We start from the raw sequence: 144,179 nt of genomic DNA, 5'->3' as shown, positions 1-144,179 counted from the left end.
TGATGTGAACAGATGCAAAGTGAATAGATTTCATACTGATTAGCCACTAATGAATTTTATGAGTTCAGGCTTTGTTTAGACTTAGTATTATTAATGATTACAACGATAGCGTGCATTTTCTGATTGATGCTACAGGAGATCATTTGCATTATGAAACATTTGACATTTGTAATAGTGGGCATTGGCATATTGTCTGCACTGATTTGAGTTCCCATACTATTAAGGCACACAAACATGTTTAATATTTAAGCCAAATACTCAGTTTTCACATCTGGGGAAGTGGATTAGAAAAGCTTCATACTATCCTCCTATGCTAACAGCTACCAGGCAATCAATACCTTTCAGGTACTAATTAATTTCTGTATTCCTATATGGAAGCTTTTTATGAAAAAACATACAGGATTTCTAAATGCCTGATTCTCATAGGACCTGATGCTTTTACACTGATACCCAAACACTGTTCTGTTAACGTGAAAATACTTTAAAACATATATGTATTTTTCTCAAAATAGACGAAAAACTTACTTGTTACTCCAGAACTCAAATGAAGTGTACTCTTTGTGGAGATAGCATATAAATCTGTAATACAGATGTTTTCAAAAGAAATGAGATTCTGTGTTAAAACAACTACATGCAAATTTAAACCTTCTATATTTCTGTCTTTGAGAGAAGTAAACAAAACCAATCCTCACTCTGCATGTCCCTTGGCTATAACTTGTTTGATTTAGTTATGAAGCTTTGAGCACAGTGTTGTAGGATGTGCAGTGCTGTTTTCTTTTAATAATGGTCATCAAACATTCTCAGCAAAGTGAAGGTGTGCACAGCATATATCCCTACTGTATTGAAAGTATATTTGAAATTGTATAGATAACACATTCTGAAAGAATCTCTACCTTGTGAGGGGAATAGGGCAGGGGACTAAAGAAGATACAGTAACAGTGGATGTTGCACAAAGCAGAAAGGACGTCATTCTGTATTGTAATGCCACGGGTTGTCTGCAGTGTTGTTGGTCAGGAAGAATATTTTTGCCTTTACACAGAACAAAAGCAATGACAGTCTGATGCATTAAAAGCACAGTGCCTGGTTAAACTATGACTTAAGGGTATATGCGATGCTGGCCAGTGTTTTGACACCTCCAGTAAACACGTGTTTCGGCATGAACTAAAAGTCCCCATAACTCAATAAATATGAGAAACTCTGATTCCATTTTTTTTCTGAAATGCTTTCCATGGCTGAAAATATACTGAATATTTAAGAGCTTTCCATTATTATGTTCTCATTCCTGCCATAACATTGCTGAAGGGCAGTGCTATAATGCCTTGTTGGGCAATGGACTGGATGGCAAACATGTAAAGTGCATTGGCCCCTGAGCCTTTGAGACCCTTAGGAAACAGTACTGCTTTTGTGGAATGAAGTCCAGATTAGTTTAATTTGAAAAGAAAGTTTTCCCATGAAAATCGGAGCCACAAAAATCCTAAGGGATCAGATAGATATTATCTCCATCAGTTTCCTCATTTCCTGCGTGCTTCATCTTCCAAACCAGCTTGGAGCAGGCTCCAAAATTTGATAAATTCACATGAAGTCATCAGTCTCAGTGCCTCTCAGAAAAACTTGATACAGGGCTCCAGGCTGTTGATATTACTGTGCTGCAATTGAAACATTTTGACAACAGCTCAGACTTGTTTCAGGGGCTGTGCACATCTCTCACACTCCATAGAGGTCATTGAAGTAAACTATTTCCAATGCAATCTTTTTTCTAGGGGTCTCATGCTGATAGTTTCTTTTTGATGAAGATGAACTTTAGCTTAAATTTCTCTTGCACAGCATTTAAAAATCATAGCCCTTGATTCTTCCAGAGTTAGTTCACCTTCTTTTTGAAGGCTCTTATTCCATGCATTGAAGGCAGCTGTCATTGCTTTTGAGTCACTTCATCAGTCAGAGAGATTTCCCAGGTTGTGTTCACATGTGGATATCCTTCATTATAGGAGGGAAAAATGGTTTCATTTTAATGGTTTCATTAGGCAGAAGACCAAAGCATTCCCCAGTTCTTTACTCTCCATAGGACTTCATTTTCTCTTAAGCCATCTAAAATTATATTGTAACTCTTTATTTGATCTCTGATGGTAAGTGTCTTGGTGCAAGAAACAGATGAATCTGCATGTATGCTCGTATTATCTGTGTTAGTGTTGGCCAAGCATTGCAATGTCCTTGCTATATCTTCCAATAATTACATGAGAGACAAATCGCAAGAATAATTTCAGACTCTGAAACAGAAGTCCCAATTTTATATCACCTTTTCTTCTCCGAGATATCCCACCATGAATTGTGGTATATATTGTGACCAGAGGATGCCCTAAAATGTCACAATGAGTGAAGAACAAGGTAGGTTCACTCAGTGAGGCATTTTTGCCAGTGTTACAAGAGGGTTATGCCTGCTGTGTCCTCCCCCAGCAGGTCCAGATGACCAGTCCCAATCCAGCTCATCCTACAGAAGAACTCCACACACAATTCCATGGGCCTTCAAGCTCCCTCTTCCTCTGGACTGTCAGTAGCCTATTCTGCTTATTCCATAGGCATTTCTGAGAGGAAACTACCTCTTTTTGTCACCCCTTAGCCTTTATTGCAGGCTTCATTGACTTTAGAATTATTCTCCTACATCCGTTTCCAAAGGTGAGTGCATTGCCCCAGACAGTGGGAAAGGAGGAATCCAGTCCCACTGTGGAGGATAGTGAGTTGGTGGAAGTGCTGTGGCTCTACTGATCTGGGGAGGATGCAGCAGTCTGTGGGGTAACTATGCAAAAAATATGGGGCACAGGCATGCCTTCAAAAGCCTAGCAGCTTTCAAAGAACAGAGGTAGGCTGGTCCCCTTCTACAAAGGTTCTTGTCCAGGTCTTTGGAGAGGAAGGAATAATGTGTTGAGGCATGCTGAGGCTGCTCTGATGGCTGAGAAGGCATAGCATTGGTGAAATATCACAACTCACCTGTCGTGATGCATAAAATCCCATTTCTGCCTTCTCAGACAGTTCACAGCATCATGGGAGACTGCTTGAAGGGAGTGTTAGGCATTGCTTGAAGGGAGTGTTAGGCATTACTTGCAGTGACGACAGTGCTTAGATTGTGGGTAGTGGCATTTCCAAGTTTTCAGATGAAATTTTAAATATCACAGCTGGTAGCATTTCTAGCATCAGTTGCTAAAATTACTGTGATAATCTCAGTTTCCCCTTCTTTCTGCATTGGATAAATTGAATTCCCTTCATCTTGCTACATGCTGAATATTCAAGACCAGACTTCAAAACCTGTGTTTCTCTCAGAGAAGCACAGGCTCAGATTAAAAATCTCCTGACTAATATATGAAGTAGCCTCACCTTTCTGTCCTTGGCCACGATTTCTTTCCAAATCTGCACCCGTGAAATACCACATAAGCTACCTGTCCTCTTGTACCCTTGAAGCAGCTCTATGTCAGTGCTAGAGGTTGTATCATTAAAACACACTTCGACATTCTTTGACATGTGAAGACCAATGCATATGCATTATTCAAAAAAAAAGAAAAAGCTCTTCCAAAATCTAGCTAAGTTTAGCTACCCTAGCCCTTCTCAAAAACAGAGGAAATTCACACTGCAACCACGACTCAAAGCAAGCATTCTCTTTGACTTTGTCTGATTTATTGCATTTAGCAGGCAAATCTAATACAAAATTCTGACTAGCACAAAGTTGCAGAGTGTTCCTGTCACACAGCTTCTGTGGTTTCTCTGTTGCCAATGTCTGCAATATTTTTTCCATTGTGTAAATATTTGTGGTTTCATGTAAACTCTACTTTCACCACTTTGCCTGTGTTTAAATCCTCTGAAAGTGGATACTGCTGCAGCAAAGGCAATGGGAATGGATTTTGATATCATGTGAGGAAGTTCAGTTTCAGGCCACATCAGTCCTTTGCTGTGTGTGATCTGTAATATTGCCCACAGAGTCATTCCTGTCTGGCAGAAGGACCCCATTAGGGTGTGATGCTATTACAAGCTCCCTTCTACCTTCACTGTGATCTCAGAGGGACAGTCTTTTATATTTACTCAGACTTCCTTAGGAACTAATTTATCTTCATGGAGTTTGTCCTGCTCTTCTGAAGGCAGACGCTCTCATAATTAAAACTCTCGCTAGGAGTTGTTCTGGGGAAAGATGTATCCCTCCTGAATGAGATATTTTTAAAAATTTTAAAAGAATATGTTTTGTTTCCCTCTCTTTTGTTTAAAAAAAGCACTTATCCTGGTGATTAATACAATCTAGGAACACACAACAGGTTTTTCTGAAGTTTCCTGTTCCAGGCTGAGGTAAGTGTTCTAATGAAGGAAGCAGGAATGAATCACCAAGAAGCTTAATTTGGGATAGATAAAGCTATACAGGTCAGAGAAGATGCCACGCAGGATAAAAGCAATTTGGGGGAAGGAAGCTGCCACCAAAAAAAATGAAGAAGCTCCCTTCTGATCAGCTTTCATGAGGGAGAAAAAAACTGCAGGAAAAGTGCTGAGTGGGATTAGAGAATTCTCAGGTCCAGGACCAAAGAGTTCAGAGCTATAAATCACTGTAGGCACAAAGCATTTATCTATCAGTACAGCACAGCTAGCTGTCTGTACATAAGTTGGGTACTCCATGTACAGCTAGGCAACCTGGAAGTTCCTGTGATTATTTCTTTCCACATGTGGGAAGATCATTTTGACAATGGAACCTAGAAATTGAACCGTAAAATGTATTTGTTGAAATGCAGAAACGAGCTTTTCCCAAATTACATAAATTGCAAAGGGGCATGAAAGGGAGCTGATTTTCTACATGACTGAATATCCAGTTTCAGGAAACTAAAGAAGATGAGGCTTTTGCTGGGTAACAGGATCCTGCCAGAAGCTGCTAGTTCATGAACACTGCAGTGAACCTTATGGTTCATGTGGCCTTGCTGTCTATGAACTGGAATATTACAATCTGTTAGACATTTTTGTTTTTTTCAAAAAAGCCAACAAATAACTCATAGCAACAATGATACATGAAGTTAGCTTTTATTTTCCAACATTTTCCAAACTGAAAGAGTGAGAAAATTCTCTCCCCTACAAAGAGTTTGCACAGAGATGAAACATGCCAACAAAGCAGATAAGCAGATGCTTTGATTAAAGTTCCAAGGCTACAGAAAGATTATCTCTTTCTACTTAAGCCATACTGAAGTGAAAAAGGCGTTCTTTGTACAAATGCTGCAGTGTAAACTAAAGGCTACTTTTGCCCCTAAAGCAGCCTAAGTGCAAAGCTAACTTAGCTCCATTCACTGAGAAATGGTGTTCCTTGAGAGTTTATTACGCTGCTAAATTAAACTTGCCTAGGCTCATTCCATGGCAGCAGTGACCACTGGAACCAATTATCCCATATTATACTCTATTACCTGATAACAGAGGTAGGCAGCCTGTTGGGAATAGTCCTTAACTTATACTATCTCCCAAAGTGTTCCTGGGAACTCTGAGAGAAAATGCAAAGCAGACAATGGCAAAACCAGGCCAGAGACCCTTCTAATTTTGAAGGGCATAGATAATTTCAGTTCCTTTGCCTGTAAACAGCCTTCAGTGTAGTTGCACTTATTAGAAGAGAGATCTATGTAAGAGTTTATTTTTTAGGACTTATAAAAGTGTGTTTTTAAGAGAGGCTGGGGTTACACACAATATCTACAGTGAAATTTGGAACAACTTTTTCATTCCTAGGTGACTAAATCATTTGCTATTGTCTCTGGTTTTGTGAAATGCGAACAGATGTAGGGTCTTTTGTTAGCAAAGAAACTGTCATATCTTACTAATGCTAAGCAGTTTTTGAAAAGAAGTTTATAGTGCTGATTATTAGATGGATGGATATACATACTGGGACAGCTTTTTCTTTGTTTTCCTTAGTGAAGCTAGTCCATGGAGCAAATTCAGATGGCTGTTGTGTCACTTCCACACTGTGTTGGCTTCCATTACTCCTAAAATATCTTAGATGAAGATCTGTTTGAGAAAAAAAAGCAAGATTATGTACAATTAAGAACAACTTAACTTTTCCTTTTAATAGGTGCAGGCAAAGGGGTGAAACTTGGGAGAAGCTAAAGGTGAGCTGTTGTGAATCCTCAAACAAAATAGACACTTTATCCATTAGTTTCACAGCCTTCCTACAGAAAAGTACATATGTTAAAGTAGTCTCAGGAGGCCTGCGATATTATTCCTCACTAGCAGCAACATCGTGCTGTGAATTACAAGTAAAAACTTAATTAAAATGGAATATGAAACTACATGGTTCACTTTGGGCTGTTGCATATATATAATCAAGCTTTCTCTGAGCAAACCTAGAAAATGTCACAGAACATAGAACAAAAAAAACCCCAGCATTTTAAATGGATAACCCACTTGTGTATATAAATGTATTTTGTTTGTGTTTTTCTGTACAGAAATTTAAGACAGTTAAGCATATTTGCATGTCTTTGGCTGTGTATAGTTACAATTTGCTCATTCTCCATCAGCTTCAACACTGTAGAATAAAAAATCACTTTTTGTCTTTAAGACACTGCTGGGGTCATTAAACTATGTCAGTACATTGCAAAGACAGATTGAAGTTATCTTTGCTATTGTTCAGGATGTGACATGGAAATGAAAAAATTTTTACATGCATCACGTATGGTGTTTATATCCTAACCTCACTCAAGTCCATGGCAAAATTCCCATTAATTTCACTAAGGCAAATACACCATTCGGGGACTGGTTTGGAAGCAATTGCAAGAACACAAGTGAAATGATTAAATCTGGTTTGATCCACCTCAGCTGGTACTCACCACCTAGTCGTGTGGTAGAACTTGATAAAGTACACAAGTTTTATTAAAATAAAGAGATCCACATAGCTAGAGGAACTGTATCATTCATCATTCTGAATAGCTACCACTTATGCTGAGAAATCAGAAGCCCAAATAACATTAGATAATCATCCCTTTGAAAAACTTGGTTTGGGGGTCTATTGAAATCACACTGACACAGATGAATTTGGATAGATCCAAATGCTCCAAGTCCAACATACGCGGTCAGGTTCCAGTCTGGTAGCCAAATAATCACTTTAGCATGGTACACACACATACTTTGCCTATTTTATTCTGAGATCAGTCAAAAGAGTAGACCATGGACCCCTGAGGCCTGTGGCAAACGTCTAAAGCATTCATGCGAGGACTAGAGGAGAGAAAGTCTTCTCTCAGGTGGTTTGAATTCATCAGGTGACAGTCTGCCAGTTGAAAAAACTCTGAGTTAGTATTTCTGAGCTGCAGGTGGGAACTCCCTGTTTCTTCTGCATATTCTTGGGTCCAGCAAGGGGCAGCTATTGCGGTAGTGGAGTTTTTGATAACCATGCACATAAGTATATGTAGTATAGCGAGAGTTAATAGACCATAGAGAGTTAACAGGCCAGGTCCAAATGCCTGAGTTTAATAAACCTCGCTGGTAAATTGTGAGCTTGTGTGTAATTATGGGCAGGGCTGAAGCTGGAGTTAGGAAAAAAGGCATGATTTCAGTGATCTCACTGTGACTGCATAGAGTGTAACGACAAAAGCAATTTAGACCATGGAAGCTGAGGTGTTTTATTGACTAGATAGATCACGTTGTATGGTTCCCATGTGGTCCTGTAAGCACACTACCAGCCAGCTATATCCCACTAGCAGCAAGTGTAACTCAGTCTGGATTTAATGAGATATATTTAAAGTAGATTCGCAACCAGGTTCAACACACAGGACTCCTCTGTTTTCCCCAGGCTGCTGACAAAGCCTGTGACCAGCTGTGAAAGTTAATTGTATGTTATGTTGTAACTGGCTGGTGGGGAACCTTTAGCCTATGGTATATATTTGTCCCTTGGCAGCAACATAGAAGGAGGGAAGGCTGAATTTCATTTCCCCCTGGTATGATGTATCCTTAGTGTGGCAATGTGTTGGGACACGTTTTTGTGTTGCAGAGAGTTGCAGACGTACTCTCCAACATTTTGTCTTTTTTTTTAATTCCATAATGAGGAATACAGATTATCACTGGTTCATTTTCATACACATTTAGCCCAGGTAAATCCGGCAATATTGCTTACCCAGTTTGCTACTGAGGTAAACCTGAAGAAAATTTCTATGTTCTTGAAGTGCCTCATTAGCCTTTCCCTAAAAAAAAGCTTGTTTTTCTCATCCACTTGCCTTTTTGTCTGCTTTGGTAATTTCACTTTTAATTCCAGTTCATTTGGCTAAGCACATCTTATCATTCCTTTATCAATATCACCATGATAACCATCTACTCCAGTTAAGTAACTGGTGGTATTTGTATTCTAAGCCATCCTGTTTGTGATTTATGGGTTGTGCTATTTGAAATCATAGTGGATAGTTTGAGTGGTCTGCTCCAACAGCATTCATTACAATAAAATTATTTATTTAAATGAGATGATTTAGTGTCTCCTTTTCTCTGTACCTGTGTGTGCAGTCGCTACTGCAGATTCCTGGAGACTAAGCAATCATATAAAAAGCAGAAGAGCAATTATTTGTTTTTTTTGTGGAGTTTATACTAAGAATATACTTAGGCATCCTTTATCTCATGGTGGGTTATGGGTTTGTTTCTTCATTCCTGCAAGCACATAGATTGGTATTTCTTGCTAGAATGGGTGGGAATAAATAGATCAGATGGAATGGATACATTGCAAGTATTCATTTCCCTGTGTTTCAGAGGCATCTGATTTTTCTTTTATCACACTGACATTTTATCATCAAACAGCAGAAAGATGTAGTTGTCTTTTTCTGCTTCCCAACAACCCTAATCGATCAAATTCTTTGGAATGCAAGTTAAATATTAACAAAACAGTAATTACAGTATCATGGTATGAAAGTTAAGAGCTAATTGAATTAAATGTCTTTAAGTGAAGAATTGTACAATATTTCAGTGTCGAGGGTCTCCAATTTAAATCAATTTTAACCTGCCCCCTATAGATCAATAAGGTATCAACTGAAGGGCTTCACAAATATTATGTTCAAAGTTATTAAAGACACAATAAAAACATCTCCCCCTAAAACCACAATCAACTGATTGAAGTATTAAAAAAAAAATAGGTTTTCTGCTTGCATTTTGAACATAAGATGTATAGTCATCCATTTGATCTAAAGTGGATCCTATTAGACTGAATTGGGGTTTGCCTATCTGATATTGACTCTGTCTGCCTGCCCTCTGCAAACCTATTTAAGTGTTTCTCTCATGGGGCCAGGCTGATCTGCTCTGGGCAGCATTGGGGCTGTGCTTAGGGGTTCCACACAGAGGATGTTAGGATGTCACTCTTTGGCCTAATTTGGTTTCCAAGCACATGATCTAAATAAATTGGTGCATCTTTAGGAATAAAAAAAAAAAAAGGTGACCAGGAGCAGCAGAAGCTCTTCCTGGAGGTGACAGCAGAATATTATAGGCTGTGGTTGATTCAGGTCAAATTAGCCCCTTCAGCACAGAAATAGGTGCCTTGGGCTGAGATCATGAGAACTGTGGGTGCTTAGTACCCCTCGGTGGTTCAAATCCTGCAGGTAGCTCTATCCAAATACCAGGTATAAACTCTCTGTGGCTGGTCAATAGCCAAAGGCTGGTGTTTCATGAGTTTCAGAGAAAGCGTAAGGGTGTGGATAGTAAAGACAATAAAGCCGAAGGAAAGGCTGTGGGCACTCACAGGAGCTGTGTTTCAGCATACAAGCACAACACTGCTGGACGGAAACTGTCTTGTGTTTTTATGCAGGTGTGGAGCAGAGGTTTGCACTCCAGCAAAAGCGGGTAACTTTACAGGGTGCCCTACACATTTGTCTTTGGTGGGACAAACCTAAAGCCTACAGGCACCGCCTGTATTTGAGCAGATAAGTATACAAACTTGCCAGACAGGTTGGAAGTCTGTTTTGCACATCCTCACACCTGCTAAGAGTGCCTAGAGCCTTTCAGCAGGTGGCACTGGCACTGTATCTGTCCCAGGCTGAAGTAGTCCTAAGAAGTATGGATCCCCCTTGCCATGAGAGCTGCTGGTTAAGCGAATGGTCTGCTGCTGATAAGGGGATACTCTGGCTGCTGGCCCTAGATTGGGAAAGTAATTCATCTTCAGCTGCAGATGAGGTTAATAAAAACCGAGGCTTGTAAGGGTGATAAATTACTCATTAAAAAGTTACACTGATAGTCTGGTCCTAATAAAACTTCAGCAGTTCTCAGCCACTGTGATGCTGCTACTTCCTATAGGAGGCTGATGGAATGATAATACTGTTTCTGGGGGAATTATCTGCTCACAGTTATTCAAATTCAGCACTTCAACACAGGTACCTTTTCGTGTTTTCGTGTAAGAAGAATTACTGGATTGTGTAATTCCTGTGACTGTTTTCACTTTTGCTCATTTGCAGACCCTCGTTCTTCTCCAAGCATATCCTCAACATCATTCTGGCTCGTATTCTACTTATTTTCCCCTTGTTTGATTTTTTTTTCCTACTCTAAAGATTTGCAGCTGATAATTTCCTAGATGCCCTCACTCTTTGTGCCTAAACCATCTTCACCATCAGGTCCTGTTGTTCCTTCCTGGCAGTGGCTGGTTCAGTCCATGTTCTGCTTCCTTCACACTTGTGCCACGGAAGTGCAAATTTTTCATTAGCATTGGTGAAAATACATTCAAAATGGCATTATCTCCACCTAATAGAGATCAGGCACTCTACAGAACTGCCTTTCCTTGTTGTCCACTGAGAAGCTTTGACCATCATGGGACATGCTCAAATCCCAGTAGATAAAGTGAGCCTTTGCAAAATCATGTCTACACTGGCTGTGGACATAACCTCAATGTGTGTTTAACAAGCACATTCAATTGCCTCAGTAGAAATCCAAAACTTACCAGGTCAATTGGGGAAAAATTTTTTTAGAATTGCAAACTAGCATAACACGTTAGGTAATTTATATGGTTATAGGGAATTTAAACTCTAAGGTATCTTTAGAAACAACTCTGATCTAAGTGGAAAACTGATAAAAGAGAAGCATGTTGGGTGCTCCTGCTGCTTGAAAATTATGAAATATATGAGCAAGCACCATCAAGAAATTACAGAACTATTGTACTGTTGTGTCATATTATAGCACTATGACTATTTTTAGGTCCCACTGGAAAAAGCAGAAACTTGTGTTAAAAACTGAATCATCAAGGATACCAAAAAAATACAGCTTACTTCCTGATGAGGTCTTCCAAACAGAACCCTAGGTAACCTTCAACAGTAGGTACCTAACCTGCAAAAAGTATTTGTACATTCAGTGTTTGAATTACTGTATAAACATTATATTCTAGCAAATGATACGGCATATACCATATCAAAATATTTTTCTTCCATATATTTCTTATTACTATGTCTTTTTACAGAATTTCAAGTTCCAGAATGAGAAGTCAAATAATACAAAATAAATACATTTTTAAATATTCCCAAACATCTCTGTCTTGAATTCCAGATTCAGATGGAATGATTTTTACTTTAGTGCTGTTCTTCCTGTATTAAATGAGGGAAGAAGAGGAGTCACCATAACAGCTGTTCTTCCACCAAGGAAAGCAGCATTTCCTTAAAGCAATACATCTATCAGGCATGATAAATATGTAATTGGGGTTTATTGTCAAAGATTGATGGCAATTATATCAGGATTGCCACAACATTGGCAACAAGTTGAAAATTTGAGCGGTTTGAGCTTAAAAGCTGATGCAGAAGCAGGACAACATCTCATTTTCCAGTGCCCCCAGGCCTACAATTGTTCTTTTTATTTTCTTCCTGTTACATGCATTCAGCCAGGTATATTCAGCAATATTTCTACATAGCACCACATAGTTCTACGTTTCTATGTTTTCCTAGCGCAATACCTAAAAAGGGTATTACAAGGCTCTGACGAAGATTAGCAGAGAGCAAGAGCAGTGTCTTTTTTTTTCAGGTGGACCTAGATTTCTTGGGCTATTTGCCTACATGGAAGATCTATGCTACTTAATCTTAGGCAGGTGTGTAGTCTTAGGGGATGTCAAAGCCTGGAGCTTTGTTGTAATGTTTAATACCACTACTGACCTTCCTGTGTTAAGGTCTATGCAGACACTTCATTATCAACACTGATTCCTTCTTCTTCTTTGATACAAATAAGAATGCAATCATATCACAGTTGGAGTATTTCCAAGTTTGTTCCTAAATTTAAATATAAATGGATAGAATAATTACAACACAGCAGTGTTGGTAAACAAAACTATTTTACATATAATGTCTCACTCCATACATCCAGGGAGCTGTCTTAATCCCTTGTGGTATTTTCAGTCACAAGATTATGCATTTATTAACAATAGACCTTTTTATCCCTCAAGTCTTCCATTTAGCCTCCCAAGGCAGATAATATCTCGTAGCTTGTTGATGTGACGAGGAAAATGCTCTAATCAAACACTCCTGTGGGCCATTATAGCACATAATAACAGGAGCTTTTGATGGCTTTATCAGACATGCATCAGAAGGTTCTCTTTCAAAGGAGGAACAAACAATTTCAGTTTATCACAAAGCTTTGGGATATGCATATGTTAAAAAGGCTAGAAATTGTGAGACAAAATGGAGGGGAAAAAAAACCATTTTGTCTCCAGTGACACATAATAAAGTGTTTTATAACAGATGCTGTAGAAATTTAAATGCTCTCATCACTGATTACCAGGATTTTCAGCATGATTTCCAGGGTCTGACCTGGGAGCTGGTAGTATAGAAACATCTGCAAATTTTATTATATCCCATGAAGTTTAAAAGCTGCCCAGAGCTGTGTCACTTGAGGACGTGATTTTGTCAGGACTTGCAAGAAAAAATTAAAAACCATGTGGGGGAAGCCTGTGTGCCAGCTCCCTCAAAGGAAAGCCTGAGAGACCACACAGAGTAATGTAGGCTGCTTTTGAACCATCCTGTGGAAGCTGTTTAGGGTGTTGGGTTGTCTAACTGAGCTGTCTCGAGCTGGAGAGGTTCCCATGGTCACTGAACATTTGTCATGTACATGAGTATAAGTGAATATATACTTATTATTGACATATGTAGATTTTTACATGCTATAATTTTGCTTAGATGAAAGAAGCAGAGGGCAGAGTATGCTCTGCTTACTGCAGCTGTGTGGAAGATCTCAAATAATTTCAAAATGCAGTGAAATTATGTCAGGTTGAAGCATGAACTAATGAAAACCAGGCTGTTAAGCACTTGGAAGAGCCTGTCCTTAATATTGTAAAGGATTTCTTAATATGTGGGTACCTTTTCAATCTCTCCGCTCTTTCTCAGACAGTTTCTCTATAATTTCTGACACAAGGAAATATACTACAGTAGTTCTTTAACCCTGTGATATAATATATTTTAGGGAGATCAATATCCTTATGGCTTTTTAGTACCTGTTTTTTTTCCTCACAGAGTAGCTGATGTTGGATGGGACCTCTGGAGATTGTCTAGTCCAACCTCTCTGCTTAAAGCATGATCAACTAGTGCAAGTTGCCCAAGGCTGTGTCAAGCTTGGTTTTGGATATTTCCAAGGATGGAGACTTCAAAACCTCTCTCTGGAAGAGGTTCATGCAACTGATTACAGCTTGTCCTCCTGCATAGAAGAGTAGCTTCTCCAACATGTAACATTCCCAAGAACCAATTTATTGGTTTTTAAATCCACACATAAATATATTACAGGCAATCTTTGTTTCCATTTCAACAGTACATTATTTGAAGAACTGGGGACAAGCGATTGCCAGAGACACTGGATAGTGGTGTTCTCATTACAATCCAGACTACTAGAAAGTTTGCTAGCCAAACTCCCAGAGCACAACAACTAAGAAAGTACGTTTGTGAATAAGCGAAGCCACAGCACTAGGGAACTCTGGCAAGTGTTACAACTTCCTATACCAGCCTGAGATTTCAGCTATAAAATACATCACAGGAGGCCAGGTAGATGTTGCAGAAAGGGTGCATCTGCTTTGAAATCTTACAGTTTATGTGCAAATGGTACTTCACTTATACGTTGCAAGCTTAACATGCAGATAGTTTTAATAAATCCCTTGAAGGCAGCATGGATAACTTTTATGAAATTCATTTGATGGAAGTTCTCATAAATAATTTCCATGCATTATACAGTATCTACACATACTGTATGCCATCTGAGCAGATATGGAAATCCTGGGACTGAGCCAACCAACTGGTGCAGCTGTGGAGGTGATGACAAGGTTGGTGTCACAGCAAAGGTGCCAGTCACTACATTTAGTTAGCACTCCCAGCAGGTGGGTAAATTCACAATTAGGCAACCATCTTTTGATAATTTACTCACCTTTTCCTCTGAGCTGAGGTGCAGCCATGATAACCCAGGAAAGAGTGACGGCTTCAGCAAGTACAAATGCAATCTTGAACAGCTTAATTAAATTGGGAAGGTATTATTCATTCCAGTCACATGAGGCAATATTCACACTGTAATGAAAACAGTAATAATAGGCCATTGTATTAGTAGGACAAGCTAGTCAAGAAAACACTCTCTCTGTATCACATTTTGACACTTTTGGAAACATAAATTGGTTATGATTAACTCTAGAACAATTGTCTTGTCTTTTGCAAAACAGATGAGTGGATTTAGGAATTCATCCAGCAGTAAGGCAGCCAAAGGCTTTGCTACTGCCAACAAATACTCCACAAGTTCCTCCACATCACTCTTAAATTTGACCTCACCTCTGACCTTCTCATCTCATGCTCTCTCCCTGTCTGTTTTTTGTTGTTTGGGTTTTTGTTTTTTATTTTTATTTTTTTTGAATTATCAGATGCTTTCTAGGTTTGTTAGATCTTTTTTTGTTTGTTTCTAAAATACTAGCAAGCACTGTCCAGCGTCGACATTAAAACCAGCAGACTGATTTTGGCTGCGGTGCAAAGCAGAAATGAGCCTCCCAGGGCAGCAAACAGGAGTGGGCCTGCAGATGCAGACTGTGGCAAGACCTGCTCTATGCATTGCCTCAGCCTGCATCTCACCACTTTGGCCAGGATGAAACACACTAGTGGGGACTTCTGAAACCAAACAACACCTTAAAGAAGCCAAAAGCACAGGGAACTGACTAATTAGCTTTTTGTTTCATATTTTTTATAACACAAGTGAACCAGAGAAATACAGTATCTTGAGTTCTTTAATCATAACTCTGGCAGAAAATGAAGAGAAAAAACTCAGTTTGGCTCACTGTCACGTACTTCTCTCTTAAAATCAAATGGCATTTCTAAATTCTATACCAGCTTTGAGCACACCCTTTGCTGCTTTGGAAGGGTTTCTTCTCCAAGAAGACATTATCTTCAACATTTGTCGCTTTGATCTCTTGCCATTTGTGGTGCCCATCTTTGCATTTTTACAGCTTCTTTTTTCACCACTAGCAAAACTAAATAAGCTTCAACTTGTTTTTGTGCCCTGCCCATGAATTATTCTAACATAAAATACCAATTCCAAAGTTTGATGTTTGCTATCCTAAAAACTACACAAGAAGTGCAAGGTATTCGTATCCACCTCTTATAACGTGGCGTTTTCTATGGGAATAAAAGCTCCAAAGACCTGTGATTGCTACTCCCTCATGTTTTCCTCAACAGTGATTGTATTGCTTCAGTTCTTTCAATCACACTTTCTTCTCCAAGATAGTATCTTTGATACACAATCTGATTTTTTCATGGCAACTTGTGTTTTGTCATCTTTCTGCTCTTGACAGTGTTGTCTCTAGGGCATTTTCACTATGAGTTTCTATCAACTTCCCAAGATGGGGACTATTTTAAAAATAACAAAATGATTATTTAAAAATTGCTCAGATGTAGAGAAACCTAAACTAATATATTTGATAGAGGAAAACTTGTATTAGGTTCAAAAGGAAAATTTTATTGGTAGTGTTTGCTTTTGCAGATTTTCTCAGCATCTGTGTTTCCCAGGGAAACACTACTGCTGTAAGTGCAGGAATTCATAATTTTCTGACATCTCTGTGATAAATATGACAACTGATGCTTAAGGAATATCTGATATCTAACCCAAAGGAGCTATTTTTGTCCTGAAGTAGACCATGCAAACAGTAAAGCTTTATGACTTCTAATCATGAATTTATTTTTCACCTCGTCCTTGAGGGACAACAAATACAGCCTTATTACCAAGATGAGCAGCCTTTCCTTGGTGTGTCAGATAAAGAATTTAATCATTTGCCTTGAGGCTTTGTCAGACATTCTTTATTGCTGTGTTGACGATGAAATGCCAAAAAGGTTCAGAGAGCACTAGTTTTATTTTACTTAATAATTTGAATTGATAATGAATGACAATAGGAATAACTAATATTTAAACTTAAACATCAACCTAAGCAAATAAATTACCTTTGTATAACTGAGAGAGAAACTCTTTCCAGAAAGCCTGCATGTCAACACGTGTGGGAAGGGGAACAGATCCGAAGGTAAGAGGGCCCACTGACTTTCTCCCATTGAAGTATCTTTACCCCATAATTTGTTCACTGCAGAGAAATACTCTCACTCCTCAAAGCTGAAACAAGCACCCAACTCCTTTCATCAGTGCTTCAAGCACAACATCACGAATGCTCCACGCACAGGAACTACCGTCTGTGAGGCTGGATCTTGCCTCAACTCTGTTTCCCAGCCTTTGCTATCCATAACTCACCCCATTTGTATTCTGCTTCATTGACAAGCATAGATTAAAAGTTTGTAAAACATTTCTGTTTTAATGAAATATGAGTAATGGATTTTCTTTCCCAGAAGTCAATGACCTGCCCTGTAACTTGCTGAGGTTTGCCCTGAATGGCCAGGCATGCTCCTCCCAGCCTTTTCCTCCTTCCTCTCTCCTCCTCCAGTACTTACAGGTAAGGTGGAATTTGACAGCTTCTTAGGTGTATGAATGATTTACAACTGTGTATTTCAAACTTCTGCGAAAAGGAGCCGAAGTTCTCAAATACTAAACCCCGTGTTCAGTCTCACTTGAGTTTCCTGTTAGAAGGAACTGTTTCACGAGGCTGTTTCTGAGGTTATTTGGAATGAAAGACTTCATTGGGCAGCAGAGCTGTTTCAAAAGGCTCAAAGTTACTCCTTTGGGAGCACTGCTATCTGAGATAGTCTCACAAGAGAACAACAGATCCTATTGAAGCAGGCTCTGGGCTCAGTTTCAGACACAGACCATAGCTTTAGATGAAACCAGGGCACTGAGCTGGAACATAGCCAGGTTCAGGAAAAAAAAATTGGCTACAAATCTAATCTGATCGTCCTAGCTGAGAGCTTGTTTGAGCACATGCTTCAGTTCTTAGGATCCGTTGCATTATGAGCAAGCAGGATATAGGCAAATGGCTCCAAGCTGCTGCTGAGCACACTGGGTCATGTGCTGGCAGAGGAATGGTGGCAGCAGTGGATGCTGCCATCTACCAAGAACCCTGTTAATTCACACAAAAACACGCAAACACAAGGGTATCACTTCTGGTTCAGGAAGCTCTTGAGCCAGAGGTTGCTGGAGGTGATATTAATGGAGTGAGGCAGGAGGTACAGATGCCTTTGCCTTTTCTGTACCCTCCCAAGCCAGCTGCTACTGATCACTGCTGAAAATGGGACAGTGGGATAGGTGAAGCTTTTACCCCCCATGGTATGACGAGCCCTAAATGCTGAAATGCAAAGACATCATGTAATACATAAATGCAAAAAGGCGTCATTAGTATAATGAAGGAGGCAAAGGAAGCATACCAGGGCCAACTGCACTGGCTCTGCAACACTCTTTTGTGATACTTCTATGGGGATTTGGGGGATTCTGCGTCGTGGAACTTGTCTCTCTGCCAGCCTTTTTTGATAGCCTCCTTCCCATGAGAAGGGCAAGCGAGCTGCACTCCGGTTATGCGTAACTGCAGCATGGCCTGGTGGGAGCCCTGGCCAACCAGTCAGAAAAGGCTTGGCAAGCTCACCTCATTACTGGCTCCTGCCCCCAGAATGATCTCACGGGAAGAGCTGAGGAATACTGCTCCCCTCAAAAAAATATGGGAAGCATTTTCACACAATCTGATTTTCCCAAGGGACTACAAGTGTGGTCTACTTGGCAGGGTGAGTTATGGCTGGAAGAGGGTTTGTGCAGGTGGATAAACACTTCTGTCATTTAAAGTATACTTGAAATGCTGCAAAAGGCAGGAATTGATCTTTATTTTTCATTTTAGAAGGACAAGACACTATTAAGTAGCTGGTAGGTCTTGGAACAGCAAACTAGTATATTCTTTACCACCTCACTTCAGCCCCTTTGTAAGGGAAGACAGAGCTCTTCTGCAGTCTAGGTGACTTCTCAACCCATAACCCAGTGGCACATAAGCCATAAACAAGAGAAAGTCTTGACCTGCAAGAGTCACCAAAATCAGATGTGATGACTGTGTCCATGCAATCATTTTTAACTACCTCTTAAGGCCAAAAGAGATCTTACTGGAACAGCAGGCATTGCTGAACAGTCACTGCATGGCTACTGACTACACTGTAGCTGTGATATAAACTATAAGTTAATGCTGAACATTGTTATTTTCCCAAACAATTAAAACCCCTCATTTTTGTATAATATGAATTTAGAGATTAAGGCAAATTTCTGCATAGTGACAGAGATCTTTATTTTTAGTGAAGCTGGAAATGGGAAGAGCAGTTTATCAGCCTCAAAGTTATTCTCTTTGTTTTTCCTACTTTGTCAACTGATGCAAATCAGTGTTAGTTTTCCTGTCAGCTTCAGTGAGTGCTGAATCAGGTCTTTGCTTACAACATCAGTTTATTTTAGCTAAGCTAGTTCTTATTTACTCCTGGTGGAAGATTTTTGCTAAGGTGAAAGCCTCAGTGTTAACCTCAACATCCAGATCTAAGCATCAGTTAAACAGTGATGACGCTGCCTCCTTTCAAAACCAGTTTGAGATCTACAGATAAACAGTGTTATGAAAGAGGATGGTGCCACACAGTCATTATACTAATTACCACATATTCACAGCTATCACTACCATTGCTTGGAAGTCCAAGCCTCTAGGAATGAAGAATGAGACATTGCTTGTAGCACAGCAAAACTGAAAAACAAAGTTGTAGGAGAGTCATCCTTAGCAAACCCCTTTCTGAGATTACAGCTGAAATAACAGCAACAATTGGTAAACCGGCATTAATCAAGCTAGCAGATTTCTCTTAGGAGAGTAATTAGCTACTCTGCCAGCTTCCAGTCTCCTCCAGAGTGGTGATTGGCTGGTAGAAAATTTTCACGGCAGACCTATGAATGTACACACCCATACACAGATCCTGACCAGATTATAAATTAGCTTCACTGTGGAAGCTTCAATGCATAAAGGCTGCTCTTAGAAAGAGAAGTGGTCTGTACAAAGCCACTTAGTATGATGTCTTGGTCCAGTGGATGGCAACGGAAAGCTTCCCATTTATTTTTCTGAAGCTAGGATTTCACCTTCAAGTTTTACTCGCATGTATTCCCTGTCCACGAGCCTAATCTTCAGGGGATTTTGAACATTTGTCAGATCCAAGTGGCAGAAGGAGATGGGCTGTTTTTTTGCTCAAAGAACATATTTTTAATGGATTCTGCTAAAGCCTGAATTAACTTGGCAACAGATACACTTGGTTATCTGCAACTGAAACAAGGGCTATGCCTAAGTTTTGGGTCCATCTGCAGCCCACCCATATTGTGGCGGAAAACTCATGGGATTACACTTCCTCCTTACATGAAATTGCTCACAGATACCTTTGCTGTACTAATCTTTCGTCTTATTTTGTCTTAAAGGATACTCCTATGCTAAACTACAGAAGCAGAACCCATTTGATGCAGTGGACTGGTAGCCTGGGAAAAAACTACTATAGAAGCATAAACCAGAAGGAACAAGAGAGTAAACACACATATATTTAATTTCTGCAGGTCACATTTACAACAAAGACTAATACTTCTAAAAAGCAAATAGTAATTCTGAGAGCCCAGTTTAAGGCTGACAAAAGAGATCAGATTTGAGGAGGTCCGATGCTAAGCACCGTCAGACTTCTTGGGAATTCTGCAGCTGGAGTCTGAAAAGTGAGGGATTCAAAATCTCTCATCGCCCATGAGAAATGTTGCCCAATATTGATTAATTTGGTCTCATTCCTAATTTTCAAACCTCCAGCTGGGTTTATTTTAGAACTGTTCCATTTCAGTTCAAGTGTTGCTCTCCTGATTTTTTTGTCTCCTGCTCTCTTGGCTTTTTTCCATTAATGGGAAAGATAGATAAATAGAAAAGATGAGTAAGCTCATTTTACATGTAAGAAAACACAAGCTGTCGACAGTGTCTTCAGTGACTTCTGCATGTTTCTCTATTTCTTTTTCTACTGCTGTTAAGTGCTGGTGTGAGAAATCTATGTTGCTAGAAGAGAAGGTGCCTAAAATGCAATGTACATCTATAATAATTGTGTAAAATTACAAAGATGGCACATAACTCTGTGGAGGTACGTCCTGTTGTGAAGTCCTAGTAATATGCCAAATGCTATTTCCTAACTGTATTTCTGATGTATTAAAGAATTTTAAAGTACTCAAATCCAAGGTTGTATAGGTCTTCTATCTCTTTTATAGTTAGCAGCTTATGTGTGTATGTGAATCAGACAGTAGAGCTAAAGTCAAAGTTCTGAGTCTTGCAGAACAAAGCTATTCAGGGACATTAAATCATTGCAAGACTGAGGCCTGACTGAAAAACTCAATGGATAGTGGAGTCTGTGATAACCAGCAATTTCTTCTGGAACTATTTGCAACTCATCAAAGTAGAGGAAATAATCGGTGTTAGTGTTTTATACAAACTACTTCCCTTGTCTGAGCTTTCAATTAAGTAGACTAGTGGAAGAGTCAACTTAAGTGCCTGTTTCATTAGATTCTTTCATTTTTCAGTTACCTTAAGGGTATATGTAATTTGCATCTTTTATTTATGATGAAAACTAAAGTAATAAAACAACCTTTAGCTACTTCCTTGAGAAAAAGTAAATATTGTGTAGCAAGTCCTGCCTTCTTCAATATTTATAATGTTTGGTAAGGCAGGGATTCATGTGTATGTGCCTAATGCCGCAGATATAATAAATTGTACTTTTTCTGAAACAGCATGTATATATGCTATGAAAGCATGAACATACAGAGGAATAGGTCAGAACCACTAGGAGGACCAGTTTCTCCAGAATTTAAAACAAATATTTGTGGTACAATGTTGTGCTGCGAGAGGTGCCCAATCTAGCCCTGCATGAACCCGTTTTAAGTACCAGCCTTGCCTAGCTGAGTTAAAGGACATTGTACCAATTGTAAAGAAGCAGCATCTGTTTCTGCTGGGCTCTTCTGTCAATTCTGCCTCTCCAGGGTGAACTTCATGGGACGTTTGTTCATTTTTTAACTCTTCCTTTCTAGTTCCATTAATACAGTTTACTTTCTACATAGTGACACGACTTAGACAGGGATGGCAAGCGTCTTGCTTTTCCCCCATCTAGCTGACATTTCCTGCAGCATCAAGATTGGAACATTTACTGGTGATTGGTCAATGTGTGCCTGACCTGGGAAGAACCCCAAATTCTGGTTTCCTACTTCCATTATCTGTTAGGTTATTACCTACAAGTTCAAGTTGTTATGACTGTCCCATCTGATATATTTGTGATGTTCTTTGCTTTAGAACAACTGTCAGCACCTCATTTGGCGATGGGTGGCCATTTCAGGTGTGTGGTTTGTCATGGGGCATAACTTTTTTGAAAAGTCAATATCTTTTGTTAGACCAGCCAATGGAGTTGGAAAAAAATCTGGTATAGTTGAAAATAAAAAAGTTATGAGACTTTCTGCTCATCCAAACAGACAGGATTTAAGTCAATCTGAGACTCCAGTTTACAAATACTCCATACGCTAACTGTAAGCTTTGGGTTCCTTTCTGGCTGAACAAAATAAGAGCTTAATTTGTTTGTGTATAAACTTGTCCACATGGAACAGATAATCTTAAAATCAGAGAGGAAAAATAGGAACAGTGAATATGCTCTCCTTTAAATTTCTCATAAACAAATGGATAACACTATATTACTTTATTAGGAAGTAATAAAGGAGGGCTCAAACTCTAGTGCTTTGCTAGTCATATTGCTTTCTATAACACTGCTGCTAACAAGCCATTTCTGCTGATCATGAAATTTTAAGTGTTCCCTCCCTTCACCTCTTGCTCCTATCCACACTCCCGCAGGGGCATCTGTAATTATCTCTGGCCTTCAGCAATAACCACTGTCTCCCAAGCCTAACTTCTTCCCAGGGCTTTCAGTGGCGTTATCCACTAAGGGGCCTCAGATCAAGAAATGAAGGAATTTGTCCTGTTCGTTATTCTAAGTGACAGATAATTACTAGGCACAGAGAAAGGAAGAGGGATATCAGAGAAAAATAGACCTGTTATTAATTCATAGTGAGGAAAGGAAACAAAAGGAAGTGGTAAAACACAAAACAGTTTAAATGCATATGGGGACCTATGGGTTCTTGCTGCACTAGAGTCCAACAAAGGCTGAGGGAGCTGCTCTCTTTCCACAAATCATCCACTGCGAAATACATGGGGAAGGACCTTTGGCAGTGAACATTTTATCAGCAGCAGTTGCTGCCTGAGCTGCAGCTGAGCTAAATCCATCAGCATCCCTCACCCAGGGATGGGAGGAAGTACAGCAGGGGCAAAAGGAGACAGAGCCTCTCTAAGAACCTTTCATCCATTGGCAGAGCCACCTGGCATGACTTGCTGAGTTATGGGCTATCTGTGGCATCCGGGGACCTTCCCACCCTTCAAGGAAGCTAAACTCACCTGACTTTTGGGAGAGCACCAGTCTTCAGAACTGCCAGAATTAAAATGCATTAGGTTCAATGCAATGAGCTTGGCTGCTGCCAAGCACTAATGGGAAAAATCACACGAACTTCTAATATTTAATGACTAACAGTCTTCATAGTCCTGTTTTAATCAGACAATGGCCCCTTGGGAATTGTGGCAAATAGGCAAAGGCCTCTACAGTAGCACTGGGCTCTGTTACAGCAACAGATGACTGTGAGTGCAATTGGAAACATGGTCTGCCCCACTCGTACAGCAAAATCAATCAGGTTGGGATGTAATCCTAAGACTAACTTCACTGTTTTGATCCAACATCCCCAAATCAATGCCACACAAAGGAAAGTGATGACAGCTGCAGGGAAATGGAACCATATTTCCTTTGAGGACTCACTCCTTCTCCATGAGGTATGTCAATTTGATGTTACTATTAAGTCCTGTGACTGGTATATGTCAAAATGTTAGTGCTTACTCTTATCATCTTTGTACTTCTCAGCAGAAGGCTGCTTATAGATGTGACAGTGATTCCAACTTTTTTAATTGAGACAAACATTGCTGCCTCAACAGAGGGTTTTGCAATTCTCAATGAGAGAAAAAAAAATAATTATAGGAGACTGTATACTAGAAGGACATTAACAGAGCTTTCCCACTCAAGACTGACAGAGAAGCCCTGAGATTACAAAGGACAACACGAGGCAAACATCTGTTCAAATAATGGGAATTAAAGAATTGCCTTTCGTTGCGCTGAAGTAATATTCTACCTATAAAAATTAACTACTGTGTTTCACCCCACACTTTATAACCTATTCAATTCTCCTTAGGATTATTTTTACTGGAAAGTTTTGCTTGTGTAATTTCTTTTCATAGCAAGCTAATTTGTGGTTCCATGTAGCTTAATCACATTTTCTTCAGCGTTCTGTTGACAATAGTAGCCTGGGACAAATAAAAAGCCATCATTCAAAGGAACAACATACCTTCTTAACACAAGCTGACATAGGAAAGCAGGCTAGGGCTCTGACAATTCCAAACCTGCCCCATTAAGGGATGACATTTTTAACAATAGATCTGTCGGACCCCAGTGGAAATAATGGGCCCTCATCATGGTGGGAATTAATGTGTGCGACAGGTGATTATGTTCTGGAAATGTTCCAGTGCCAGCTGTGTTGCTGCACATTATTTGTAACCTCTGTAATTGCGGCTTTTCAAAACCATTTTTATTTGGAAATCCAGTGTATAAGGACAAAAAACCCTCTACCACCACTTGTTTCAGGAAGAAAAAAATCACCATATCAAAGCCTGAACAGTAGTGCCCTGTTTTCTGAATTGCTGGCTTAGGCTCCCTTATTCTAGCAACCCTCCAAACTCTAATGTAATCACTGTTACGTGTTTTCCCCTTTCCTCATAGTCTAGTTACAGTTCCTGCTTACAAATGAATGGACCAGCAAGCATCTGCTTACTGCCTGTGAAGGCGATTCCTTCTGAAATATCAAAATGGTTGAAAAGCTGAATCCACCCACGTGGGTCACTTGAGCAGTAAGTAGACAGTCTCCTATGTGTCTGGGAGACAGAAAGAAGCCATCTACAGTTGCTCCCAGATGAGTTTCATGTGTATTTTCAATTGAACATGCGTTTAAATATACTGGCATCATCAGACTGTGCCTTGAATGAGCCCGATTAACTGCGGAAGCCCACTACCACCATCCTCAGTCCTGCTGCTCCTTGTTATAGGAAAAGATTTTTGTCACACGTAGTCACTGTTTGATCAAAACCACCCATGTAGAGACGACATTCATTTCCTTTTCTCTTTACAGACTAGAGCAAACTTTTTGTTACTGCATGAATAATGATTCCATCATACTATTCACCTTGCTTGATGTGGCATGTTAGGAAAATTCTAGTCCTTGAATTTCTTTCCTTAGATCACATCTGAATATAGATTTAGAAATTGGTGGGAGAGAATTACTCTGCCCCTCAAAATTACAAGAACTGCCTGCCCATTATGCAAGTGATGGATTACTAAGGCACTAATGTGGGTATTATACTCCTGGTGGAATAGATAATCTAGGTGTGAATCACTGTTTCTCCATTGTTGTATGTTCACAGCAAGTACTTTTCTATCTGACATCCATGATTTCTGAAATCACCAGAGGAAAAAAGTATGTACAAAGAAGTCACATGAGAAGGCAAGGAAGTTTTAAGAGCTTTCCTAGGATTTTTAGTTGCCAGGGTAACCATTTTGCTCAGTAATCAATATCTTTGGCAGGTTTCTATTGCTCTGTGACTACTCCCACAGACAACACTGAAAAGAGTTTGGGGAAAACACTGGAAGTGAAGACTAAAAACTTAGCTAACTGCTTCAGATTTGAGAAAAGGAAATAACTTATCCCCCCAAATAGTCTCTAGCCGTATCAAATTATCTTCAGAAATAGTGGAATAATTTTCTTTAATAGGGTTCCAGGATCTGAGGAGATCCTTTGGAGTGCATGAGTTTCAGTACAATACCTGCCAAAGTGAACAAAACCTACTATTTAGCTTTTTCCCCCATGTTAAATATATTGCATTGTGCCAATTCTTTTGTGGCAATCAGAGAAGCACTACCTTTAAGCGAGCAACTCCTAAGTCTAAAAACTACATAGTGAGCCCGCTACCAAGCTACTTTAGCAATATATCTGAAGAATGTTACCTATTTAAATTTATTCTTAAGAAGATATTGCAAATATTAGGCACTGATCCAATGTACATTATTAAGGAATTTAGGAATGTCCCTACTTAGTTTAGGGATGTAGCAGTTGGTTTAAGTCCCTGGCAGCAGAACATCCAGATGGGAGGTGAGTATGGTGGAGAAGCAAGATGACACTTTGAAATCTTGGCTAAGTGACAGAGGGAACCAAGTGTACCCATATAATACTTTGGCTATAAACAAATGTAATCCAATTTCTCCTCTTATATTTTCGGTATGCAGTAAGTAATAGTGTGACCTTATCATGAAACTCTATTAAGTCACACTTTAATTTAAGCAGGTAGTGTTTTCTAACTGAATCTTTCAGAGAGTTTTTGTAAATACAGACAAGTATTTTTTGTATTCTAAAGGCAGACAAATGCTGGCAAAAAGCAGTAAAACTGTTTCTTCAAAGCTTTCACAGCAAAGTATGAGTTGTTGCTGCCATTATGACTTATTCCTTTGTTGACAGCTTCATTCTTCATGTGTCTGCAGTTATGTGCAGCAAAAACTTATGACCCAGTCCTTCTTGCTCATCTCTTCCTGCCCTGTTTCATTTCGTTCTTGGGCTGCTGCATCACAAGGATTGCATCAGATGACTGTGATGAAGTCGACCTGGGTTAAGGAGTTTGGATGATCTAAAGCCCTATGTTTCAGAAGGAAAACAGCAAGAGAGATTTAATTAGAGACATTTTTTAGAGACTTGTCCTATCCCCATGTTCTGAACGGCTCTTATACCCATGAGACCTCAAAACGTTAGAAGAACTATTTATTCAGTTCAGCCTATTTTTTCCTGCAGCCTTTTTCAAGCAGAGAATCTTCAAAAACTTCACAGCTCAAGATAAAATTAGAAATTGCTTTAAAGAACTCACTGCAGAGATGGCAAGATTGCAAGAGAGAAGACATAAGGAGATATGTCAGCAGAAGAAGTTTCTATTAAAATGAATGTCTGTAAAGATGGACATTTCCCATATCTACAAGGCAAAGAGAAAGAGGAAAAATGCAAAAATACTGCCATTAATAAATGGAGTGGGCTATTAATTTTATCCATTGACATTTATGCCATTTGCAAGACGTCCTTACATTTATTTCTGGATGGTATTGCTCAGATTTGTGGCGTCCGGAGATGCTTCCTGTGAAAATTTCTCTGTACAATCAGTTCTTACTGAACCTGTCAGAATTTTCTTTCTTTGAAAAAACAATCAGATGCCTGGGTGGTGAATTCAGTGCTCCTGAAAAGTGACAGAGGACTCTGTCATTGATGCCCCTGGTAACTGGTGGTGTGGTAAAGGCTGCTTCCCCTCATGGGAAGTACTGCAAGTATCACTCACCTCAGGGGTTTGCTTCATCTGTGGCACTTGCCTTTCTGTGTCTTACATTATCTCTAAGTAATAACTGCTATTGGTTTTGTTTTCTGTTATAATTAATAACTCCTATTGTAGCCATACCAGTGGGACCATGGGCTAAGGTACAATTGCCTGAGGAAAAATAAGGCTGTGTAGCACAAGGCTGTCACGTCAATATCTGTTCTTTGTGATAAAGAAAAGAGAAACATTATGCTTTCAAATCACATTGCACAGGCTTCCCATCTCTCCTCAGGAAAAAAAAGACAAACAGCATGTTTGCTGTGAAGCCACAGATGATGGTCTCAGTCAGTTTCTCCCAGACAGGTCCACAGTGCAGATCCTTGAGCTGCCCTGCACCCAGAATGCATTCAGCTACTTGAAGTGATGGGTAATAGCAGGGCTTTTACACTGTCTACAGCAAAATAACCCACTCAGGACTGCATTGAAACATTTGGCGATTCATCTGTGCTGACCCCTTTGTTGTGACAGCCAGAGCACCAGCGGTACAGACTGAGCTGGATTGGACACATTCATGGTGTTTACGAACACCAGGAGTGTTGGCCTTCAAGCCTTTATAAAAGTATTCCTCTTCTGCTCCTTAGGGTTGCAACTTCTAATGACATAAAATCCGTGAGAAGGTTGTCTGGCTTTAAGAAAGGAAGGGAAACTCACTTTCTTGTCCGCACACTTGCAAGCACAAAAAGACTCTAGCCCTTTCCTCCTACTTTTTTTGCAACTATATGATCCAATTCCTGATTTGAAAGTCACATCTCATATTGTTTTACTTCTTTAGGTTGATAACACTATGTTAAAGTCTCTTTTACCAGCAGAAAGGCCTTACAGGCCTTATGAGGAATGGCTGAGAGAGCTGGGGCTGTTTAGCCTGGAGAAGAGGAGGCTGAGGGGAGACCTCATTGCTCTCTACAACTACCTGAAAGGAGGTTGTAGAGAGGAGGGTGCTGGCCTCTCCTCCCAAGTGACGGGGGACAGGACAAGAGGGAATGGCCTCAAGCTCCACCAGGGGAGATTTAGGCTGGACATTAGGAAAAAATTTTTCACAGAAAGGGTCATTGGGCACTGGAATGGGCTGCCCAGGGAGGTGGTTGATTCCCCTTCCCTGGAGGTGTTTAAGGCACGGGTGGATGAGGTGCTAAGGGGCATCGTTTAATGTTTGATAGGAATGGTTGGACTCCATGACCCAGTGGGTCTCTTCCAACCTGGTTATTCTATGATTCTATGATTCTGTGAAAGGAGCCAGCAACTTGGTGGTACCACTTTTTTCACATCTAACCCTTCTTGGCCACTCTTACAGGCAGGATGGGAATGTGGACAAGGTACGTCTTTCCCTCAGAGACCATCCCAATGACTGTTTTCTCTGCTGCACCACATGCTTCTCTATACTATGTATTAATTATTTACAAATACATATTAAACTAGAGTTAGATCTTAGAATATATAACAGTAGTTAGGTCTTAGAATACATAACAGTATGTTAAGGTAATAAAACCTTATGGGGATATTATAATTATCCTATAAAGAAACATGACAATCCCAGTAACTTGAAATGAAGCATAAAAGAAATGAAATTAGGTTAGAGATAGGGAAAATGTCTCCATATAACCTTTATGAGGCTCTCTAGTGAGACTGTGAGAATTAAAAAAAGAAAAAAAATCAATTTAAACTAAAATACCATCTTCGTAAGTAAGTAATTATTGCTTCATTTTCCTGTATCACTGAAGTGCAGCATATCTAAACCAGGCTAGCTAGCAGCTGGTTATACTCAATTAGTATTGCTGATTGCAAAGGCTGGGTCAGCTCTGTCTTGGTTTACAGTGATCTTCAAAGCCGGGCTGCAATGCACTGGAAGCTCTAGTGATGGCATAAACATGGCTTTTGTTTGGAGAAAGCTCTCCCAGACTTGTTGAGAGTGTGTTCTGCTCCCTCTCTTCTCTTAGAAGAAATTTCATTGTTCACACTTGACAGCGTCCTGTTGTCTGCAGATATTTCTTAATTGGTTTCAGTTTCAATGACACCCATATGAGAACTACAAAATGAAAAATAAAATGAAATTTGATTAAATGTTATGGTAAAAAAGCTAAGCAGGAAACAAAAGTTTTCATGAGTAAAGCAAGGAAAAAATAAATAAGTCACAGTGGGACGTTAAATGGCTAGATTATTTCGGTGCACTTTCATTTCCACATTGCACTTAAATTCAGCAGTGTTGTGATATGTCGACTGTATAGCAGAGACAATAAAAATATCAAACTCAATCAGACTTCATGGGTTCCAGTCTTTGAAAAGGCAGCTTGCAACCATGAGCTGATCTAGCTATCTACACAATTGCAAAGCAACCTAGTTGTATATACAAGGTGCATAGATGTCACCAAACATCTGCAGTGATTGGCATGAGGTTGGAATTACAACCTGGGTGGGATGCTAGCACCATGTAAAAGAACTACATCCAGGAAAATGAAAAAAAAAGTAGGTGACTAAATCAAAATAACTTGCTTTTGTGTATGTGTTTATGTACATATGCATGTGTGCCTGGAGTAGCAAACAGCTTATTTGTCTGGATGAGGAGGACCAGGCCAATGCCTATCTATTTTTGACATTGTGTTCAAGTACCAGGTAGCTATCCTTTCAGCTTTAGCTAAGCTCAGAAAACAGCTCAGTTATGGCCACAGTTCAGTGTCTCCCTTCTTATATATTGATTGCCATCCATTCTCACTGCTGTTTTCATGTTTATAGCCATCCTTCATCATGCCACATTGCATTATTTTCATTTACTAGTAATTTCAAGACAAGTGTCTTCACAAGACGAGCACTATGCTTCTGTTACCAGTTTCTGGCAGTGCTTTTCCTCTGGTTCTGCTTCACTGCCATGGGCATGCGTTAGAGTGTAATTGTACTCGTTCTTCAACTACTTTTGTTCTGAGAATGAGACGTCCAGTGGATTCTCTGGCTTATGTGATATATTATGTAACATACATTGTTCTATATTATATTATATTATATTATATTATATTATATTATATTATATTATACAGCATGATATAGTGGCATGCAGCAGAAGGTGACTTATCACGATTACCCATCTGATATTGAGTTTCTGTATTGGTTGAAATTCCTAGATCAATTGAAATGTGGCAAGAGGGTGATGGGATTTACTTGTGTGTCTACCATGTATGCTGTTGGTACTCTATACTTTGCTATGAGACAAGTCAGGGCTGCAGTGCTTGAGACAGGCAGAGTCCTGGCAGGGAGGAGATGAAAGCAGCAGGGGAGAATATTTCTGGAGCCTGAGCTGGGCTGCTCAAGGACAGATGCTGCAGCAGGGAGCCTGCCGTAGCAGCAGGGCTGGAGGCTTCAGGGAGGACAGAGATGCAGCCAGACCCCAAAGGTGATGGAAAGAAAGAGGTTCTCCCAGGGAGAGACGCTGCGTAGTCTCTTGTGGTTAGGAAGGCACTAAAAAGCTGCTGGCCTGCGAGTAATACTGAAGGAAAGGACCTACCCTGAAGAACAGGGGATTGGGGGTGTGGAGAGGAAAACGTTTTGTTTATAAGACTTTCTGGTTTTATATGTTTCAGATGCAGCTGATTTGGATTTCCTTGGCTGCAACGGTGACTTTACTCTAGCTTGGGTTTTTTAATGAAATGGAGCTGCAGAGACTGCAACAGTTTTCATGTGTTTGCCGGAAGGAAAAGGTGTAAACAGATCTACCTCAAAGCGCTGTCTCACGTTGGGTTGTGCAGCAGTAGTTTGATCAGAAATATTTTTTTCCCCATTTCATATCTAATTCAAATCCCCTCTATTATGCTATGCTGGAACAAAGCAGATGAAACATAGCCAGGCTTTAGCACAGAAGCAGTCTACTGCTCCAGAAACCAACATCAGTCCTGGCACTGTTTTTTGCCTTTCTTGGTGGTTTGTGCATACATCTAAGTAGTTAAATCACTCTCATCTCCCTGCTGAGGACTCTCAAATACGAAGTAAGTCACTGTAAGAAATAAGTCTCCCTTTTGTTACTATATTCATTTTGATGTAGATATAGATGAGGATTCTTTACATATCTGAACTTTCTAGTACAATTAAGTGCTATATAGTGCTAGGAATGGCATCCACACACTTTTCTTTACTTCACTCCAAGTCCAAGCCATTCACTGATCAGTAAGCTACATTTTCCTTAGAACAGAGGTAGTTGCGAGCTCAAACACTACAGCTATCTGCTCATTTTTCTTCTTTCTCTTCACATCAAAGCTCTGAACTTGTTGCTTTTCTGTAACTTGTAGTTTAAATTTTTCTTGCTCTGTTCTTGCCCTTGCCAGAAATCAGCTTCAGTCTGGTTAGCAAAATCGATACTGATCCTTTGGTATTTTCAGTCACAAATGCAACTCCCATAGATGCAGTCTGTTCTCTTGGACATTTTAATAAGCAGTATCTATAGTAGTAGTTGGAATTTTTTTATAGTACCTCTCCCACCTACTCGTCATGTGTAAATGTCAGTATTGCTTCAGGAATTCAACTGTCGTCTTTGTCCTGCTTGTCCCTTGATTTGATTTTTTTATCCATCTATGCCTAATCCAGACTCTTTCTGTTCGTGCTTACAGCCATTGCCTTGGTTAGAGCTGATGTGGGCTGGTCCTCCCAGCTTCGATGAAAGCAATGGTTTAGGTTATATGCATGACTTCAAACGTGAAGTTATTAGAACTATCAATCAAAATATATGGTAAATAAAAAGTATGAATCTCCCTGGTGCTAGACATAGTATTACTGTTTGCTGCTGTCTACCTTTTAATCTCTGTCCTGAAATCTTTGTTCTGTTCAGGTAGCATGTCACATCAGTGCGCTAGTGAACTGGAAGTTCAAACAATGCCACATATGTTGCTAATACAAATGCTAAGCACATGCATTTGCGTGCAAAGTATGTTTTGAAAAACGGGCTGATTATTGTAAAGAGAATCGGGAATGTGCAGATGGTCACTCCATCCCTGTCTCGCTGTCGGCAAGGTGACCCCTGCTCTGTTGTGCCACGATGAACCATTATCCCAGCTAATAATGCTGATACAGCCAGAGCCCTTTCATTTGTATGAAACATCACAGAGAATTTTCTCTGAGTGTATCAATATCCCTGGCTCCTCAATTTCAGAGGTCACTGTGGCCCAGATAACAGGATTTTTGTTCACAGAATATGAATGAATTTTGGCGAATGCTTACACAACATTATAATCTAGTTGGGTTTAATGTATTTTCTGTGTGTTGTTTCAGAGACTGCCAAGATACTGAGCTTGGAATGAGGCCCCCACATGTTCACAGGACACAGCACACTTGAGCTCAAATAGTCTTTTCTCATTAATGCCACTAAGCATTTCCAAGTCATTCCAGCGTGTAATTCCTTTTCCAGCATAGCTGAAAAGGAGAAGGGCTTGGAGCATCTAACCAAATTCGCAAGTAATAAGCGGGCCTTTTTTTTTATTTCCTACTTTTCCATTCCATTATCCTGAAGCTGTATCACCTGCAGGTCTTGACAACAGCGCAGCTTCTCTTGTCATGTTCAGTGTAACAGGTGCTGCTCAAGGTGACAAGACTTCAGACTGCTGGTGAACCTGTGGTGGTGAAGACCTATCTTTCTGCTCCCATGCATGACAGATATACCTTTTTCTGCATTGCCTAAGCTAGAGAGAACAAGGAAAGAACCAGGAGAGCATTTCCAATTTAATTTAAATTTTATGCATAATCCCTGTAATAATGAGATTGCAGGTACAGGCATTCTAACCATTATGTTATATGAAAATTATATTTTCATGTTTTCCCAGAAGAAATATCATTCAGATTCCACCTCTTTTTTCCCCCGGAAAGGTCTAGAGGAGAATAATTTTTATAATCTACTTTCAATTACTACAATTGCATAACCATAAAAACCCCACTAAGATAAAAAAACCTCTGGAAACTATTATAGAGCCTCAGAAATGAACCCTTAAATTGCTGTGTTACATTCATTACCTACCTCAGTAGGCTCCCAATGGTTTATTATCATTTTAAACTCAATAAAGAGTGCATCCCTCAAAGGGCAGAAAAATCGTGATACCATTATTTTATGGTTTATCAGGCTATTGTAAAATCATTTCATAACAAATACATTTTCAGTTTTTTTCTATTTTTAAATCAATTCCCTTGGAAAATAAATGATAGTAAAACTGAGAATGTCTACTCTTCAACAAATTTAGTTTTATACTATTATTGTTTGCTTGTTTTTTTCCCTAGAGAGATATTTACCTGTAGGTATACTGAAGTCACAAGCACTCTTAATTTAGTTGTTCCTACCAGCATTTCGATATACTCTCTTTTCAGTGATTATTGGAAAGATGATATGTGGTTTGTGGAATATATTATTCACTAATAAAATGGTTTCAGTTGTCCCTCAACAATTAAGACTTTTGATTTGAACAGAATAACTCATTGGATATGAAATGTAAACATGGTTCGCTGAGGGACAAAAAAAGGTTTTGTTTAAATTGATTTTTCCTAACCAAATTTCAGTTCAGTTCTGCAGCAATGAGTCAGCCCTTTGCAGTTTTACTCACAAGTGATACTCTAGTATTTTTAGGGAAAAATGCAGAGATACAGTGGTCACATTGTCATTTCAATGGTTCAGATGCAATATGGTAAACAGTATATTTTCACATATTTGGCTCATACATAAACAAAATACCAAACAAAACAGAAATACCCAAACACCTTAGTGATAGTACCAATGATTACAGACAGTCTAGAATCTGATTGCCGTGTTGCAAAAATTCCTACCAAGTTTCTGAATCGAATTAATTTGATACCATAGAATCACAGAATTGTAGAATTGTTTGGGTTGGAAGGGAACTTAACGATCATCTAGTTCCAACCCCCCTGCCATGGATAGGGACATCCCACTACATCAGGCTGCCCAAGGCCCATCCAATCTGGCCTTGAACACCTTCAGGGATTGGGCAGCCACAGCTTCTCTGGACAACCTGTGCCAGAGTCTCACCACTCTCATGGTGAAGAAATTCTTCCTTATGTCTAGTCTAATTCTGCCCCTCTCCAGTTTATACCCATTGCCCCTAGTCCTATCACTATGAGCCGTTGTGAACAGTCCCTCCCCAGAATTCTTGTAGCCCCTTTCAGGTACTGGAAGGTCGCTGTAAGATCTCCTTGGAGCCTTCTCTTCTCCAGGCTGAACAAGCCCAACTCTCTCAGCCTGTCCTCATATGAAAGGTGCTCCAGCTCTCTGATCATCCTTGTAGCCCTCCTCTGGACCCATTCCAACAGTTCCATATCCTTCTTATGTCGAGAATTCCAGAACTGGACACAATATTCTAGATGAGGTCTCCCAGGAGAGGAATAGAGGGGCAGAATCACCTCCCTTGACCTGCTGGCCACGCTTCTTTTGATGCAGCCCAGGATATGGTTGGCCTTCTGGGCTGCCAGCACATATTTCTGGCTCATGTCGAGCATCTGATCAACCAGCACCCCTACATCCTTCTCTGCAGGGCTGCTCTCAATCACATCATCCACCAGCCTATATTGAAATCAGAGATTGCCCTGACCCAGACGTAGGACCTTGCACCTGGCCTTGTTGAACCTCCTGAGGTTCTCACAGGCCCACTTCTCCAGTTTGTCCATGTCCCTCTGGATTGCATCCCATCCTTCTGGTGTGGAATCCGCACCACTAAGTTTGTTGTCATCAGCAAACTTGCTGAGGTTGCACTCAATCTCACTGTCAATATAATTGATGAAGATATTAAACAGCACTTGTCCCAGTACAGATCCCTGAGGGACACCACTTGTCACAGTTCTCCATTTGGACATCAAACCATTGACCATGACTCTCTGAATATGACCATCCAATGAGTTTCTTACCTACAGAACAATCCAACAATCAAATCTATATCTCTCCAACTTAGAGAGAAGGATGTTGTGGTGGACTGTGTCAAAGGCTTTACAGAAGTTCAGATAAATCACATCTGTTGGTTTTCCCATGTCCTCTGCTGCAGATACCCCATCATAGAAAGCCACTAAGTTGGTCATACAGGACTTACCCCTGGTGAAGCCATGTTGACTGCCACTAATGACCTCCCCATCCTCCATGTACTTTAGCATAGCTTCTAGGAGGATCTCTTCCATGATCTTCCCAGGCACAGAGGTAAGGCTGACAGGCTGATATCACCATTTTACAAGAAGTATTTTTCAGTCTTGTAAAATGGCTTGGTCTGGTTTTCAGTGGAGGACATGCATGTGTAGACAAGGAGATATCATGTTTTGATCAGGTTCAGCAGAGGAGTTCTGGACTGACTGTATAGACAGAGCCATCTCTTCTTCCACTGGCAGGACCTGCAGTTTTCCACCAGGACTCATGCTGACTTGGGAGGAGGGGCATGATGGACAGGGAACCTTCCCACCAAAAGAATAGATTCGTTGTAGCACAAAATTCAGTCAACAGTATTCTAGGGCCACATCAAAAATTTGTGTGGGTTGATGGCCTAAAATCTCCTTTGGAAGAAAGTTTCCTTTGGTAGAAGAGCCAGCGAGGATATATATACAAATAGAATGCTTGCTCTGCTTTTGTTCATAACTAGTGCTGTGAGACTGGCAATCCATCTCTTCAGGGAAATCTCTACTGTTCAGTCAGAAGCTTTTAATCCTTAGACCTTCACCATGGTGCAGAAAACCGTAGTCTGCTCTTTGCTACGAAAGCTGGTGAAAACCATTATCCCACAGCCTAAGCACAAGTCGGTGTGCTTACAGGTCTGTGACTGTGTGGATAACTATACGATGCTGTCAACAGGGAGGTAGGGATGAGCAAGTTCATGGAAGCTTTGCTCCAGCTTGCAGGATTGCTGATGAGCCCAGAATTGGCACCTGCAAAATAATCACGATTGCTTCACTGTTTTTTACCCGCTTGTTGTAGCTTTCAAATCTGCAGTCTGTCCTGGTACCACACATCAAGACTCCCGAAGCGTGTCTAGAGGCTCATCACAGCTCTTTGGAGCTGCTGTAGTAGTAACCAATGGCACTGAGCCTCTAAGAGGCATATGTTGTGCATTTGAAGGTGTAGAGTGTGGATGCTCATAGGGAGAGTGCAGAACTGTCCTTGAGATACTCCTTCAAAGGCAAATGCACAATAATAGAGAAGAAATTTTGTTCAGTCACTCAGCATAAATGTGAATCTGCAAAAACTCACAGCACTTGCTGCTTGTGAGTAGTTTTGAAAGCCTACTGGACCAGCAGATGCCTTGCCTGTACATTGAGAAGTTTGCCAGTAAAAAAACCAACCCAAACAAATCTCTTTTGTACTGGAAGCTTGCTTTTTTTCATCTGTAAATAGGGAGACTAAGAGTATGAAGGGGGCAGGATGAGAATGCTTTTAAAGGAAAAATGAAGAAATAGCTATGAAAATTGCAGAGAAGAATAAGAGGTACATTCTTCCCTCTGCAGATAGAAGGGTGTAAGGAGAAAACAATACAGTGAAGGATCATTACTCCAGAGAAGTTGACTTTACAAAGTACTCACTACCACATCATGTTAATGCTTTGGGACTTTTAGCCATTCCAATTTCACATTTAGTGTACTTAATGGTGGAGGAACCACAACCAGCTGTCTTTTTATCCCCAAATAGGATAAATTACTAGGTTAATATTACATCCCAGATATCCTCTTTTAGCCTGGGAAGAGGGCACTAAAGTGATATATTCAGTTATAGCTTCAGTGCATTGCTTGGCTTATGCTAAGCAGTTTTCCCCATGTTTTTCTCTAGGGTGACACAGGAAGGACTCAGGAGGTTGGTGTGGTTACTTGTGAGCCTCACCAGGCTGGGTTCTCTTGGTACAGACTCTAAAGCTTTGTCCAGTCTAGCTTGAAAACCTGAAAAGTAATTTAGTATAAAGAAATCAGATTAAGTACATCCTATGATGGGATGCCATCCACTGAAGACATGTTAGCCTCATGGGAGTTTCTTAGCTGGGTTTCACAGCCTACTGTGTCTACCAAGACAGTAGTGCTAGAGGTAAGACACCTCCATGCAGCAATAAGACATGCAGCCGAGGAAGCGAAATCTCCCCATTCTGTGTTGAGAAGTGGCTTCCCTAGCTGTGGGGAGCAAGTTTAAAATCTTAAAAAAGAGTTCCTGCCTTGGAAAGAGTTTCAGAAACTGGAGGTGACATGCTTGGTGTTCCCCTCAGACTAGAGAGATGCTGGAAGTGAGCAGCAGGTGATCTTCTTTGGTGAACCTGCAATTCCTGCATCGGTAGTGTTTTTATTTGTTATTTGGTAGGGAAAGGATTTAAATGGAAGAGAATGTGATTGGTAACTGCAGATATGTTTTGGTTTTACATGTTTGCTATGTTAGCTGCAAAAATAAAAAGGTTATAAAATAAACCTTTTTCTTAAAGGAAGATTTATTTGTAAGGTGAGATGTCTACACTCTTCCTTTCTTGCTGTATGTGCCTTGGCTTTACCCTACCTCTTAGACTTCACCCTGTAATGCAATTATCAGAGAGAAAATAAAGTTATCAGTCATTGGTAATAAAGAAAGTCATGTAGATACAGATATCTGAGGAGGGTTTGGGGACGTTTCTGCTTTTCCTTACCCCTTATAATTTCATCAGGCTATTCTTTACCATTTACAGCTTCATTCTCAACAACTGAGAAGCATCGTATTTTGCAAACCATGGATTCAATATCACCATGCAGTAGGGAACTGAATGGTTTAGGACGTCTGCATATCATATAAGGCAAATAGCGTGATTTTCTTTCAAATGAAAAATTTCAAATGCAAAAGTCAGCTCAACCCCAGTAGAATGAATAATATTATGGCCTGCATATATATAGAGGATGCATTTCATATATTCCTCAGGTCTTAGTAGTTAAACTGAGAAGTGAAAGGTGAAGAAAGACAAAACAGAGGGCCCTGAGATGCCGTGACACAGTTCCAGTGGCAGCTCGACAGGAGGCTTGATGTTTCAGCTCATGATGGGGACAGATATAACTGGTTACACTTCTTTAGACTAGGTAAATCTAGCTTCCCTGCACACCTGTAATTTATTTCTTCCATGCTAAAAGATTTCAAAGGGGAGGTCTCGACTGCTGCTGTGACAATCATGGACCTGATTGTTGTCAGAGAGCTCAAATGCTCTGTGGAATGCAATCAAGTTTCTGCAGACCAGGTGCATAACTGAATAAAGAAGATACTGTAATAATTAGAAGAATCTTGTGATTTTAATCACAAGATGCTAACAGTAAGGAGATGAGTGTGTGCTGAGATGTGATGTCAAATGAAGAACATCTGCTTACTGGCTGTGGAAAGTCTTATGTTGAGTGTGTGCTTTGATGCAAGACGGAAAAGAGATGTATTGTGTGTAGAAAGAGAAATGTGGCTATTTTCATATAAAATTGCCTCTGGAAGGAAGAAGTATGTAGCGGGTGGCTACTGTTATGCTTTAATATTTTTATCCTAGTGAAATATTCTGTGGGTCTTACAAATGTTACAGCTGGTAAGACAACAGATCATTGTGATATGCAAAGAGTTTCACAGGGTTGTCAAAGGAGGAGCAACATGCGTGGCCAATATTTATAGAATCATAGAATAGTTTGGATTGGAAGAGACCTTTACAACTCATCTAATCCAACCTCCTGCAATAAGCAGAGACATCTTCTAGTAGATCAGGTTGCTCAGAGCTCTTTCCAACCCAACCATGAATGTTTCCAGGGATGGGTCATCTACCACCTCTCTGGGCAACCTCTTCCAGCGTTTCATCATCCTCAATGCAAAAAATTTCTTGCTTGTATCTTGCCTAAATCTACTCTTTTACAGTTTAAAATTACAATATTTACAGGCAAGTGCCATTGAAGAGACTTGTAGAATGGAGGATGCATGCAAGCATGTGTGTGTATGTGTGAGAAGACTGGGACAGGCTGTTATCCCGAGTCTTGACTCTAGCTGCTTTCAATACCTCAGGCCGACAGATGTCTCTGTGTAGACAGGGAGAGTAGCATGGTCTCCCCTACTTGATATCCTTTCCATAGAGGATAATGGAAGTAGAACCTCCAAGAAATAGCAGGATTTAGAGAATGACTTGCAAGTAGAGGGCATTAAGCCGCCCTGTTGTACTCCTGTCTTCAGACCACTAAGTGTAAAAATTTAAGATGAGCTGCTCTTTTACTTCTGTGCAGGATCTGTGTATTTGTGCAGGCTGTGTGTTCAGAATTGAGATGCAATACAGAGTGCAATAAACAGTATTCCAAGGCTCTGTGATAATGCTGAAAGCTGATCCACCCTTTCTCATAACATCACTGATTTCACTTCCTTCCTATATATCTTCACCCACCACTTTCCCTCATCACAGAGGTTGCACCTAAGTATGTTTGGCCAATTAAACTTAAAGGCTTTATTCAGGCATTAATGAGGAGAGATGCTTCTCCCACTATGAACGTTTGGTGTGTTTCTATAAGAACCTTGCACAGCTTCAGCAGTTTTACTAAGCTGCACAGTGTTATTGATTTCTCCAGCTTCTGCTGTGAGGGGTTTGTGGTAAAAAGCAGTGACTCACCTGGTGTGCTTAGTGGAGCTGTTCCATACACTCAGACAGTGCTGCTGTCACTGCTGAGTGGTTAAAAAAAAAATCAAAGGCAAGTCTTTTAATTTGTTTGAAGTAAAGTACCGGGAAGGCTTTCTGGCAGCTCTGCAGAGTTTCTTGTGAATGCTCTTCATGGCAGGCCTGATTCTGGGGCATAATACTATGTGCTTCTGCAGCAATAAAAGATGAGACAGACATCAGGGCTCCAACTTCCTTCTTGGTCAAAACACAGCATGATGAAGGCGAGAACAATCCCACCTCGTGAGCTGGGGCATTGGGAAGGGGAGATGGCCTGTCTGCTGAAACAGCGCAATGCATAGCAGGGAGGGCTTGTGCTGGTGATTTCAGCCCTCTGCCTGCATCTCTGTACTGCCTGCCTCGCTCTGACAGTGATTTTGCTTAAACTCATCACCATTCTCAATGCCAGCCCACAGGAAACCTGAAGATGCAAAATGCTTGCCATTATAAGCTAGAACAAATATCAGACCTCTCTGAAGCTCTCACACAGAGGAAATTCAGTAAGTGTGCAACCTGAGGAAGCAGGGGAAAAACTTGGCTGTCCTGGGAGAAGTAAGGATCGTTTATCTTTTTTTTGAAAGATAAAGAAGCTGTTCCTGCCTATCTGTAGAGCAGGACTCCTAGAAGCTTTTGGATCACCACATATTCATAGAAGTATAGGTCAGAAAGCACCATTTGGTTTTATCTTGTTCAGCATCCTGCTCAAAGCATGTTTATCACCAACACTGCATGAAGTTATACATGACTTACTCCAATGTTTTCAAACATTGAAAACCTCCAAAGATGGATATTCTACACCACCTCTGGACAACATGCTTTCCTTCTGCGCTATCATGTCAGTAAAGATGGGATTTTTTTTGTAATGGTCATCCTGAACCTCCCAAGATAGAGTTTCTGGCATTTGCCCCTTGATATGTGATCTGCCACTGCCAAGAATTTGACTCTATCAGTCACATTCGTAACTGCTTTTTGAGTAGTTGTAAGCTGACATTAGAATTCCCCCCAGTCTCCTCTTCATCAGCCTAAACAAGCCCAGACTTTCTTTAGGAGATGGATCCTCTAGACCTTTGACTCTCCTGATGGTTGTCTTCCACTGGGTTGCTTCCAGTTGCTCCAAGAGCAAACAACTTGGAAAGAACTTGGAAAGCCTCAGAGCCCTACAGAGCAAGACTAGGACTCCTGAGTGTCCCTGGATATGGAGCTGAAGCACTCATGGTAATTAGGCTCCTTATCACAGTGCTAGGAGACCACACCATGAGACCACACCTCTCAGCTCCAGATGCCTGTCTGGGATTCAGGTATCTGTAGCAAGTAGTCAGATGCGTTAACAGGCACTGAGGCAGTTACCCATAGGAAACAACCAGGGCTCTTTGAACCAGAACTTTTTTTTTTTTTTACCAGGGTTTTATATTTTGACACTTTGATGTTCTTCTCTCCCAATAAAACTTCTAAAATCATATGAGTTACTTCAGAGGAACAGTGCTGTGATCATATGAGTTACTTCAGAGGAACAGTGCTGGCTGGAGAAGAGACTACTTTGAAGCACTTAACCCATGCATGCACTCTGAATTGCTCAATAGCACAGCCTTGCCAAGCAGGAATGAAAAAAAAAGCAGAGAACAGACTGACCTGGATTCAAAAAGCCTGACAACAAGTACAGCTGTCAAAAGGCTACAATAGAGAAAGCTCACAGTGGGGTCTGAAGCAAAGAGACCTAAGATCTTGGGAAAGGAGTATGGACATACTGACTCATTGTTCACAGCAATCTCTCAGGTATTGCTAGACCCATTAGATGTTGATGAGACCTCGAACTGCAAATGCTATGAAAAATATTTTCAGTTGTATTTAACAGTTTTGTAACAGCAAGAGAACTTTCTCACCCATCTCAGTTCTAAGAAAGCTGCTGTGGGGACACAGCAGAACAGATCTCTTTCAAAGTCTGTACTCACCCTGGATTTATGCATTCGATGACCTTGGCAGAGGTACAGAAGAAACCCTTTAACACAGAAATGGATTGGTTTTCATTTCTTTCAAGACTAGACACAAACATACTTTCTCTCATCAGATTCATGGATTTTGAAGTTCCAGTTCTTTCCTCCTTTTTCAATAAAAGGATTTTCAAGTGCAGAGAAAAAACATGTACTCCAGCTGTTTAGTTTCTGCTGTCCTCTTACAGCATCCCAAGATAACAGATAAAAAGCTGCTCGTTTGAATCATCTTTTCTGAGTCCAGTATTCAAACTGCAATTGAAGTTACTATCTGCATTGGCAATTTTAGCTTTCTGGTGATTGAAATTGTCCTAGCTAGACATGTAAAGACGTGGCACGTTTTCCTTCATCTGAGAACACACAATAATTGTATTGAAACATGGATAATGGGAATTTGGAGGGTTCCCAACTTAAATAGAGGATTTGCTATGCTGCATCAAATATGTTTCCTATCCCACCCATCTGCCCTCCAATCGTGATGGCTACATTTGGTAATAACTGTGACACATTTGGCTGAGGGAAATGACAAAACCCATAACTGATGTTCCATGCCAACAGTGCAACACTGTGGGTGTAGAGAAGGCGATTTTCTTCTGACCTTGCAAATGAACAGCTTAAGCAATGAATTCGCCATTATGCAGGCCAACAGATGCTGAAGTTGGTTTTGAAAATCCATCCTTCTTATAGAAAAATGAAGGTAATACTGCATATGAAGGCTATAGTACTCTCAAGAAACATCAGGCAGTACTATTATTGATAATCAACCAGATTTTGTTTAATTAATGTTTGGACATTTGCATCATGTAGAAGCTTGTGTTATAAAATGCAGATCTTTTTCAAAGTTGCTTGATCAACATTCCAGCCCAATGCCTCCACACATTTGACTAATTAATCCTTCTTGCTGGAAAGCTGCCTGTGGGATTTACTCTTGAGAGTGTTAACAAAAGCCATTTCTGGGTACAAAAAAGTCTTTTCCTTAGTGACTTCCACTCTGGAATTACTCTAAAAATACTTGCAGGTTCAGTCTGTAGCTATCCAGAAAAAGAGACAACTATACACATTTTTAAAGGAAGAGTCATGGATGTCTTAACACGATATTGGTGAAATCAAGGAGATTACAAAGCCTCTCTCAGTCTTGCACAGGCTATTATGATGAATGACCGTATAAATGTATTCCAGATAACTGTGTTCATTCAATCCCTTAGCCCTTCTACTTTTCTTTTCAGTCAGCGGAAGCATTACAGTTACAATGTTAGTGATGGAAATATCTGATGAAGCCTTTGGATTAGAAATTAGGTGGCTCTGCCAAGTCATCTGGACTATATTCTTTGCCCTGAAAATCACTATAGATAAACCTGAAAGTAAAATTGCTGCACTGTATTGTATGAGGAAATTCATCAGTTATACAACAAAATACTGACATTTGTCCATTTTATCAGCATGAGTTTTTACTCCTCACCTGCATGCGTGGCTCTTAATAGGCAGTGTCATTGGCAGCCGCTCTAAGAAGGTTCATTCGCAGACACATGACTGATACAAAATATTTGCCTACCTCCAAAACATTTCCTTATTTACCTTTTTGTTAAAGAGTGTTAATGTGATTTTCATTAGTCTCTCTTGAAGGGCTAATCAGCACAATTTACCTGTGGACACATCACACCGAGAGACTTATCAGTAGATTATTGACATAAAAGAGTTACCACGGCTACCATTACAACAACACATATTTACAGGGAGATGTGGTATAATACACAAACAAGTCAAGGCCTTTCAACTTATTGTATAGCTCTTCTGGCTCACTTGCTCATTCGTTTTGCTTCAGAAGGAGTTGCTCTTCCTTGCAAGTAGCATAGCAACATGCAGGCTGAATGAAAACAGCCACATTTCCCATACAGATAAACATCAATTGTATCCAGCTATTCAGCGGTGTGGTAGTTCACAGAAGTGTAGTCTATTAGTTTTGTTCCAGATATGACTCCCCATTTTACCGTACCCTGGCTATTACCGTGCACAGGAGAAGGAAAGTAAGTCACGGTGTCAGTGTCTTCACCCACCAGCCTGTCCCTGGACAAGCTCGTGGGCCTTCACAGGCAAAACCATGCCCACTGGGCTGGCCGGGGTCTGCTTGTGGCTGGTCCTCTGCCATTGTAGATGTCTGACATCTTCTCACAAGCGTTTTTCATGAGCACCGAGGGTCAAAATTCATCACAGAGATGGTTTGTAGACAGCCACCTGGCAATCTGTGTGTTCTGCAACACAACTGCTGACAAGAAACACAGGCATTTCAGGCAGAGCTGCCTTCAGCCATTCTCCTTCTTTCGTACTTGGCATTGCATTTTGTTTCCTAAAATGCTGTCCTGCACTCTCATGTCATGGTTGAGAGTGCCACAGCAGTCAGTGCCATGCAAGGATGTGGAAAAAGGCAGCACATCAGGGAAGAGAGGTCCCTGCTCGTCTAGACGTGCTGCCTCCCGAAGTTGTCAGCAGAGCAAAGAGCTGTGAGCACTGGGTCTTAGACCTGTGTATAGAAAGAGAGAACACTGCCAGTTACACAGATTGCCTTAATGAGAGGAACTGGACTCTTGGCTTCCACTGGGAAGGTACTTCACAGACACTTATTTACTTATTGTTTCCTCTCTTGATTGGGCCATAAAATAGAATAACTATCCGATAGACAGACAGATAAACAGATAGATCTTCTGTCTTGCAGGCTTTCACTTTACAAGCCATTGAGCTAAGGTAGCTACTATTAAATTTCAACTCAAGATTAAATTTTAGCCCTGTAAGAATCAACCTTTTAAAATCTTGTCTTCTGCAGAGGCATTTTTTTTCTGGAGAAAAGTATTCTGTAATGCCTTTAAGCCATCCAGACACAGATGATAAGAAAGCAAGGTGAAGACTTTCCTCCTGAGCTAAGTGAAAGACCTAGTCAAACCTTGCAGTTCCTAGTCAAACCTTGCCTTTTCCTCTGAGCTTGTGGAGTCACACATTTCCAGTTAAAATCCCATCATAATGCCTATCCAAAGAAATTCTCTTTGATGTTATCTGGATACAGATGAGAGTGCTAAATCTTCTAAACACTGATCCAGTGCTGTCATTCTCTGAATATCTCAGCAAATTAGTACTACCTTGGCCCCTTACAAGTGACACATAGTTCTCTCCATTTCAGACATGAAGCACAGAGACAATAAATGGCTTTACACACATAAAATCACGTGTGTCACAGACCCAGGCTCTGAACCCAAATTGATAGTGTTCCAGATGAAACTGTCTCCTTGGGCTAACACACCAGCTAACTGAAAGAGTGCCCAAGAGCCACATCCTGCACTGGCAGCTGGGTGCTGTGCAATGGTACATCAGCTAGGGTTCCTCACGGGGATGGAAACAATTACTGTAGAAGGTGGAAAAAAACATATCCTGGAACTCAGACCCACTAGAGTAATACCTATTAACCTCTACACTAGCGTTGTTCAAGATTAAAGGACCCAGAGGCCAAATCCATTAAAATCTTGAAAAAGGGACAATAGAGACCAGACAAGTGTCATTTGCATTCATACTAAATATCATCAAGGAGTCTTAAATTTTTGGATTTATAAGTGCTGAAGAAACTTCGCAGATCTTGTCATCCTCACCCACCCACCCTATGCAGAAACACAACTGAAACATATAATTGATTGATTAAAAAGACCACACCTTGTGTTTGTTTATATATCTATGCCAGGTGCTGAGCTACTTCAGCTCTCCCTTAACAAGCATCCTATTTCTTCAGCTCATCAGAGGCTTTCTGTGAGCATGTTTGACTGGCAGAATAATGCTGTTTCTTAAGAACTGAAACTTTTCACAACGGGGTGCTGGATTCTGTGTGAAAACTTTCAAGCAGGTTCACAGTTCTGCCACAACACTTTTGATTTGAGAACTTCATGCTAGATAGCCTGGCCTCTTTTTACAGCAGCCCAGTAGGTTTGGTACCCATGCTCAAGGCTGACTTTATGGGTTTGAGCTCTGACCCATGACTGTTTCAGTTGGCATTGATGAGGTTCCTCACTGATTTTGATACTGTTTGTGTGGGAATAAGGCACCCTCTGTGTCTGCCTCTCTCTAATAACCTTTTGGGAAAGAAGGACTCATCCACCCTGAGATGCTGCTGCTGCGTTTCAGCTGCTGCATTGTGTGAGCTGCAGTGACTTGAATATATCCAGGTCTTGGTGTCAGTCAGCAGGTTTTCTCACTGTGTTTCCTCTGGCTTTTTCTTTCCAAAGACAGCTTAGAAGTTTAGTTAGGGACATGTTAGGAGTGAGGAGTAAGAGAATTGGAATAGGACAGAGCTGTGCTGACATTGTTTTGAGGCAGAGATTGACAGGGGGAGCTGGGTCAAGTACTACAGTCTCTCAGTCCATCTTCTACACTACTGTTTTCACACTACATGTGGGAAACTTTCCTGGAGAAGGTCAGAAAATTTCTGCAGGAGAAAGAAATGAAAATATTTAGAAATTTTGTTTCAATCAGATGTAATTTCTCTTTCTCTCCCTCCTTTTTCTTAATGGAATCTGTTGCCCAAATATTTTGGGCTTCTGTCTCCATTTCCATTTTGCTCTTATTTGAGGGCACCAATTTTGATCAGGAGATTCATAATGATAGAAGATGGAAGACAGAAGTCTCATTGATGATTTCAGACAGCAAAGGAAAAAAGGAACAAGAAGGTAATTATAGTAAAATCCTGAAAGCTCTTCATTCTACAAGGTAAAAAAAGTGTCTCTAAATCCCAGTTTAATTTTTCTTGTCATGTTGACTATCCTGCTCTGATTAATAGACAAAATGTTCCAGTGTATCTTCCTTTGTGCACATATTTTTAATTCTTTTCCTGCACTTACATTACAAAAGGTTGAGACGATGGAAGTGGGTTTGTGCACAAAGGAAGGATATTTCCTCTGCAGTCTGATGCCTATTAGGTTTTAAACCTGTTTGAAATAATGAATTACAATCTATTGTAATTAAATATAAAACATTAATTAATTGAGCATTATTAGCAAAGCACACCAAGAACAGGTTGTAAAGCTTATATTCCCTTCTACAGAATTTTCCTAACATTTGAGAACAGTCTTCTAACCCCTAGTTAAAGACTTCAAGACAATCACAAAAGGCATGGTCAGTTTCAGATATGAGAATTGCATTCCTTTATGCAATGTAATATTACATTATTTGAAGGGTAGAATTATTGTATGGAGAACCTATTCAAGAATTCTACCAGTAAAAGAACTATTTCTCTCATTGCAGGTATTTTTTTACACATCAGTTTCCACAGAAAGATGCATATGAAGAGTACCATTGAATTACTGGAAAACATGGAATATACATCACTTGATAACTGGTGTCTGAAAAGCCACGCCAGAGACAATTCTCTTGAGCACTCTGGCACCAAGAAGTTTCTTACAGTAAAATTTCCAGCCAGGAGGGAGTAGACAAATTTATTATATATTTTTCAGATTTTACTTCTTAAGGTTTAATTGATTCTATCCCACATGGCACTTCAAAGCGCAGTCGATGAAATTTACTTTGGGCCAGTAGGTACTTGTCTTTGGGAGACCTTGACGAACTTAAAGGCTTCTTGAATTTGGAGAAACACAACATTGCCCAGGATAGTTATGGTAGCAGTTGATGACTGGGGCAAAACAATGTCTTTGGCTGCGTGCACCGCCTATTCCCTTCTTTACTATCCCTCAGCTCCATGGAACCTGCTTGCTGTAACATATCACTGAGCTACAGGATGTGCCTGCCAGAACGCAGCACCCAACGGTACAAATCCAAGTACAATCATTGCTCTTTCCTCTTGCACTCACACTAAAGGCAGAGAGTTTCCCAGTCCCCCAAAGTGAATACAATAATCCCTTAAATATCAGTAACAGCCGGGCGTTTGAAAGGAAAAATTTATGAAAGTAAACTGTCGCTTCTGGGCTCTGAGGGTAGTGAGAATGAACAAAGGCTCTGCTGTACAATGAGGATTTGCCTTGCAGCAGCATCCAAATGAAAGCATTTCACCAGCAATGCAAATATTTTCTGCACACCTTGCTCAGAGGACAACATCAGCAGTATTCTACTAAGCGGTACCCAGAATTATGTCATTTACTCCCTCCTAAGGAGAGTTTTTACAGGTTTTCTTCCCTGTGTTAGTGCTATTTCTGCAGCATGTATCAGGAATAAAGCCAAAGCTCATCAATCTCCTTAGCCCATTACCTCCAGACTTCTCAAGGGCTACTGTCAGGAAAAGATAGATAGGCTTAGGCTTACGTCTTTAGCTCCCTTTCCTCCTAAGTGGAGGAGAGTATTTGCCTGAGCTTTGTGTAGATATCCTTAACCAAACCCCAGTATTCTACCTGGTTAATCCTCATAACTTCTCTGTGCACACATAATCCAAACAGCCATCTTTACCAATATTTTACCATCATCTTTTCTGTTTGCATAACCCCTGTGAGGTTTGCAGGCTGCATCTAGTTCCCTCAGGGAGGTGGAAAAATCATGGAAAATCAAGCTCTTTGCTCAATAATGTCCCAGAGATCAAAGTTTAGTTATTAGAATGTAAATGTCAAAATATTATGAAACTAGTGCATCAGGACAGAACGTATCTTCCTCTTTGAAAGTGTTTCTATGTGATGTGACATTTTGGTAGCATCTGAGGGAGGAATCTTTCTTTATTCTTAATGATCTTTCTCAGCTGTTTTGGCCAGTATAATTATGCTACTTCCACCTGCTAAAATAACACTTAAAGTGTTTCACAAACCCTTTTTCCAAGCTAGGTCCAACATCCATCTTTTTGTTTTATTTAATCTGTTTCCTAAGGCAAGAAAAAAAGGGGTTGAGTTCATGAATATTAAGAAAGTATGGCTCCTAACCTGTTAAGAAATATTTCCAAATTATCAATATAACACAGCAAGGTTTTGGGTTGCTGGAGCATATGGGAACAGGGGATCCACTTGAGAAAAACGAGAGTATAAAATCCAATGAAATAGTTATCCTTTTGAACAATAAAATCATTTATCTTAAATTTGCCCCTGTGAATGAATTACAGCTACAGAAATGACAGTCCATATGAAGTATCTCAGCACGTCCAAGGACACAAACAGCTGCTGATCCTGAAACCGTACAATTTCTTGGCCTTCTCTTCTGAACTTAGCCCTAGATTACATCAGAAGTTACTGATTTCAAAGCTCCTCCATAGGCAAATTGCATGCTGTACACCATATATTGATACAAACTGTAGTTAGAGAACAGCACCTAGCAACCTGAACCATTATCAAGGAAATTCTACCAAAGCTATAATGCCCAGCAAGCAGTCTCAATGTTAGAGTTTTTCTCATTTTTTTCAAGCCTATCAGGGCAATGTAGTTCAGCTGAGATATTTGAGGAGAAAACAGCAGTCAGTTTTCACTAATTTAAGTACCAGGATGGATAGTGGGAATTATTTTCCAGAAATGGCTGGAGCAGAAATGGGAATGTTTCAAGGTGGTCTTCACTCATCTGCTTCCTTTGTGTTGGTATAATTCACTGAGTGTTTTGAACCCTTTACTAACTAAAATCCTGTCTGAAGCACAGAGTGAAACACACGTCTGAACATCAGTTGTCTTCATTCAGGAGATGGGAGCTAAGGGGGAAAATCCCCAAATCTTAAGGTTTCTTCTCTCTCCATTTGAAAGAAAGAGAAGAATATTGCTTCTTTGAGATGCCTGAATCCTGACCTGCATATACCACTTCCAGTGTGATTTGTAGCACTTTATCATGTCACTTTTGTCTAGTTTTACTCCAATAAGTCAATTAAACCAATAGGACTCAGATTTCAGAAGATGTATGACATAAAGCACTGACTGCAGGGACCATGTAGTGATTAGATGATTGGGTAATGCCAATACATTGGACCTAAACCCAGCAACCTAGAAACATTCATCCCTGCACAAGCCCAGTTTAATAAATGATTAATAGAGCTAGTCAGTCTGGCCTGATACAAGCGTTTATTGAGGGCCCAGAGGAGGTTGGGCAGCCAATGCTGGGCAGAGACTGGGCTGCAGACTGGCATCCTGCCTGCCAGTCCCTTCGTGGGTGACCTGCTAAAGTATTTTGTATGTCCAAGGAGAGGCAGGAGCAGCTCCTACTGCTTCCTAGCATCCCCAGACAGACATGACCCTGTGATCTTTTAAAAGATATTTATTTAAACATGTGTGTGTAGCACTGGCAATAATACTTAACTGGAGCACCTCAGCCCAAGACAACTATAAAGGAACACATTAATACCTCTGAAATTAAGAATTTAAAGCTATAAATGACCCTTGTAAGCAAGTGATGCTCTTCGTTATCAGCCAGTAAAAAGGCAACGTACAAAATACACAGCTTAGGAAAACTGGGGAAAAAAAGAAAAAAAAAAACCAAGCAAAATTTTCCTTCATTTGTAGGGTTCACTAAATCCTTCCACACTCACAAATATCCCTTTTCAAAGAAAGCAGGATTATGCCTGAGATTAAAGACTATTTCAGACATCTTTGAAATTCATTAAATTCATGTTGATAATTTTAAGCTACTGCACTTTTCCAGTCACAATAACTATGAAGGCAAAGATGGAGAAGATCAGTGCAGAAGAATAACCTTAGGTGTCAGAAATTTCTGTCTTATGATCTTTTTCTACAAGCATTAAAACATACTTGGATTTTAAGAAAATACCCTTTTGAAGCTCAATATTTGCAAGGCTGTTGAATCTTGGCTTTGAGGTTTTGGTGGGGATATGCCTGCAGGGTCCTGATTCAGGACAAAACTTCTGAGGAGCAACAGCATTTTTTTAAACATCACCAGTTAGACACTACTGCAATATTCTGTAGCTGTGAAAGCGAAGTATCTGGAACCTGACAAAAATTTACAGGTCATCCTCCTCATGCACAGTGTTCAGGATTGCTTGCGTAGTGACCAGAGTATTGTTATAGCCTTGTGAATCTTGGTTTGTAGAAATTGGTAATAACTCAGATCAGCATCAACATTTTAGCATCTTATCAGATACCATAAGATGACCCTGTGTCTTAGAATTTGCTTTCTCCAGTCAGGCTGCCTGATCTAGAGCCTACATGCTAGGGAGAAGGTAAATAATGTAAAAAAACCCAACTTAGTAAGTGTTATAATATTATAAAATAATGCAAGAGGATTTTTCCCTGCACCTATGTGAACTCTGTTACTCCAAACAGACATTTGCTAGACATAGATGAAGATGTAAGTGTAGTCCACAAAGGGCAGAGCCTAAGGACATTTGAGTGGGAGAACCTAGGACAGGGACACAGGTTACGCAGTCTGATATAAAAATCAACAAGTGTAGCAACAAAAGCAACACACAGTCTGTAAGATCATTGAAAACTTAAAATTGACAGAGAAATCCCAGCTCCACTGAAATCAGTAGCAAAACTTCACTGACTTCAGAGGAACCTTGGCATGAGTAGAAGGCACCCCATGGAACTTAGTCCAACTGTATTTGAAAGACTTTGCACTACATTGTACTAGCTACCACTTAGAAACAGGGACCATAACTCTTTATAGTGGAAGCCTCCTACAGCAAGTATAACAGTGTGAACTAGAGGGTCACAAAAGTACATTTCAAAGCATTGCATGTTGGTAAATTCTGCTCTGTTTCAATACTGAAATACTTTTCAGAGCATTAGTGGCCATTAAAGATAAATTTTTTACAGAGCAGTTCTTGTAAGAAAGAAAACAAGTCCACACCAAATTTTTTTTGCAAATTTTGGCTTGGACATCTTAAGGAATACTTGCAATCTTTACTAGCTGAGAGGAGGGTTTTTTTGTTCATTATAGTGCAGCCAGAATTATATCCTGTAACAATCCTGATAAGAGCTGGAAAGGAAACATAGATTCAAATGCAATTTTAACTTTGCTTGTGGGATATTTGGGATTTTGTGGTTTTTTTTCTGCTGTCTAAACCATTTTTCAGATTCTGCTCATGTTTGCTTTTTTGTTTTTCCTGTGCAGATAAACACTACCCCTTTACAGCATCATACCATTGTTACCAGGCTGAAGGCAACTTAAGTAAAGTCTGCGTTTCAGTCTCTGTTATTTTAAACCAAATTCTGTTTTAATATGATTAAATTGTTATGGAAAGGTATGAATATTGCCTGCTCTGCAATATTGTAATACATTACATATGGAAAACCTAAGTGACAAAGAGATAATTAACAGTGACTTATATTGATCCATATGATCATAAAATCACCAGAGTTTGGAACAACTTAATTTGTTTTTAGTAAGTGTTGCCTGAAAGACTAGTAATTACACTCATAAAACAATTACTGAATGAAAGCATAGTAAATTTAAAAACACAAGCAGTCACAGGGTATTTTATTAGGAAGCCTACTAAGTCAAAACAAAGGTTAATTTATGTTTATACAACACTGAAACTGTGGTAGCACCTATGACTTGTGAATTTTCAAGTCTTTTCCCACTCTAAACTCACATTCTTGGAACGTTCCTGTTTTCAGGTAACAGTTGTACACACGGTCCCAAAGCTCTCTTGTTGATTTAAGTGGACAAAGTTAATATTGTTTGTGGTGTGTAAGGGTGAGAAATCCTGAGCAGACCCAGAAACTGGTAGGTCGTGCTGAGTCCACAGTTAAAGAACTCTGGAGAGTACATTTCTGGGATAAGAGATCAAGAGTTACTCTTGGCAAAGCTGAGAGTTGCTGATCAGCATATGAGCTAGACTGGTAATAGGTAAAAAACCTAATTGCACTCCTTCAAAAGTTCAGTGGGAAGAAGTTGACATGCAGAGGACAGGCTGTCCAAGAGAAGATGGGAGCCTCATCCACAGTAACTGGACGCTTGTACACAGATTTTGTCTTCCTTATGCTAAAAGTAACTTATTTTTCTTAACATTTTCCTAGGGAACCTTGGAGAGAATTAAAAATAGGATGGCAAAACAATAGTGAAGAAGCAACAAATGTGTTAATGTTTCTTCTATGACAACACTTCGTGGTGTATTAGAGAGAACTTAACCTCTCCTAAAAGCTTGTTCTCCAGAGATCATGACATAAGGGCTCCATTTCTGAGGGAACTGAAAAGGGAGCTAAAAGGAGGCAGTAACTGTTTCACTTGGTGGAAAGTAATGAACACCATATCTTTCTCTAGGTGATCTCTGAAGACAACATTGAGGATTCTACATGTGACTGTTCCCACAAATCTACCACCAGGGTTTCCTGCAAAAATTTGACAAGAACTTAAACAATATCTCATTGAAAGAGAATCTTGTTAAAAGTTGTTAAGAATGGATGGTCAAGCTTAAGAATGGTGATTGCTTAGGAACTTCAAGGAACTATTTGTTTTTTTCAACAGATAAAATAATTAACAAAATCTGAAGATAGAGCAAAATTATTTTGGTTCCTCTAGAGCAAGCAAAGAGTCAAGGGAATACTGCAGGCTCTAACACAGCAAAGTGTGTGGGCAAAACATTGCCTGGTGAGGTTAATTGTCAACTAATACAAGGTCATGCATATTTGAGAGAGGCTTTGAGTAACGTGGGTACTAAGTACGATGGAAATACTCAGGAAAAAAGTGGTTCCTACTAAGGAATGTTCAATGGTAACATGCTCAACACACAAGCTTGGACAAAGAAAAGGAAAGTTTTGACTGAGCTCCAACACTGTGTCCTGACTGCAGGAGTCATGATGTAACTGTTCACGTCACTGCTCTCCAACCCTGTTCTGTCACCATAATCAAGGTCAGCCTTAACTCTCCGTAACGCTCTGAACAACATGTTGCTGGTTTCTGTTGTTTTGTGGTTTTGGGTTTGGTTTTTTTTAACATGTATCAGTGTGACTGAAGTAGGTTAGGGAGAGATGCCATGTGGCAGTGTGCTGACAGGCCGGGGGATGCTGATTTGTGAATGGCAGGAAGGGGCAAGAAGCTGTGGTCATGCTGCCAGGGGCATCTCATTTCTGGCATGTCCTGTAGAGCTTGATCATTGCTCAAGCATGTGCAAAGGCTGTACAAAGACAAGAAAATATTAGTTCTACATCACCAGCTTATGCATGGCTAATGGAGCAGGGTAATTAAGATGATCAGAGGGCTGAAGCTGTGAGGACAGATTGAGAAAGTTTAGATTGTTCCACCTAGAGAAGAGAAGGCTCCAAAGAGACATTTCAGTACTTAAAGGGGTCCCCAGGAAAGCTGGGGTGGGGCTCTCAATGAGGGAGTGCAGTAACTGGATGAGTGGTAATGGTTTTAAGCTGAAGGAGGGTTGATTTAGATTAGATATTAGGAAGAAATTTTTTACTGTGAGGGTGGTGAGGCATGGGAGCAGGTTGGCCAGAGAAGTTGTGGATGCCCCATCCCTGGAGGTGTTTAAGGACAGGTTGGATGAGGCATTGAACAACCCGTTCTAGAGGAAGGTGTCCCTGCCCATGGCAGAAGAGTTGGAACTTGATGATCTTTAAAGTCTCTTCCAACTCGAACCATTCTATGATTCCATGATAAGAGACTTTCTCATCTTGACTACACTAGTCAGTTCTACTAGGACTCCTTGGAGCATGTAGGATGAAAAATTGTTCATGCGAGGGATGTTTAGTTTGCCTAGGAAAAAGTTAAGGACAGACATAACCACAGACTCTGCATCTACACAGCAAGAAAAATATTGGTAGCGGGCTCTTCAGCTTAGCAAAGAAACTGTAGCAATATCTTGGGACTGCCTTTTGAAGCTGGAGAAATTCATACTGGAAAGGAGATTACAATTTATTGAAGCAGGGGGTTATTAACCACTGAAATGATTTAGTGAATGCTGTTGTGGGTTCTCCATCACTGCCTTTGTTCAAATCAAAATAGGATTTCTCAACTGAAATACAGTCTGTAATTTGAAGGGGAATTAATTCATGCATGCTTATAATTGGTGTTACGGAAAAAGTCAGACAAAACAATTACAGTGATCTCATCTGGCCTAAAAATTGATGAGTCTATTTAAAATGGAAGAATTAAAAACCAAACCAACCTAACAAAACTCACTCAGGAGGAATTAATTTCTGGACATTGTGTTTCCCAATGGCGTATCACTTTTGCTAATGCAAATTCGTACCTGGGGTGATGGTGCTGTATTTCTCAAAAAGACTATTTAAGGAGGCAAGCTACTTTTTAGAGGAAGTAGTAATTGTAATTCTGTGTGAAAACAGAGCCCCAGTGGCAGAAATAATGTGAGTGCTACTTCTAGGTGGGGGTCAGAACATTATTTGCTTTTTCTTCCTTTCACAACCATAAGCACATATAATTCTGCAGGATTTTACAGAGGATACACAGGATTTTCTGCTCTACAAATTGTGGTATTTCTTTTGGAAATGAAGAAAACACAGCATACACAGGCTGAGGGGTTGGCTTTGATCTGATGATGTCTTAAAGTCAGGGATTAGATGAACAGAGAATTTTCACTGATATTTTTCAGCTACAGAGGCTTGCAGTTACATCACTGTAGCATCCTCAACAGCAATGATTTGGTGCTTTTTTTATAGCCTATCACTAAGAAGGACTCAAAATCAGAGTGGAAATTCAAAGAATCATTGCTACCAGTCCAGAAATTTAACTACTGAAGGAATGTGATGAATTTTTAACACAATGGAAGAAAACAGATTCCGTGAAAGAGAAAATGGATGAGGTTTCCAAAGCAAAGGAATGACAATAGCCTTCTTTATAGCAAAGTTACGATTTACTTACTGTTTAGAAAAAATACTAGGACGCTGGCAACACAAAGCCATGTTGCTGCATTTTGGTACACTGATGTGTTATCTCAGTGCACGTACTGAATTGTAAGAGACATTTCCCAAAGAAGTCTCCTGTTCAAATCCTGACCAGGGCTGACTGCCAAGCTGAAACGCAGCCCTGTGAAGCTAACATTCACATTTCAAGGTGGCACTTCACTTGAGAAGGCAGTCAATCCAATCCCACCCCTCAGTGGTTGCCAACCTGCAGTGAGTTGTTCTGCAATACAAAACCTAGTCTATAAAAAGAAAAATTAGTAGCCTTCCTTTATTTAGAGTTTTCAGTGGCTTACATGTGACAAACTTACATATTTTACAGTATTTGGAATGAGCACGGACCCGCTTTTTTTTTGTGAGCACTCCTGGAGAGCCAAATAATAGGAGCAGGCAAACAGTTACCTTTCCTAATTATTTTCCAGAGTCTCTAGGTTTTGCAGGTTTTTCTTGGAAAGAACTGAAAAAAAAGGAGGGGTTGTAAGGGCTGTAAATGCTTGCTTGAACTTATAGATTAGCCTGAAAAAAAACAGCTGGCAGCTGTGCCAACAAAAGCAACCCTGTCTCAGAAAAGAGTCCTCCCCAGAAGACTGAGATCTCAAAATCCACTTCACAAAGAATTCTTTAGAGCTCCCACTGATTAGAAATCACCAGTGTTTGGGGTGCAGGAGAACAGGGCCTCAGAGTACAGTGTTTCCCACCAACGTGACTTGACCATGGAATGTGTTGATTTTGATGCCTGTAAATCCTCCAGGGTCCAAAAATTCCCCCAGTTCAGACTTGAGCCATTTCCTTCAAGTTAGAGTCAATCTGGTATGTCAGAGTTACCAGCTGCTTCACTGTCCATCACTGACTGTGACCATATTGTGAAAATACCTTCACACGGTGCAAAGTGTACAGTCTTACAGACCAGGTAAGCAAATTGTCATGGTGTAGGGGATGCCAAGGTGGACTGAAACACTTATTCCTAAAGATGACAGGTTGCAACCACCCACAGCATTGGGAGAGACAAGCAGGCAACGTCCACAGTTGCTTGGTTTTTTTCTGAGGGAGAGTCGTCTTTGGGAAGAAAGGCAAAGAGAACGAGGTAAAGCAGCAGCATCATTAAGCAGCAACTCGTAAAAATTCCCTGCTTACTGTAAGGATGGAACTAACTGCTTGTCAGCAGCAACCTGAGCAGTGGGCTGGGTCAGCAGGTAGCTGGGCTGTAGGTGGCAGGGCCCTTCTGCCCTGGGTTCGTTAGAAACACAAATCCCTGGAAACAGAGATTTACTGCTCTTCCATGACTCATTTGTCAATCAAATTCTTTGCTAGAAATAATAAGGAAGTGTTTCAACAGAATTATTTGATTTGGGATTCCTCTGACTTGAAGATGGCTTTTTTTTTTATTTCCCTTGCTCCACAGGAAATTTTCTCAACGCCAATTCTATTATGCACATTTGAAAAATAAACAGGGCTCAAAATGAGTTATTCCTTGTGGGAAAATGGTCTGTTGGGAACACATTACACACTCCATTTACTAATCAGAATCTTCTGGCAATTTTTACTGTGCATTGCAAATGCAGGCAGCCTGCATTACACCTGCACTGCTCAGATAGACTGGAACTGCTCCAAACTGCTTCTCAAAAAATTATTTCTCAAATTTCCATACATTAACGGTTCCTTCAACCTGGTCACTAATGCATATTTATCCAATGGACTAACTACATGCATATTAACAGTTTAGTAGTTACGCGTATCATAGAGTTAATAAATAATAGACTGTCTTTCGAAGCACATAGAAACCGTTGCCTAAAGAAATAAATTCTTCAAGCTGAGGAAACTCAAAGACTAAAAATATAAAGGGAGAAAGATAAATGGCCTCAGCTTACAGTAAAAAAAAAAGTAAGAAGGAAACTCAGATTTTAGTGATATGCTTAATGAAATAGTTTCCTATGGATAGTTATAAATAAAGTGGAGACTCAGGTAGTTGTCAGAAAAATTTCAAGGATGAGCCAAACTGGCAAACAGCTGCAGCTCTGATTTCTGGTTTCACCACTCAGCATCAGATGATGAGGTCCAGGTGAAAGGATCTTCAGCTCCTGAGTAGCTGACATGAAAATATGAGTTTGGAACAGAAACAGCTGTGGTGAAGCACAGAGGAGATAAGGAGGCAAGAAGCATAGTTCTGCAGAAGTGGACCTCCCCATACAACAATGGGAAAGAACCTGTGAGGACACAGCTCAGCCAAGAATCTCCTGAATGAGCCAATTCCCCCTGTATCTACTAAATTGCTGTAAAAATGCTGCTTACTTGCAGCAGCAAAAATGTTTGAGTGCCATGAAGGGCAGGACTGAAAGAAATGGCAATTTGTTTATAGCAGAAGCTTTGAGGGAGCCTGGGATTAGCATCTCATTCAAAAAGGATGGTGGTTCCTTTCCAAAACATTTAAAGGAGGAAGGTTCTGCCTCTGCTGTTGCACATCAGTGCCTCCCACAAAGGGGGCTGCTTTCTGGAGGGAACAGACTGAGAATAATTTCCTGGACTCCTGGACCTTTCATATCACTCTCATCTCTGCTGTATTTCATTGTCGAGAGTACAAAGACCTCCAGTATTCTTATCTTGGCATTCCCCACTTAGGGGACTGAGAGAAGCATTACAAATGAGCCTGTAGGGATCTATTGTGAGAGCAGCAATAAAACCTAAAAGGCCGGCACTGAGGGCCATGACGACTCAGATCTTCTGGGAGCCCTGAAACTGTTCCACATCGTTGCTCTGAAAAGCTTGTTCACTTAAACAGGCGACTAGCTCTGCTTCTGCAGACTGTTCCTGAGGAAGACCTTGCCATAGCTAACACTATTTTCAGAACACGTTTCTGCTCTTCTTCTGTTCTCCTGCAGACCATGTGCTAAAGCGGAGCCTCTCCCCGTACTGTCCCCCTGCACCAGGCAGGACATGAGCAGGATATGCTGACACCGCTGCTGCTCTAAAAATTCATACTCTCTCTCTTGCTTCCTGTTTAATGGTTTTACAGACAACAAGTCTATCACTTAATTTTGGACCTTAAGAACTTGTAGGTGACGGGAAAAGACGTGCAATAGTCAGCATCAGTCAGGAAAAGCTGCTGTGTGCTCACCTCCTGAAAAGCTGGCATGTCCCTGAGCATCAGCTCTGTGTGGTACTTGTGTGGGAATAAGCCCTTTAGAAAAATCTCTAATTCCACACTACAGCTGCTTTTGGGTATCAAACCATACACGTCCCAAGCCCTAAAGGTGCAGGACTGTCCTGCCTGTGGTGAGGGAATTGCCAGGACAGGGCCCCGAAGTATCTCCTTGCTCCCTCTTCCATAGCAGAGATGGAAGTAGGACAATCACAGGAGAAGCACATGCCTTTCAGTGGTGACCTCCAAGAACCAGTGTCTGCCCTGAACATTTTGGAAATGATGCCTCGAATAAATAACTGCCCATAAAGATTTTTCTATATCACTACTTTGCAATTTATTACTTATACATGATTTGTGGTAGGGCAGATTTGTTTTAAAATAGCATCAGTCTTATATTGCTCCTGAAACACATCATTGGTGCGATGAGTGAAAGCGGCACCCCTGAGGCTTGACATGAATATTCATGATGGCTCATTAGTTACCAGTATTTTCATAAACTAGTAATTAGCAGTCAGTAAAAATTCAGAGAATAAATTATATCATGTGCTACTCAAGCGTAGAGAAAGACACCCTGTGCTGGGCAGGTTAGTCCTGACCTCCCCACACCAGTACTAGTACCTTGCTAAGCTGTGCTTCACCAAACCTCTTCTTTGCCTCATCTCATAGATCTACATTTTCCTGTAGAAAAATTAATTTTCATTAAGATTTTTCTGTGCAAAAAAAAGATTTTTCTGTGTTGGGGGTAAACACAGCAAAAGTAATCAAAAAATTACTGTTAGGCTAGGTGCAAGACGCAGCTGCATGTGTGGGCAGCATCTTCTAGGACACTGTCTTGCAGCGCATCAGGGGTGTGTGCAGTGTCACTGCAGAGGAACACAGTGTGGGGACAATATTTTTGGCTCAGTGAGCCGAAGGAGCTGTAGATGGGGAATTTCAACACAACTAGCTAGACCCAGGGTGGTTTCTCCCTCCATATCACAGCATGAGATCGTGACCTTAAGGTTGCTTCCTTGTGTTTAGAATGGGGTCGTGCCCTCTGGCATCCATATCAAACTGAAACAGTTTTTTGGGGTGACTAATTTTACTAGGCACAATTTTGGCAATATCCACGTATTTCTAAAAATGCCAGGTTACCACAGAATACACCTGCAAGCCAGGAAGATAAATAAGGTTATAGAAAACACTGGCTTTTTACCATCTGAACCAAGCCAGGCTGATGGCTCAGCCTAATATTGCCATAAACACTGGGTGCTCAAGCCTTGCTGTTACAGGTCTGGCTGAAAGCAAGGAGGGATCTCTGCACACCTACATGACGTTTCACTGCTTCCAGGGCTCCAGCCTGTGGTGCCTGGAGGGATTTCCCCCTTGTGTTGCTTGGGGAAGCAGAAGGATAGGCAAGGAAGTGGCAGAAAGCTAATACACAAGATTTCCAACAGGGAAAAAAACCACTGCTCTCAAACAGGGCAAAATATTAAGCTCTGACAGTGGCTGAAATCCTGCCTGCACCACCTAAATAATTGGAAAAATTCCCATTGATTTCAATGGCAGCAGAATTTGGGTATCTGTTTTTTCATGGTCTTCCCAGATGAAGCGCTCATACATATTTTAGTGTTTCCTCATGCCACTGTGGGGAAAATCTGTATAGTTTTGTTGGATTCTTTGGCTCTGTTTCACTGCATGGCATTTGGAGAAAAAAAAAGGCAACAAACCCAACAACCCTGCAATTTCATTATGAAACAACAGCAAAAAAAATTAATTTTGCGATATGACTTCTTGCCTGCTTTTTTACCTCCTGAATTCAGTACTGGAGTGTACACTGCTACAAAGCTACTATTTTCACTCAGTCTGTAGGAAAGGGTTTGAAAGGCCCGGTTGGACGAATGTACTAGCAACAAAGCCATGGGAAATCGAAAGCATTATGACAGCTCTTTGTTCAGTCCTTCAACACAAAAGAAAATTCAGCAGATGGACTCAAACCCGTAAGCTCACAGAAAGCATTTTCAGATGGAGTTAGTTTTGTGCCAGATATGCGTAAGCCGATATGCTCTCAGATATGCAAAACATGGATAAAGAAAATTAAGCCTTTGCCAAAACCTAATACTATAATTTTCATGCAGACACATTAACTGAACCTGTGCTTCCTAGTCTTGGTTCCAGGCCAACATTAATAAATAAGATTATGTTAATTTTCTGTTGCCCCTCCAATTTATTTAAAATAAAGAACAACACCCCCCCCCCAACTTTAGCAAAATAAAGTTCATGTTCAGCTAAACACACTTTTATCCTACTACTGAAACCACTCCAAGTCACTGTCAGTACATTTCTAAAAGCTCTCTGCTGAGAGTAGCAAGATTTTACAGGTCAGAACGGCAAGACTGACATAAAAAAATAACATAGTTGAAAAGCAGGTCATTTATTAAAAGATCTTTTAAAAGCTTCATTTCTTAAAAAGCAAAACTACCTACCCACCTCCGCATCTTGTCTGAAAGCATTTGCATACACAGCTGTTCTCCAAATTTCAACCCTTTTCTTCCCACCCCCACCCCCCAGTCTTCATTTTTAAAGATATGAATAGCAAGCATTTATACATAAAAATAGTGGCATGTTTCACCAAGTGCCTTCTGCTTCCATACACTGATTTATCTCATCTCCCAGATGAACACTTGGATAGTCTTTTCCCATATACAAGGTTGTGGTGTTGAACCTGCTGCTCTGTGGCTGCACAACACAGCAGTCTTGAACCAAGAGGCTGGTATTTCAAGATACATTTGGCACCTCATTCTTCATGAGTGTTTTCAGTCACTAGTTGCTCCTGAAGAACCACCTCGTGCTGTTTTGTCTTGGACACAAACAGCACGGCACACACAAAAAGAAAAAAAAAATCAATTTAAAAGACCATTATCTGTTTGGGACGTGGCAACTCAATTGCAGCCACAGAATAACCTCCCTGTAAACAGGCTACCATGAGTATAGAGGCTGTAAAAGACAAGACAGTTTGTGGGAAAGTTGCTTTGAGATTCAGGGGCATTAACATAACTGTGGGATGAAGCACTTAAGAAAGAAGGCTAAATGAGGAGAATATGATGACCTTAGTCATCCGTTTCAGTGAAGATAAGATGAAAAAGCCAGACTAGACAAGGAAGGAACATGCTGAAAGAAAGAATAAAAGCTAAGAAAACTCAGAAAAGGCAAGACACCAAGAAGGTGGAGAAGACTTGCAGTGCCAAAAGCAGGGAACAATAATAGCACAGATACTAGCACCCTCTTACTCTTGTCATAAGTCCATAATGAAAATTACTTTAAATTTAGAAGAATGACATTTAAGAGACTACAGTTTTTGTTATATAAATGATGGTTTTTAATAAAATCTAAAAAAAAAAAAAAGTCACAACTTATTATTACTGAGTTTTGACGGGCAGCCACAACCAATCTTAAGTGATCAGATTAAAAATATGCTTGAAGGCTGTTCATACCTATCAGGGCAAGACAGATGGTATGGTGTAGGTGTCTCCACTTTGCCCCAAATAGACATCTGAGCGTCTCATAAAATCATAGAATGGTTTGGATTGGAAGGGACCTTAAAGATCATCTAATTCCACCCTCCACCCCCCACCATAGGCAGGGACACACCCTACCAGATCAGGCTGCCCAAGGCCCCATCCAACCCGTCCTTGAACACCTCCAGGGATGGGGCAGCCACAGCTTCCCCGGGCAACCTGTGTCAGTGCCTCACTGCCCTCATTGTGAAGAAATTCGTCCTTATGTTTAGTCTAAATCTGCCCCTCTCCAATTTATAGCCATTCAACAACAACATGCTGAGTGTAAGAAATGCTAGGACAAAACCATCAATCACCACTTGGGCTTCCAAGGATTAAAATAAACGGTGTTCATGGTTTAATACTTGTGACTGAAATTTGCTTATTTGGAGCTTCTCTTAACAGATGCCGTCATCAGAGGATAAAAGTCCTTACACTGAACAGACAATTTTAATGGCCTTTCCCATTATGCTGTGGCTGATATATTTGTAAGGGCAGATTATCGGAGCCTTTCTGCTGACAGCAAGGAATGTCAGATGAATTCAGAGTATCAGTGAACATCTAAGTGTTGGTAACAAGGACTTTAATATAGTTATATTACAGTTCAAGACAAAAACCTTGACCAATTTATCCTCTTGTACAGCACAAAGGGACCTTAAGCTATATCTGCATTCATAGTCATTGCTAAAATAGGCAATGGACCCTTACTGTTCATGGGAACAAAGCTCCAGATGCTCTTATATTCTAAGCCTAATGTGCTCAGCTACTGGTGTGGCACCATTAATCACATAAATCACGAGCTTTATAGCCTTGCAAAACTGGCACCTACCAGATTTATTGGTTTGACTATTCTGGCTAATAAAATTTCTTATGAACAAGTGAGCTCTGAATGTAACATACCAAACGTTATCATCTCATAATCAATAGGTATCAGGAAGATTGTTTTTAACTTTTAGCTCTTTTCCTATTCTCCTGCAGATCAAAATTATTCAACTCTCTTCTGCAGAGCTCCATTAAGCACTTTGTTTTTCATTGAATGACGGGAATCAAATGCGTATGGCCTCCATGGATGGATAAACTGCTGTAAAAAGAGATAACTCAGCAATACTGATTGGCTCTGTTGTCTAAGCGTGTCTTCTGATTTTTGAATTTCTGCCAAAAGCATCATCATTCTGTGTTTACCCTTCAAAAGCCCTCGGCCACTCAGATGGTGCATACGCTTGCAGCACAGTGCTCTCCCTTGCAGAAACAGAATTCATAAAAAAGACAATTTCAGTGCTAGTATTTGTTCAGTGTAAATTTGTGGCATCGATCCTGTATCTCTAATCTTTCATGACATTGCTACCGTATAATATAAAGTAATTAGAAGACCAGTTTTACCTTGCTCTTTCACTCAGAGAAACAGTTTATCTCTGCACAAAGCTGTATATAGCTTTCAAAATGCACTTTGCCACTTATCTTCCTTATCCTTCCCCTCCCCAGCAAGTCAAAATAACAGAATCACCACAGACTGTTGCAGTGGTTTCTTTTGCATGTGCGTGTGTGTCTTTGCTTGTAAATTTATAGTCACCACTGAATACACACGGTGCTTTTCTTCACTTCTGTGGCCAGAACTGTCAGCGCTGGATGCTCAGCACTGGCTTTTACAGGATGCCACAGACTTTTATCTCCCCCCAAATCTGCTGCTGCAACAAGAGCTGTTGTTTAACCATGGACACTTGCTGTGTACTTTGCACCTGAGTAAATGGCTGCTGAAGGAAGACAGAACAAGACCAGAATGGATCCCCAATGAGGCGTTTGAGCTGGTCACAATTCCCTGTGAATTGAACACTTGGTACTCAGGAATCTCCTCAGACAAACAATGGACCCTCTCGACATGCCTGCAAAAGCAAAATGGTTCTTCCTGTTTGAAAACAAAACCAGATCTGACACCACTGATGGGGCTTTTATGCAAATATGCAGGTTAACAGCAAAGATATAAATAAATAAATTAATCCTATCTACATAAAGTGTAACAAAAGTGACAAACCTAAGGCAACTGTTATCTGCATAAAGCCCTGTGGATATTTTGCAACAGGTGAACTTTTCTTGTGATTTCTATTACTGCAGTCTCACTAGAGCTGCAAATTCAGTTCATGGTGAAGGTCTGGATCTTGTAAAATCTTATCCATGTGCATACTGTAAAAAGCAGGGATAGCGGAGATGGAGCCTGTGCCGTGTCAAAGGTACTGCTTAAGATACTGAGTGAGGAAATGCTCTCTTACAGATACCTCACAAGCTTTAAACCCCCAGTGGCATTAAAAGGAAATGAATTTGATTTCTCTCAAGAGTCTACAATTTCCTAACAAACCTTGGGAAACAAGTTCAGAATACTAGCATTCGCTCTAATCCATTTTCTAGTTAAAAAAAGCTTCTTTATTACTGTTTTTGGCTGTCAACAGTTGGGATAGCATGTTCATCATCATTCTTAAAGCACTTGAGAGAGAACAATGTGATTGCATTTTCATTTTGGTTTTCACTTCTTTATTTCATTGCTGTACAGCTGCATTACACTTGGCTTTAATCCCTTAAGCATTATTTTCCTTGGCAAAATAGTCACTGAACTGAGTAGAACTTACTATTGGAAAAATATGCTTGAAAAAACAGTGTGATGTCAATGCCAAATGAAACCCATGGAGCTTAAAATGTCACAAATGCGCCTGTAGCTGAAATACATAGCTCCTCATTTTTTTGACTGCGCTAGGAAAGTTGTAGTCTTAGGTTGTGAAGCCAACTGTAAAGCCATAGAGTAGCTTCCTGAAACTGAATGTGTGCTTTTTCTCCTCTATGAACAATCATTCGGAAAACAATTACATGAAATTCGATGTAGGGTAATTCCACAGGCAATAAATGGCCACATAGCTTCGCCTCTTGTCTTTGCCTGCATTAAATCTGGCTATTGGTAAGAAGTTGGGCTACAGGCTTCCGAGAGAAAAGATAGAACCCGACTTTGTAAAACATGTTTAATATTCAAATATATAAATAAGCACTACTGAAGAATAATTCAGAAGACTGCAGTGATTCATTATGAACAGATGCTATAAACGGGAACAGTAACATTGCTAGGTAAGGAAGAAGCAAACTATTTTAGGAGTCTCAAAAATCTCTTCTAGTTCTTCAGACAGATCATGCTGCTATAGTTACTTTATAAAAAATTATATTGTGAAAAGCACTTTAGTAAAAGAAACCTTTTACTGGAACTATTATTTAACCAAGACCTACAGCACTAAAACACACTGCAATTGAGTTCCCGATATAATTTTATGAATAAAAGGGGTAAAAAAAAGAACAAAAAACCTACCATACCTGCACCAGGAGCTATTTATTAGCATAACACTCTTCCTTTAAAGATTTCATAACAACTGAAGTATATACAAAGTCTTACAGCATTTACACAATAAAAAAAGTTTCCTATTAGCTGATGAAGTATAAGGTAGTGCTGCAATTTACTTCAAAGCATGTATACAATAATAATGAAGCAGATCACTGTACTTTCAACTTCTCCGCTACCATGTCACCACTGTCAGTTGAAATGACAGTTAATTAAACCACTGGGAAGACACGGATTGTCAAAAGATTTGTAACAGGTTGACCTGCAGCACTAACCATCATAATGGGGGCGGAAGGGGGAAGAAAAGAAAAGCTACATACTGTCGTGTTTCTATGCTTTCCTAGAGCTGTATGTAACAAACTTTCACAGCCTTAGATATAACATATGCAAGACAACATAATCACAATTTTTCAGATATAGTTCAGCTACTGAGTGTATTTACTTCTGAATACGAGGCATTATATTCATATGGCTGTGTGTTTCCATTTTTGTTCATTAACTGTTCAAATAGGTCTACAAAAATATTAAAAGACAGCATGGAGTTTGTAGTCATGATGTGTTTGAATGATAAAGGCATTCAATATCAGCTATAGGACCTAATCATTCCTGTCAAAAGTTTAAGACCAGGAATCTTTGAGTAAAAACCAAACCCATAAAATCCTGTGCCTATGCCATTTTCATCTGTTGACTCTGACCTTCTTTAAGCTTTTCCAAAAGGGACAACACAAAATTATTAAAATGCTTACACCAACCCAAATATGCAAGACTCTGTTTATGAAAGGTCAAGCAGATTCACTAGACTACTTCTGCTGTAAAACTGAGGGAGCTTACCTACAAGAAAAGAAACCTTTACTGAACAGTTCCTGACTACAAGTAGGGATATATAGTTTAACAACAAAACATAGCTGAAGAATGCAGCATTCTTTGCCTTTTAGAAACAGTTTTACATGGGCCAATAATGCACTTTCTATAAGAGATAAGGCTGCTTTGCCTATCATCCTATGCCTAAACCTCTTACTTTGGCCAATTTTGCTTTTCTTCCCTCCAAAGGGATTCTGATTCAACTTAGAAGCTAGTAATGTCAGTTGACAACATCTGTATTAAGACAAAAAGTGACATATAAATCCACAAGGAACCACATAAATACCAAAGAAGTCATATAACCTTTCCATGTAAACACTTTGATTATATTGAAGCCCTAATTAGATTCTCGTCTTAAACTTTTGGCAGATAGTGTGTATGCTCAGCCAGGCTCTGTAGTTAGTTATTGTTCAAGTGGAAGCCAGGTCAGCTCACATGTTGACAGGCATGCAACTTGGAAACATTGCACAACAAGCAACACAAAGAGATTTGAAAAGTGTACAAGACTTCAAGTAGACTTCACAACCCTTCACAACTGAATATTCACAGACAAAGATACAGTTCTTGCTTTTTCTGTGGTGGATTTTTCCTCTCACACATGGGACACTTTCTGTGACTCTCTAGCTTGCTTGATGCTATATAACCACTTGATGATTCTGGCATTCCTTTCAATGGCAGAAATGCCATATGGCACACGGTCATTGGCACTGTCATCGTTTCTAAGGTCACTGTTGCTGTCCTGAGACTGTTCACAGTCTGAGCTAATCATGCTTGCACTGCGAAAGTTGAGGGATATAATATCAGAGTTAGCCCTTGCAAAGTTTTCCATCCCGAGGTTTTCAAGCTCTTCAGGATCCAGTCCACAGTAGTTAAAGAATCGTTCAACATCTGCATCGACACGAAAATATCTGTCACTTAAGTCTGATTTTGATCGCTGTAGGGAGGGTCTTCTACTAACTCCACATCCAGACTCAACTGCCTCAATCTCTGGGGATTTCAGGGTGGTGATGGCAGCGATTTTGGGCTTTGGAGGCAGAGGTGGGGCTGAACTACTGCAGGGTATTGCTTTTAAGGGCTTTGCACTAGTTACTTTCCTAATGTCTGAGGAGCTGTGAGAGACATGCAAGAAGGTCTCTGCTGACTGATCTAGGAGCCTTCTGCTGACATTAGAGCTGCTCTCCTGAGGGCTGCTACGGCCCTGCGTGGGGTAAACCTTCAAGGATTCAGCAAATGAGTGTCGGTTCAGCTCTGTTGAATCAGCTCTGTGAGGTGGCCAGTTTCGGGGACCGTGCTTATGCCCTGAACCTGAGCTGGAGCCTTCAGAGCTGTTGATGATGTTCTTCAAAATCTCAAGTTTCAGATTTTCCCTCTGGACACTGCTTTCAGTCTTTGCATTGTTGCTAAAGACTTTCAAGGTGGGGCTCCCCAGCGCTCGCTTGGCTGCGGGACAGACCGGTGGCTTTGCCAGTACTGCTGGCTTCACAGGCTCCTGCTTGGCATTAATGACCTCCTGGCTTTTGACATATTTCGCTTTGTCAGCTTCTAGTCTCTCCACCGCGCTCAGTCTTTTTGGATTAGGCTCCGCCTGCCTGCGAAAATAGTCAGGTCCTTTGTTCAGAATGCGGAGAGGAACGGCAGACGTGAAAGTGACGGCAGGGCTGACTGGCTTCACCATGCTACCTGTCGGTAGTGTTTCTGTAGGCATGTTTGGTGGTCTTTCCCCCGCAGCCGTTTTGGAGTCTTCTCTGGGATCTCCTAAATGCACGGTGCAGAAACATGTACATTAAGCACAATGAATAGCCGATGAATCCTAGGATCTGAGCGTTAGCAGCAGTGCCTCATCTCACAGCTCATTAAATAACACTGCGTTTCTCTTTTAAAGGCAGCTTTTATAGGGCAAGGCCACCCGACACAAGTCCGTATTAGTCTGCTCCACCGACTCCTTTCTTCTTGCTGAAAGATGTAGGAGTCTCGCTGTTCCCTTTGTGCTCTGCTACCGGCAGCGATCTGAAATGCAGAATAACCAACCACACGTTAGCGAGAGCGCCTGACATCAGAGCGATAGCAACAGCCGCCTCCCAGCCCTCCTCTCCCACTGCCGGACAGGATGCAGACACCAGCACTGGTGCAGCAGAGGCAGCGCTTGGGGCACCCATGTTGCTCTCTTCCTCTGCATCCCCGGGCATCTTACAAGAAATGTGTTGTTTGCTGCTTACCGTCTAAGCTTGGGTTTAACAGAATTGCACCAGAAAAGAAAAAATTAAAAACCCCAAACACCACCATGATACAGCCATGCATTTCTGGAGGGAGAAAGGGAAGCAAAATGTCTTGATTCATAGGATTAGACCTATCTATCTCCTGAAGATCAATGAAAGAGCACTTTCAAACTAACACATTCAGCTTTGGTTACTTGATTTGTGTACATATTTTATCTCTAAACCCCAAACATTTTTCTCCTCATAGGCAACATGCTCCAGAACTCTAAGAAATTACGTGTATATTTCTTTTTTATTAAATGCTCCAGAAAACTATCCAGTCTAAAAAGCAGAGACATTTAATGTCTTAATCTAATATAAAATCAACAATTTTAAATCAGGAGATCTTGCTAAAGCCACCTATTTCACTTTGAAGTCTGTTTGAATATTAGTTCCCAAAGCACTAGTGCTCCACAGCAAAATAAGGATTTCCAAGTTCTCATGATTACCTTACAGAACCACAAGAAAAGGCTTTGTTTTTCCATGAAAGATTTTGGGAGCATGTTAAAACATTCTGACTGGATTTGAAAGAAAAGAACTTGTCTTCACATTTGGATATAATCATTCTAGTTTTCTACCAAGCACTACGTGCACATGGAGTGTACCTTCATCTAAATTATTTTATGATCCTATCACTTAGGATTGTCACAACAATCTAAAATCCAACACCATGGATGATGTTACAAGTGCTGTAATAATTTTTCCCACATGAGGCACTGAAGGGCACTTATCAGAGAATCTACTTTTCAAGCAGTGATTTAGCTAATGGGTCTCATTTGTTTTATTACTGCCCCATTAATCTATGCTACCCTTTTTAATATCCCATTTCTGTTATGACTGTGTCCTTCAGGGAGAAAAAGAAAAGCAGCTGCTACTTGTTTATTCATCCTGAGGAACACAGAGCAGCATCCTGCCCAGGGATGCTTTCATGCGCACTGCTGTGCTGTGCAATGCTCATCCATCAAACCCCAACTTAATAACACAGGGCATGCCATCAGTATATTGTCTGGATCAATCCCTTCTCCCCCAAACACTTAAAATTCCTGCTAAAGGTACATTCAGAGTAAAAAGAAAACAACCTCACGTACAGATTCCCAGAAATACATAATACATGCAACGAATATACCCTTTAAATCATCCAAGGTCAAAGCAAGCAAATAAAATATACAAATGCTATAATGAGATTACAGGAAAAAGCTGAGCTTTCTCCTGAAGGCTCACTGTCACAAGCATTCTTCAAATACAAACTAACATATTTAGGTGGGTGATAAACTAGACATGCATTCAGTTCAGTTGAAAGGGTAGTGAAATGTTAATTAAGCTTCCCTTTCAATGTTGTTTTAAAAATCCTAGTCCTACCTCCTCAGCAGTTTGACTTCCTGAATTTTAACTAAGTCTTTCTGAAAGAGAAAAAGCTCATTTTCCTCATTTGAATCAACATATTTATAGGTACTATTTTGAAATCAAGTTATCAAATTTTCAAATGTGCTGAAAGTAATTCCAACATACATCTGCATACACACATTTCTCTGCCATACACACAAATCAAATCTTTCCACATAGCCAGCTGAGAGCTTGATGGCTAAGTGCTTGTAAAAATACCCCATTGGCATGTATATTTAATACTTGTGTGCAACAATCAAATTGATGTGAGAGTAGAGGTCTTGTCAAGGAGCAAGAAAAACCTCCAAACAATCAAACTTCCAATTCTTTGTACTAAATACCATCACCCAGCTAAGTTAATGCCACCTGAATAAGCAAGACCACAACTCCACGTTTCCTCCTTGGCCATTGTCATTAAAGGCCACCATGGCCCTGCCCCAGAGGACAGGTGCCATCTCCATTCTCCTGGCAAGCAGCTCTGCACAGATCTACAGATCTACGGATCAGAGCTGTGGGAACCGAAGCATCAGATCCAGACTGCTTTTGGAAGTCTTTCCCCAGCATTTAACAACTTCCTACTCAGCCCTGGTCAATATTCGCAAACATTGCTAGCTAAGGAGGCTAGGCATCCACATGGGCTTCAAAATCACACTTAAGAGGGAAAAAAAGAAGACAAAAATCCCACTGTGCGTGCATGTCCATTTGAGAGAACAAGAGTGCTTGTTTGCAAGCACCTATGGGGCCAAGTACCCTGAAGTCAATAGAAATACTGCTGAGATTGGCAATGAGCTTCAGGCATGCCTAGAAAGAAAAGCAAAGATCTGGTGAGAAGCCAGGGCAGAAATGTCAGCCCCAGCCAGACAGGGAGCTCAGGGAGTAACAGCCAGGTGGCCACCTGACCAGACATGGAGGCTTTGTACCTGTAGGGCTGCTGCTATAAATAAAGGCACATGCAGAGAGGAAAAAGGATCCATTATATTTTTGTGTGTTGTTTAAATTGCTCCATTTCACTGAGGTGCTGCATCTAGATATCACAGGGAAGTTTATTCAGTACTTTCACCTCAGAGAGTGAAAAAATATGAACAAGATACTGTTAGAAAAGAAAGTGGGGCGAAAGGGAGGTGGATGAATGTAAACTGCTAACCAGACAACTTTTCCTGCCTGTGCTGCTGCTGGCTGCAGCCTAAGTCTACTGCTAGCTGGGAAAGTGAGAGCAATTCCTAGCAGCCTCTCTGCTGTCCACAGGCACCTGAAACACAGCATCAACACTAAAGAGCCTTGCTACTTAATAATTTTATCAGTAATGAAAAAGACTGAGCAGCAGCAGTACAGTGCAGTCTCAAGAAGATGAAAGTGTGCCACTTAGTTTCCAGTTGTGAAAATCGTCATTGCAGCAACAGGGGCATAGAAATGCCTTTCTTCTGGCTTAAATGACAAAGATACTCACTCCTTAGGCATCTGAATTTCCTGCCACGTACAGCTCTGGTTCCAGTTTTGCACTGCAGAAATTCAAAGGCAAATAGTTTTTCTTCACGCACTCCCAGGAAATGTGTGAAATACACTTATGGCTCTAAGAAAAGTTTACATCCAAATGTCTACTCCATAGATGTAAATCTGCCACGGACTGAACTGTGCTTTTCAGAATTCACTCTGGATTTCCATTATTGCTCTTCCTTATAACAGCTGCTAGACTTAAGAGATTATTTAAAGAAAGACAAGGCTAAACTTATGCACACATTCAAACATAAGTTTATTTTAATAACAGGCACACATTAATAAAACCTTTCTTAAAGTTCTTACTAAATGAGCTCCTCTAACATCCAGCAACTGTTGCAGACCTGCTGAGTAGAATACAAAGCATACAAAGAGGTAGAGAGGTTTTGGTTTTTTAAAGCTGTATTTTCAGCCAGACACTTTGATTCAAAGTTTCCTTTGTCATAGAGGCAGAGATCCAAAGCACTTATTCATTCTGGGCATCGAGCTCTAATCACTCTTAGGCCTCTAATATGTTTGTCAGATATTCACATTTAAATAACAGAAGCACTATCTGCATGATTTAGGGGAACACAATAAAGCCTGGAGCAGCAATAGCCATACAACTGACATTAACTAAAAATAAATCCTCTATGAAATATTCTTTCCTTAATTTAAAGCCATGACAGGAGGACAAGGTAAACTATACAGAGACTTTGGAATTATGGTTCCATATATTCTAAATATGAAGTTATTTAGAATTTAAAAGAAATTTATAAAGTGGCCCCACTGGCAAGTATTTATTTCTAGTGTTATTATTAATACAAGGCTATTGTACAATACTCAAATTTATTTTTTCTCTCATACCTAAAGCTGCATTCTAAACATAGACTGAATGACGCTAACTGACAGCAAACAATGCACTTCTCTCCCTACTTCTGTGTTGCCCTGTAGCTCCTACCTCTTGGCCAAGTTTCAGTGAGTCTTTGCCTACAAGTATCCACAGAAGAGAATGATGTATTTTCACAGTATTCAAGTTGCACCAAGGCAGCAAAAACTAACAGTGAATATGTGGCTCAATTCGTGGAATTTCTGCTTTCGACTTCGGCAAGGGCACAGCTTCACTCGACAAAGCTAGAATGAAGCTCACACTCTTAATTCATCCCTCTGGGACAGCGGATGAAGGGATTGTACAAGAGGTGTGATGGAGCACAGTGGATAAATATAATGAAGGCTGACAACCCTTTACTCTGCTTTCCTTGATATTTAAAGGCCCATGTCAGTTTTATTTTCCAGATGATAAAATATAACTACCACAACCTCAAGATGCACCATAAAGATCACACAAATTCCAGCATAAATAATCAAGAAGCAATCTCAACAGTACTCAAAGAGATCACAAAACAAAATCTGCACAGGAACACAGGACGCAGATGGAAAATGCCAGACTCTGCTAATGACTAGGTGTGCTTTAGAGCTGCAGGTTATGAAGACATTGCTTTGTTAATAGTTCCTGCAAAGCCTATAAATGACTTGCTACATGTCTATGCACTAGGTTATAGTAATGTGTACATCCAAAACTAATATACAAGTTCTTCTGTGGATAACTGTCATTATAAACCTCGCATATTTAGGTTACCAAGTTTAGAAATACAGGTTAAGCCTAAATAAACTAGTCCTAAATTGCCATAAGATAATCCACATCCAGAACAGAAGCAATATTTCATTTTTTAAACCAATTTTAGATAAATGTGTGCAATGGTATAGATTTGGTCTCGCGTAATATTAACTGTCAAGATAAAGCATCAGCAGATGGAATAATCTTTAAGATCTACCACGACTTAAAATACCAATGAAAGTGCTGATATTCAACTCTGCCACCCACTAAAACACAGAACAGCAAACAGTAAGTCAAGAGCAATATCTGTTCAAGCAGACATCTAAGCCTTCAAAAGGTCACAAAAAACGTGAGCTACAGTGGCCTAAACAAAGAGTGGCAGAATTATGCAGATATGGGAAATTTCCACTAAGTGGGAAGGTTACAACTTTGCCAAAGGTGGCCACTTATCACTGCTGCTATATTACATCCAACTGAAAACCTGAACAACAGCTAGTGTTAACTTCACAATAACTTGCATAGCTGAACATACAGTGGGCTGATACATTTATGCTAATTCTGCTTTGTTCTTACGTCACATTCAAAGACTTTCAAGACAAAATTCTATTGCATAAACAAAACACTGCCACCACTTAGCACTCTTTCTGTTTCACTGTGCAGTTGAAATGATGAGGATGCTGCCATAACCAGAAATGCTAACACTGTTACGGGGAAAAAGCTTCTGAAAAATACATGGAAGTGCAAATGCCTGTAAAGCAGGAAAGCAACTTAGCAGCTATACTTATATATTGCCCTTGTAATGTATGCTTAGAACATGCTGGGAGATAGATAGAGACACCTCTCTGAAAGAAAAATCCTCAAGAAGGATTTAACTTTTTAGTCCTGAAATCTGGCCCTATTACATTTTCTACCCAGTAGCAATAATCCACTCACAGTGATACTTGCTTCTGGGCAAATGCTGCCCTATAGGTGGCTCCCAAACATGAAAACTCTTGATTTCTTACAAAAGGTGCAGAAAGCTGCACAAATGCTCAAGAAAGCTCAAAAATGAAATTTCCCTGTCTTCCAACCAGGTAGTACAAGAAAATATAAGTTACCTTATTATTTAGAGCAATATTACGTGCTGTGTTTGTAAAAACTAAAATGGAAATCAGTTCAGTTTTTGTTGGAAACCTGTGTGGCTTACACTGTATTGTACTTCTTGGAATAATTTCAGTCTCTCATTTAAACAAACAAACAAAAACAACAGGAAAGGGCTTAAAAAGTATAATAAAGAATGTAAGTTCTTATTAGATTGGTAGCTCTAGTTTTATGTGAATAGTTCTGTTTCAGTGTGCATTTTATGAAAATGATTCTCTTTAGGAAACAACTTTACTGTGTGCTCATCAGCCAGTGTCAATGGTCCCAAGTCCAAACTACTTTTATTCTTTTAATTCTGCATAACTCCATAACCATCATGTTTAAATCTATGGCCTCCTCCCTACAATAAGATCACAATTCCCAAATTATCCTGTGGTTCTGTGAACCTACACAGTTTTTCCAGGATCCTTACTGCACTTTTAGATATCAGCACAGTCTCCTTCTTCAACACAGGATACTTGGACCTGGTGCTCTGTCACATTTCAGGGATTCATCAGACCCCTCTAACCAGTTCCCCATCACACCATGCCACTTTTTGCAAGCCACAGTAACTCCTGCTCTGCTGTTGTTGAAGGAGCAGTATTATCTGGACGACACTTTTCCTTTCTTCTCCTCTACTGATAGGAAAAGCTATCATCTCATCTCCTTGCTCCTGGCAGCTGTCCTTCACAGCCACGCTTGGATTAAGCATCCTGGAAAAGCACATTTTGTCCTAGTGATAACATTTTCAATGTGTAAAAAAAATGAATTAACTGAGGAGGTCATTGCTGTGCAATGGAAGAAAACAGAGGGAAGCAGAACAATAAAATGGTTTTAATTATGAAGATCAGCAAAAATGTTTTTAACGTAACATTATTCAGTTTAGTTCACATTGCAAATCTGTGGCAATTCTTAACAAGTCCATTTTAAGAGTGAGTCATGCTTTAAGCTACCCAAACGTTCGCAGGAATACGTTCACTAGAAATCATATGCATTAATAAAGAAGGAAACTGAAATCTTGTATCTGCAAAAATGTGGAGATGCACCTGCAAAGCACCCTACTTCTAGTAGGACCACACAGACACACACCCTCACTAGCATGGCTTGCAGACTCCATACATCCAACCATCATCTTTAAATCCATAGCCTCCTGCAGAGAACAACATGAGCACAAATGTAATCAGTAATTCAGCAGCTGGGAAACAGCTCAGTAACTTCTGCAGCATCCTTCATCAAAAAAAATTATTATAATTAACTCAGCTATGGAACAGACATTTTGATAGCAGTATTTTCAACAAGCTAATTCTGGGCCACTGTTAAATTAAACGTAATGCTAAATTCTTTACATGTTTGAAAACTTGTATGAATGTTAAAGCATTCTACTGCGGCATATTGATATAAGTGCAACTATGGGATCAGACTTAGTCTTAACTTGCACTATGTATTGAGTCCTAAAATAGAAACTACTTTGGCTTAGAAGAACAATTTCTGCATACAAACTGGAAAATACTAAGAAATCAAGTGAGATTTAAGTTGATAAAGGGAAAAGTGCAGATTTTGAAAACGAAAGCTTATATTAAATGTGCAGTGTCTACCAACACGGCCCTTGTAGCTGTAGATTTGTAGAACAATGACTAGGTGATTTCAATAGGTTCAATTCCTTCATAGCTACTGCAGCAAGGCAACATAGCTTCTCTTTGATATTTGGTATCTTGCTTCATGCAAACCTGTAAAAGTAGCCTCAAGCTGAGCACTCAAAACTAATGAACACTGAAACACACACACCTAAAATGTCAGATTCTGTGGGGAAACAGAATCTCTGTGTTCACCATTTAAGTGACAGCGGCGTTCATAAAACTTGGGTAGCTGATATTTAGGTTTATATCTTACCTTGAATCACGTTTCTCTGCCAATACTTAAACTAATAAATTGTAGGTATGTCCTGAACACCAAATCAGGTCAAAACATGGACAGTCTCCCCACCTCCCATATTTGACTTCCATGGAAAGGAACTGTGAGAAATTTGGAAAGAACATGAACATGCAGGGCAGAAGAGATTTCAAGGAGAAAAGGCCCATGGACATACCCTACACATCCATGCCACCCAGCACAGGTGAAGCCCCGTTGTTTCTACTAGCTGGCATGCACAACAACTAAATTTGATCGCCAATTCTGAAGACGAAGAAGAACTCGGGATTTCTTTGCCCCTACTGCTCGTTCACACCATCTTTTCCAGCATGTACCTGCTGGTCCTAAAAACACAGTCAGGGATGATGAGGATGACAAAGAAAACACGTTTCCCTCTGCTTGACTTTAAGTGCAGACTGGAACCAGTCCTCCTGGGCAGATGCTCAAGTACTAGGCTATACCATAGGTAGAGACAGATTCCTCTACCACACTTCACTTCAAAGGTTTCCACTTTCAAAAAACAAGTATTTGCAAGCTTTCTTTAAATTAAGGAAACAGTGATAAAGGTCACAAGAAGTACTCAATGAGGAAATTAAGTTACCAACCCCACTCCAGAGCAGTTCAATAATTTCTGGGAAATATGACATTTCAGCTGAAATAGGAAGCCTATTCAATATTCTGTCAACTGGCTTCTTCCTTAGGAGGTGGGAAACTTGCCATAGTTCAGGAACTGGGGATCTGAACCCATCTCCCATTTCTCAGAACAGTGGAGCAATCTGTGATCTCATGGACATATATGAATACCTGCTGCTGCTGCCAGTTTGTTTTTGTGGGAAAGGAAAAAATTTACCAGACTGTCATAAGAGGCCAAAAGCCCTGAAATCTCAAGTTGCCATGTTTAGGCCCTTATTTATTGAGAAAAGCTTTCTCAAACTGTTTACAATGAGAAACATAGAAAAGGAACATAGTATCATAGTTATAAACAGATTTTATTTGAGAAATAACAATAAAGCCACAATGAAAACAGCTGCAGTTTGACAGTCCCGTGCAGCTACTAAACCTGCAAAACCCCAGAAATGTTTAAATACACGGACACCCAAAATAAACAGATATAGCCAGAAAAGAGAAACAATCCAAACAATTTCTGCTGTGAAAACACCAGAAATCAGAAGAAGCTATTATAAATGGAAAAAAAATATCATAATTAAAATTTTCTTTTTTTTTGGTCAGAGATTTAATTACTAAGAGAAACTTTCAAATATACTCATTTTCAAAGTTTCAAAACCAAGCATAATAGCACCTGTCTGAAGTTTCTTACACCCCCTTGTGAAAATACATTTGAAAGAAATAGTGCACAAGTACATAGAATATATCTTGTAATACCAATTTTTACAAGCAAGAAACCAGTAAGTCACATAGGTTACATAATTTTAACTGTTTTCTCTCTTAGCTTAACTCTTACTCCTGTCTTGTTATATGGGAAATTCCTTTTAATAACCACTACACATGAGCACAATTCACTCATCTTTAGAAATAAATTTAAAAATATAGCCTATGAATATCTTTTACTGATATTAAGAACGTACAAGACCATATTTAAAAGGCAGGACTTTGGGCACAATTAAAAACTGAGTATGCTAAAACCAGTACCATTAGAAAAATTATAATGTTCAGTCAGCACAGTACAACAGAGTGGCCTAACAGAGGACTTTGAGCCTCTCTTCTGATTAGCTGTGGGGTTTTGTTTGTCAGAACTCTTTGCATTGAACAGCCTTTTCTGTAACATGAGCTATTACTGCACTAAGGTCAGAATGGCTATTTAAAAATAATTTCTACACGATAATTGCCCTGAGTTAACCATTTTTAAGTACTGAAACAACATATATGAAATATTGCCCATTTATTTTTTCTTAAATAAATGCACTACAGAAGTTTTGACTATGTTAAAACAAAGCACTTCTTTTTATAATAATGATAATAGTACAAATACTAACTGCAAATGAATGACAGCAGTGTTCCAGGGCACTGCAACCTTCAGAGCAACTCCATATATTTTACTTTTGACTGGTACAGCTATGTTTTTCTCTAGATAAGAGGACATTTTCCCATACCACAGAATAGTTCATTCCTCTTTTCTCCAGTCTCAAGTTTAAAGATACATTGTGTTAGAAGTTAAGAAAGAAAATTAACAGAATGCTTTAGGTGCTTGTTGTTAAAATACACTGAGTATATTTCCTTCATAATTGCTGTATTTGAAATATGTGCAGAGTCCACACCTTAAAACTACAGACCTTCACAAACTGTTTACAACCTATTTAGATGAAGACGAACATCCAGCTAGGTATTTGTTAATAAGCATCAAAACTTTTGCTTCATATCCAAATTTGATGGTCAAAGCGTGGTTTTGTATTATTGACATGTAGTGACTCTTCACTAAAACAATGTTCTTAGAAAGACGCTTTTAAGAAGTCAGACTGTCCAGACTCTGCACAATGAATGGTTTTTGCATATCTGAGGGCCTTGATGAAGTTATAATTATGATGGAAATTCTTCCTGGCCACAGCTTTTAAGAAACCTTAAAAAACTCACTGTCTTAAAGAAAACAAAAAATGTATCAAGTCTCAACCAGTGCATTTAATCAGGTGGAGACGAAAGCAGTGCAGGGAGGTCAAGGCAACCCAGCTCCAAGAAAAAACAAACAACCCAAATCTAGAATTGGGAGTGTAGAGACAGAGACGAGAACAGTGACAATGGCAAGACAGAGAGAAAAATGTAATTACCAGGAAAAGAGCAGAGGGAAAAAAAGGTATTGGGAATACAGAAGAGGGCAAAGAACTATGGGCTGGGAAGCAAAAATAGATTACAGAGGAAGGGCAGAAAAGTATTAGACAGAAAACGAAGGACACCTCAAGTGCATATCCTCATTGCCTCTCTCACAGCTCCTACATCCTGCAGATGGAACAGAGCTGGCATAAGAGTGCAGTGGAGAAGGGTATTACATAGTGAACCTCCTCCTGAAACAAAGCTCCCTCCAATGCAGGTAATTTTGAGTTGCAGGTGAGAGATATGTCCTCTCCTCTCTCCTGCAGAACTCCATGCCTGGGGCAGGCTGCCCATTGAACCTACCAGGCTGGATGCGGTGGAGTTGGCACTGGGGTGGTTGACAGGAGATCACAGGACATGACGCTTGGAGCCCCATGTATTTTCAAGAGCAAAATAAACAGTGAAGTAAATCCAGACAAACATAACACTGGCCAGTAAATCTAACAACTGCCAAGGTTTGCAGTAGCCTCCTCAGTAAATCCAGTTCTTCCTTTTGGCATTGCTTCAGCTCACTTTCATGTGCTGTTTGCGTGCCGAGACAAGCAATAGGCTCATCCGCAAGAAGTCCCAAACTAGAAATGTTCTCAATCCTGTCCTCACCACAGGTGACTTAGACTACTGTTTAGAAAGACAGCTTAAATTATTTCTCTATTCCTTCCCCCCTCTTATAGTTTCAGACTACCTCACCACTGCTACATATCCATTGTCCTCTCGGCCCTGTGATACAAAGCCACATTAATAGGTCTTCCCTCTTTGTAAACAAAGAAAAACCTCCTAACAAGGAATTAATACAGGATTAAGTATGATTGCCCAAAGTAACAATGGAAATTTCTTCCAAACTCAGAAACTGGATACAAGTATCCCAAGCTTGTAGCTACCGCTCTACTACGATAAATAATTACTTCTTTGGGGACGGTTATCAGCAATCTTATTAAATAGGTGAATCTAGAGAAACAACTTGAAGATGAAGGGCCAAGCTGCCTAAACCAGACAAATAATGAGAAGCAGCAAACAAGGTACCAAGCCTCAAATGTCTTTTCACCTGCCTGTGCCTTCTGTGTAAAGGTAACCTCTCCTGGCCAGCTGTCCTGCCAGCACATCATCCCTGTCATGGCTGGGGAACCAAGTACCTCCAGAGAAGGAGAGATCCCTCACTTGGTAGCACCAGCTCATCACTGGACTGGTTTTAAGACTTTCTAAAAGGGATAGCTGGCTGTGTCACTGCAGCCAGGACCAAATGCTGCCTTCAACATAAATCACAGATCCAATCTTTTCCATTCATAAAACGAGCAATATATCTCCAGCAAAACTACAGACCTCCTGGAGCATTCGTATGAGCCTTGAAATCCCCTTTTAAGGAGGCAGAAATAAATCTGATACAGCATTACATCAGGGAGGTAAAAATATGAAATGTGACTGTAAAATTAGTGTAGGTTAACTTGTGACCACAAAAACTATCACAGATCACTTATAAGGCTTTGAATGTCCCTGGTGTCAGCCCTTGGCACAGCCAAGAAAGCTCTGCTGCCTTTAATTTCATACTACAATGCATCTGGAATTTCAAGCTCCCACTTTCCTCAGCCGACAGAAACAGCTTCTGAGACGATTTCTATGTACAGGGAAGAAACTTTTACCCTTAAATTAGAATACTTTCAGACTTAATATTTTTCACTTAAAATAAAACAGCAACGATAATTTTAACTTAAAGACCTCACACAATGTGAATTTACATTCTGCAGCCAAATATGGTGATTTGAAACAGATTAATTTGAAACATCTTCTGCTGAGTGGAATTAAAACTAAATATTAGTGAAGTGTGTTGCTGATTTGATACATGATGCACCAGATGTTGATTACTGATTTTCAGTTTGCTACAGTGAAATACCAGAAGTGCCCCACTAGAATTTCAAGAACTCTAAAATCATTGGTACAAAGTGCCACGTGTACAGATACTGTCCCCTCCTGCCCTCTGGGGCTTCAGTTAGTTTCCTTGCACCTGCCAAGGATGAAGCTACTGCATGACATTCTTTCCATCATTCCTGACACTGGATTTCCCCCTTGTGTTTACAGGCTTTAACAATGAATAAAATACTTGAAACTTGAATGCTCATCTCCTGCTCAGACCTTGAAATCAGACTCAGAGTGTTGCAGACAGACTCAGAAATGCTTGAGCTTTCTTCTGGTTTTAATCACATTAGTAATAACAACACAAATAACAGAAAGTTCTGGAGGATTAAGGCTAGAAGTGCTTGCTTGCACTGAAGATCTCGGTTATAAAAAGTTAACGCAATCTACTGAATGGAAAGAGTGTAATCAAGGTGCAAGTTGGTAATAAATTATAGGAAAAAGCCTGGAACTACTGGACTATTTCCAAAAATGATCCAGCCATGTTTGCAAATACATCACTGAGTGACCGAGGTCAGCAAATCAAGCCTCAATCTTTCTTAAACAGTTCTGAACTATATATTAGCAAGTAATGACTCTGTCAACCCAATCAATTAGTAAAGGTCAAAGAAGAGAAATTCATTACCAGAACATACCTCCTAGGACAGCAGAAGAAGATGTGGTAAAGTCCTTCTGTAATTGCCCTTTTTTATCAAACTGGAGGAAAAAAAAAAAAAAGTACATTTTAATTCAAAAAGGTACCTGTAAAAGCACAATGCCAAACTCTTGTCCACACTCTGAATGGGGGAATGTAATACTCCAGGGGGTTCTGAAAAAAAAAAAGAAAAGCAAAACAAAACATGAAAAGGCATTAAAAAAAAACCAACAACAGAGCAGTAACATGACAGGCATGTACATGTCAGCACTGCTGTGATGTCGGAGGTCATGGTAACCCAATGCCAAGGTTGGTCCATGCCACGAGCAGGGAGGGAAGGAAGTGCAAGGCATCCACAAGAGCAACCAGGCCTATTTCACATAAAAGAAGAGATAAGTGATAAAATCAACATGGCTGCACACTGGAAAAGCTACAACCTGTGTAATAATAACAACTAATTAAAAAGCAATTTGGGAAGCCTCAGAACACAAGCGCACATATGCCACAGCATCTGAGGTGCAAGATGAGATGCAGCCATGCTGTGGATCAATGTATAAATACAAACAGGGCAAATTTCAAAACGAAGTTTTTAACTGATGAAGGATAACACAAATCACGCATTTTAAGATCTTGTTATAGGTACACAATCTATTTTATTTTGGTTTTGGCTATTTCCAGATGAAGAAGAGAGAAAATACCCAACAAAAAACCCCAAATCAAACAGTGTTTCCCTGGTACAGCTTTCGCAGGGCACAGAATCAGTGTCAGCTACTTTGCAAGTAACTAAGGGAAAATATAAACATGTAAATGTTCCTGTTACTTCAGGCAACTGTCAGTTGACTTTGACATGAAAATATGGAATCTACAGTGATGACTTGTTTTTAAGAGATCTCCCACATTCAGAGTTAAGGTCAAAGAGCAAAAAGTTTGTGCACTTAAATGACCCCCTCACCTCCCTGTTGGGATCTAGAAAGCTGACAGGATACTTTTGAAGGTAACAACAACTGTAACAAAAAAACCCTACTACATTTTCATATCTCTATTAGGAATTAGTTATTTACTTTTCAAGCCCTATTTCCAGTGATTGTTCATGGAAGAATAATATATTCTTATTCAAGTGGTGGCTCAAAATGACTAAAAAAGTATGAATTTTGCTTTTTTTTAAAAAAAATTTAGCCTTTTCCTCTTTTCTAAAGCACTTATTTTAGACATTTTTTTTAAACTATAGCAACAGTGTATTTACCAAAACCAATTCCTGTCTAGCCAACTGATACATGTTTCATTTCATATGCAATATCTTCTCCTTTTTCTCTCCAAAATTGTTAGGTACATTTTGGAGTATCTAAATCAGCTATTATAATCCATGCAGAGCAAAATTTTGTGTCACTGTTGTATTTTGTATCACCTCCTAGAAATATTTTTATATCTACACAATACAATAAGCTGACAGAAAAGCACATAATGTAAAATTTTGAGGTTGCACTCCTGTAATTAAGTATTAGTATATACAACAGCTAAGGGAAAAACACATCAGTGTATTTGGGAAGAAAAGGGTTCTGGATGCAGGGTGCAGCCTTCCTCTCTAAGATTTTATGTTCAGGTGGTCACTGATGCAGTAAGGGAAGAAGCAGTTTTCCTTACCCCGAGCTGAAGGTGGAGACACCCAGCTGAAGGGTAGAAAGGCTGAGCTGAGGGAGACTCACCAGCACATTTTTTTGAAGAGAGCTCCAAAACACAGACACCATATACGTGTATGCACTAGAACGTTTCTTTCTTCTCATATCAACATACAAACACTTTCATTATTTTATTGATGCAAGTGTATAGACATAAACATTCACATATACATAGTTTACTCCAATACTAGTAGTCCAAACAGACTTGAGAACTATTCATGGGGTAGTAGCTAAGCACAAAACCAAAGCCCTTCAAAATTTTGGCAAGCCTAGAAATTTTCTCTCATTTCCTCAAAACATATAATACTTATTTTAGATAGTTACTTTAGACAGCATCAGGGATCAACACATTGATGATGTGACTGTCAGTGTGAACTATGTAGTGGAATATATTCTTGCTTAGTGAACAACAGTGTATTTAAAAAATGTGTAGCCTATTGCATCTTCTAAGAGCTAGAAAGAGGTCATGGTAATAAAAAGTGCAAGTATTAATACTGGAGTAGCTCTCATACAGTAAGTTGCCATAACTTTCTGGTTCCACAATAAACATACTGCTCCGGATCTCAAGGATTTTTTGAGAGGGTATGCACTCAATTGTGAAAGCCCTACAGAGGGACATACCACACTGGCTTCACTCAACTTGGATGTTCAGCCAGGATAGCCATGACCAAGGAAGACACACAAACAAACCCCAAGCTTCTGTGCAGCTTTTAAGCATGACTAGTTTTATTGTTCATGCTATGGAATAAAACACTAACAGCTCCGGTGGGTCTCTTCCAACCTGGTTATTCTATGAGTCTATGATTATTCTATGATTTAGCATCCCCAAAATGAATGCAAAGTGACAAAAAAGTTAATAGATGAGACTGATAGAGTAATGAGGAGTTAGACCAAGTACTATGTAAGTTCTTCAATACAACAGCACAATATTCTCCAGTCTATGCATCTCATACATAGATGGGACCAACCATGAAGCACCACTGCAGACAGCCATCTGTGATGGCACAGGTGCTTCCACCAGCAGAAGAGTAAACCCTCAGGCAGGTGCCACTAGAGTTTGTAGATGAATAGCCCAAGGCAGAACTATACGTTAATTACACTGATTTAAGTGGATGAGCTGTTCTGGTAACAGATCTCCCCTAGCACTTTATCAGTGCAACACAGTGGTCATCAGTGACACGTAGCAGACAAGCTTCTAATCAACACAACACCCATTAACACAGCTGAGAGGGAACCAGTACACTACAGTCAATGTTCTTAGACATAAACATAGAACTGCAAGAGAAAGTAGAGAAAATGTAGAATGTAGCATATATCTCAGTAGAAAACATGACTGAGGACTTGCTGGGACAGCCAAAGGCACCAAATCCTCCTTTCCCAATTACTTATACTGTTTTAGTATAAGCAGCGTCATATGAGTGTTTCTCAAGTTCTAATTGCTCATATAGATGTAATTCTACTGTCTTTAGAAAATCTCATCCCAGATCTATGCCACAAGTTTTTGTTTCATCCACCTGCCCAGCTCAGCCCCAGTGCAGAGCAACCAAGAAAGGCCTCCACTAAATATCACGTACTTGTCCTCTCCACAACGCAGAAGGAAGGTGATGAAGAAACAGCTATGCTTATCCCACACCTACTGGGGAATTTGTAGTACAAAACATGGATAGCCTTCATTCAGAAGAGCCCAATTGTGACTAAAGCACTACCAAATGCCTGGCCTCCAAGAAGGCAACAGAGCATACAGTTGATTCCTTGTGGCTTTCTAATTGTTTCCTGCATCTGGAGGTCCACAATTTAATTTCTCTTGCAGATGTACGATTCAGATGGAAGTACAGCTAGGCATGCTGACATACAGTGTTACATGGGGCACACAGTATAGTTCGAAAACGTTTGTTACCACATACAACTATTGACAGTTCAGTGCTTCTTTCTGGTGATGCAGGCAGGGTACAGTGGGGCACCCTCATCAGCATGGCTACAATGGTGTACACTGTCAACCGTGCACAGTTACCACTCCATTTATTTCTCACTGACACTCTTTCTTTAATTTTTCTTTCCCCTTCTAAGTAACTTAAGAATTTGCTAGCGTTGACCTTGTTATCACCTCAACAGGAAAGACTGGTGCCTCCACAATACCTTCTTTTAGGAACAACAAGTGCTTCCACAGTACTTCCCTTAAAAATCAATAACAGAAATGCTGACATAGGACCAAAGACATGGCAGCTGAGATCTGTGCAAAGAAGTGATTGGTCACTGGATCTTACTAGACAGCTGAAAGGGATGTAGCTGAATTCTGGCCTCAATGCGAATCATTAAAGCAACTGTCCTTATCTTTCCAATTCTCTTTTTAAAAAGAAACAGAGTAAGAAACAAGAAAAATAAATAAGAAAGAAAAAAATACTATAAAGCATCAAAGATACAAAACAGTACCAGGAAAGCTGATGTCAGACATTTCAAAATGACAAAACTCCATAAAACTGAGCCACGTGCACAGGTCAGTTTACTTCCTGAGCTTCAGCTGGAAAATTTAACCCCCATTTTAAGGGCAGAAAACTTCTGACACCTAGTCAGGAAGCACCCAAACCAAGACAAGAAACTGGAGGCTAAAGTTAGATGACAAAAAATATTTTCTTCAATATTTTTCAAATCAACGAATTATACAGGTGTGAAGTATCACATTGTCCTCTGAATGGACACTTCTCTACATTTTTTTTTCCTCTATAAAATCTCACAGCTTCATTCAAATTTCTCTCAAAATAAATAATTTTGAATGCTTAGAATAAAATACTGCACAATAGCTGGGCAGCTGGCATACCAAAATTGCTCATTATCCTAATTTCAACAGTCTATCTCATCTGCTGGTGAAATAAGGTCAAACAAAAAAAACGTTAAAAACTACAAGGAGATCCGAGGGTCTCAAAATTAATTTTGCTGCTAAATAAATTCTAAACATTTCTACTATTTTCAGGTTTATTGCTTTTAATCATTTATGAAGCAAAAGGATATGTAAACTGTTCAGAAAGGAGTGATGCTCCTTTTCAATACTGACTGACATCAGGAAATCCACATTCAGACTAGGTGCTGGAAGGCTTGAAGCTCTCCTTTCATCTGTAGTGCCAGGACATTTTAGTAACACACCATGTTTAGAAGACTCATTAAATAATATGTATCTTGGTAATGGAGTTGAGATCTTCAGGACGAAGACTCACTGAAATGTAAGAGTAAGATATGAAAGAAAACAAGACTTTTCTTCTCTTTCTGGCAAGTATCCCTACTTCTTTCTGTTGGTCAGCCTTATTTCTAAAGGTACTTGATCCTTATGAGGTCACGTACACTTCTAGTCAGTGGAACCAGAAAATTCTACTTTGTCCCAGCAGTGTGTTCCCTTTAGTTGGTGGCTTGTCAGTTCAGCATCCTTACTTTAAAAAGCACTATGCTGCAAGCAAAACTGCTGTGGGGCCCAGATCACCAAGTATTATGACTGATAATGCATACTGAAATTTCAAAATCTGAAAGGAAGGAATGGCCAACTTGTCCATCACATGAGCAAGACCCTGGTGAGGATTTGAGAAGGGCATAAATGGCCAGCCTAACATCTGGATTACTTGTCTGAGATGCATTTGAAGAATGGAAGAGATGTTTGGCCCTAGATACTATCAGCAGAGGGATGCAGCTCTCAAACAGTTCTTAAAGTCATTGCCAAGGATGCATCTTTTTCAGCAGCTCTTATCTGAAGGGCACAGTGAGCCCAGCACCTGGGCTAAGCACGCAGGCATGATGGTGAGGATTCAGAGAGTGTACCCAATTCTTCACATTTTTACTTGCTGGAAACAAGGCAATTTGTTTCCTGAGCTAGAACCTGGCTTTTCCTTAGAGACCTACAACCACAGAACTGCCAAAACATATCTCAGTTTAGACTCAGAGATCTGAATAGCAAAGAACAACAATTTAAGCAAATAAAAGAAGTGTTTCTTTCAAGTATTTTCTTAGATAACATGATACCAACTAAAAGTATCTTACTGTTTGCAGTCCGCCTTCTTTATGAAAAGCTGAAATATTTATACTTGAATGCACTTTCCATAGCTGTTCTGCTTTTAGCCTTCAAGCAGGTTCAGAAGTCTTGACCCCAAACAGTAAAACCATGGAAATACCACAACAGGAAAAGTGAAAACCACACATGTAACTTTATTTGAGCTACTTGGATGACAACAATCTTAATCAGGATGCCATACACTGATGCCTGCAGATATACAGGGAGGAATGTTGTGTGCCCAAGCTGGCCATCCTGTAAATGGACAGAGAGGAAACTCAAAGCTACGGCCCATGTTCTGCTGAGGAGCACACAGTGCATGTAGTACAGCAGGTGGCTGGAACCACAAGTTGCATGATATATAACAGCTTACTTAAAACGTGGATCCTGTGATTGAAAACAAAATTCAGAAATTGTGTTAAACACCTCCCAAGCATCTTTTTATTGTAAAAATATTCATCTCACTGTTTTTTTTAAAAAAAACTAACAATAGAGGTAATTGACAAAAATCAACCCAAGACAGAGGCACAAGAGCTAAATGGAGATTTTTAAGAAAATAAAATTCAAGCCATCACTGACCTTGCCTGCATGAATGACGGGGGAAAACTTTGTTGGCTTTGGTATAGCCAGCAAAGGGTGGCTTAAAAGGTTTGACAGTGTATGTGAAATACTCACATCTGCAGGTAGCCTCTCACTGTGAGAATTAACATTGAATAAATGTTTTAGAACAGCTAACTGTTAAGACATTTTGCTTAATCTACTACAAAAGAAAACCAGTTTTTGACAACAAACTAGCTGGAACAGGACAACTGGAGCACATTTGAAGCTTATTACCTTTCCCAACATTTACTTTATATAATATAGGTATTAAACATTTTTAATAATAGATACATTTTGCATAATTTTTACAAAAGATGAATTCAGGTAATGGAGTCATGGAGACTTTGTGCATCCTTTCAAGAGGTACTTAGTATCCAAAAGTCAAACTGTGATGATGAAGAAGCTGGTGTTTGGTATCTCTGAAAACCAAGTATAGCAATCCAAACTGGAATATACGAAGTTAAAGGCTACCTTTTGAAAAACTGGAAATCATACATCTTTGCTGCATGACAAAGTCACCATGTGAGATGTAAGGAATACAGCCCATTCCCCCTAATATTCCTGGTCCATCACTCTTGGCAGTAGATCATATATATTTGTTACTAACACCTCTGGGTGTAGAGGAGGAAATTAGGATTCAGCTACATATGTGCTCTAGTACCAAAATGGGATTCTTGCTTCCTCTAGAAAAAAAGCAACCCTTTGATTTTTATGCAGTTACCTAATTAAATTTCACTGTGCATATTAAGTTTTCTGATGTTTAGCTGTTTTATGTTCAGTCCAAAATAAAAAGAATACTCACTCATAAATGCCCTTTCCATTACAAAAAAAATGAACCAAAACTTAAGACAAGGTTTATCATATGTAAAGATATCCGTTGTTCTATTTTTTGTTTTCTCAGTTCAACCAAGGAGAAGAGATCCTGCACATAATTCCTAACTAGGCCACAATCTCTACCTTCCTAATGTTTTATTCATGTAGTTTGTAAAGGGATGCACATTATGTCAAGTTCCAAAAGGAGAACCATGATATAAGCAACAGCTCTGCAAGAATGGATCAATAGTGTGCTGATATTACTCTGTTTTAGGGAGGGAGAGACAGATCCAATTTCTTCAGTCAGTGAGAAATAACATAAAATCAAGTTGTCAATCTCTTCACACACTGTTTATTTTAACCTACAGTTCCTTGATGAGTCTGTGGATTATTCCAGAAGAATTCTCAAAATATTTTCATGAGGAAAACTTATTGCCCAAAGCTTAAGCTGGCCATAAAGAATTCACACATATATCAGACAACATTTAATGGTTAGCACATCCAAAAAAAGTTGAGACCTGCTGCTTCATATTACTATGAAAGCCATATTACTTTTAGAATACATTCACAGAATAACAGCATGTGAATTTTCATCTGGGAGATGATGGATATTTTAAAAAATTATATGATCATGAGGTGCTGTAGCTCTCAGCTCATTAACCCAGATGTTTACAATATGCCTGATCCTGTTTCATAGAATCTTTATTAACTGATGCGTCCTGTCAGGCCAGTATGTGTAACACGTGATTCATTAAGATTCAGAAATTCTATCTTGATTTTTTTTTTTTCCTCCTCTGGCTAGAAAATGTTGGATATCTACACCACATTCAGCATGGCTGACGAATAGAAAGGGCCTTTGCAGAGGTTAAAAGCAGACTCTGGGCACTGAGCCAGTCTCCAGCTGTGCTTTGCCCTGTTAACTGTGTTTGGATTAGCTGCAAGAGTATACAGTATCTGTATAAAGGCTCTTGAAATACCAGGGGCAGCCTAATCTAAAAAAAAAACAACATGGAAGCAGCAGAAGACACTGTTTAAGTGCCATTTTTCCACCTTGGTCACTAACACAATACGATCTATGCCTAGATCTCTAGTAGTATCCACCTTTTAGGGTTCTATGTTCGCATTTGACATTGTACTGCAGAATATTTCATTCTATAGCAGACAATGTTTTAAGTTCTTCAATAAAAAATGTCAGGATTGAGACTTGCTGGATGGGGATAGTTGTAAGAATGGACACCATAAGAGAAACATGGAGGCCAGCTCCAACCTACACACTTCTCTGATTTTATCTTGCCTCCTCTATTTCAGGGGTACCAAAAATTGGTGTCTCTTTGCCTCACTCCATCCTCAACAGGAAGTGATCCAGATGTAGAAGAAACAGTAATAAATATTATAATGTATATGTGTTAAAATTCATCACCATAGATACCCATTTCTTCACACTGCTCCTTCTTTCCATTCTTGAAAGACTGAGATATTTGCTTCTCAGTATGCACTGGGCATTTCCTCTGCTCTTCTGCTTTTAGCATCTCTCTGATTTAGTTGTCAACAGCACACAAAACAGGATTACTTGAGGAAATCGAGAAGACATGAGGAGACAGAACAAGGACTACTTAGGGAAAAAAAAAAAGCATGATCTCTTCTTTTCAGCAGCAGGTACCTGTAACATATTCAGCAAGGCAGTTAGTTAACAGGCAGTGCTGTGCAGGACTTCTTCACAAACAGCATCTAGGAATTAGTTCAGGAATGGGCTGCGAAGGACAGGAAGCTGCTGATGCCAGTGTTTAACTGTCAGTAGAGGCTAACGGGAGGCTAATGAGCTGTGCCATTCTGTGCAAGCTTGGCTGGCAAGCTGCAATATTAAATACGCTACAGCAGCCCCAGATATACTGTACCTGTGATACAGATATACAGGGACACCCAGGATATGTTGGGACAGAGCTAAATGGTGGGTATAACAGATATTCAGAAACTGTCAAATCAAAGAAGATTTACTGATGCCACAAAACACATACTAGGCAGGGAAATCACCGAAGGTCCCACACAAAGTTCTGTGGTATGTATCACATCTACTGAACCAACCCATTTATAACAATGAGTGATCTGCTCCTAGCAGCTCTTGCAAGATCACCTTTAGGCAGAACTATGCAACGATTCTGTCAAAAGAAAATAGAAGTTATGCAAACAATCTTGATTTTAAGGTAACTGTTTGGCTCTCCTCAATGTTTCTTTCCACAGAACAGGCAGAAACATATAAATATTTGTGGTGATATAACTTTGAGGCAGTATTCCTAACAGACATTGAGCAACAGAGATCATCAAACTGTTTTTTTCTGTTTAGTGGAAATAAATAATAGCATTATTAGAAGCTGACAGAGAACAAACAAACTAAAGCAACTCAGCAAACCCACACAGAAACTTGCTAATTAAATAAACTCCCATTTTTCACAGCAAGGATGCTTGGAATCTCAAGACTGTAAAACATGCAATTCTCTTCCCCCATGTAATTTTCCTTAAATCAGCTCTTTTTCTTTAGTACCCCAATCAAATACAAACTAAATTTAAGAAGCACCCATCTTGGAGATGAACACAACTTAATAATGAAACTACTGAAATCAAAGCACAACCCTCTGGTACTTTGTCGCGTGGCTCCTGGGAAACACTGTTGGGAGAAGGGATTCATTAAAGAAGTTAAGTCTTGCTCAGCGGCTCGACATCTTAAGGATATTCAGTGCCAGATCTCAGGGTCTGGATTCACAGCTATCTTATCTGCTAATTACTAATTCGTATGAAGATAGCTTTGCAATGGTAATATCAATATGCTCAGCCTAGTGGAACAACGTGATTGAGAGCAGCCCTGTGGAGAAGGACCTGGGGATGCTGATCGATGAGAAGCTCGACATGAACCAGCAATGTGTACTCACAGTCTGGAAGGCCAATCGCATCCTGGGTTACATCAAAAGAAGCGTGGCCAGCAGGTAGAGGGAGGTGAGTCTCCCCCTCTACTCCTCTTTCACGAGATCCTATCTGGAGTACTGTTCTGAGATCCCTAACATAAGAAGGGTATGGAAGATGATCAGAGGGCAGAAGCATCTCCGCAATCAGGACAGACTGAGAGTTGGGGTTGTTCAGCCTGAAGAACAGAAGGCTCTGGGGAGACCTTACAGCAGCCTTCCAGTATTTGAAGGGGCCTACAAGAAAGATGGGGAAGGACTTTCTACAAGGCATGTAGTGATAGGACGAGTGAAAATGGCTTTTAATTGGAAGGGGGAAGATTTAGATTGGACATTAGGAAGAATTTCCTTACAGTGAGGGTAGTGAGACACTAGAATAGGTTGCACAGCGAAGCTGTGGATGCCCCCTCCCTGGAAGTGTTCAAGGCAAGGATGGATGAGACTTTGAGCAACCTAGTCTAGTGGGAGGTGTCCCTGCCCATGGCAGGGGAGTTGGAACTAGATGATCTTTAAGGTCCCTTCCAACTCAAACCACTCTATGATTCTATGGCTTTCTTCTGCACATGTCCATACTGTAAGCAAGCCACAGTACTATGAATTTTTTCATAGTTTTAAGGTTGGTTTAAGTTTCATAGGTTTAAGGTTGGTGACGTTAAATCCTGGAGTGTTTGCCTTGCAAAGGCATTGCTGCTGTGACAAACCCTGGTACAACTCCCAGAAAGCAGGAGTGGAGAGAGGCAGGGCATCCTGGCCCAGCCGAAACGGAGGGTGCTGCTTGCACTCCAGGTCAGCTCCAGTTCCCCTGTCTTGACAATGGCAAATCTCTTAGTCACTTCACAGCTCTGGGAACAGATATTGTCTTGTGAAATTATAATGCCGTTTTAATTATTAGCATTGTCTTTAGAAAATAAAATGTTCTGTTGCAGTCGCTGTGTGATGACAGCAGTGAATATACACTGAGTCACCCCACATTAACTTAAATAGCACAACTGCATGAACACGTGTTCTTTAGTTAAATCCATACACACTCTCTCAAAAGGAAAAATAAGCAAATCTCCAAGCAAGAACTTTCTACACAATGCAAAACCAACCCTCGCTGCTGTTCTTCCATAACCTCAACACGCATGTGGCAACACACTACTTCTATTTTCTGACCTGGTAGTAGACAAGTACACAAAGCCACCCCCAAAGGGTTATGTCATTAAAAATGTATGTGCTTAAACCTAGCTTTATTTGATGACCTCCACAACCCAAGCAGAGATAGTATCCACAAGCAGACACTCAGCATCATAATGTTGACACAGACAAGTTTCAGGTTCGCCTCCTCCCCCTTCAAATCTGAACTCCACCACTTGAGAAGAACAATCACTCAGATGTTTTCTCACTATATGTAATAAAGTACCTCAGTTGCATTCAATCCAATTCAGAATAGGAGATAGCATGAAGATTTCAAGTTGGAGCACAGGAAGGGTTTACTGCCCAGACATTCATTCTTATCACAGGACTGGCTGTGCTGCCAATTCACTACGCAGCGCTGATACCAGTGCACATAAAAAACAAAGCAAGCAACTGATCTGTGTTCAAACTTGTCTGTGTTTCTGCCCCTTAACTAAACTATCACCAGGAATAGAAACTGAATAAAATACAGCTTTTGTACTTTGAAAAGAAACTACAAAAGGCACAGAGGGCTAAAATCAGCACGAATTTTTCCCTATTACACCTGTGGAACCACCTTCCACAGTCTTCCTCACATCAAAGCTGCATGGTTGCCTGAAGGTACTTTATGTTACACTTACTGTAACAAAGCCTCTCATATCTAATGCTTCTGACATGCAACTGGATATACTCCAACCAGACATCACCATTATGAAAGGATTTTGCTATCATACACACTCCCAATATTGGGTACTTGAAAAACTGCCCTGTCTGACTGATAATGACTTCAGTACAACATTGATTCAAAGCACATAAATCGAGGTTAGTAGAGTATTCATACCATCAAACTTAAGACAATTCTAATACTTCTTCTCTGGAAGCAGCTCTGGTGGGCCCAACCTGAGCTCCTGTCCCCACCTCGCTTTTTTGGGGAACTTCTCTTCTTCTCCAGTAATTCTTCAGGGACAAGAGCTAGGGAAACAAGTCCCTGGCTGCCTGGCAGTTCTAAGCTCAAGCCAGAAAATAAATAACACAGGATACAAAAGCGTTCCTTTCAAGCGTAGAACTGGTTACAGAAAAAAACGATACTAATAAAAAGCCTTTTTTTTCCACAAGGTATATCTGAATGGTACTAAAATTTCACAGACAAATCCTTCCCTCCCTTGAAACAACAGAGTCTAATGGAAAGACAAGGAATTTTCTTGCCTAACTAGGAGGAAAGCTGTAGACCACAGTTCCTTAGAGATCCAGGTTGTAGATAACACCTAAAAATCTGAAGTGGCACTACTTTTTCCTCAATTCGAATCCTTACACAAGTTCCTGCAATCGCCTGCAATGAACAACATCAGAGAGCCAGTACATCTTAACTTGCACTTACAGTTGCATGGGAGCCAGACAGGAGGAGCTGGCAGTTAGTCACCTCACCAGGGATCAAGGTGACAGGATGCGCTTTCCTTACAAGTTGCTTTTACCGTGCCCTAATTTCTCCTTCTGGCAGGTCTCTTGTGCACCTTCACAAGACAAGCCCAGTTATCTCTGCAGGCCCAAGGAAGCACAGCACAGTGCAGTGTGTCCTCCAGCACCTGAGTTACATACAATGTGCTGTTGTCCAAAATAGATTGTGTGCCACAGGCTGGGACTCCCCTGGGTCTCCACAGTGTGGTTTTATGTGGTGTGCAGAGATAACAGCTTCCCCAATTCTCCCTCCTCTGCCAAAATGCAATTAAACATCCTGTGATGCACCCTGCACACCGAAAACTCCTTATATTTATTACTCTTAATCTTCTTAATCTTAATGAGGAACGGCTGAGTGAGCTGGGGTTGTTTAGCCTGGAGAAGAGGAGGCTGAGGGGAGACCTCATTGCTCCCTACAACTACCTGAAAGGAGGTTGCAGAGAGGAGGGTGCTGGCCTCTTCTCCCAAGTGACAGGGGACAGGACAAGAGGGAATGGCCTCACGCTCTGCCAGGTTTAGGCTGGACATTAGGAAAAAAAATTTTCACAGAAAGGGTCATTGGGCACTGGAACAGGCTGCCCAGGGAGGTGGTTGAGTCCCCTTCCCTGGAGGTGTTTAAGGCACGGGTGGACGAGGTGCTAAGGGGCATGGTTTAGTGTTTGATAGGAATGGTTGGACTCGATGATCCAGTGGGTCTCTTCCAACCTGGTTATTCTATGATTCTACGATTCTTTCCTTGCCCCCAATGAGGCTACTGAAAGTCCTACTGGAAGGTCACAGGCAGGCTGGCTGTCACCCTTGCATGTGGCATCCAGCTTTTTTCAGAACAGACAAGCAAGTCAGAAATTACTATTCTAGTGGCAAACATAATTAGTATAAATTACAAAGGGAAACAGCATTGGGACCAAGGGTAATTGTAATACAGTATCCCTGACCAAACTTTTACCTGGTCTCACAACACCACTACAACGTGAAAGGATCGTGTCATTACCACAGCCCTGCAGAGTCTTGCATCAAAATCTCTTAAACAGCAAAGCACAGCCTGCTGACTAATGGCCAACTTGTAGTATTAGTCACTCCTCACTACGTGAAGTCAAGATGTATACTTTTAATCACATTTCCTAACTGTTTCCTAACACATTTCCATCTTCTGTCGCCACACAGGCGAATTCTTCAAACAATATTATGCAAAAACTACACAAAACCTCAAAATTTCAGGCCTGCCCATTTATTTCCTTCTCAACCCCAGACTTTTCAAACAAGAAGAGATGAGCAGCAGAGAGAGGCACTCTTCCAGAAAAGCTAACTTTCAGGGACTTGCAGCTTATCCTTTGTAGCTCATGGAGAGGCTTGCAAGCTAACCATGTGAAAACATTATTAATTATTATTACACTATGCTTCATGTGAAATATTTATGCCCTTTTCTTCAGTGTTGAAAAGCTCATGTTGAAACTTAAACCTTCACTGTCAAGACATGAAGTCTTGTATTTCTGAGTTGTGGGGATTTTTTGAACAACGACATTTTGGTGAAAAAGTATTCAAGACTACAAAATGCCTTGATCATTAAAATATATTAAAAATACTATTTTTTTTTTATTTCACAGATTTTAGTAGCCTCCAGAACATTAAAGCCTTGTAAAACCAGATTAACAACAGAACTTGAAACAGCCTCATCTGTAGCTTATGAAGTGCTGTTGTAATACAAACTTTAAAACTGTCAAATTTCAATGAATTATGAAACTCTCCCTCCTTTTTAGCTCTAAGTTTATATGGACAGCAGTTACCACAAAAACTGCTTGTCCTTATACTGTAAAGATTTTATAATTTTATTTACTTACCTTACAGCTGTTAGGAAATTAAAAGTGACAAACCATGCACTAAATCACTGATTTTGTGAAGTTTTTTTAAAGCTAGAATATCATAATGAGATCTGGACTAAAATAGGTGGGTAAAAGCAAAATGGAGAAGATAAAACAGGAATGAGTACGTGCATTCAAAAAACCAGGCTTATAAAGTTTCATAATTTAAAGTGTATGGGAGTCAAAAGTACAAGAAAAATCTAACAGTAACAGAAAATTGGGCAATAATGATATGAAACAAAACAAACAACTGTTGATTGTCTTTTATCCCTTCTTCCTAGTTTTTCTTACATTTCTGTATTTGTTAGAAGACTTCAGCAAACCCCCATAGTACTCTATGTTTTGGACACAGCCTTTCTGTAAATCTGTTAGTTTTCTTTTCAGCAGATCAAAATAAAACTTAGTAACGAGAAAGTACTGCTACTTCTGAAGAAATTCAGGTCAGTAAATCTGCAACACCTAAATATATACTTGCAGTTTTACAGGTATACACAAGCACAATAACTTGGAGGGAAAACCCACCAAATTGCTAAATAAATCTATATTTACTACATTTTCACAGCGAAGGGCCAAATTTCATCATGTAGCAGATTCCACCTTTTTCATGTGATGCTATGCATGCACTGGAAGATAAATACATATCACACTGTTACTGGAAACTTCTGTAAAAGTTTGTGATTTTATTTAGCAGTATCTTACTAATCCATATAAAATAGCTTGCCATTTTATCTTGCACTTGTATTCATTTATTCTCTTTCATTCATCATCAGTAGCTACAGTAGAAAATGAATAATTGACATGCCAAATGTTGCCTGTAATTTCAGTAGTGTGTGAGAAAAATAACTTAAAACTTGAAAAGATATAATTGGAAATACAAACTTTTGTTACATTACGTAAATACTTACATATAATGTGTTTATGTATCAATTTATACATTTTACTCTGAAAACCCGAAATATCACCTCTGCTTTCCTCCCCAGCATCCTTTCCAATTCCTGTAAAGGATGAAGATAGTAAGTAAAATGTCATTGTTTATGATGCAAACCACTGTATAAAGAGTAAGCAGAATTTACCTCATGGCAAGGGAAGATAAGAATCAGTGAGAAGTGTCAGAAATACTGCCAGAGAATACATTCATTAAAGAAGTTATTTAGTTCCTAGATTTAGATAACAAAGAATAAAATTAACAGAGGATCAGCTTCACCACAGACTACTAGAATTCAGAGACAAAACCAAAAGACTGACTAGCTATTGGATATCCAATGAAGCAATCAAGTCTTGTGAAAGCTCAGCCCTTCCTCTGTGATGCAAATCAAAACTCCTTTCCCTCCCAAACCCTTCTCTTTCAAGGCCTTTTCTGGATCACCTCCAGGGGAAGGGTGAAGTGCAGATGAGCTAAAACAAGTAACCCAACTTATGAAATCCAGTGCAAGACTGGATGCATATGGAAATGAAATCTCCTGTTCCCAAGCGGATAGACTAGATATGTCACTATGTTTTTGCCATCCCTGATATAAAAATAAGTGTCAGCAAAACCCAGTATAAATTCTTGCAAGCCCCTGCACGAATGCTGCTGTTTTCCTCTGGACTGTTCAACCAGCAAAACCACCCAGAAATTTCTCTTAATTAAGGAAAAGAAGGTGGGGTGACCCACCCCAAACCTGTTCAAAAGCCCTACCAAAACAATTTCTCTTACTGGTTAGACATACCTTGCAAACAATCTTCCTGGGTCATTGTCACTGACTCAGGCCTTGTCCCTTGTCCAAGAGGGAATGACAGGATCCCATCTCTGGGGTACTGGTACTATCACTGGGGGTCTGGAAAGAAGTCAGGAGCATTTTGTGGCCTGGATGTAAACTAAAACATAGCTGCTTTTTAACAGCAACAGCAAAACAAGGCATGCTTCGGCAAGCTGCATCTTACTACTCCTCAGGAAAACCTCCCTGGCTTTTTCTATTCTGCAATTTTCTGCGAACAGGCATCACCATCAGCATGTGTGGGGCTGTTGCCAAGCGCTCCTAAAAATTGCACTCCTACACACCTTGGACATGTTTGCCCATGCTCATGCATGCATAAAAGACAGTGGCAAACTGTGGCAGCCATGACCTGAAGGAAGCACCGAGCACTGTTAGCCACCCACTGCATCAATTTATGCAGGCTCCAAAGATGCTCTCCAGCATCAGTGGGGGCAACAGCAAAACCCACAACAAAATACGAGCTCTTCTAGGGAAAAAAAGAAGTAAAAAATAAATTAAAAATGTTTTGCCTTCAGGCAGCTCTTGATTTCTCCTCCCACCCAAAAAAAGCTAATGTGTTGCTTTTGTAACCCATTATTATCATCCACATACACAGGTATAGAAATTTCATGTCTATTCTAGAAAATGAACAAATTGAACCCGCAAAACAGACCCCAGCCTATGACCGAAATGCAAGTTCTTGTGCTTCAGTCAAGCTCCTAAAGTACAACTTTTCTTCTGCATTTCTTTCTCTTGCTTTCTCTAGTTCTGCCCATTTTGTTCCAGACTTCTGGTCTCCAAATTTTAGTAGATTAAACTGGCAGAGATCTTGCTCCTCAATAAAAGCACTTCTTGGTCTGAAATTGCAGCAGACAGGCTGCAGCCCGAGGACACTGGATCAGCCACAGAGTATGAAACATTTCAAACTAAGTCACCCATTCCACCCCAATCCCAGACAACAGTGATACTGCATTTTTTCCACACTTGGCTTTTCTGCTCCTGACCTGCATCTTGAATGAGACGACAGTCCCAATGCAATTTAAAAAACAAAGTCAGCACGGGAGGTGTTTAATGCTGAAGATGTCAGGAAAGGGCTGGGGTGATCTGGAAGGAGAGGTAACTTTCCTGAAGTTCGCTACTGGAGGCTGAAGGTGCAAACGCTAAAACTGCATGGACGTGCATCCTTCAGCCACGTTTGCTGCCTACATGACCAGGACACAATGGGGAAACTGATGGCAGGCAGAAATTGTCAGCATATGAGGAAAAGTGCAGCTAAGCCAGCAGCACACACGATAAGAATTATCTCTGCTGGAGGCTGCTCGCTGCTGTGCCGACACCTTGGCTCAGCGCTGACAAATGCCAGAGGGGAGCGAGTGCAGAGGCTGGACCTCGCTAATGATAAATACGGCACTTTGGGCGCTGAGTGTATTAAAACAGCAGCCTACCTACCTCTCTGAAATAAGCCAAACCCAGCCATATTTGAGAGAGCAAAACTCTTTGAGGAAGTAACTGTTTGCCGCAGGAAGATGGGAAATGTAGCCAAGTCCCATGCTGGTGGAAGGTGAAAGGGGGAAAAAGAAAACCCCGACCTTCTTCCCTTGCTAGAGCTCTGCTATTCTCCAGAGGGCTAGAGAGGACATAATCACTGGCACGTGGCCTCTTGCAGTGGCTGAAGCTGTCCCAGAGCGGCATGGCAGGGCATATGCTGACACCTCCTCCACTCCTGCACCTACTCAAACTGCTCGCTAGTTATTGGATTCAACATTCAGTGTTCCCCACCTCAGTAGTTCTTTAACTTTAAAAGAAGACGTCCTGTAAAAAAAGAAGGACTATATGGTCAGCACAACACAGCAACTAGCATGTTTCTACAGAAGAACAGTTCCTACATGACTGTGGTGTTAAACTGCGTATGAATCCAGAGGGGAAAAGCTTAAATGGCTATTGATGGTTGGACTCGATATATGGATATATGGTTGGACTTGATGATCCGGTGGGTCTCTTCCAACCTGGTTATTCTATGATTCTATGATAGGTATTTCAGCTTGTCTCATAATTCTTATCCTACTGGGTCAAAGTTGCGTCACTTCCCCGGGGGCATCCCTGAGCATAGGCAGTGGGTGCAATCCAAGGGAAGCTGATGTATGAGGATTTTTGCCCACTGGCTGTAGGTTGAGCCAAAGATTAACAGAGGGATTACCGGAAAAAGTTGCACCTACTGAATATGCACTAGCAACTAAAGTAGACAGGGTTGTCATTGGGCATTGCAAATGATCCAAAAAAGTAGAAAAGCAATTTAGATGGGTCACACTACGATAACAAACTTTTTTTAACGAGTTTTGGATAAATCCACAGATTAGTAGATGTTTTACCTGAAGGATGATCTTCAGTTTCAGAAAAGATAGTAAGGAAATGTATCAGAAAAGATTCAACTTTAGGGGAAAGAAACACTATGGGTAAATGAGAATAGGCTACATGAAAGAGCCGAGAGTGAAATTAGAAATGGAAAAGAACTTCAGCATCATCTCTGTGTCATGACAACAGAAACCAGACCTGTCATAATAGGTAGAGTTCATATTGTCTAATTTAGTTAATAGGTTTTTAGAGAAACAGCCAAGTTCTTTCATGAGATACAATTTTCTTCTCCAATGAGAGATATGCAGGAGAATCAGTGTGACAGGCAGACTTATTATAACTTTCACATACATAAAATCTAATAAGCAATTAGCAATTACAGACATTAGGCGAAAGAACTGAGCCCTTCTTCATTCCATTACCCTGCCAACTGAAGATTATTCTCTGCCATCTCTTAGCTAATGAATTGCTAGACCTAATAGTAAAGACCACAGGTGCTAAAGAATTGTCCCAGTTTCTGTAGGAGATCTTTCCCTGGGTTTACGCATCTAAAAAATGAATATTAAAGAAATTTTGCTTATATTTTTCTCTGTTAGTTCCCAATTCTTGTTACAATCACCTACATTGAAAATTTCTTTTATACTTCAATTTTATTTCTCATATTTGTAGGGTTTTTTCCTGATATCCATCCAATTATATTGTTCTCCTTCAAGGAATAAAGCATCTCAACTGACTGCCCATTCAGGGCATCTACACAAGAGAAACACAGAGCTTGATGCAATGCTGAACATCAAGAGGGCTCTTCCACCAGCTTCAGTGGGGTCAGTATCAGACCTTCAGAGCCACTACTTCCCCCCACAGTATGCTCAATTGGGCATTTTTATACAGCCAATAGCTGTAATAATCCCTTCCCATCACGCTTCAGACCCCTGCTGGTCTTATTCCCAATTTCTTTCCCGTTTTGAAATCACACCATTACTTGCAATAGTTTAATTTGGGATTATCTTTTGCAAAGTTTTACATTTTGTTGTATGTTCCTGACCTCTTTAGATTCTTTTAAACTTTAAATATTTGCCCAGACTTTTAATTTCAGCTCTCCCCAATGTGCATCTGGTTCATACAGCATGTAAACTCCCTTCATATCATCAGCTTAGTACAGAAAGGACAAAACTAAAGTTTTTGGAGAGGCAAAGGAGGACAAAGTTTCTGAAGGAAGATGCAACAGTTAAATCCTGTTTTATCACACTATCCATCAGATGACGCTTGCTGATGCAGTTTTGACTTAAGTCCTAAAATACTGGTACAAATGAAATATAACCTATTTTGAAGACAAAAGCCCCAACCATCCATAATTAAAGCTATATAAACTTATACTGAGTTTCTTAATAAAGCAATTGGAAGCAGTAATCTGAGGAGAAATGAGAAAGTATCACTAAGAGACCCATGGATCAGAGTTCATGTTGCCATATTTGAGCAAAATAGATACTTCAAGAGTTGCCGACCTATTGGCAATACTGAACAACATCATTGCTTAAAACGTAAGTAGTAGAAAAGAATTCTTTATATAGTTACAGTTGGTTTATCGTAAGCAGCTGAGAAGTTATTTTATTATTTGTTAGTCCAAGAACAATAGGCCCTCTGCACATAATATGCAGGAACCTGGGGAAGAAAGAGAAATAATTTGCACTGAAGGTTGGATAAAAAAAAAACCAGACACTTCCCAACAATTTTTCTGCAGTAAACAATGATACAAAACAAAAGTGATGCAGACACCATCTGGTACGTTAATTCCAGTCTTCACAACAGGTCTGTTCTCCATCTATTCCTTCGCTAGACTGTGAGAAAACCTGCAACTTATGTCACTGACACCAACGGTAAAACCTGTCCTCATCAGGCACATCAAATATTAATGTGTAGGTAAATAAAATCTCGTGATACTGGGAACAAAAACTGTCAATGAGCTGCCCTGCAATCTTTCTTTGTCCTAATGAGGAGCATCACCAGGGAGATAAGATCCCACAGTAACATCATGGGTGTTCAGGGAAGCTAGTAGAAACCAGACACACATACACCTTAAGGGGAGGAGGAGGCATGCTGCCTTAGCAAAAAAACACACAACAAAATATTAACCAAATAATGTGGTTGGAAAAGGAGCCTGAGTAAAATCCACCCAGTCTGTAGTGTGATGGTGCATAAAACCAAACCTTAAGGTGTCAAACAGGACACTGGCACAGGGGCTGCTGGTAAAACCACCACACCTTTGCAGGAAGAGACAGCCTCAACACCCTGGTGGGGATGCACACAAGTCTTCCTTCCATATAAAGGCATGAGGGAAGAATAGGACCAACCTGCCTGTATCAGCAGTTCACAAACTGGCTCACAAACAGCCTATGGCAGGAGGCATGCAGAGGAGGCTGAGAGTGGACATTTGGATTTTGGCATGGAAAGAAATGAAACAAACTCTGCTTTCACATTCTGCACTGCTGCACGGCAGTGGGTGGTTGCTTCTCTTGGGGGCAGGCCTCAGCTTTTTCTTTCTGCTTTAGTCCCAGCTGGCAGACAGGCAAATACAACACTTAAAGAAAAAGAAAGGAAACAAACCCTACACTTAAAGAAAAAAAAAACAAACAACAAAAGAAGAGTAGGAAAAAAAAAAATCCCTGAAACCCCTCTGAAATCAATTAGACTAGGGTACCTGCTCCCAGCATCAGTCTAATGCTATTTCAAGCTCAAAAAACCTTAAGATCCTGGTCCTTTAGCAACCACAGATGAGAAAAGCCTCTCAGACCTCAGAAAAATACAATTAGTAGCAAAGGGAGGTGTAATTGGGAAAACTAAACAAGGTGCTTAGGTAGGACACAAGTTCTTCAAATAAAACATATTCTGACAACAGCTATTTAAGTAGGTAAAGCCGGATAGACAATAATTACTATTTTGTTTTATCTCCAGATAATGTCAAAATGTCATTGCTACTCTTAGTTATAAGGAATGAAGCATGCAGAAATATGAATCGTTCTTGCTAGGTAATGTAATCCAAACTCTAAATATTTATTTACGTTTACAGGGGGAAGGGGGCAGTGGGAGGCTGAAACAGCTGGGATGGCTCAGGAGCATGTGTGGCCATGCACTCCCCTGCGCCGCAGCATTCGGCTGGGATGGTATGTTGTGGAAGAAAGGGGAACATAGCCAAACTGGAAAACAACAAGACTGTGGTCCCAAAGGCTGAGGCAAAATCTCACCACGAAGCATGAAAACTTGGCCAAACGTAGTTGAGTTTCACCCATACTGTTGCTCTGTCCTGTGCTGCCCTGCCCTCCCAGAGTAAAATGAGACAAGGATGGACTCCTACCCAGCCTGTCCCCATCAGAGCTTTGCCCAACATCACCTCCAGCACCAAAGTGCCTCTGGTTGCACAAGCCATCTGAACTCTGAGATATCGTCTGGAGCCCATTCCAGCCTGAGACTGGCCACTTCAGGTATCATCCCAGCACTGATCGTTATCTCTCTGACATGAAATTAAGCCCTTTTGGCCCAGCAGCACACCATGACAGTGGACATCAAGCAGCTGGGCAGAGTCAAGCTGCCAAGATGCTGCAAGCAATCTCTGCACTTGAATAAGGCTGTGGGGAGCCGTACTCCAGTAGAAAGGTGAGACCTCCATCCCTCCTCTGAAACTTCCCTTGGGTTACAGGGGCTGAAGTTGCTTGTAGGGGCACAGCAACATCAGGATAGAGAATTGATCCAATATAAAAATAATGCCCTGCCCCAGGAGGAAATGGGAGGGACAAATAAAAGAAGCACCGCTGATTACCTGCATTGGGTCTAGGTGCATTTAACTGTGAGAAATGTGGATGCTTTCATAGAATCATTTAAGCAGGAAAAGACCTTTAAGATCATCAAGCCCAACCCTTAACCTAGCACTGCGAAGTCCACCACTAAACCATGTCCCCAAGTGCCACATCTACATGTCTTTTAAATATTTTCAGAGATGGGGACTCAACCACCTCCCTGGGCAGCCTGTTTCAATGCCTTACTATCCTTTTGGTGAAGACATTTTTCTGAATATCCAGACTAAACCTCCCTTGGTTCAACCTAAGGCCATTTCCTCTCATCCTATTGCTTGTTACTTGGGAGTAGGGATCAACACCCACCTCACCACAACCTCCTTTCAGATAGTTGTAAAGACCAATAAAGTCTGCCCCTCAGCCTCCTTTACTGCAGACTAAACAGCCCCAGTTCTCTCAGCTGCTCATTGTAAGACTTGTCCTCCAAGCCCTTCACCAGCTTCACTGCTCTTCTCTGGACATGCTCCAGCAGCTCAGTGTTTGTCTTGTAGTGAGGGGCCCCAAACTAAATATAGTATTCAAGATACAGCCTCACCACCACTGAGTAAAAAGAATGATCACTTTTTTTGGTTTGGGGTATTTCCCTTTTAACCTGCAGAGGAGCCTGCACAATGCTGCAGTTGTTAACATGCTTCAGAGTTACACAGTCTCTAAGGCTGGTACCAGTAAATGAAACATCTCTGAACTCTGGGTAGCACAGAGACATGTGAGGATATGACTACTTCAGCTGTGTTCTGCTCACAAGTTTATGAGTGACCCTCACGACCAGAAGAGCTGGAAAAGCCTTTTTTCCTGTTTTATTTTTCTTCTAAGCTCAGAATCTAGAACACCCTAGATTTTGGCCAAGCTCGTGTTGTGATCTAACCCTAGCTGTTGATTAAAAAATAAAATTAAAACCTACCTGCACCTCCAGAAAATGATTTAGGAAATTATCATGAAACAAGCAGCATGCAAGTCACTACAAAGCAGATTTTGGTTAAATATATTTTTGCAAAGGAGGTTACTGTTCAGTCATCTCTGTTTTAACTGTATTTCTTGATACTACTATCTGCTTGTCACTTCTTTTCTGGCAAAAGCCTTCCTTAGTTAGACTGCAAAATCATTTCAGCTGAGGTCTAATAAATGTTGCTTATTCACCAGGCTAAGATTGGCTTTGCTTATCATAACTGAATTTAGTAAAGAAATGACAAATTCAGTTATCCACACACATACTGATACACAACAGAAAAGTATGTGGTATTTTCTAGTGAAGAAACATGGCCAATAATATCCCATGAGGAGTACTGGTCAAAAGGCCATAACTTGCAAGCACCCCAAACATTCACACTCCTTGCTAGTCCCACACAACCACAACTCTCACCAACCTCAGCAAAAAATAAAGGCTCACATCAGCCTTAGAGGATGTTATGAGCCTACAAATTACTCCACTGTACTGGAAGTTACCCATGACAGGTATTACAACAGGTGATTTTATTTTTTTTTTTACAATAAGATAATGGAAATTATGGATTTATTAATTTTCTAGGGCCTACAGGAAAGCTGGGGAGGGGCTCTTGATCAGGGAACGTAGTGATAAGGTGAAGGTTAACGGAGAGGAGATTTAGATTAGATATTAGGAAGCAATTCTTCATGATGGGGATCGTGAGGCACTAGTGCAGGCTGCCCAGCGAAGTAGTGGATGCCCCATCCTTGGAGGTGTTCAAGGCCAGGTTGGATGAGGCTTTTAGCAACCTGATCACCTGAAGGTGTCCCTGCTCATGGCAGGGGAATTGGAACTAGATGACCTTTAAGGCCCCTTCCAACCTAAACCATTCAATGATTCTATGATAGATGTGATAAGAAACAGTGACATCGACATATCTCATGGAAAAAGGTATTTGCATTCCTAGTGAACATTAGCATTTCATCTTCCTTACAGCTGGCAATTTTATTTTTGTTGTTTAGTGATTAAGAACAAGTATAATACTAGTCATGTAGCATTTCAACAGGATATTTGAATCACTAGCTTTTTTTTTCTCAAATATGCAGGAAAAAAAAAAGGTAGTAGAACTCCCCAGTGTAAGTGCAGCTGATATAAATCAATACCATGGGAAAAAAAACATCTGTGATCAGATGCCACTAAGATGATGCAGAACCTATTAAAATCCAAGATGTGTGACATACAGTGCACATACTGGGAGCAGGAAGCACAGACAGACCTAATAACAGACCCCTATAGCCAGGGGGCTAAGCAGCTACACCTAGAAAGGCTTTCATAATGGTACTCTAAAGGTCCAATTCCAAGAAGGAAACAAAAACTAATAAGAAAAACCATGCAACCATTAAGGCAAACTAACATTAACCTGCTTCTGCCCAAAGATCTTTTTTATAATATTAACAAATTAATTCTAATAGAAATTGGGTGGAAAAAAGTCCACATGTATCTACAGGTCTCATCCCAAACATTTAGCAACTACTTTGACAGTAAGTCTTTTCATGTTTTGGTAGACTAGTGCAAGGTTAGTGTTCTCCAAATCAGCCTGAAGGGTTTCTAAATTAATAAGTCAATGTTACCATGGTGATATAATGTACTACTAAAACGGACCACTTCTTATATATCCACTATAATCAAGATAGTGACCAAGAAAGTTATAAAAACTCTTGCTTTTTCAGTTTTGTGGGTTTGGGTTTGTTTCTTTTTTTTTAACTATGCCTACAACTTTTTTTGAAAAAGTACCAAGATACATACAAAATTTGTTTTGTTTATCACACAGGAATAGTTCCTGTGTAAGCAGAAAAGAATCACCACCATCAGCAACAAAAAAACAGCTCTTAGGACTTTCTAAGGGTCTCTGTACTTCCAGTTCCCAGGCAATACAAAGTTTTAACAGTACTCTGGTTTTACTTTTGCAGACTGCTTGCAAGCAGGAGACACTTCTTCCCTTGTCACAATACTATTTAAAGCACAGTGACACCTCACTCTGAGCTTTTTACACACTAGGATCCTGCCCACCACGCTGTCCCAGATACCCTGAGGCATATTAAACAGCAGTAGATGCCCTAAAAGTCAACCTGCCATCCTTGATCAGACAATCTTCTGAGAATACTCCAGTTAAAAACATTCTAATATGAAGTTCAGTGTTCAAAAGACATCATCTTCACAGTCACCACATCCACCCAGACCACAGTATCTGTCCTACATTCACACAAATTTGGTACAAACATAAGTTTCTGTATAACTCAAAAAAATTCCAAACTCATCACTCAGAGAGTAAATGCTCTCAGCAGAGCCAGTCCTCACCAACCATGCAGCGCCTCTGTACAAAGGCCACCATAACATCTGATGATGACAGGGGCCCCCATCCACCCCAGCAAGTTTACGTGTAATAAATGGTCTTTATTTAAATACCATGAAGTATTTACATTAAAATCCTAAAGACTTCTACTCTGATATTTTCTGTTATAAGATAGCATCTCATTGCATACAAAAATTTTTTGTCATAAGCCTGCTGTAACAACCTCCTTCTGGTATCGCTGTAGCCGTACTGTTCATAAAAATATTTAAAAAATAATGACATTAGATGAACTCATTCTGACTCTTGCTGTGTTGAAATAAAAGAGAAAAGAAGTCATTGGTTTATGGTTGTTTCATAAGAACTAGATCTATTAGTTTACAGTATCACTTGCCAATAGCACTAACAGTTTAAAGTTGATTGTCGAGTTCAATGATTTGTGAAATTAGAGATTATTTTATTAATAGGAATGTTATTAGGAATAAACAAAATAATACGAATTTTTACTCACTTCTGTTGAGAATACGTCAAATATTCAACTTCTCTATTTTTTTACCTGGCTGACCATTTTTTTTTCTTTCAGCTGATGCCATAATTTATAGTTCAGAGATAATGCCAAAGTATTTTGATTAATCTGCTGAAACAGCTGGCTATAATTTATATTCCTTTCAGAAAGCTGGAGCGAAAGGAAGAAACACTGTCCAAAATCACTATGCAAGTCCCTCCAAAGACTCATATGAGCACAGGGTTGCTCCTTGCCTTCCTTAGCCATACAAAGTAGCAATAAGAGAGACAGGAACCCATGATCCCTGCCCCTTTCCAAAAATCACATTTGGAAGATATAAAGGAGAAGCTGCTCTCCTGTTCAGAATATCTTCCACATGGGAAAACACATCAGTCAAAATGTATTACATAGATGAGTTGTGGCCTGTACATACACACACACACTTTCTCTCTCCATACATGTATGTACGTATATAAGGCACTACAGTTTAATTTGCATGATATCCAATATGGATGCACTTATTTAGGTACAAGAGACTTTCTGCTGTATAAGTGGAGTTTGGGGGAAGAGCACATGATCTTCCTTTCAAAAACACGCAGATGCGTGAATGGGCCGTCACAATGAAATCACGTACAGCTCAAAACTAGCATTGACCATCTTCAGCCTGCTTGACTTTCTAACTTTAAATGGCTGGTTTAGCACAATTGAACAGTCTACAATACATTGCAGTGATATGTGTGTGTGGCTTTCTCTCCTGCTGATTACTGTTTATAAGCTACAATTAAAAGAAAGGTGGCTCAGGGATTTTCCCATACAGCACTGAACATATACCTGAGCAAAGAAAATAAAAACACCACAAATTTATCTGTTCACCATAAAGTAAAAAGCCCTGTTTCTGTGAATGCGACTTATGATTTCAGTGTGAAAAATCCTTTAGGATAATCTCCGAATCATTACTTCTCTTCTGTTTATATGAGACAAGAAACACCAGATCATTTTACAGAGATGGTCACAATAATCACAGGCTGGGGTACTTCTCATTAAACTTTAAGGTTTCACAACCTGGTCTTTTCCTGTCTGTTTTAAAGGACAGATCCTCACTTTAGGATTATCCCATTTACATCATTAGGTACAATAAACCCCACACACTTCAAAAGTCCCAACAACTGCATTGTAATTGGAAATAAAAACTGATAAGGATGGGAATGAACAGTTGTTACTGTAAACTAATGGCTCTGGATCATCAAATCCCATGCAGCTGCCTCTCTGCCAAACAATACATGAGTTGTAACACTATGGTGCTTGAAAATAAATCAAGCACCAAAACTAAATTACTGCCAATGAGGACATTGTATTTTAATGATAAAAACACACTAAGCATCAGCCAATTTCAAGCTGCACTAATTTGAACATAATCCTTGTATGTAAACCATAATTTATGGGAAATAAGAATTTCATATACCAACAGTAGAATTTATATCTTTAGAGCTGGTGTGCCAACATGTAAAATGGTTCACTTACCTGTCTGTTTTTGTACTATGTGAACTGCTGGAATGGTGCAAAAATTAAAATTATTCTTACTGATGCCCATGCAAAAATGCATCCGTCCTCCGAGGGAGAAGGGCCCCGGTGGCTCAGCAGCAGCAGAGTTCTCATTTTATGCCCCTTTGCTGCACATCTGATCACCTACCTTAAAATACTCCTTGTCAGAGAGACATTTAAAATACAGCATCTCCTCTTATCAAGAGTACTATTTATGCACATTAAAAAATGAGATTGCTGTGATGGTGTAAAGGAGTTATGAATTTGCAAGGGGAGCTCAGTGTGGGTCCAGGCACTTCTCCATCACCTTGGCAGTGATGCATAGAAGGACAGTGGCTGCTGAGCAGCCACCCCACCATGCTGCCACTGCACTCCACACTCCCATTCTTCCTCTCTCCCTACTGCAAGGACAGTCCCAGGGTAAGGAAGAAAAATACCGTTTGAAGTGTTTTGCAGTTGCTTAGCAACTGCTACAAAAGCCCAAGAGATTTCAGTCAATGAACTGGCTCAGACACCTCTAAACATGTCGACAGCGGCATGAGAAGCACCACCATGCTGTTCAACATCTCAGCCCTGGGACGACCCCAGTCCCAACACCAGCATGCGCTTCTTCTCCTTCCAAACCTGCCTCCAGCCTGCAATTATCCATTCTGATACTCCCAGAACCACAGAGAGCCATTGCAAACTGCCCATGCACTGGCAACAAGATTATTTTGAATTGTGTAATGCCGGCTACGCCCTTTTCTTGGTTACCACACACCTACAAACCATGACTGCTTTAAAAAGCAATTGAAATGGAAAAGTTGTCCCTTAAATAGTCTGCCTGCAGTAGAGACTAGGTTTCTTCCCAAGCCAGGCAATGTGTAGCAGTAACAATTACTGGCAATTCCCATACCACCACAGTGAAGGGAAATGGCCAGACCTGGGAATCTGCGCGGCATGGTGGTTTTATGCACTTTCTATGAACTTTAACAGTACTTGTGCATTTCTCTCATGCATTACCTGACAAAAGAATAACTTAAAAAAAAAATGCTACTCCCACTATAATCGCAGAAGAAAAGTGCCACCATATTTCTAAGAAGTGTTTATCAGAGTGGCATCTGAATCATGGATTGGAAGGAACCATGACGGTCATCTAATCCAACCCCTCCTGCAGTGAGCAGGGACATAAACTACAAGGTGCATCTTTTTTAATCCTCAGAGCAGGAATTCCTTAATTTTAGACTGTGTAAAAAAAAATTCAAAACAATTTTAGCCTTTTTCAAAACTTACCTGCTCTAAGTTATCACCAGTGAGTTTTATTTATGGCAGTGCTGTAGTACCAAGTAGACCTCTGTGATGGTGTTTCACTAACACCTCAGTTGGCAACTCCAAGGGACCATTACATTCTGTTTTATCCTCATAATTCTTAGTATCCCAAAAAGAAATAATGCAAATTTTTAAAAAATTTACTATTTGCAGATGTCTTCTAAATCTCTAGCAGCAGTTAACGTTAAGAAGTTTCACAATTTCTCTTAACACTGTCCTGGTGATTTTAATAGCCACACAATTCCAAGCGTTCTAATGGGAGCACCAGTAAAGGCCTCAATAAACAGATTGGGTGATGTTTGTTTTTTGGGTAGGCTTTTGTGATTTTTTTTTTTTTTGGAGGGGGGAGGCAGGGATGGAGGAGGTTGTTTGGGTTTTTTTGTTTGGTTGGTTTTATTGGTTTTGTTGTTTTGGGTTTGTTTGGTTTGCTGATTTTTTTTAAATGAAGTGACCACACATTAACATTGCCAATTGCCTTCACTGGAGGTAGCAAATGTAGTACAGTTTGAATAATCTGGCAAACAAAACTGGACTTCAGGCTTTCAGGCATCTGTTAAAAAAAAACACCACCAAACCTGAAAGGACAACAAAGCCCCTTTGGCTTTCCAGAACGGTATTAAACAGAGTTACTTAATTAACGCTTGGAACCACAATCCAGGTCAGACCCATGTTGCTCCTATTTTGAAGAAAAGCGCTTGGTCAGTGAAAGAGAAATAGAATAACTATTGCAATTCCTGGCTCCTAAAGGAAGACTGCTTCCCCTCTGTGAGGCTACACCACAGTACTTCAAGTCTTCCAAAATGATACGGCTACCTTTGCTCCCACTGCCACCAATCACTTTGTGAAGCTCCAGAAAATACACACTAAGTTTGTTTAGGACCTACAATACCAAATAACATCATAACAAGCTCTTCTTTATCTTGAATTAATGCTATTCTTTGTTTCCCTTCCCAGGACAATTTGTTTTCTAACTGATGATAATTTTCATTGCATACAAATCCACTCATTTAGAAATGCCACTGGACTAGACTTGTTCTCTGTAATCAGTGATGACACCTCAGTAACTTTCTTTTGCATTGCAAGCTTTTGTCTAGCATCTGCACAAAAAGCTTCTCAGCAGATAAGATTCTCCAGATGCGCTGTTACAAGTATAATGCGGGACCTTCTGAAAAAGAGTTCTACGTCTTAATTGAAAAGTTACTAATACGACCAGGCCCAAAGACTTGTGGTGAACAGAAGATCCAGCTGGCAGCTGGGGACAAGTGGTGTTTCCCAAGGCTCAGTGTTAAGACCAATTCTATCTAATATCTTTATCAATGACCTGTTTGAGAGGCTGGAGAGTACCCTCAGTAAATTTGCAGATGAAACCAAGTTGTGCAGGAGCGTTGATCTGCTTGAGGAAAGGAAGGCTTCGCAGAGGGATCTGGATAGGCTGGATTGATGGACTGAGGCCAACGGTATGGGGTTCAACAAGGCTGTGTCAGGTCCTGCATTTAGGCCACAAGAACCCCATGCAATGCCACAGGCTTGAGGACAAATGGCTGGAAAACTGCCTGGTGGAAATGGACCTGGGGTTGTTGACTGCCATCTGATTACCTGCCCAGGTGACCAAGAAGGCCAACAGTACCCTGGCTTGTATCAGAAAAAGCCAGCAGGACCAGGGAAGCGACCGTCCTCCTGTACTCAGTGTTGGTGAGGCTGCACATTGCACACTGTGTTCAGGTTTGGACCCCTCACTATAGAAAAGACTTTGAGAGGCTGGAGCGTGTACAAAGAAGGGCAACAAAGCTGGTGAAGGATGTGGAGTGCAAGCCTTAAGAAAGGCAGCTGAAGGAACTGAGGTTATTTGGCTTGGACAAAAGGAGGCTGAGGGGAGACCATAGTACTCTCTACAACTACCTGAAAGGAGGTTGTATTGAGGCAAGTGCTGGTCTCTTCTCCCAAGCAACAAGTGATAGGACAAGAGGAAATGGCCTCAAGTTATGCCAATAATACTAGGAAATATTACTTCACAGAACAGGTTGTCAAGCATTGGAACAGGCTGCCCAAATAAGTGTTTGAGTCACCATCCCCGGAGGTTTTTAAAGGACGTGTAGATATAGACTTGGCCATGTTAGGTTTATGGCTGGACTTGATGATCTTAAAGTTCTTTTCCAACAGAAATGATTCTGTGATTCATTTTGCAGGACTGCCTGTGATTCATTTTGCAGGACTGCCTGGTGATACAAGGTAAATTAAAAGATGGCCATAATACAGAGGAGCACACTGAATTGATTTAACAGTATTAGCTCTTCCCAGGTGGAAAGGAAGTAAAACAAAGCAAAAAGACAACTGTAAAACAACATTTTGATAATAAATGAGAGATAATGCTAGGACATCTTACCAGGAGTTTCAGAAGGAACTAACAAAAAGATGTAAAGAGGGGTGGTATGATCAAAGCCACAGGCTTGGGAAATGCTCTTTCAAGCAATATTCAGAATTGATGTAAGTGGGACAAGGCTGCTTTCATCCAGGCAGACTGACAGTGCACTACTTCAACAGCAGGATGAGACACACGCATGGAAAATTTCACAGCCCAGACAGAGAGGGAAGGCTGTATCTGAGACACACTACATCAGGAAAAACTTCAAGATACGGCTTCCCCTGCTTGAGAGGACCTTGGGAGAAATAAAGCAGGGGTAGGAAGGACTGGTCAGTTTTTACTGCACTGATACTGTATTTGATGACTACTTTTTTGTGTCCATTTTTCATTATTATTTTTAAAGATTAGCAGGTTTAAGGCAGGAAGGGAAAGATACTTTCCAAACCAAGTGGACTGCAGAATATTTACCTTAGGGAGAAATTATGAAACTGGTACAAGTGCTACTTTGTCTGGAAAGATCATCATAAAGAGTCCTTAAGACACAAGGCTCTCAGTAGGCTAGCTTAATAGCAATTGCACTATCTACGTAAAAAAGTGACCTTTATTGATAAGAAAGATTAGGACTCTTCAGGGGTTCGGAAGACTCTGAAAGCAAATTTAAGATTTCAGCTGAGCAAAGGACAACTTAGAAGAGAGACTAGTGTTAGTCCTGGTTTCAGGTATTTTAACATTAGACAGACAAAAATCACATCTATACAGAAATAAACATTGTAATCAAACCACATCAGAGGCAATGCAAGCATTCAAAACTTATGCAGACCATTTAAGGACTTACTTGCAAGGGAAAGCACATTTAAAGAAGTACAAATGACCTCAGGTGACAGCTCATGCAAAATAGGGATGTTAAGGAAATCCCTCTGGTCTCCAAAACTGCGCTAAAATCATGCTAGATACAACGGGGACTGAAACAGAATTAAACTTGACAAGGTTTTGCTCTTTGAAAAGGAAAAATGCAATTATTTTTTTGAAGGTGTTTCAGTTCTGCATTTGTAACTGGGCCATCTGACTTCTCCCACAAGTGCAAAAAACTGAAATGAACCAGTAATAAAAATTAATATCATCAGCCTGTTCCTCAGTATTAGCTGCTTATTTTCTAAACAGTTTTGAAGACAAAATGCAGACCATGTTCCCATAAGCACCACTGTAGCTGGGTTTCTGTTCTCTTTAAATGCACAGAGCTTCCATTTTTTTCCATAGCACAGCAAGATCGCTAATGCAGTGGTGCAACGTATGGGATCGTGCTTTGGTTAGTAATTCTGGCTGAAAAAGGCCAAACATTGTAATGATCTCAGTAACTCACTTCTCTACCACAGCATCCTGCACAAAAGCACCTATAATACAGAACTGCCTTTGTGCAATTATTGTTCCAACACCACTGGCCTTGGTGTTACAGGATCCTCCAGCTGGCAGGTTTCAGGAAGAAAACATCCTACAACAGGAGATCATCCAAGAACTTCATGCATAAGTAAAACCCCTTTCCAGTTGTGAGGAAAAGCAGGAAACTTGTACCCTGGTATAAGTTGCTTCCAAAGGCAGCGTACTGCAAAAACCATTTTGAAGATCTGAGATCAAGTCCCTAAAACTAGTAAACTCTTCCTTGGGGAATGCCATGTAAATACCTCAAGTATCTGAATGGGATCTCCTACCACTTTCATCACCTCATCCCTGTGGAATCTGGAACAGCAGAACCATGCCAGAAAGTGATGGTCACACTGCCAGCAGCCTCTGGCTTGCTTACTGCTGCCAGCACCGAGTCCATATCCAGCTTTCAGGGCAGCTTGACTTAGGGGCAAGCCTCACTTTTGTTGAAAAATTTCACTTCAAACATTTGTAACGTTTCCAGATATATGTTGAAAAGGAAAAGAAAAGCAAGTTTTACACTTTAAAATATGGAAAAAGTCTTTTTCTTCTTACTTCAGATGGTCAAACGGTCCTTGAAATTGAAATTCATAGTACACGGGAGCATCATTGACTTGGGAAGAAAGGGGGCTGGAGGACAGAGAGGAAGGGATAGTTTTAAAACGACACACATGCAAGAAGCAAAAAGAAGAGCAGGGAAGCGAAATTCAAGCTGCTGGTACAAACCCTTCTTCATGTAGTTTTGTTATATGCCACAATACAATTTCTCCACTACTATAGGTTAACACTAAAGCATTTTCAAAAGATGATTGCGTGAACCAAAGAAAATCTATTCAAGTATAAAAGGCCTAGCTGCTAAACTAAAATGAAACAAATAAGGATTAAAAAAAAAAAAGAGTACAGTTCATAAGGATTAAAGGATTTATTTGATTATTTTTTGAAAATTCAACAATGACAAGGAAGTTCAAAACTTCCTAGTGGCTGTGATTGAAGCTGATGTGTTAAGCAGGGAACTTAGCAAGCTCTCATAAACAAAGAAGGGTTTCTTTCATCTTCAAAACAGATTTATTTATTTATTTATTTATTCCCTAAGTGCTTTGCTCTTTCTCTTAGAATTGTCTTAGTAGCATTTCTAAGATGTTATGTCAATACTTGTGAACAAGCAGGAAAAAGTAAATCACACATCATATTTGAATGCAGAGCATCAGAAGAGAAAACATGGCATTGCCATGTATTTAAACAGCAAAAATCCAAATGCTCATGGGAAAGAAGATAATGGTTTCTGCAGCTTCAAATATAAAACCTCAAGTCAAGAAAGGAGAAAGAAACCATACTAACACTGTAAGGCAAGATTCATGGCTTTCAAAGGACATGATTAAGAACTTTACAAGTATCCCTTTTCCCCCACAAAGCTATCCAATTCATGCTACAAAGGGTGCTCGTAGACAGCTTCCTGCAACACCACCCCTGAGGTCACCTCGTGTGTTTGCATATACCAAAAAACATTAATTATAATAGTCTGTTTTGACCAACTTCCTAGTTTTCAGCAACGCTGGCAGACCTACCCAGCTACCATGGATTACAGAAACAGGGCCGAACACCAGCAAAGCAGTAATGATGTATATGTGGGGCTCCAAAAGTATTTCTATAAATAAAAAATGCCTGTTGAAAGCTCTCAACTCAGGCCATTTTTTCAGTGTTTGCTGCTTAATTTGGAGCTATGTTTTTGAAAAAGGGGAGTGTAGCTGAAGGTGCACCTCCCTCTTCTGACCAGGAGCCTTATGGTCTCCTCTATGATGCAGAACTTCTGGGCAATATGGGCCCATTTAAACATAATGCGTTCCATAAAGAAGTAATTATGCATAAGTAGTGCCCAACAGAAATAATCTAAGAAAAATAAAGCTTTCTTATAAGTAATTTTATCTAGCATTTTTTATTATACAGATGTAGCATACTACATCTGTAGTAAGAAAAACTGGTTTTCCCTGTAGGGAAAAAAAATCTCAATGGCTGCATAAAGCACAGAAAACCAGCTTGGCCTGTATGAAATGGCATTTGTACATTTAAGAAAAATACAAAACCTTTTCCCTCCTGCCTTTCCTACCTCTGATATTCTCCAGAGTTTGTCCTAGCCTTCAAGAATGTTTGCATAGCAGTCAGATATAGTTAAGTGTATACATATTTATACACACGCACATCCATACTTATGGATATAAGTATAGAATGTGATGCAATTTTGGATAGCAGAATGAAGATGGCAAAAATAACTTGCCTAGAGTTGCAAGTCCTGCTTGGTCCGTTTGGATACTTCTAGCTCGAGAATCACAGGACAGCAGAGGACTGCAGGCACCTATGGAGACCAAGTAGTCCAACCCCGTTTTGAAAGCATGGCTACCTAGAACAGGTTCCCCGGGACCATGTCCCAGTTGTGTTTTGAATATCTCCAAGAATAAAGACTCCACAAAAAAAAAAGAAAAAAATGTATTTTTATGTTTAAATGGAATTTCCTGTATTTCATTTTATGCTTGTTGCCTCTTGTCCTGTTATGGGATACACTTAAGAGCCTGGCACCATATTTTTACTCATCCCCATCAGGTATTTACATGCACTGATAATTCCATACTTAATTTTAGTGAGAAGCATAAAAAAAAAAAAAAAAGCTTTTTGGATCCTCCTAATGCTTCCAGACCTGTATTTTGCAAAAGCCAGAAGTGAGAGTACCATAAATGGCAGACACACGTATTTCTTGGAGATGAGGGAAGCATCAATACAATTTCAGCAAGCTTGCAAAAAGAAAAAAAAAATCAATTCTAATTCAATGCTAGATGGATTTAGTATTTGTAGATGTATTCTAAGAATGGATGTGTTTTAAGAGTTAGTTGCAGACATGCTTTTAATGCAAATTCAGGTTTCAGAGTCATACTGCAGTAAAATAAGTAAGTATAACTCGCTTTGTAGCATAAGCAAAGAGAAAATATTTGAAAAAACTCTGGCTCTTTATAGAGCTAAAAATCAATAAAGAGCCATCCTAGTTTTTCTACACATACCACAGGAAAAGCTCCTCGTCAAGCCACACTACAGATGAAGAAGCCAAATCCTGTTTACTTTAGCACGGGATAGGGGCATGATCGACTTGGCTGTTGCTCTGTGAGGATTTCGTGATGGCACTCTGGCAAAGCCTCTTCTCAGTGGAGAGCTTTTAGCAGGACTCTTTAGGCACCCAATGTAGCAAATGTGCCAAGCAGCCAGCACAAAAGAAGAGCAAAATAAATGCGACTTTAGGGCAGGTAAGCATCTATGTGGCTCAGAGCCCTGCAGGCAGCAGCAAAGCTGTCAAGACTCAGGTCAGTAATGCGCCACAGCTGCCTCAGACACCTATGAAGAGCAGGAGGGGCAGAAGTAGCTTCTTGGGTCAAACGCTCAGAGAAGCATGGCTGGTGTGGGGTGCCTGTATGGAGGCATAAAGAAAATAATAGAAACTATCAGCAAAGCTCATTAATCACTTTGGAAAGGCCTGATCTAGAGATGACAGGAGGATGACAGGAAGATGAACAGAGATGCTTGCTTTCAGTAAGGAGGTAACAGGCTGAGGAAAAAAGCAGATATGTCAGACTTGGAAAGGTCGGGGTAAGATTTGCATTTGTCAGAATGAGCTTTCCAAGAAGGTGCCAAGGACATCTTGTTCCAACAAATAAATAAACAACAACAACAACAAAATACCAAGCATCTTTGGTCAGAGAACTTAGATTCTTCACCTGTGTACCACCCTTGGTCACCTCTGCCTACAAGGTATTTTTGGATATCCACCCGCCCCAGAAGGGAGTGGTAGCTGCGAAGATGTCAAAGAGCACATGACTGAACAGCAGATAGATGCTGAAAGGCAGAGAAATAGATTGCAGAAAGGGAATGGAGGGGGAGGGGAAAGAGTAGATTTGAATGGGAAAATGGGGCAGACAAATTTAGAAAGGAGCTGGCAGCAAGGCAAGAAGAGAACTATAGGGAGAAGAGAAACTAGAGGCACCAAAATACTGAAAAATAACCTATTTTGAGCTTGTGCTCCGGTGGTACCTATCTTCCACACAAAATTAACAGCAATCATACTGCATTTACTGGGCTTCACCTAGTCCCCTGGGGAGGTAGGGGCCAAACCAGCAATGTCTGTACTCTAAAATATGCTAAAGGAAAATGGTGAGGGGCAGACGGGACAGGACCACGGATTGCAGTCTGGTTGATGTAACAGTAATGGAAGAGGAAGATTTGTAATTTTTGAAGTCCTTCATACATCTTCTGTCTAGGCTGCTGTTGTAATGTCACAGCAGAAATACAAAGCTGCATACTCATTTCCAAATGACTGCAATGCCCAAAATACCCAACGCCAATTATGACATGGAGACAGAAGGAAATCATCCTTACCCTGGAAAGCCGGCACTGTGAGTGGCTATACAGACAGGAATAGTTATACCAATCTTGCAATATTCTTCACTCTTTAAGAAGACATTTGCAGTGGTGGTTTATGATCCTAAAGCACAGACTGTTCAGCCTACTTTACAAGCCCACAGTTTGTGATCCCATAAAAGATGCTTCATCTTTTCTTGTCTCTGTTTCTCCCTTCCTCTCTAGCCTTTTTCTGCCTAGATTATAAAGGCAGGAAATACTTTGGAAAAGGGGCTGTATTGCACTACTATTTGAATGACAGACCGACATGCCTTATCGTACTAACATCTCTACTTCAGTATCATTACCTACAAAACCAGTACCTAGACATTAAAAGAATCAGTTATAATCATGGACCCTAAACAGATGCAATAGCCAAATATTCCTGAACTTGTGAAAACGTGCATACCCCTCCAAACCTACATATTAACATTTCTCTCCAGGTGAATGGCACTAATAACCCATACAAGTTTTATTATACATTGAATAACTTTACTACAGAATGTGTTTCTCTAGACTTCCTATTCAGGGAGCAGAATAGCCTAATCTTTGGGCTAGTCTACCAACGTCCAAAATGCTAAGCTCCTTTAAAAGAGACACAAGAACATTCTTCTTTTACATTAACTGAGATCCTGTAACACACACATTCATATTAGGAAGCTATGAATGGGCACAGCGAAATTCTTCTACAAGACCCAAGAGCTATGCAGCTGAAAGAAAAAAAAAACCCACAGATGGCCATATAATTATCAGCAGTATAAACAACATGCTGCTTCAACTTATAAACCAATGTACCCCCACCCAGTATACGAGACAACTGCATGACAGGGCATAAAACCAAATACTCTATTACAGAAGGGAATGGAGAAGTCATGTTTAAAAATTACATATTTACAGAACAAGGAACTGGGTTGCAAGCTTCAACTGCTTTGTGGAAAGGCTGCAGCAAGTAGTTGTGCCTACAGGTAGCTGAAGCACATCCAGGAAGAAACACGAAAATGAGACAGGAATCTTGTTACCAGGATTACACAGACAATAGCATCCTGGATTACTACTTGCCGGTTTTATTCTGCATTAAATCTATCAAGCCACACTTAATACCGCAGGTAATACACTTAAGAACAATTAAAATTAATCATAACAAGAGATTACATGTAAAAAAAATCCAAAATAACATCCATTTTATTTTCAATTCGCCATGCCACTGCAGCTGTGAGAACTGCAAGGAAAAGACACAGAGCAGGGAATAAAGCAGCTATAGAACACAACCTTCCTCTAACTATTGCAAACATTTGACATGCAGATGCCTAGAGATATGCATATTTCATCCACTGTTTAAATTTCTGACCCCACGTTGTTAGTTCCCCGAATAAACTGTGCCATGTGGGTGAGATGCTGCGGGAAGAGAGGGGCAAGGCAGAATTTCCCCACCAGAAGCCTTGTCTATGCCCACTCCCAAGGCATGGATGGGAGCATCCATACCCCCAAGCTGGGGCAGCAGCCACCTGCGTACAGAGAACATGGTCACATTTCTGATCCCATTCATTAGTGCTGCAAGACTGGTGTGGGAAGAGTGTAACGACAATAACGCCTTCCCAACTTAACATACAACTCGCCTAGCCTGCAGAGCGAATCTCCACTGAAGGGTTTCATCCTGCACTTTCCCACCATCCAATCCCAAATTTTTGAGGTTTATAGAATAAAAAAAACCCTTCATCCAACAAAATACTGAAAACAGGCTATTGATTTCCCATGAACTCTCAAACTGCTATAATAAGCATTTATAGATGGGCTATTGAATGTCTGGACCATTTAAACAGACAGACATTTCATCAGCAAAGTAAGAATTGGAGTTGGTTCCAAAAACTGATGAAAACGAAAAAGGAGCTTTAGGGCACAATGTCACTTTTCTCATTCTAATGTAAACCTTCATACATATATCACTTACGACTTTAAAACTGTAAGGTCTGTAAGTGCAAATCCTGCAAAATAAACGCTGTGGTAATACTTTAAATCCCTACAACTGTTTTTCAGGAGTATTTCTTTCATTGCTAACAGACTACAAAAAAATGCATTAACCTTAAGCACAGTCTTTCCACTTTAGTCTTGGTATGGTTTTAAATAATGCAAAATTTACTTACGCACACAGCAGTTAAGACATAATACCTTAAGCCAGAGCTAGTGCAGCATTCTTGTTTACTGCGTATATCCATCTCCAGCTGGCTGCCAAAGCCAGTGTTCCTCAAAACACTACTTCTCAAGGAGTATTTCTATTTCAATTGGATTATAACAAGAGAACTGATATGACATTGGAAGTGTCAACAATATATTACTTTCTACACAAGCATGTATTACTGTTAGATGGTATAAGTAATTCTTCCCCAGTTACATATAAGAAATATGTATAAAAAATACACATAAAAATATACATATAAGAAATTGAGACCTTGATTTTTGTAACATATATACACTTGGTCACATACACTGCATTCCTGGTTGGAAAGAAGTTTCCCTTTCGCATAACAATGGACTTGGAGATTTACCTACAGGGCAATATATCTAAAATAAGAAGTGTTCACAGAGGCACACAGGAAATGTGCTATGAACAAATCTCCTAACAAAGAGTAATTAAAAACTTTTACATCAAGAAATTCATGGGCAAAACTTGAAAATAAAATTGAGAATAGAATAATCTGGTGTGTGTTAACATTTCTTGCAGCAATATGCTGGTTATAGTTAAAGTATGTTTATAGTAACAAAGAGGACAACTTTTTTAGAGAGTAATCCACATGAACTGTTTCTTCAATCTTTCTTTGTTTATCCAGAAATAAAACAAGGTCATAAAAAAAAGAGAAGCAATAACAAAGTAGCTTACTCTTTGCTGCTAAGGTATTGCCAGTTTAAATTACACTCGCATCAGTTCTACTTTCGTGACAGTCATTTTTTGTGGTGATGCTTGCACCATCATCACAGATCTTTTTGGAGGCAGAGATGTCCACACCTAAATAGCTGCTGGTGCAGCATTTCAGTGTCAGTGGGTGGTGGTATTACCTGTATCCACCACCAAAAACATGCAAACTTTTACAGCATTTTTCCAGCTATACCTTACGTAACGTACAAATAATGATAGCTCAATACATGGAAGAGAAAGTATCAGCCTCTCATCTTTTGAAAATAAACTGTCTAGATATGGTAAACATATAATTCAGCTAGGGATATTACTTTCTACATTTCTTTATTACTAACATTGCCATTATTCACTCCTTCATGGGATGACGTTGCAAAGGTCAAAGATGTAGATAAAATCACTTCAGGCAAACCTCTGTTAAAATAGGCAGAAGGAAAGTTTAACTTAAAACCTCTTTAAGACACTTCTGCTTGGCAATTTGGAGCAATAAGGGAATATAAAACAGCGTAAGAAAAAAAACACCTTCGCACCCCTGTCCAGACTTAACTGATAATATGTAAAAACCCCATTTTCCAAGTCTACGCTAGAGAAAAGAGCTTTGGAAATAAAACCCAGCTGAATGTAGACATCAAGGTAACTATTTTAGTCAACAGAAAAATTCAAAGAAACTGGCATCAGCTGTGATTAAACCTCCCAAATGCTTCCTTTTGAATACACTATGACAAACAACAAAGCACGTGTGACTGTTGTACACACAGTCATATAAAGTTCACACTTGAGCAAATGCCTACTTTTAAGACTGTCTACTCAGGAGGTAACACAATTTCATATGGTATAGTTTAAGAGTGAACAACTTCAATTTTGCTTTGGTTTACACAGTATGAAAAACTTCTCCATGGACAGGTGCGGAGGGAAGAGCAAAGGCAAACATCAAAATAGCTCCTGTTCCTAACACCTTTCTGATCCTGGCTGAGACAATCTACTCGTACCTCAGACGCATGGTGGCAGCCAGCCAGCCAGATGACTGGTGACTTAATATACAAGTTCATGTGGGCTCTAGAGTCTGACACATACAAGGGCATTAACTTTGAGGTCTCAACAGTCAGGCTCAATATTCAAAAGTCATCAAATGAGGCATGACTATATTAAGACTTTTTTTTTTTCTTAATACTTCATGCTTCCTCCCTTCTGTTCTGAACAGCTTTCACTGTAAAATGTGCTCATTAAATATGCATGCTTTTTACAGGAAAAGTTGTGATCAATTGATGCGTAGGTCAAGTATGAAAAGAACTTAAAGAGTACGATGCTACGATAAATACTGTAATAGCCTCAAAATCACAGACTAAAAGACCAGTGTGTGTGTGTATAGATATATATATATATATATCTTGTTTCATTCTACAGCTGAAGGTAGTTCTGACAATAAATAAGGCTTTGGGAAAAATTCAGCATTTGAGAGCTATATATATATGTACACACACATACACACATAAGATATATGTGTGTGCAAGCAAAGGATATACTGCAATACACCAGGCAAGGTGACTTTATTTTCATTTTGAAAGCCATTCAAAATAAAACTCATTGGATAAAACAAAGAATCCACCCAAACATGAAGGCTACAGCATCTTTGTTGAAAGAACAATGGCATATTACTCCTCATCCCTCTGTCTTATTGCAAGAGAACCATCAAGACAGTTATTGCTGTGATCAAATTAAAGAACACTTCACAGAATTATTCTTTAAACTAATCACTATTTATAGAGGTTTATCTTCATGTGCCAATAGTTATAAAAGCTCTAATTCAATTGCTCTGCTGAAAACATCCCAATAAAAGAAATATGTCCATTAGCATAACAAAAGGCAACCAGTAAAATCACTTACATGCACAGGCTCAAAATTTCAAATGAAGGCAATATTCTCATATACATACACTATTTTTTACACTAAATCCACTCTAATGATATGGTTTGTAATCTGATGGCTCTCCCACCGGAATACACATGATATTAACGAAAGCAAGATCAAATTAAACAGATGGCATGATTAACAGTATTCATTTCATGCATGACTTTTTTTTTACCGGAGAGATAAAGACCTGCAAGTAATTACCACCAAGTATAACTCCTTCACTGACCTCTCTGCTTGCGGCTAGCAGTCCTTAAGTACTGATGTTTTGCAACAAAGACCAGTGCCTTTCATCTGAGGGCTTGCTTTTACGCTACAAGCTGAGAACCTCTCCCGTTGCATGCACACATTACCTCTGTATCTATGTCTGTAATGCAGCATAAAGATAACTGGGGAAACCTATCAAACCGGCAGGCAGCAACCTCGCCCGCCAATAAGCGCCAGGCACATGCAGAATCCAGCACATGCTCGCTGGGGCTCGCAGACTGTCACCGCTGCTTAGCAGGCTGCTAATCTAATTATAGCTGTTTGCCATTGCAAAGGGCTGCTGAGGCACTGTACGCGAGGAAATGAGAACTGAACAGATTACCCCTTTTAGATGAAAGGATTGACGTTTGGGATTATTATTTGTCTGGGTGCATAAAGACACAATTCCTGTTTGAGTTTTTTATTGTTGTTTTTCTGAATGATTCGCTTATGAGGGGGGTTGCCTCCATCTCTGAAAAAAGGTTGTATTTATGACCACTCTTTCAGAAGCTGAACACTCACAGTTTGCTGGGTCTATTAGGAGATAATCAGATGCAGTAGTTTATTTGGCAGTAGCAATTCTTGTTTTGAATGTACACATCATCAGCATCATATACACAGTAGACCTCAGACCAGTTTATGTACAGTAATTCACAATCTACAATGTATACCTCAGATCAGCAAGGCACCACACACAGGCTTTCAGTGCACAGTAGCCCTACAGAAGTCAACAGGACCTCCTCTGTCCTTTATGTTTACACGTGGGCAGATACTCAGATGACCCAAGGGCTTGTGTGTGCATTGGCACATAATGTCCTAACTAAGTTTTCATGAGGTGGAAATGCCAAGGAAATTTTTGCCATTATGTAAAACAACTGAATTCATTTGGAAAATACTTACAATGAGCAAATACTCCTTACAAGTACAGGGAACTAACTCAAGTAAACCTCACATGCATCTTATAAATAAACTTAAGTCCACAAAATTAAGGAATCTTATGATCTAAGAGACAACCGTGCATTTAAAAGATGCCAAGAGTTTCTGCAATACCAGGTAAATAAGCACGAAAAAAGCATACAGGGACTTGTAGTTTAGTCTTCCTTGAAAGTACATTTCAATTAATCTTCACTCTGATAAGCACAAATCAGAAAACAATCACCTGAAGTTTCCTGTTCCCACGTAGTTCACCTAAGCTCTGCACTGACCAAATGGTTTTCAAATGTCAGTGACAAGATGGAAGCACACAGCCTTTTCCTCAGAAGTGCCGGCGCCAGCTGTCTCCCATGAGACACAGCACATTTTTTTGTGGTCAATATTGCAAAGATATGATAATGCTACAGCATTACGCATAGACAAATTTTACAACACAGTTTTAAGATATTCCACTAAGATACACATAAAACACATCCACGAATGTGATACTTATAAGATTCCAAGCCCCACTGCAACAATGAGTTCCTATGTGCCCACACCGGTATTTTTCCTAATTCTTTTCTCTTATCACCAGCACCACACAGTATTCGACATAATCCAAATGCATGATGGCAAAGGTTGTTTATAAACACTTCTTTCCTATCATATTTACTTCAGTACAAAAATTGTATTTGCTACTACATAAAATGTTCCTCATGGAACAAGATTTCCATGTGGTAATCGTGCAAGGCCATATTTATTGACAATATGTAAATAGGTACATCACGGATTTCTTAATCTAAGAGTGAAAATTGCTTATAAAAGAGTTGGTCTGTGCTAGAAGTAGACTTCATCTCTGTAAGAGAAGTATTCTCAAAGCTGTATATGGCTAGAAATAAAAATGAAATGCAGGAATAATGACATTTTGCTCCTTGATTCAACATTAAGTTTTGAGATGCAGTAAACAAAGGAGGCTATTTTACTAAAATTTCCTTTTGAGATTACATCATCTAAGAAGCTCTTAAATTTTCATAAACTGTGCTGCTTTAAAATGCTGTAGAATATTCCAAGTTTCTCAGCAGTACTGTTTGAAATCAAAAAACTATGTATTTCATGAATAAATGCAGGAAGGGCAGTTATACAAAGGTTAAAAACTTAATTTAGAAAGAGTTCAAGAGATATGTGGAAAAGAGGTGTGCAGTTATTTGATGGCCAGTTCCACAATGATTTTTTCCAACATTTTGCCAAATGTAGAAACAGGGGAACAAGACCAATGGTTTCTACCCTAGTCTTCCAATCCAGCTACTGAGAATCCTCACGTCTGCTAGGCAAAGGAAAAGAGACACATACACAAAATAGAAAAAATCAATGAGACTTAATTTAATCCACATTCACAGACCACCAAGGCACCTATGACAGGTAACAAAATGACAAAGAAACTTTAAACAGGAACTGAACAGGCTTCAGCTTCCACAAGACTCTTGGGTTTGGCTCCCTCCCATGCAACTTACTAAGCCTATGCATTCCCCATATCTGCCTAGCAGCACCCTAAGCCCTCACCACTCCCTGGCAGCCAGACTCCTGCCTCCTCCCCCTGGAACTGCTGATTCTAAGGGCAGGTACAGCCCATGCCACCAGCAAGGGCTGTCCCAGCAGCATGCTCTCAACATTGCATTATAGGGTGTTTATTCTTGGAGTTGCTTCCTTTACAACATCATGTGGGCAGCTGTAGTTGGAGGACCCACTGACAGCTGCAAAGCTGATATTTGAGGTACTGCCTTGTCTCTGCAACACAATCTGTGCTTAGCTTAGTAGACCAGTCAGAGTCCCAGTTTTAACAGCCTTAACTTTAACAGTCACTACTAACCATCACGATGATGTGCTGGGCGAGGAAGGCATGGAGAACAGCACTGCAAAAGGCCTGATGTTTGGAATCAATAGTGATTTGCCTATGCTCAGCAAAGGCAGGTGGCTAAAACTCCAACTGAGAATGACACAGTGCTCCATCAGCCTGCCCCACCACACGCGGTGACGGCACACAAGTGCTTGGGCCATGCACCAGACCCACAATGTATAAGCATGCCAGCAAGAGAGGCCAAGAGAGGTTTTGTGAGGACATAGTCACAAGACATTCCTCCCTTCCAGCAAGTCTCTGTTGGAAGTGAACAAATTGTGAAAGGTACTTGAGTTGGCCAATATTCGGCAGACTTTCATCGAAAGCAAAAGTCTGTCCCTGGCACAAGTTATCCTCCTGTGCTAAGCTTCAAGTTCCTGCTCCTCCACATGGAAACAGAAGGTCTCCACAATGTTTTCAGAAATTAAAAGCAAGTTAGATTTTCTCTAGCCCTGTTCCTTGACAGAGCAGTTTCAATCAAAATTTTTCAAAACCATATGGTCTGAGGCAGATGCCCATCACAGAGGGGAGGAGAGAGGCAAACCTGAGGGGGTATGATGAATTCATCATATGACACCAAAACCAGCATATTGCAGTGAAAACTGCCTAGCTAGCACATTAATGAATTTTACACTTCATTTAGGCATATCTAAGTGAATTAACAGGCAGATGACTATTTTGGGAACAAGTAACTTTTATTACGTTGTGATCGCTTGCAGAAGTACTTATATAGCAAACTATTTCAATACAAAATAGTCAAAATTATAATATTTCTAATGTGTCTTACAACTAAGCAGGTTTCACTCTGGATACCGCTTAACCTTTGACTTAAGAATATACCAAATACTGTTTAGAAACTGCTGCCTCAGTTACTTAATTCGATTTTGCAAAGTATAGTAAACATATGGAATGAAAATTAGTTCAGAAAAAAAGGCTGGTGAATCAACATGCTGCATTTCTAAAGGCAATAGCGTGTCTATTTCCAAGCTGTAGCCTTGAGAGGTTGAACCAAACCAATTACTCTAATGAATATTTTACTTGGTTTGATGCATTTATTAGACTTTTAGAAGTAAGCTAAACCATCCCATGGTTATGTATACATAACAACAACAAAATAATCTTAAGATTTTTGGATAGTCCGTTTTATATTTACACAGATTAAAAGATGAAGGGATAACCTTCTCTTCCATAAATTTTTCTACTTTTCAATTTTTCTTCCTAAAGAAATTTATCTGGTGTTATTTACCTTTTCTTTAGAAAACTACCTTTGATTATACAATAGTTATTTTTTGGGCTTTTTTCTTTTCTAGAAGGTACTTAGTGGAGTTTGAGAAGTCTGAAAAACTGGTGGCAAACTCATCACAAGACCCATCATCATTCATGGAGGAAAATCAAATACAAGCCTAGTGTTTGCCATATGAACTTTTCTCCGGAAGTCACAAATGTTAGGCTTCAAGGTTGGCACTCAGCATGGAAAAACTTCTGTTCATTTTATGCAGCACAGGGATATTCTTTGGACTGTTCCTGATTTCAGTCTGATAAGACAGCAGTCACCTGTACACATATGCATACACATGTGCATATTCATCAACACTGCTGATCATGTTTTGAAGTTGGTCAGCTAACCTGCAGCTTTAGGGCTTTTTTCCAAATATGTTAATTATACCTCTAAACACTCCATATAGTGATTCCTCTGGATACCTATTAACAGGCAGAGACATCTCAATATTAAAGCCAGAGATTCTTTGCAGAACAGTACTAAGACTGATTCCTATTGGGTATTTTTTATAGCATTCATATTCACTTTTTTTTTTTCTCAAAATCATACAAAGAAAACACCTACATACCTACATTTCAAAGGATATTACCATCCCTCACCTCCACAGACCTACATGTTGGCAGTATCATCATTGAAGACTCGGCAAACTGAAATGAAAACACCACTCCATCACTGCCATCTTAGAGAAGCAGGGGAGGAACAGTTAAACCATCAGTGAGGTGTGTTTCACCCTATCACTGATGGATGCAGTAAAGAAGGACCTGAAGTGAAGCCTGCAGGAGGTGTACTGTCCGAAGCACTTGCACTTTGCCCACGCAAACAGAGGTGGAAGAACACACTGTTATTCTGCTTGCATCTTTAAATACACAGAAATCCCAAATTTAAACAATAAGTCCTTTTAAAGACTTCACATCTCCCTGAAAAATACTTCCTACCACATATCACTCCAACACATCTCCATCCCAAAGTCAACCTTCCATTTGTCAAGTTCTTTCCATTTTTCTTTCAGTGCAATGTTTTCTTCCATCTCTATACTGCATTTCAGCAATCACCTTAAACTGTAGAAATGTCCTTCATGTCCTCTTGTATTTCCTCTCTACTTATTTTTCCCTCTGCTACCTTTACTCACAGCTAGCGGCAAAGATGCATTTCAGAAGGCAACACACCTGTTAGCACAGCAGGAAACTTAGCAAGACCAAAAAGCACGTCTGCCTCCTACCCACCACTGCATGACCTCTGGCTGACCAGTTAGATGGCCATGAAATTGGTGAACCACAGAAAGGGACCACACTGCTTACCAGTAACACAGTAAGCACAAGAAACAACCTTAAATAGTGCATCCACATCATGGGCCCCATATAGTGCATGCCTGACTCACAGAAAGTCAATTATCATGACCTTAGTGGGCTAATGATTGTAAAATAGATTATGGAAGGAGAAGCTGCTTTTTCTAAGCAGCCAAGTGAGAAAGCCACATTAAGAAACCGTAACAAACAGGTTTAAAGAGAGCCCAATAAAAAAAGAAAAACAATTGATGAAACACACAAGATGCTGAAATTCTAACACAAGGTATAATTGTAGCAAGTCAATTGCTCACAAGGACATGGGAGGTTAAATTTACTTTGGAACAAGCCACAAGAGGGCTTCATAAGTGGAGATACATTTTTTGTATAATACTCAGTGTTGTGGAAAACGGAATCCCGAGAGTCTCACTTGAGCCAGGAAGCTGACAGACAATTACATATTTTCCTCAGTGGAAGAGCGCAAAAAAGAGACTGATATATAATAAGTATACTTCCAGCACCTCCACATTATTAATCTTCATCACCACTGCTGGCACTTTCTTTTTCTTCCCTATTTAGCATCATTTTCACTATGACCACTTTTACTGTACTAGGTGACACAATCGGATGTGGAGACTATCTAACTGAGATAGCTATAGATTGGCTAGGGAAAACTTTAAATGCAAGTCTTCCATTATGGGACAGGTGTAATTTTTCAAAAATGCTATGCTGCAAAGAGCACAAAAGCTGAAGGATGAAGGGCAGCTTTCCTCCCTTTGAAGGAAAAACTCTATCAGACTTGCTTATTTCTGTAATTAAGAACATTATTTCCAATTCTGAGTAGAAAGCGCAGCTCGAAGGCTTCCTTTTATCCTGTGCAATGACAATGAAGATCCATCAAGCATTCTAAAGCCCACCGTTTTTTTTTTATTCTTCAAAGACTCTTTTCTGCATTCTTACATCTGTCTATGTGAGAAGGTGTTTATGTTGAGCTGCAAGATGCAACCAGAAAGCAAGTCAAAGTGCGACTGTTGGAACATGAAACGGTTCCTCAAAGACACTAACGCATACAGGCATTCACTCAAAAATCGCCCTGCTGCCAGCCAGCTCACTGGTTGCTCACAGACTGCAAACCTCCGAGACTTCAAGTCTCCAGGTCACACCCATAATTCAGAGTCTCAGAGAAACTCTCAGATCTTATTACTTTGCATCAGAGTCGAAGATACTCAGCACAACAGAAAACTACTTATGAATGCTTTGGTTATCATTTCAAGGCTAACAAGTTTGAAGACAGCCTACTAAACTTCACACCTCTTTAGCCAAATGTAAAATAAACTTAGATTTGAATCTTAGCAAGATTGTTAATTTAATGACTAGAAATAGTCTCCGTATAAAACCAGCAACTGTGACTTGCTATACAAGAATCCAGTCTCATGGTCTTCTTACACGAAATAGGAAGGCATTTTACTGGCACAAATGCAAAACCTCTCCAGGAAGAGAGGCTTCACTACTTAACAGAGCAAGCCAAAAGCCCTTTTATGAAAGAGTCTTTAGGACTCTCATCCATATAATGTTCCTAAAGAAGAGCGTACTTACATTCCTGGCAGCTTGTAGACCTAGTAGTTAAAGTTTGTGGGGCAGATAAAATCCAAGGCCTTACTTCCAGGGCTGCTTTTTTGTGGCTTTTATCCAACACTCCAATTCAAAATGAGCATAGAAGTCACATAACTAGGGCTACGAAAAATGAAGAGCAATGAAAACAGGAGAGTGCCTGCCCCTCAAGCCTAGCAACTCCCAGAACCTTATTTTCCAGCCTTTTCTGGATATTTGAGAAGACATTCCCTTCCCTGCATAGTACTCCAGCTAAAGGTGAGGGGGAGAGTAATGATCCTGCAGAGTTATTGCAGAAGCTAAGGTGTGCTCTGAACATGGGAAACATGCACCAGGGGAACTCTGTCATGTCCTGGAGACAAATTACTTGTCCGCCTTCTCAAACCTTTCTTGGACAAAACAGCAGGCATGTTCTTACCTTCCTTTCCTGTGCCTAAGAGCAAAAAACATTGTCCAACTTCTCCACAGCACATGCCTGCATGGGATAGTAGTCTCACACAAGTCACTTTTAATACTACTGCTGTTAAAAAAATCAGAATTTCTTCAGGCAGCCATCCTCATGAAGTGCTAGCTGTTCAGGAGAACAACCCCTAATCACAATGAGTCTTCTATTGCTTTGTAGCTTTGCCCCAGCTGCAAATCCCCAGCGCTTCCAGATGTTTCTGAAAGCACAGGCATCACAATCTTCAGTTTTACATTAAAAAAAATGCAAGTACAAAAACTTTGACTCACTGGCAATGTAATCTATAACACTGCTGACATACACATCATTTTAGCAAGAATTTATATCAACATAATATTAGGAATAAAGTAGGTCTGAACCTAGCCTTCATTGCGAACTGAAATACACTTTGTAAGCGCATATATGCAGCAAGTATGCCTCATCTATTCCAACACTGTACTGCGCAGTGAAGAACAGCACATAAATTTTAAGATCATTGTTTTCCCACTACCTCAAGAGGGTGGTGTCTCACTGAGGAGGTTAAAAGTCCTAAATATGTCAGAGGTGGAGAGGGAGATCAGTAGACCCATAACTATACAACTTTAATAGCATAACAATAGTCCCTTTTTGTCACTAAAGAAATTACATACAAACGTAACTGAATCTAGAATTGGAGCTTTCAGTATGTCTCAAACACGTACCCCCCTGCAAGCACTATGATAATGTAGTCTTTGGAGATCTGAACAAGAATCTCTTGTTCAGAGAGAAAATCTCTTCTAGCTCCCCAAAGTTCTGCCTTTGTCAGGATCTGAAGAAGAAGCTGCTCCAAAGTAATCAGTAAATAAGAGACATTGATATTTTCAAAGCAAATTCCATCAGTGTCGTCAAAACATAAGCAGCATAACCACAGTAAAAGGGCTGCTAGAAAAGGCAAACATGCAACTTTGAAACTTGTTCATAAGTGTTTAACACTGACTTCACTGTATATATTATTCATATTTTATAACAGAAACTGCATAACTATGAAAAACACTGCATAACTTAAAAACCATAAAAAACCCTTAAGAATCATAAATTCTATACTCAGCTGGACTGCCACATGCAGTCCCACCATATCCACCCACTAGCATAAATATTCGTATTTGGAAGGACCGAGAAGAAGCAATGTAAATAGCCTTACACGTAAGTCCTGAGTTTTCGCACTGATCAGTTCAGCACATAAAGCTACAGCATGTGCATGGCTAACCTGTGAAATCTAAGTACTCAACCTATTCTGGTTGAATACTTACAACTGCCTCATTTATGTAATTTTATATCAGTTTCATTAAAATCAAATTGAAATAGCTTTGAAATATTGATGTTGAGAAGAATTTTGGAGGCTTGTTTTCTCTTTGGGTACTTGAAATATAATCATCTCTTTTGGTAAATCAGTACACTGCATCCAGAAACACTAGCTTCCACTACTGCTTTGCAACTAATTAGTACAATGAGGCAAAAACCAAGGTGATCTATGAATACTTTTTTTTTAAGTTATAAGTTAGGGTAAAGACTTAACTATGTTTACAAGCATCTACTCATTTAGAACATGGGCTTTAAATTGATATTTACAGATCTGAGATTGCATAAAGGAAATACCTGAAAATTTTTGCAGTTGTCATGATTTTTTTAAGGACTCTCCACACACATTTAGCTCCCAATGAAAGGAGAGATTTGGAGTAAAACCAAAGTCTGCAAGTCTTTCCAATGGTACTGTACACTAGAATATGTCATGTCTCCCATCCTATTACATCCTTCCAGCCTTGCTGCAGCTGAAGTCTGAGTTAATGTTTGGTAGAAAACCTTCCCTAAGTAAATAATAAAGAGGAAACTGCAGCAAGCCAAACTAACCAAGGATATGTGAGATGGACTGGAGATAAAAAAAAAGACAGACATCCTGACCTGTGGTTAAATACTGCAGTCTGTAGCACACAACATTTTCTCAACAGAAGAAGGTAGTTAAGTCTGGGGCCAAGCCTTGGTGAAGGCCAACCACCAAAACAAAGGCACTGCTGGAGATGGCTGCTATCAGGGACACCACCAGCAGGGCAGACCCAACAGCATGCAGCAAAGGACACACCTCTTAAAAAAACCATCACCTCCAACTGAGAAGTATAGCCTGTTGGCAGATGGGGTTAAGTATTTTGTGTTTGAAGGTACTGTGAAAGAAGACAGAGGATTTACACTCCACAAGCTCTGACCATCTGAAGAAGGAGCCTGTAAAGAGCCTGCAGAGGCTACTGAGAACACTTGGGAACACTTCCCACATTGTTTTGGGGTTTTGTTCTTCTAAACAATAATGAAACTCACTGTAGCTTACAACTGAGAAAATGAAGACAGAAACAAGGATAAGGAGATAAAGCAAAGCTAAATATAGGTATAACTACCTGATGCTCTAGATATCTGGTGAGTCATTTGAGTACATCCACTAGAATTAAAGCATCTGAAAATTAAAGAGTGCAGGTGCACAATCTATAAAACAATGGATGACTATATTACACTCATATTCAGGTGGCATCTCACAGATCCTTTATTCTCCGTCCTCCTCAAGATCATCTGTATATTACATTACAAGACTAATCCATTTTGTTCTTTTCTTCTTTTAAAGAACTTTGTACTATTAATATGAAGAGACTCAAAATATTAAGCTAGCAAGATATGAAGGTATTATCATTCAGGACTCTACATAAACAGCTTCTGCTTCCCTTAACACTGACATTTAAAATGTTGACTGTGATTAAAATAGGTGACTGAGTACAGTAACTTGCCATAATCATAAGCAATTATTCAAGAAAAAATGTTATCTAATACTTGTAATTTAAAATTATCTTGCAATCTGACTTACAAAATAACGAAAGCAAAGATATCATTCAGGTGAGTCAACATTTTCATTACAGGCTGCCTATCACAGTGAAAGCTCAAGTGAGTGAGCATTGCAAAAGAACATGTTCTTGTAGAAAGAAGTCAACAAAAGATGTAAGTTAAACCAGTCGAAAAGTAAGCATGGTGTGTGTATACAGATTTACTAATTTCTTTGAGCCTGTTTGTATTAGTAGACAACAGAAAGAGAAGACTGACAACAAATAGAAAGATCTACAGAAAACAAAACCCTGCTGGAATAATCCACAGGGAACAGAAAACTTCATTTAGAATTGACACCAAGAATTGGTTATCAGAATGATTACATTTTTATGCCAAGCACTTCTGGATAGAGATAACTTAAATCACACTGAAATGACTAACTAATTTTTGGCTGAGGCTATTTATCTTAGTCCTGCTTTGCTCATACAGTCCACCACATCTGATCACATACTTTTCATATGACATGAGAACGTTCTCTCCTCAGAATTTTAAAAACCCTAACTACAAATTTTGGCTGCAAAGGGCAGCAGCAATAAAAGAAACAAAGTTAACACTTTTTTTTTTAACAATACTAAACAGATCTATGCATAAACAAATCTCTGGAAAAAAACTTATGTATCAGAAAACTATTTTTAAGATCTTGTTATGTACAAATCAAGGAAGGCTGATTTAGGTTCCAGATTACACATTTATCTAGTCTATTTATTAAGTCTATTAAGAACCCTATTATTAAGAAGCTCATTGATTGTTTGGGGTAACAAGCTCTTCTCATGCCATGGTGCTGTAGTAGGAAGACTCAGGGACAATGGTGAAAAAATAATATCAGCTATGAATAAGTTCACGGAAAAATTATTTCTACTCTTCATACTTCAATAAATCAGAGAATCTAGTACTAGTTCCAACAGAAAAAAAAAATAGGAATTCTTCTCATTCAACACACACTCTTTAATGGTCTTGTGTGGAAGCATTTCATTTTATTGCATAGCAGGTAATTCTGGATGAACTACCATGACACCAGCTACCCCATGGAAAGATAAGGGCTACCTTGAAAAGCTGTACTTGGTGGAATGATACAAATTCTATTAAGTTGGGAGACAACCCCAGAACTGGCAACTGTAGCATAACATTTCAGGAGAACTGAAGTCATCCACTAGAAGTCTGCCTAAGGCTCACTATATTTCACACAAAGAGAGCTAATTCCCTTCATGAAGAGCTCTTTTCAGTGCAGAAAATGTGCAGCCTCTGTCTTCTGAACAGCTCAAACCTTTGTATTGCTATTAGTAAGCAATAATCAAGGTTAAGTGAAAAATCCACAGTAGGCATTCAATACTCAAGATTAATCAATTGACTACTCATGTGACTTACTGGCCCCATTTGTTACATCAAGTCCCTTATGCAACCATATCTGGTCGATGCAACAGAAGAGTTATGCCATCTCATGTTTTAATTCTGTACATTTACCCATTTAGGCAGGGCCCTAAAAAGCTTTGTGTTAAACAAAAATTAGACGTACTACAGGAGTCAAATTCTTTTACAATAAGGAGAACATTCAATGTGATCAGAACAGAGAAAACAATCTCTGCCCTATGTTATATATTTAAAACATCCTTCATAAATTTAAGTTAGTCTTGCATTTAAAAATTCTACAAAATCCAGAATTTTGCTGTTGTTGGGTTTTATGGCTCTTTTGTGGAAGTAATAAAAATCACATACTTAGTAATTTGACAGTATACTTCTGGTAATTAACGTAGCCAAATCTTTCATCGTCTCTGAAAATCCATCCACTAAAGGAATGGCAAAAACACCTCACGTGTTTAATTAGAAGGGGTTGGGAGTGGAAGAACTCTGCATCTCCTAGGAGAATAAACTTTGCAGTTATCACAGCTGAAAGGCTTCCAAAAGAACAAAGCATGTAAGTCATCCTGAGTAATTTCTGCATATCGATGTTGACTAGTAACTGGGAGTTTATCAAGCTCTTAGTCGTTGCTTTCTTCCTTCCCCCACCCCCACCCCCGAAGAGTTTAACTATAAAAATCAATCAGGAAAAAGTAGAAGCAATCCACAAACCTCAGCCCCTCAAGTCATCTCCCCTACAGAAACTGACTGCAGACATTAAGGTTGACGTGAGACAATGCAAAAGCCACAAAACTCCTTTATGTATCTCCATAGCTTCCAGCAGTGAGTGCCCAGCTGGCAGATAAGGGACAGCAATGAGTACTTCATTGGACACTGTACTCCAGTGTGAACGTAGCTCTCTTCTCTATCTGGCAGCCATACAAAACACTGACTTTGATCCTTGGATGTTCACATGTATGCTCAAAGATCTTCCCTCCCATCACCACTTTCTTCACTACCTCCATTTGGTAAGGACTACTGAAGGGCAGGACCCAACAGCTTTTTTATCCCAATGAATGCTCATCCCCTTCCTTTTACTATGTGACATGACGGAACATTTCAACGTGACATGATGGAAAAGGCTAAAACCACAAGATGATCCTCCTAGCACTGTGACGCAACTTAAGGTTTTCAAGCCACATACAATGCAGGCAAGTCAGTGCTGGAAAAGACAATTAATTTATGTTTCTGCAGCTGATGATCTTCACATGACTTCCTTGAGAAAATACAAGTCATGGAATACAGGAACTCCGGCAAGGATTTAACTAAAGCCCCAAAATACCTGGAGAAGCAATTAGAAATGGTGAAATGATATTTATAAAAGTTTGTGTACACTGAATAGAAGTCTGTGACTTGGGATGGGCTGAATTCCCTGGGTATGACTTCATGGCAAAGAGGCTTTCTTGTAATTTTAGGAGTGGAGTTGTATATAGCTATACACAGAGATATGATTGTGTTCATACTATTCACTGATCTCTCTCAGTATCCCAGCAAGCCTTCTGGTTCTCTTTCCCCCATCACCTTCAGATGTAGTTAATCAATATCACAATAATATGGCTGTATCTGAGAATCCTCTGAGAAGTTTAAAATGAGCAAACATGAAACAAAATATGGAATGAGATGCGTTTAAAGGAAGAGTCATCTCAGAAGATCTTATCCCTTCTCTTCTCTGCTTCTTGCAACTTCCCATTTCTTCACACGCTAGCCCTCCCGTTGTCAGGAAGGAATGCCAGTTTTGGCTCACTCTTTACTGGTCAGAAATGCCCTGTCAGACTCTCTCATCTCACTACTTCCCTACTCACTACTCAAATCCTTTCGTTAAGCAGCTCCTACACATGGCTCAGCAACTTCAGTTTCATCACCAGCCACTTTCTGCCACCACCTTCCCCTCTTCCAGGACAACTACGCTCTGATGGCTTCCTATCAACATCTCCTTCCTCACCATGCACAGATGCTTTGCTCCTGCTTGACAGCCACTGAATAGGGATGCTGAATAATTTTGTGTTGGGTACATTAATGTGTGCCTAAGGAACAGTAAATCCCTTATTCTCACCTCAGCTATAAGGTTTTAGAACAATTTTGAAGAATAATGAAGGACACATCAAAAGCCGGGAAGTAGGATGAACTGCGACATTCATTTGCCAGAAGTATATTGAGCTAGACTAGTCGAGTACCTTTCCTTTGGTAGATAATAGCAGTGCGTATACTTAATTTCTAGACTCTGTTACTCTAATTCATAGAGTAGAAATTGAAGGAATAGTAGCAGCATCAAGTAAAAGTTCAGTAATCAAAAACTCTGCTAAAAATGGAAATCATGAGTTGGAAACAAGAAAAGAATAAAGACCACGTGCATGTCAGTCTCAGCTATGACCTGCTGTTATGAGGCCATCTATTGTGGGGCTCATGGGCAAAGCCTTTCCCAGGAACGTAGAAACACGTTACGAATTCCAGGCTTTCAGTGAGCTAGAGATGTGCAACCTTTTCCACTGAAAAACAGTTAAAAGAACAGCAGAACACTTAAACCAACTGAAGAAAAAAAAAAACAACAAAATTTTAAGCCATGCTTTCAACTATTCCAATAACTTCAGCAGATAACCAAGGTATGAGCTTGCATCTTTCAGAGGTGTGCGCTCAGCAAAAAACATTATCACGAAAACGTAGTTAGTTTTCAACACTTCTCCTTTGAATCAAAAGGGACACAACTGTTCAAAATATGGACTGCAGTAAACAACCATTCATTTTGAGGAACAAGATTTCTACAGTGCATGGAAAAAGGAGAACAAGCCTATCATATATAACATGTAATACCTAACGTTACATAACACATGTAATGCATGTGTCACCTGTGGCATAACCAGTAAGATGAGTATGCACTAGTGAATCCATGCATCAGTATTCTTTTGCATAGAAATATTCTCATTTTTATACATGCAACAGAGCTGAAGCACAGTGTAAGAAAAGCTGGTGCCAGTAGAGGGAGGCAGTCACTGTCTAGGACGTACATCTTCACATTCCCTGATACACAGTAGGAAGCCAAGGAGTTTGTTTTTGTGGAAGTGAACTCACCCCTCAGCCATTGTGTAAATGTGGCTTTAAATCAAGCTGTAATTAGATTTTGCTGTATTTAACAAAACCCCTCTTGTTACTCTGCTTTTCTGGCCCTAGACAGGAAATAAATGTATTCGTGAAAGAAAAAAGGAAAGAAGTTTATGCCTCTTCCCAGAGCATGTCCTGGCACACATGCAAAAGTAACTACAAAACACAAAACAATAAGCTTACGGGACACTCAATCTGCACACCACATAGGAACAAACATCTCTCAGCTGGTCCACTGTTAAATGTCACCTCACTTTTGTCAATTATCTGCCTCATCACATTAACCTTGTTAAAAGATACCAACAGTTCAAGGCTTGGAGTGTAATTTTTCTTCATAAATATAATTTACTTGGCAGAAAGCACAAGTGGAAATCTGCTAAAGGCTCAGGCAAACTAAGACTGCCACGTATTCATTTTAGGACAGATTCCCCCCCCTTATTTTAACTATTATGGTCACAGAATTCCCATTTTTAACCAAATAGCTTTACCCCCCTTGCAGTCTTTGTACAGACTGGTACTCCTAAAAAAACTGTGCACATCTTTTTCAAAACCATTTTACTGTAATAAATGTTGCACAGGGTGGTTTTATTTTGTCCAAGTTCTTTATGGATTAAACTGCATATTTCCACTGCACTTTACATTGCCATAGGAGAAAGCGCACAGCAAATGAGTCCACTCAGAATAATAAACAGTTTCAATTGTATTTTAACTCGAAAGCTAATGAAGAACTTTATGGTGGTGGCAACAACAGTGGAGACAATTGTAAACTGATGCAAGAAAGTCAAGAGGACATGCCCAAGGCCACACAGCAAGTTAGCTGCTGATCTAAGAACAAAAAGTTTCTGCTCTTAATCTAGACTTTCCTCCAAATGAGTCAAAACCGATTGATAACTATCAGTCTTAAAGTTTCAGATTCTTTAGAAGAAGGGAAAAGACACCAATTGCTAATTACTTACATGAATGCAACCATTGCTTAGGATTAAGTTATTTACGCAAGTTACTCATTTTTAGGAGTCTGAAAAGCATGCCTTTTCAAAACAAACTTATTTCAAGAACATATGCTCTAATACCCTGATTCCCTACAAATCTTTTATTATGCTGCAAGTTTTAAGAAATCTAAGGGTGATTAGACAACTCGAAAGATAACCTCATTTTGAAGTCGGTTTGCAGTTTAATCCTCTAAATGGAAAAGATCAAGGTAAAAAGTGGTGTTGGGAGTAGATTATCCTCCTTCACCTGTAAGAAAATTCTTACATTTCTTTATTTGAAATAGCTAATACTAACTCTTCCTGAAATCAGGATAGTGACATTTGGTTCAATACCATTTGAAAATGGCAATTTAAAAACTCTTACGTGCACAGTTTCTGCTTCTAAAACTCTAAGTCACCTGAGCAAAAGCTCACAGGTGATTCAGCATCCTAATTCTTCCTGTATTTCTACTGATACATAAAGAAATTATATTAAACATCCTGCATAAAAGAAATCTAAATTTGCCATAACCAAAGAGGCCAGAGGTACATTTATTTTCACTCACCCTCCTTGAGCCATAAAAATCAAGAGCTGCTGCTTTTCTTTTTCTGAAATTCTGGAAACTGGCATGCTATAGTGCCATAACCCACAACTGTGTGAAATATTCTGAATATTAACGACTAACCAAGCCAACAATTCAGAAAAAAAACTGAGGGAGAAATCCCATAAAGCACGTAGCCAATGGTATGGTGTCACATCTAGGAAAGGGAAGTTTCTACACTAACTCCTGAAGTGGAAGCATTCAATAGGATTAGCCTTATCTTATTTAAGTTTCTTAACAGCAAGACTGCATTGTCCCAATAGCTTTCTGTTTCCAGCAGGATTCAGACTGTAAGTAAGAGTAATTCTTAAAATAAAGTAGCAATGTTTGGCAGTGTTGGAACCATAAGCACAACAGAAACAACCAAAATAGTTTATTCAGGTTTGACTCAAGGAAAAACTGAATTTCAGGTTAGAGAAAAATAAGACAACATACTCCAAGCAGCTTCCAGACTACCATTTATAGGTAATGCCCTGTACTTCTTTCTGCTTTTCAATTCATAGTGTTAGGGTCAGACCATAAAATGGCTTCCACTGTGGCATTTCAATTCAGATTACTCTCTACATAATCATTAGTATCTTTCCTGCCCATCACTTCCATACTGTTTTGCTAGTCTGAGAATGTTATCTGTATTTATTTCCAAGTATTTTAATCCCTTCAAAGTACTAGCACCCTAAGCATGGCTACTTCAGGCTCCATGAATTTTAGTGCAAATGCTGTAAGTGTTCCTTTTCTTTTTAACAACTTCATTACAGTGTTTACATGTGAACACTGTTCTAGTACTGTAACCATGCAAAGCAAACAGGCTGCAGTAAATTTAAGCTTTATTCAAAATGTAGCTTTAGAAGTCTTTATGGCATAATCCAGCCTAGACTTCCAGGGCTTTCTAGGGAAAAGGAAAACCAATCGGCAGATCTTTAATGCTAGCAATAATCTTTGAACAGTCAAACTGAAATGCTATAGGCTGTGTCAACCTACTTGCTGAAGTCAACTGCATTTCAGTTCCACGTAGATATTCTGAGTAGAAATGGTTGAATATTGGAAAAATCTAAAAAAAAAAAAAAAAGAAAAGCTGGGGGCGGGGGGATGCGCCTCTTTCTTCTTCTGCAGATTTGTGTGTTGCTCCCTAAAAGAGCATCGGGGCAATACTTGGAGTAAACTGATACTCTGCAACACAAGACAAAATCTGTGAAATTGCAACCAGAAAGAAATGTACAACTGTACAAAGACTATACATCCAGATTTGTCACTGTGAATAAATTATGCTAATACTGAGGCATTTTGTTCATCTTTAGGAAGCATTTTTAGAAAAGAAATGAAGCCATTTAAAATTTCTTGTCAATATCTAATAGCAAAAGTCTTTATTATGACAAAGGTAGCAGCTACTGGACATATGCTGTCCTTATGTCTATAGGAAACAATCATCATGGTTTTGTAGCAGAATATACATTCCATACATCTTAAAAATTTAGTATTTATACTATGAGTAAAACTGCAGTAGTTTGAAAAAATACAAAATTGTTTTAAAGAATGTTTGAAACTGTACTGAAATTCAAACCTATAAATTTGAATTTTTCACTGGTTTCCCCCAGATAAGCAAATTAATTATTTATTTATAATCTGGATTCAGGTACTTCTCTATACGGTCTCGCTTGGTAGCCTTTTCAAAGAAAATAACAGCTATCAGCAACACTGCTATCCATTTTAATTGTATTCAGTTTCACTTTTTCCACCCTTTCCAGAAAAAAAAAAAGTCCTAAATACCTCCAACCAAGACTCTCATGCAATTCAAATCCTCATCTTCCTCTTTGCTAACCCACTGCATCCCAAACTACCACTGCAAAAAGGACATCAATTCCTCTACATCACCTTCTCAAACTATTTATTCACCGTAAATTGTTCAGTACCTGGGAAAGAAAAATGGTTAAAGAATAAAGAAATATGGATTGAAGTTACTTGAGAAATGGAAGTAGAAATTATCTTTCTAAAAAAAGACTAAATGTACTTTTGGCAAGGTAGCAGACAAGAATCAAGTCACAACTTTCCTCCTGGTAGGAGTTAGCAAGACCAGCACACAGAGTGTGAGCAAGGGACCTCCCAAGGAAATACAGCACTTGGGTAAAAAAGCAGCATCAGGGACTCTATCCTAAGGGCTATTTTAGAAAAGAATTTCTTCCAGAAGTAAAGCGCTTAAGCAAGACTGAAATCCCATTAAGGAAGAAAATAAGGAGAGAAACACCGACAGCCTCTTATAGTAGAGAGCTTAAATAAAGTCAAACCTATTAGTGGGGGCAAGAGAAGAATAGGAAAGGAAACAAGGGCATAAAAGTTGGTGTACTATGAAAATCTGCACGGCTGGTTTCAATTCTTCAAAAAAAATATTGTTCTATTTTAAGTACTTTGGACTAAGCCAAAACAACACTGCTGCATTTCACCTCCTCTAGCAGGAGAAAAATGTTCTTCTATACAAAGTAGAAAATTATTATGCTAGACTGTAACACTCCTGTTGAATGAAGGCCTGTTTTGGATGGCTTTTTTACCCTTTTATATTTGTGTTTTTTGAAGGGGTAAAAGACAAGACTCCCCTAAAAGGCACAGATAGTATGTACGTGCAGCTGCTTTTGCCAGTATCACTATCACAGAGCAAAGAATTTTCTGCATTTCCTGAATTAAACTGAATGATTTCAGAAAAAAAAAAAAATCACAAGCAGACGGAACTTGCTATTTTGAAATTCCAATTTAGTATTAATGGCAATAAAGCAGAGAAAAGCTATGAATAAAACCCAGCACCATCATATCTCAGAGATACAGCGATGCCTGAATAAATCAAAATCATCAGTTTCGGTTTGTGGTACAGAAGTTTACATTTGAACGCAGCTGGATGGCAGTCAACTAGCCAGCTCCCACAGCAGCATCTTCAAGCTGTATTGATTTCTACGGAAGAAAAGGCACTGTAAAACTGCTTGAGCAGCATTGCATCATTCTTTTGGTTGGCCTGAAGTAGTAAATTAAATGTTTTCCATTAGTATGGTAAAGAAGCCATACAATTTTGGTTTTATTTCGAATACAGTCTCAAGTTACGGAACACTTTAGCTAACTCTGCGGCAAGGACTACATGTTTCATGTTTGTGAAGCCAGAAATTCATGCTTATGTGAAACCAGATGCGTACACTCCACAGTTCCCAGGGCTGGGGCAGCATTCTAAAATGTGTGGCTGTCGATTGAAAAAGACCCAGTTCTCAGTTAAATCATGGAATACACCGAAGCAGAAACAACATGCTCTTGCAGGGAAGGGGGAAGAGTGGTACACCAAAGTGGGTGGGAGCAGCAGAAAACTTTAAGGGAATAAGAACCCCACACACAGAGCAGTATAAGAGCAATGCTGAACTACAACAAAGAGCAGCACAGTTCTGAGAAGCAATAAGCATAACATTACTTGAGGTAAGAAGAACTCCTTGATCAATTATTCATATAATTTATGACAATAGTTACAGCTGCATCAATGAAAAAAAAGAATCTAGGACAAATATAAAATCTTCACAGCTATGAAGTGCCCTTGATTTTCACCAGAACATTTGGCTGTCTTGTATCATGTTTCTGGTTCACAACACACCCCTCCAACAAAAGGAAACACGAGACAGAAAGGCACAGAACAAACTGCTTTGCTGGAAGTAGTGACAGCATTCAAGGCTGCATTTCAATCTTGGACACTGCATTACAAAAAAATGACTGTACTTTACACTGTTGTACATGAATCCTAACTATCACCACCCCACCTAAGGTGGATGTACCCCATGGAATTATGCAGATATTCTCTAATCTCTCAATGTGTAAAACTGTACTTTTTAAATAACATTCAGAAGAAACGCTATTTTTTTTAGTGCATGGTTATCTCAACTTGTACTGCTTCATGCATTCCTAAAGCAAATATTACAAAGCGAAACATTAAAGACAAGTATTTCTGGATTTTTTTTTCCCCTTCAGTTTGAAATTGCTGTACAAGCATATCAGTTTTTCCGCTCTGCCAAGATTTTCATACAGTATCCTCAGTTGTTTCAGCTGACCTTGCTAGTGGACTGGAGAAGTTGAAACTGAATTAAAAAGTGAGAAGCAGAGAGAA

At 39.8% G+C, this 144,179-nt stretch overlaps 1 protein-coding gene across 2 annotated transcripts; it reads right to left on the bottom strand.

Moving 5' to 3' along the window:
• Window positions 1-63,956: 63,956 nt before the first annotated feature.
• Window positions 63,957-123,816, bottom strand: FAM110B (family with sequence similarity 110 member B). Of its 2 annotated transcripts, XM_069854134.1 has the most exons (3): window positions 123,663-123,816; window positions 81,408-81,474; window positions 63,957-68,189 (listed from the first exon to the last, which is right to left on the bottom strand). In XM_069854134.1, exon 3 carries the CDS (start codon window positions 67,885-67,887, stop codon window positions 66,775-66,777), a length of 1,113 nt encoding a protein of 370 aa, XP_069710235.1. In that variant the 5' UTR covers window positions 67,888-68,189; window positions 81,408-81,474; window positions 123,663-123,816; the 3' UTR covers window positions 63,957-66,774. The 2 variants fall into 2 exon arrangements, with proteins under 2 accessions (XP_069710235.1, XP_069710237.1); XM_069854136.1 differs by lacking the exon at window positions 81,408-81,474.
• Between the last annotated feature and the right edge of the window lie 20,363 nt (window positions 123,817-144,179).

Source organism: Phaenicophaeus curvirostris, chromosome 3, assembly GCF_032191515.1.
Source record: "Phaenicophaeus curvirostris isolate KB17595 chromosome 3, BPBGC_Pcur_1.0, whole genome shotgun sequence".
In the NCBI taxonomy this organism is placed as follows: domain Eukaryota; kingdom Metazoa; phylum Chordata; class Aves; order Cuculiformes; family Cuculidae; genus Phaenicophaeus; species Phaenicophaeus curvirostris.
Note: the sequence above shows the minus strand (reverse complement) of the source record. Positions and strands in the feature narration are given on the sequence as shown.

Excerpts from the sequence above, each read along its gene's own strand:
- FAM110B (XM_069854134.1), bottom strand. The coding sequence starts at position 67,887 with ATGCCTACAGAAACACTACCGACAGGTAGCATGGTGAAGCCAGTCAGC.